Source organism: Balaenoptera ricei, chromosome 5 (assembly GCF_028023285.1).
Source record: "Balaenoptera ricei isolate mBalRic1 chromosome 5, mBalRic1.hap2, whole genome shotgun sequence".
Taxonomy (NCBI): Eukaryota; Metazoa; Chordata; class Mammalia; order Artiodactyla; family Balaenopteridae; genus Balaenoptera; species Balaenoptera ricei.
This window is the reverse complement of record NC_082643.1, coordinates 85,025,522-85,169,700: the sequence shown is the minus strand read 5'-3', so window position 1 is coordinate 85,169,700 and position 144,179 is coordinate 85,025,522. Positions and strand designations below refer to the sequence as shown.

Genomic DNA, 144,179 nt, shown 5'->3' with positions numbered 1-144,179 from the left:
GTGTCTCTCATCTAAAGAGAACTCTTTTAAAACTTGTCAGGTGCCCTTCGTGAAACCTCTTTCAGTAGGTTTGATATTAGACTGTAGCATATTCCTCCCCCTTTCCCAAAGGGTAGATGGAGATTCACAAACACCACATGGCAACAGCTCTCTCTTTTCTTTCCCTCTGATCCCATGGTATGTCATCCATTTGAGTTATCAACACACTGTAGAAGAAATTCTTTACCTTCTTGTTTCAATTTTTCTTATAAAGGAGGAGTTTTATCCCACACTCATTTTGGCATTCTATTCTATATGATACTGGCACTTCAGTTAATGGAGTCCAGGAGAATCTCATTCCAACAGTGCCCGTTTGTTTCCAGGATGGGAGTTTGTAAAACATGAGAGGAATTATCCCAGATAAATTGCTATAGCTGTGATCTTGTAGTTGGGATATTAAAAGTATATATAGAGAATAGTTTCTAATCTAAATATTGATGAAGAGATAACTATAAACCAAAATAAATATAGAAAGAAGAATCTTCCAGATAAAGAGTGCAGAATATAGTTGTAGAATGAGATTGAGAGAGGAAGAGTTTTACGTCGGCATCAATGAGAACTCAGTGCAGGAAATAAAATCCACTGAAGTATTTTAAGCAAGAAGAATTTTAATACAGGAATTAGGTGCCTCTGAGACAATAGAAAGAGCTGAAGAAACAAATTCTAGATTGATATCTTGGAATTATTTCCAGAACATTCTCAAATTGATTTATTATGGGTGATGCCCCATTTGAAGCCAATTCTGGAGTTAGGTCAGGAACAAGAAGTCATTGCCACTACAATTGTCAGGATATTGGAGAATGGGTGTTGAAGTATTTAACAGGAATATATAGATTATATAATTCTTGTTAAGAATCCAGGAATATATAGAATAAATATTGGAAGAATAAACACCCCAAGAAGACCCACCATATATATGTATTTTCATACAAGAAGAAAACAACCAAAGCCTGCAGGAAGAGAACCACCACCACACTTCTACCTTCAAGATCTCACAGAACTACATCTAATTGGAGGCATGTATCTACTATATAGAATGTCGGTCCAGATAAGAAAGACATGATGGAGGGGCTTCCCTGGTGGCGCAGTGGTTGAGAGTCTGCTTGCTAATGCAGGGGACACGGGTTCGAGCCCTGGTCTGGGAAGATCCCACATGCCACGGAGCAACTAGGCCCGTGAGCCACAGCTACTGAGCCTGCGCGTCTGGAGCCTGTGCTCCGCAACAAGAGAGGCCGCGATAGTGAGAGGCCCGCGCACCCCGATGAGGAGTGGCCCCCGCTTGCCGCAACTAGAGAAAGCCCTCGCACAGAAACGAAGACCCAACACAGCCAAAAATAAATAAATTAATTAATTAATATATATAAAAAAAAAAGAAAGACATGATGTTACAGAATATGGGTCTCTAAGCTTTCAGGTTGAGGCAACTGTACCAAAAAATAGTTATACTTGACAAATCTTTGCACAAGTAATTCTCCATGGCTATGTCCAACATATACTCTGCAGTGAGTTCAGACATAAAAACTTCAATTTCAGTGATTTAACTATAATGCAGATTTCATATTCATTTTAAAGTTTTCTGAGATGTGCAAGAATGAAAAGTAGAGGTATTAATATGTAATAGAGGTATTTGCAATGTTTTTAGCTGTGTGTGCAGCTATGTAGCTCAACTTGACTTCCAGGCTTATTATATATAGTTCTATATTAAAACATAATAGCCTCAGCCAGTAGATATTGCTATATGGGGCAGAATCAGTTAAAATAATGAAATAATCCTTGTAAGTAATTTCCTTATCTGATTGTCATTTGCTTGGATGTGCTGAATTTCACTTTCTTTTATTGGAGTCATAGAGTAGTTAATTATTTATAATTTTCCCCTGAAAAATTGTGATTAAGTCATCTTATCTAAATCCATTCCTAAAGTAGCCAATATACAATTAATTGTGTTCAGTGATGGATAAATCCATTTTGTTTTCCTTTGAGTCCTATCAACTCAGTGGCTGAAATTAAAAAGAACCAGAATAGCACTTAGAGAATGTGAAACATAGATTTAAATATTCCCTTTATATGAAAATGATTTCAAATACTATTATTATGGTATAAATCAAATAATATGTTTTATAATCATGAGACTTGATTGTGGGTGGCTTGCTTTTGTCTCCCCAACTCAAAAATGTTATTGAGTTCACTAAGAAACAAGCCCTGGGGCAGTTATTTGAATGATGAGAACATAGGTTTGAGCCAAAATGTGGGTTCAAGAATGGACTATCACTCCAGATAGGAAAGATATGATGTTACAGTCAGTGGAACATGGTAGGCGTTCATTACATAAAAATGAGTACATAATTAGTTAAATGGTCCAAGCCAAGTATAAGATATAGAATTTTATGCAAAAAGACAGAGAATAAGTGATTTATGGAGCAGCTATTAGTAATATTCAGTTTGACAGTAGAACTTTATTCACAAGATACTCAAGCTCTCAAATAAGTTATTCCTGCAACAAAGGAGATGAGTTATACAATGAGAACCCAATGCTTTGAAACTATGCTATAAAGCAGACCTACAGCAATTGAGAAACTAGGATAACAAAGTCAGAAAAGTATCAGGGCAGGATCAGCTATAAGACCAACTTGATGAGCACACTAGAATGTCCTTGCTTAGGTTGAGAATTGGTTTCAACAATTAAAGCTATAAATACGAGTACACATTTAATGGAGTAGAAATGTTTCCATTAATTTTGGATCAGTTCTAGAGCTAGAACAATGGATTTATTTGACACAAGTTATTTTAATTAATTCTAAATAAGAATTATAGTGAAAAAAGAGTTCATAGCATCTTTCTCCCTACAAGATGGACACACAGTGTCCGTTCTTGAATACCTAATTTGATTCAAGAAGATCCTCAATAGGCTTCCATCTGGATTTCAATTTTATTTTTTACTCCAAGGCACAAGAGAAACTTTTTCTTCAAAACACTAAATGTAGATATATTTCTGAATTCTTCTTCTTTAAGTTCAGGTCTTTCAATAAGTTGCTTTAACCTTTATCTAAAAGTGATATAAATGAGAATTTAATCTGTACAATGGTTTGGACTAGTGACAGTTTTCTTACATCATCTCCCTTTGTTTTAGAAAGTAATGGTCTTTTACAAATTTTCTTGCACAGAAGGAAACATTAGAATGAACCACATATACTGTGTTCATATTTCATAATTTCCCTCCTATTTTAGTGGCTGATAGCTTCGAACAGAATATGTGTGATTAACCTCAGTAAAAAAAGTCAATGTACAAGCTTCATGGTTTACTTTAGTGAGTGGCATCTGCTTTTCAACAGCTTTCTGAACACCACGAGTGTGAGTAGTATGTCTACCACTCCCATTCACTGCTATCTAAAATCTTTCATAGGAATTTTCTTTTGACCCTTTCAATAATAGCTAAGGATCCTTCTAAGTGCTTTCATTTCACTACATACCTTTATCACAGTAACTCTTAGACTACAAAAAAATGGGTGACCTAGTTCTTTTCCCTCACTTTCTTAAATCATATTAGTTAAAATAAATCCATTGATATCAATACATGCCAAGTTCTGAGAGTAGATTATATACATCATTTCATATAATTTCAAAAGGACTGTAATATACATACTATTATTATCATATTTTTAATGATGAGGATATAAAGATTTTAAACAACTTATCCAAGTCACAGGACTCTTTGTAGAAGAGGATGTAACAAATGTGGGAAGTTAGCTGTACCCTTGAAATTCCTAGCTACTTTGTCTCTTTCCTTTGACAGTAGACGACAAATGTAAGTTGAACGCTCAATAAGTGTTTCATAAATATTAGCAAAATGAAAGAATGAATACCAATTAAGATAAGTCTAGTGTCATTAGTGAGAATAGGTTCACTACCTACCACTACTAATAATTAATAAATCTAGCTTCATTGTATATTTGTCTAAAATATTCAAACCTAAACAAGTTGGGAAATATATTAGAGAGTGTTTTGAGTGAAATATATTCTCAGTGTCAAGAGATTTGACTAACTTGATCTTTTTCATCAGGCAGACATTAGTTCACATCATCACTTCTTTGTAAAGCCTTTTTCTAACCACTCTTACTGCTTTCTAATATTTTCTAATCTATTTATTTTTTACTTATTTATTACTATTTATTTATGATTACCTTCATCAGAATGAAATACCCATGCTATTAAAGACCAATTCCACTGGATAAACAACAAGTATAACATATAGATATTTAATATCTATTAATGAATGAATTAATTAATAGACAGGGGTTTCCTTAATTATATGTTGCTAAAAATATTTGAAATAGAGACTCAGGTATTATTAGTGTCAGAGTGTCAGAGAGGTTTGGGAACAGGAATCATTCAAGATCTCACAAAAATCATACATAGATAACAAATTTGGACATAATTTTTAAAAGTCCTTTATATGTTTCAAGGATGAAACATTTTTGTTACCATTCATTGATAATCTTGCCTCCAAATGGAAATCATTCCAGCTTATCATAGTTAGACATCTTCTCCATTCAATTGAATGGAGTGTGTTAACTCCAAGAGTGATAATTACCTAGCTGGTAAAAACATTATTATAGACTATTCATGTATATGAGGCTGTTTTTTATGGAATATCAACATTTTTAATGCACTGGAATTGGAATGTTTTCTTTCTACCTTTGCATGAAAATAACAAATGATATTTACCAGCATTTACAGATACTATAAAACTATATCTGTGTCAGGATTCCATAAATATATTCACATTAGAAAAATAACACCTGTTGACACATGACTCAATTTATTTTAAAAAAGATAAGTAGGACATTTTAAATTTGTTTTATATCACTATGGTATTTTGCATTGAATCTTGACTTAATTAACCATGTACAAGAAAATTAGATCCTAATTTTCAGTGTATCGAATTCTAATGGGTATGGGGGAAACCATAATATGGTCTGTAGCCTTTTAAATGGGAGCACTGCCCCCACCACAGTTCCTTCCCCAGGTAAACACACACCTCTTCTTGGCTTGTGTCTCTGTTGCAGGATTATTTGTCTTTATCGAGCATGATCATATTGAGTTCAACTTATCTAAATCATAAGAAAGTGTGAACTCATTTAATCTTCTTGCCAGACTTACAAACAGGTTTGTATATATCAGATGCAATTTGTTAACATGTTTGTTGAAAATTTTAAGAGATTTGAGCTGTCTTTCTACACTTTCTGTGAATATATAGCATTTTCCAAGTGGAATGGAAGAAATGATACAAAAAGCCAAAAAATAGAGAAGAGGATGAATACCACTGAGCTTCTTTGGTAGCTCATTTTACAGTAACTCAAAGATAACATTCATAACAAAATAGGGACATTTATATCTCATACTTCAAGGTGTGTCCACATAGCTATGGGAACCTTATGGAAAATAATCCTCTCAATTGACTCTGTAGTCAATCAACATATGTAGAAATTTACATAATCTCTCTCTGCCTTGGTGTCCTCATTAGTAAAATGGAGACATTAATAATATTACTCATTGGACTGCTCTGTGGATTAAATGAGTTAATATGGTTAAGCTCTTAGAAAAATGCCTGGTGCATAGTTAAGTACTATTCAGATTCAGCAGTGCTTATCTTTATCATGCCAAACTGAGTATTTATTCATCATATTAAAGGTGCTATTTTACTAAGGATCAAAATAGCAGTTATGAAAGCTGCATTTTATTACAATATGACACATAGTAAGGATGACCATTAGTGATTCAGTAAAATTTATGAATCCTGTGTAAATCTCTTAGAATAGTGTCTTTAACAGTGATATAAGTAAAAGAGGTGTATTATTCTTTGGGAAAGTAGTCTGCAATTATTAAATAGTACAAAGAAAAATATTAGTTTTTATGAATGTAGTAGTTACCCTTTAACTGTTAATGGTCATTGAATATATAAATGTATTAACTTTCTTTAATTAATATTCTGTTGATGGAATTTAAAGTCATGTTTAAAAATATTGTGACCACTCTTAGATAAACATCCTTGTCATGTGTTCTTGTGCAGAGTCTTCTCTATCTTAATGCCTACTCTATTTCCAAGAGACATTTTCCAGGGGTTATAGCAATATCAAGAGTCAAAAAATAGTGATCTCCCACACCAAAAATTAATAATGTAATTGGGGAGAAAAGACTGGGTAAAGGAGTTACAATGCCAGCTGTTGGATATAAAGGATATAAGGATGGTGACAATAAGTTATTTAGAGTTCTTGAAACTTTATAGATTACTTCTACATAGGCTCTCAAAGAGAAGCTAGAACTTATGCTCAGCTTAGGAGGGTATACACGAGGCATGTCCTTCAGATCTGAAGGTGTTACAATGTTCCACTCTTACTAACTGATTCAGTTATATATTGATGAATAACAAACAGACCCAAAACTTTGTAATTTAACACAACAACAACCATTCACTTGCCCATGGACCATCAATTGTGTCAGGGATTTTCGGACAATTTATTATTGCTCCATTTAGCATTGGCTGGGGTAGTACCTGCAGCAAAATTCAGCTGGGTTTTTAGCTAGGGTAGCAGGAAAGGTTGCAACCCAGATGAGCCTTTCTCTCCAGGAGGTAGCCAGGCTTCTTACATAGCGCCTCAGGGCTCCAAAGCAGTGAAAGCAGAAGCTGCCAGACCTCTTCAGAGCTAGTTTCAAAAATGACACAGCATCACTTTGACAACATTCTCTTTGTCAAAACAAGTCATAAGCCAGTCCAAAATCAAAGGAAGATAAAGTATACTCCATCTCAACGGGAGGTGTGGTAGGTACACATAGAACTGCAGGAACTGAGGATGACCATCTTTTCAATCTGAAAGCTACCATATTAATCCAAGAGTATTGCATTTTTTCTTTATTTTCATAGACTCTGCTCATTCCTTTGTAATATTTTTTTATCACACTCATCTAGAATTACTCAGTTTAAGTGCTACCTGCTAAGATACTGATGGATACAACAATCAGTACCTAAGAGTGTCCCCAGGAAACAGATTTTCATCATGGGATTCTGGGATTGGATTGCTCATATATTTGAGGGATGCACTTGTAGCTTTCTTGCCAGGGATCACAGATAACCAGTGACATGCAATTGCAATCTATTTTTGGAGGTCATGGACCAGCTAATTGTAAAAACTTCCCAATTTCTATTAGTCAGGCTTGGGAAAGCATGCATAGGAGTGGATTCTAAGGTATTGAGTCAAGAAGGAAAACATAATGCTGTATTGGGTTGAAATTATTGACATGGTTTCACAAACCCAAAATTCAAGATGTAATGTATTAGCTTTGGTGTAGCATAAGTACTAAATGAATCCTAGACTCTTTAATGGCTTATAATCAATGAGAGAGAAATGCCAGAACTATCTAGGCATGTTGTTAGAAAAGAATTCAAAGCATAGGGAAAAGAAAATGTTATTTTCAACCTGTTAAGACATTCCCTTCTTTTACCAACAGAAATAATAAGAGGCTACTACCTAGAAGATATTAAGAAATGCTTTGATGAGAGAGCTATAAACATTTTTGAAATGTTCACTGGTGGCTGTCTTCTGTGTAACAGTGTTGACTGCGGGAATGATGTAATAAAACTGAATTTCCTGATCTCACTAAAATTAAGGAGATAATAAAGTAGTAAAAGCAGGTGACAGCTCTTAACTACCAGAGATAAGGTGAGAGGAATGATCACATTAAGTTATAAAGAGGAATTGGTGGTCAGTGTCTGTGCCTACATGTATCTATGGTGTTGGCTATTTCATTACAGGACTGCTAGAAATGAAATAGACCATCAGTTACTAATATGCTGTTTGGCATATAATAGCAAAAATATATTTACATCAAGTGGGCAACAACCTAACTCAACTCACTGCAGTGAAGATTCGTAGCCTCTTACTCAGTTCCTAAGTATAAACCAATTCACAAATTTGGAGTGCCTTGACCCAGGGGAACCTGGGTCTTTTTGAGATAAGACATTGCAACATGGCCTCAGGTATACATTATGAATTTTCTCCAACTCTCCCTGGATGACCTGCTGATATTTGCTGGGTGATTGTACAATAGAGAAAGCAATACACTGTCCTTCTGTGGTTTATAACATTTTGGTTCTTTACCCAAAGCAATTTCCAGAGACTCAAACTTCATCATTTCTAGGTTTCTGTGAGCTTTCCATGTCCTTCTCCAAAAGCTCCTTTCCTTTTGTCCTCTTTGGCTAGCCCTGGTGTACCAAAATATGCCTTGTTGGTTTTTCTAAATTCTGCTGACATTAAAAAAAAAATCCCTAAATTAAACTCTCCTCAAACCACTCACTGAGTGTGACATCTAGTTCCTTAACGAACCCTGACTAAATCAATTTATTAGTATACTAAGCCTTATTATCACCAGCAAGGGCTAGGTAAGCAAAATAAGTGAGAAGATACTCTTACCGAACAGGAATGTGACAGTGAATTGGGTTAAATTTTATACTTGTTATAATTATTATTCTATATAAACATCTTTGGTGTCTTTAGCAATTGAATATATCTTTTGACCTAGGTATTGCTTCCAAGTATTACTCCTCATCCAGTATTTCTTTTGATAGCTAAAATTTTCTTTATATTTTTCTTTCAAATTTTGGAACATGTATTATAGAAGTCTACAGTCTTCAATGTGCAAAACTGGCTTCTTGCATGAAGTCTGTTTACTTGTAACGGTTTCTGGATGTTTTGCTGATTTGGTGTCTAATAGTCAGAATACAACAGAAGAATGTTCCTCTTAACAGCTCTGCTTTCTCAATAGTGTTTCCCCCAAGGCCAAGACGGAGGCTTTATTGAGAGAATGAGCTGTGTTTTCATTTTGCGTAAGAGCTGCCGCTAGAAACTTGATTTGTTCTGATATAATTATTTGGGGTAAAAATAGCTACATGTCAAAATATATTGGAAGAAATATGCCATTTACATTGATATAGTTGCCTTATCTATTTTCATAACCACTAGCTTGGAGAGCTGTATTCTAGTTTGTGTGTGTGTATTGTGTAAGCCAAACATTTTAGCAGGTTAAAACTACTTTTGATGAATCAGGTAATATATTTCTAAAATTTAGAACATCTTCTCAAAAATATTACAAATTTTAAATATAAAAATATGATGCCAGTCTTTCAATGCTGGGTATTCAATTTTTAACCTTATTCCTGTTGCTATGGCAGGCTCTAGGAATATGAAGATGGTTACAACATAGTCTCTATCCTTGTGAATTAACAAGATACAGCTACCTCCAGCTTCCACAATTCACAACCTCTGACCATATGTCTTCCTTTTAATTACAATCAGAAAGCTTTCCCACTCCTCTATCTGCCTTTGAGTCTCTGCCAAATGCAAGTGGTTGTGGCTGACTACCTTCCTGGACAGAGTCAGCTCTGAATAAATAGTGTTTGTTCTAAAAAAAAAAAAAAAAAAAAAAAAAAGATATGATCTCAAAGTTTTCTCTTTCACCAAATTGTACCTTTCCATTTGGCCAACACATATACATACACATGTCCGAACAGAAAAATTACAGACTCCGAAGTTCAACATAATTTTTGAAACCTGATTAGAATTTTAAGCTGTGTTTTCTTTGGCAAATTCCTAACTGTTCTGAGTTTCAAATTGCTCATCTGTATCATCAAGATGACAAAACTCATTCATTAGTTTACTCTAAGACTTCAGGAAGAAAGGCAATGAGGATAAATCACCTGGAACCATGCCAGACATAATAGGAATGAAAAAAAAAAGTTTCCTTCTCAAAGTCAATTGAATATAATTTAATTTTAATATACTATATGCTAACCTGATTAGTTTCTAACAATTGTTTTAATATTTTTTTCTGATTGTCAAGAGAGATTAAATATTTTAATATTTTAAGTTATTTATTGGGTATTTAGATTTTCCCTTCTGTTTATATCCTTTTTTTTTTTTTTTTTGGTCTTTTCATTCATTTTCAGGAATTCCTTATAAGTTTTGGACACTTGATTTATTATTTTTTTTAGTTTTTAAGACATTTTCCTTTTTTAAGAGCAGTTTTGTTTTAGATTCATAGCAAAATTAAGAGGAAAGTGAAGAGATTTCTATGTATTTCTCCTTCCCACACATGCATAGCCTTCCCCATTATTAACATTCCCCACCAGAGTGGTACATTTGCTACAATTGATGAGCTTACATTGACATATCATAATCACTCCAAATCCATATTTCACATTATGGTCACTTTTGGTGTTGTACATTCTATGGGTTTGGACAAGTGTATATGGACATGTACTGATCATTATGGCATCATACTAAATATTTTCACTGCCCAAAAAACCCTCTGTGCTCCACTTACCCATCCCCAGCAGCCATGAATAAGAGTTCCTGTTGTTCCCACATTCTCACCAGCATTTAGTATTGTCAGGGTTCTGGATTTGAGCCATTCTAATAGATGCATGGTAGTATCTCATTGTTTTTATTTGCCTTTTATATTGCTTAAATACATATATATCTTCAGAGATGATAAGAATATTCATAAGATAGTGCAGATCTTTCAGGAATCCAGAGATAAATGTTTATAATTATTCTGTCACAAAATTGTTATTTGACCTGAGGTTCATTTTCCTCATCTATAAAATGCAGAGTTTGGACCAGATGATTTCCAGAACTCTAAATCATGTGAAGAGAAAACACTGTTTTCTGAAATATTAGAGAAGTTTAAAATTTTAATTTCAACAGAAATCACCACTTCCTTTACCAGAGTTATGCCTAAGTACATCTGTTTTTACACCATGCATTGTGCCTCTCCCCTTTTCACATTTATAGCATGGGCATGAAAATAAAAGGAGGAATTTAGGATGGACACACTTGTTTCTTTTTTTTTTTTTTTCATTTTCTCAAATCTATGGTTAGGTATTATTTAGCCCATTTTATAAAGGAAAAACATTTTTTACATTGTCATGCAGTAACAAATGATTTCTGAATTCAGAATTATTGATACATTTGCAGTAGAAATCTTTAAAAACAATTAGCTCATTACTGATAAATATTTGTTTGAAGTTAAGGTTATTTAGAGAAAACTTCAAAATAAATCATGGCTTTTAATTCTAGCACAATGATTAGTTGGCTGAAAATTTCTATAACATGTATTCTCCTTTGAAGTTGGGGTTTAATCCATTAATTCCCAGAACAGCAGAGAGTGTGAAGGGCTTGGGCTCTTCTAAAAACAGATTCCGAGGCAAAGATTTGAGTGAGTGTGGCTTATGGGAGAGAGCTAGAGGGGTTATAACTAGAAGGGTAAGGGAAGCAGGGTTGAACAGATCAAAGAGTTGAACTGCAATGAAGTCCTAATAGAGGTCCTGGCAGATCACATGGGAATTCTGCTCCTGGGATGGTCCTCCTGAGATGTCCTGAATTGGAATAAGAGGAGCCAGACTTATGTATTCTTGCACTGACCAGTTATTGAATGAGGGCTGCCCCTGGGAAGTTCTTAATCTCTAAGAAAGGCAATGCCTCTCTGCTGACAGAAATTCCTGGAGGGGGACTCAGCTGTGAGCTATCAGCAGTCACCTTTCACAGTCACTGGAGAAATGAGAGCTTCAGTCCTGAAGGACAACTGAGATGGTGTATCTATGATCCTAAATGCATTAGGTGAGTCCATGCACAGATAGCATTTTCTTGATTTTTGCTTACAGTATCATTCTTTCATATAGGATCCGTAAAACAAAACAAAAAAAAACAAAACAAAAAATCTGTCTATCTATCTATCAATCTATCCATCTATCTATCTATCTCAGTATTATCTAAGGGTTTAAAATGTGGACAGACCAACCTGAATTTTAATCATAGTTTTAGAAGTATAAACTTAGGCAAATGAGTCGATTTTTCTAAGCCTCACCTGTGAAAATAAATTTTTATAACCTCTACCTTAGAATATTTTTAAGAGGTTGAAATAAGATGATGCATGTAAAACTCAGTCCAGTGGCTAGAAGGCAATGTGTACTCAATAAATGGTATCCATAATAGAATATTATAAATTAAAGAAGGAAATTTATAGGAACAGTTACAACATAGAGTTAAATGGTAATAATAATTCTTAACTTTTTACTAAGCACTTACTAAATGCCCGGCACTATTCTCATTGTTTTACACATGATAATTTACTTATCCTCACAACAACCCTAAAATGTAGATACTTCTGTTACTTCCATGATTCAAATGAGTAAACCTAGGCACAGAGGGGTGACAAGATCTCACAGCTATTAGGTGGTGAAGACAGGTAAGAACAGAGATGCCTAGATCCAGAGCTTATAAACCAGTATAAGAGTAAGCACATTCTTATACTGTACTTTGAATTTGGTAGGGAACCTTGTAAAATGGAAGAAGGTGATCTTGTGAACACAAACACTTGAGAAAATTTAATGCAGTGATGACTTTGGTCTGGTTAGCAAGAAAACGGAGAGGAGGATGTAGAATATTTATGATATGAAAACATTACGAGAGCTGTAAATCAAGGATACACATGGATGGTATGTGGGGGAAAAAAATCACATCAAAGTTTAATTTACACCTGGACCTATCCTGGTTACCAGGATTACAAAAAAAAAAAAAAAAAATTGTTAATGTGTTGATGGAGAAGCCACATGAAAACGGAACTTCTGTTGAACAACTTTTATATTAGACTACTTGTTTGTACTCACCCCCACTTCCCAGGTTACATGAATACTTTCCAAAGGATAAACATAGACACATGAATAGCTTTAATGGAATAAATGTGAAGATCCTTAACTTCCCCCAGATATTCTTTCCTAAATTTGATCTGCCCAAGTATACTCATGCCCTTGGCTCAAACTTCCTCACTTCCTCTTCTACAATTACCCTTCTGCCACCATTCCTAATCTTCCTGTGGGCCGTTGTTTCTCAGTGAGGGTTCTAAATGTTGGTATCAATATTATGAGAGTGAATGAGCCTAATGACTGGGTAACAAATCTTTAGCAACTCAAATGTCTGCAATTCTTTGCTTTTGTCAAAATTACAGGAGAACCTAACCAATTTAGCAGCTGACAGATCATAAAATAATTCCTAATTATAAATCACTATGTAATTTTTGTATATAACTCAAAAGGAATTCAAAGTCTTTGCCATTTAGCAAGAACCAAATACTTTTATTTTATTTCATTTTATTTTTATTTCATTTTTTTCCAGGATTCCTCTCTCACAAATGGTGATTGATCCAACATTTGAAATTTTATTCTGGAGCCAGATAGCTTGGGTTTGAATTCTAGCCTTACCAATTACTAGACGTCTGACTTTGTGTAAAACTTTGTGTAAAATATTTTACCTCTCTATGCCTTACTTTTCTCTCCTGTGAAATGGCGATAATAATAGTACTCATCTTGTGGATTTTGCTGTGAAAAATAAATAAGTTTACATATCTAAAAATGCAAATTACTCTTTGGGACATACTAAGACCTAAATAAGAGTTAGCTACTTTTATTACCATTGCAATTATTACTATAATTATTTGTATATGTCAGGTTTATAGAGCTCTTTGCTTTGCAGAATTGCCTGAGAAAGATTTTACTGGTCTTTGCATTAATTTCATTCCCTTGGGGAATTAGGTCACCTACATAATAACCTTCTTAAGACACGGTCCTCTAAAAATTTCAGTTGTGTGACTTAGAAACACAGGGATTTTTAAGTAGGAGAACAAATTATACATAATAACTACTAAGCCAACTCTAAAAAGCCAACAAATATTCAAATAATTTTAATATAATTTTCTTCACCATCTTATTCTTTATTTACTTGAAGTCTTGTCTAGGTGAAAAAAAAGTGTTTTGTCAATAAATTATTTTTTGGACTGAATTTAGTGATTCAAAGGATGATTGTCTAGGAAAGAAACTGTTTTAACAGTTTAACCGATTAAATATACATTGAAGAGTATGATGTATCCAAAGGCTTAGAGATGGAATAATAAAAAGAGTATAATTAAAGAAGAATCTGAAATTAATAAATAATTAGCTATTCACCAGGTCAGTCATGGCTGTTGGCAGTTGATGAGCTATACTATAGAACAGAACAAAGGCTATTTTTGCATTGGTGGTCCACTCAGCCATTATAATCCAACAGAGTCCATATTTATGTGAACATGAAGTCCCTGAAGGCACCGGGATTGATTACCAGGGGTAACATGAGCTCACTAAACAGTACTTAGAAGGTCTTTATGAGTTGTTTCCCTCCTCTTGTCTTTCATGCTGAATGAATGAAGAATCTAATAAATCATCTTTGAATATCTACAATTACATTACACAACAGGTTTAAAACAAATTTAACTTTCAATAAAAATGAATGTGTATACTTTGGTCTTCATTCTGAACCCCGTACATCTAAAGGGTTATGCCTGAAAATGTCATCCTTCTAATGTCATTTCTTGGGCCTTAAGACTAAACAGAATGTTCTGTACGTGTCAAACTGTTTGCTGTGTTCAAGAAGCATATCATGCACACACACACACACACACACACCCCTTATTCCCTGACTATACTTTTCTCATGAGCCACAATTTTAATTAAAAATAAAATTGTTTCCTTCAAGTTGGTCAGTTGCTTAGAAAATGTTAATTTTCTTGTGAATATTCACTGAGCACATAATTTCATTTAACTATATGGTAAGGATATTTTACTGTGAATACTTGGATCCCCTTTCTTTAAAATGTCATTTTATTTCATTGAGGAGCATTAGAACCCATAAAACTTTCAGCTTCTGCAGGACTACAAAACAGTATTTGTTTGGATTAGTATCAATTTCACTACAATATTTGGTAGGTGTCAACTGATGAGATTTTTCAGTTGTTAGAATTATGAAAACAAAATCTAATGATATGCTGAACAATTACTCCATGATTACTAAGGATTTGTAATAGACCATACTGGATCAATCTGGGCTTGGGTATTAGCAATAAAATAATTCACCTGCAGAACTCACATACATTAATAACTGGAGAAGAAAACTGAGTGAAGTCCAGAACACTTTCACAGGAAATAATATCCAAAGAAGAAAATAAGATCCAATGCTAGAGTTGTTATTTTGTTTGTGAAGCCTGAAACAGAAATATTTAAATGCAACTTTTAACACAGTCAGGAGCTTGCCATTTTTTTCTATTTCTTCTCTTGGTCCAGTCTTCTTTTAATATAGAATCAGGCCCTAGGCTAATATGAGCCTACTTTTCAAAACCACACAAACTTGGAACCAAAACAAAAAGTTTTTCTTCCTATGCCATGAAGCACCTGGAGCGTTTGCTAAAATGCATATTCTTAGGAATTATGAGCAGATAATATAACTCATTTGATCTCAGGTGCAACACAGAAATCATCAGTTTTAAATTATTACATCACAAGATTCTGAAAGAGATGGTCCATGGGTCATTTCTGATAAAATATTCTTCCAGACTAATAGTATGATTGTTAAGACACTCATACTACTTAGGGATGTTTACCTTTAGTACTTAATAAAGAGCCTGGTTTATAATAGTTTCTCAATAAATATTTGTTGATCAAATGAATGAATTCATCACATCTAATCTTTAAAAACGTTATTGTTTGTTCCCAAGTTAGAGGAGGTAAACTCTAATAATTTTATTAAAACCTTTAAGTCAGTTTTGAAAAAATTATAAACAATGTATTTTCTTTAAAAACAAGCATCACTTTGTGATTCTTAATGTGGCATTAAACTTGGGTTTGCTTATAACTTCAGACAGCTTGGCAATATGTACACAGGCTTCAAATGATGGGGGGCAGGTAAGAAAGATTCCACTATAACAATCTCAAGAATAGAGGTAAAATCAATAAAGTAAAATTAGGAGGCCTATATTTATATAAACTGGGGTGTTTTTGTCAACATTTTTGCAGCCAGAGATTTTTAAATGTCAAATAGCCATTCAAATGTTTGATGAGAAAATCTAGACTACAAATTTTAATATTTGTTATCCTCCAAATGTGCAATTTTCCAGCTTAATTATTTTCTCCTACCAATGGCCTGAAAGATTTTAGCAATGAATTCATAACTAGAAAAAATAATCTTGTCTTTGAGAGATTGAATTGTCATAGTAAGAAAGTAAGATATAAAAGGTACTGGGGAAAAAAGATGTTCTGCTCTCCAGATTCATCCATCTGGAATGCACTTCACCTTCCAATGACTGAATAAAATTGGATTTCTTTAGCCACATCTACACAACCAAAGCTTGAGAAGGATGCCTGCCTGTATCATATGACCTACTCAGTAAAGGGGTCATTATGGCCTTAAAGGAAAGCTGTATATCCCGTCTTCACACAAGGGGCTTTAACCATAAGGTAAAAACATTGAGGTTACAACATCATTATAGTAATTACATGAACAGTACTAACTTGTTGGAAAAGAGGAGTTATGGAGCCAAATTAATACATTCAGTATTTATTAATTCAAAAATACACCAATAGTGTGATTTTTTGCTTTTTGTCCAGGCAATGGGGGTAAAACACTAAAAACATTTGTCCAAAGCTTTCAGATTATGAATGAAATGTAAGATATTTTACCTGAATAAAACTTAAATTTGTACTACAAAATCAACAGTTACAGGAACAAACAACTTCATTTATTTCACTCAGTTTCTAAGATGTCTATAGTTTTTGCACTTACTTTCGTAGCCCACTTCCATCCACTCTATAACAGAGGTCAGTGCTAAAATAATCAATATTGTCAATTATCACAATTTGGAAAAATAAATTATCAGCATGGCTGTCACATTCTTTGTATTTTTTCCAGGCCTTAGCCAGATAAATAATTGCAAATATGTATATAAAAGCTTCCTGAAACCCAATCACTTAATATGGCTACATATAGATTTAAAACTTAGAAATATAGTCCAAATAGCAATAAACATTCTAATTCTCTAGCATCAGTTAGCATGTTATGTCCTAGACCTATTTATTCTTCTTTGTATGCCAACTAAAGTATAAAAACTCTTAGGATAATGACTAGTTTTTATTTATCCCCTTAGGGACTGTGATTTATTACAACATAGTGTATACTTTATATTTGGGGTGGATGAGTTCATTTTCTTATTCTCTTTTAAAATCATATGTTTTAATACTTCAGCTATGTTTGTGTCACTTTCCAATTACTAACTTTAAGGAAATTATTATATATCAATTATGGAATATACCTGGACAAATATGAACTAGCTATATTGTTTGTGTTCAAAAAATCTTTCACAATAAATCAATTCCTATTTCAAGAAATCCCCAACTTTCTAAATGTTGCATTATTCCTAATTAAAATTAATAAGAAGAATCAGCAGCAGGAATATTCCAAACATTGTGCACCTGCTTCCAAACTACGGTGCAAATCACAAAGCAGAAATATTTTACACCATCCCTGTCCTAAAAATGAGAGTTTTACATTACTATATTTTATCTTTTTAGCTGTAATTCTAGCAGAAACTATGGCCTCTGCTGAGTACGGCCTTTGAATTCACCCAGGTTCAGCTGGATTCAATCCTAGTAACCCGGAAGAAACTAGCACTTCAAATAAATAAAAGAAACTAAATTTTCACTTAAACTCACCAGTGTGCACAGAAGCCACTTTTCCCCCTGTTAAGCAAAAATTTCTATGAGTTGACAGGTATATCACCCAGAGCCTCAGATACTTCAAAGACTGAGCTCACAACTTATAGGACCTTTGAAAAATCTTTATGTTTGAGTATCAGAACATCTGATTTCATCAATGTCTGGTCATATCATTTAATGTAAATATCTTGGAGTGTCTGTTCCACTGCTGAAAACAACAAAATTATAAATTATAAAAAATTAAAGCTGAACTACGGAATATATATATGATTTGTCATTCATTTTTAAAATAAACGTAAAAAGAAATTTTGGATAAGAGAAAAACTAATAGAAAATATAAAAAGTAATATTTAAATGCTTGATTTCACATTATTTCATACAAAATTAAGTTTATATCTAATTTATTAATACACAGACAGTAGGATATTGAAAAGTTGAAGAGCCTATGCAAAAAACTATCTCTAATAGCTGCCCATTAGAATTATCTGGGAAACTTCTAGAGCCATTCTATTGCTTCTAATAGACATTCTATTCTGAAGCTTCTGATAGACATTCTATTTATGTCTGGGCTTTACTTTCACAGACTCTGATTTGATTGGTCTCAGTGGTCTGGGTATCTGTGGATTTTAAAAAATTCCAGGTCAAACAGTAGAAAGTTTTAGTTATGCAAGAAGAATAAGTTCTGGGGATCTAATATGCAGCATAGTGACTGTTAACAATACTATACTATATACATAAAATCTGCTGAGAATAGGTCTTAAGTGTTCTCACAACAACAACAAGAAAAAAAAGGAAATAAAATGGTAACTATGTGAGGCGTTAGGTATGTTAATTAGCTTGACTGTGGTGATCATTTCACAATGTATGCAAATATCAAAGCATCAGGTTGTATACATCAAATATATAAAATTCCTGTTTGTCAATTGAACCTCAATAAAGCTTGAAAAAAGGAAGTGAAATCCTCCCAGGTGATTCTAATTTATAGTCAGTGTTGAGAACTATGGTTTAGAAATAAGACCAACTAAAGGAAAGCAAATTATTCTAATAACCATTCTTTACAAATGATGTCATATTTCTATTTAATAGAATTATCATGCTGTGTTTTTTGACTGGAAACTTCCATAACATGTATACTGGTTGCTTCATTTAATTTTAATGTTATTACTATTATACTGATTATAAAATTATTTCAGTTTACAAAGAAGGAAAAAAAAGAATGAATATATTAGATGAATTCCTAATATATTTAGGTATACATGGAGCAAAATATTTTTTCCAATTTTTATATTTATTTAAATTGATCTTCTAAACTTTGTGTGTACTATATTAACATTTTCTTTATCAAGTATAAAAATAATAAACAAGAACTGAAATTTGCAAATATAATCAATAAACAATAGTCAATCAAAACTGTATTTATTATTAAGCATAACTGTAATGAGAAATGCCAATTTCCCCCTTGAACTGAGTAATTTAACTGTGAAAATAAACTACATTTACTGGATAACCACAAAGTTCCTACTTCACTCTGTACTATGAAATGCTACCAAAAGGGAGTGTAGTTTTAGATAACAGTCCTTGAAGCTAAGAGGCAAAAAGTACTTTTATAACTTGTGTATTTTTTTTGCCAATTACATTTTCAGTTCATTTTCATTCCTAATAGTCGTGGTATTCTGAATATGAAGACTGAATGCCTGTTACTTGAATATATTTAGCTCAGTATCTTATTATGGCGCATTTTACATTGAAATATCTTGATAATTAAAGTTTTATGGAAAATTTCTTAAATTTATTAACTACATTATCACTTTATGTACATTTTAATTTACAATCTGGATTAGTAGCTTGTACTACTGTCATTAAGAAAAATAGAAAAAAATAGTAGAAATTATAGACAGTATGAGTTGGTGTAAGCATTTTTGTTAGCCCTGAAGCAGTTCTGATAGTTTTATTGTCTTAATCAACTTAGTCAGCTCTGTTTATTGCTCTTTGGAGGTGGCAGTTTTGAACACATGCTGGGATGTTGGTTCACTGCTGCCAAATTAAAAATGATAATTCTCATGCATGAAATAACTGTATGGACTAATGATCAAATATCTTTATAATGTAGGCCAATGTTGCAGTAGGTGGCCAAACAATTATACACCATAACAGAATATATTCCTAGAGTAAAGAAAATAAGTAAATAAATAGAGACACTCATGATATAATCAAAGCAAAGACATTAGGAAGAGAGAAAAAAATATGTACATATATATTTTTCTATATGTATCAATAATTATACACACCAAAGATTTAATATTGTATTATAAATATTTAAATAAAACTGTTGCAGGAAGGGGGACCCCTTCCAGGACCCGAGAGTGGGCTCTTGTCTAACACTCGGAAATGAACTGTCTGAGGAGACACATGTGCTGACAAAGCAAGAAACTTTATTGGGAAGGGGCACCCGGGAGGAGAGCAGGAGGATAAGGGAACCCAGGAGGACCGCTCTGCCATGTGGCTCACAGTCTCGGGTTTTATGGTGATGGGATTAGTTTCCGGGTTGTCTCTGGCCAATCATTCTGACTCAGGGTCGTTTCTGGTGGCGGTGCAACTGCTCAGCCAAGATGGATTCTAGCGAGGAGGATTCTGGGAGGTTGGTAGGACATGTGGACTGGAGTCTCTTCTCTCCTTTTGACCTTTCCTGTATTCTTCTGGTTGCTGGTGGCTTGTTAGCTCCATGTTCCTTACCAGGATCTCCTGTCGTAAAATAACTCACGCAAATTGTTATTGCTTTTGCCTCACCAGGGGGAGTGGTTTTGGTCAGTGTTTCCCCTAACAACTTCCCCCTGAGAGACTTCATAATCCAGATACTTCTTGGTTGGGCTTCCCTGGTGGCGCAGCGGTTAAGAATCCACCTGCCAATGCAGGGAACACAGGTTTGAGCCCTGGTCCGGGAAGATCCCACATGCCACGGAGCAACTAAGCCCGTGCGCCACCACTACTGAGCCTGTGCTCTAGAGCTGGTGAGCCACAGCTACTGAAGCCTGAGTGCCTAGAGCGAGTAGAAGGAAGAGTAACCCCTGCTCGCTGCAACTAGAGAAAGCCCACATGCAGCAATGAAGACCCAACGTAGACAAAAATAAAATAAATAAATTTACATATTAAAAAAAAAAAAGATACTTCTTGGGAATTGAGGCAGAGGTCTCTTTCTTCCATAACTACTTCCTGCTGAGAGTGGGTGTGTCCTGCCTCATAGAGTAGAAGTCTCTCTCCACTTGATCAAAATTTGGGGTGAGGGCTGCAAGATGTGCGACTTTCAGCAATACAAGGACTTGTCTGAAATCACACCCATAGTGTCACCTAGTTATTTCCTTGGATGACTGAATCATAGCTACTCCATTTTGACTTTTAATTTTAATTTTCTCCTTAATAGCCAAAGCAGATGTCACCATTAATGATGTTAGTATTTCTCTAGGTATGAGAAGATGCAAGAGTTTGGGATCATAAAATCGTCTCCTGAAAATATCTCACTATCTGAAGGCCTGTTCTACCGGGTTTTCTCAGAGCACAGAGTGCCTCATTCCTGATCTCCACCCTGAATCTCTTTCAGGCGGTGCTGAAGGTCAGTGGCAGCAGTGACCATTGACTTAATACTTGCAGAGGCAGATGGCAATTTTCAGTTGGCAGAGCCCCTTCAGGGTCATGAATTTGACCATGGTTTGGGGGGTATTTCATGACCATTTCATCCCACGGTGCTAGGAATGCTTATTCCCAGGTCTGGCAAAGATTTCACTGACAGGCCACTCAATATGCTGCTATTATTGGACTAGGCCTTATGAGTAGGCAAAATGTCTCTGGATCACCTGTCTAATCTAGTCTCTTATGGTCCAGGAAAATATTCCCTCTTGTTGCTTCTTCCCATATCTAGACTTACACTATTACCATCATTGATCTTATATGGAACTGTATATCATCATTTTATCAGAGGCTCAGTCACACATTTGGTAATGCAAGAAACAACAATTTTGTAAAACAGGCAACATAAAAGAACAATATAGCTAGCAGATTAATATGGTCATAAGCAAGAATATAAGTCAAGAACTTCCATTAGGTGCAGCCTAGTATATCCCACGTTGTCTGACTTAGTCTGTTCTGTACCAATCCTTATCTTTAAGGGAAATTATATATTGGCATTTTCCATAAAGCACCCAGCCCAGTTTCCTAGTGTTACTAGACTGACTATCCTTGTTGTGATTTAATTGTTCCCAACATAGAGACGCCTTTAAACTTAAATTACCATAGCCTGGTGTTAACTACATAAATCCATCCCATGGTTGTGGGAGGTCTTGTTCCTTGGTTAAAACTTTGCTTGTTGCTCTGATTGAGCTTGAGTAATTGAAGAAAACTCATATTTATGGGCAGAGTCAAAGCAGGCATTATTAATTGGCCAGGTGAGGGGATTCCACTTAGTAATATCAATAGTTACCTGAACATGACTATAATTTTTCTTTTAAAGTAAATTTCCTCAGGGCCAACCAATTTAGAGCCTTGGAGTGGAGAAATTCACCAAGGTAACCCAGAAGTACTAGACACAGGTAACTGGCCACAAAACCAACAACTGGATTGATTTTAAAACTAGCATAGCATCGTGCTCATGACAGGAAAATATTTGATTCATATGCAAGGGTCCAAGAAGTCAAGAAGACATTATAAATGATCATATGAGTCAGGTAGAGGATCTTGGGCAAGCTGTCTACTTCTGATGTTGTCTTCTTCTCATCCTAGTGTGAGTGTAGTTTCTCCTCTGAACGTTGTTTTAAGGTGAGTTTGAGGTCAGCTGTCCTCTCTACAGGCCAGTCCAGTGCAGGGGCCTTTGTGAGTGGAAATTAATCCAAGAGTCAATTCCCTTCAGTTTCACTGTGCATGAGCTAGTTAAAAGTACCTGATACGGGTCCTTTGGTCCAAGTTGGAGATAGTTTTTTAAATTATGTCTTTTCTAGTATGCATAATCCCCTGGTTGTAGGTCATGGGGCATCTGAACTTCATCCAAAGATAGATTACTGAGATAATCTTCAGAAACAAACTTAGAGTGTCTTTCAATTAATCTTTACATTAATATAACATAACAACAAAGAACTATCTGGGAGGTGAGTCTTAGTAAATACAGATCTCTGTTAACAAAACTGGGTTTTAACATTCTTTGAAACAATCTTTTTCTCTCTAAAATTACCCTCTTTTCTACCAAAAGTAACAAAATTAAGACTAATTTGTTTGCAAAATAAGTCTGGTATCAATAATTGGCCTGATGATTTATATAACTGTAATTGATCATATAGATGTTTTACTCGCTGAAACTCTTTGGACTTTTAAAAGACCTCTCAGGGCTAGGAAAGTCACACCAAGGGCTTCTCACAGATTCTTGCCTAACAGATGTAGGTGAATTCCTCCCTTTCGATGTCTCCAAAATACCTTGGGATTTCTGTACCTGCTAGTGTGGTAGCCTTCCTAATTTATCTGACAAAGCTCCTGGGAACCTAAGAGTTTCCAATCTCTGGAGGGAGCAGATAGAGAGAAAAAGATAAATGCTTCAATTCTGCTTACAAAAGTATAATTTACCAAATTTCTGTAAGTCACAATGAGTTTGAGGGGAAGGTTTCCACATACCTGGAAAAAACAGATTTAAACCGGTAATTTTTCAGATAGAAATCATAAAAATTATAACATATTCACCAGTTCACTCAGTCCTATGTAACTAATCCTTTTTGTTAACACCTTTATGAAACCATCAGTTTTTTCATTAGAAATCTTCAATTTCTTACCCAGTTCAGCATTATGGTCTGACGTCAGAAACTTGTATTTACTCTAAAGTCCTTTCTATAAATCTTCTTGAAGAAGAAGCATTTTTGCAAAGGCATTAGAGTGAAACTGTAACTGTCTATAATGACAAAAGACTTAAGAAGGCACATTTAAATCTGATTACAATGAAACTGACAAAGAAACTTTGTTACTGCTGTGACATACAACACTTTAAGATAATAACTAGAATTATGACTGATAACATTTTACCAGGACATATCGGAATTTCAGGAACTCCATAAAATTTCTAGGATATCTATATTAGTAACATTTACCATACAAGATAACCTAAGAAAATTTATTACTCATTTGACAATACTTCCCATGTAATTTAACATACCAAGTGAACTTAATTAGTTTAATATTTCTCTTTGAGATGTTTCAGGGGCTTTTTGAAGCATCCCAAAGTTAGCTAGAGGTCAAAAGGACTTCATTATAATTTGATTTAGGAAGTTTTGTCAAAAAAATATCAAAAATGGTTTCGAACACTCAGTCAGATAGGATGACAGGTCACTATGAAATAACAGTTATTCACTTAGCCAAAGTAACAATAACTATTTCAAAGGCAAATACAGAACAGATCACTTAAAAGGTAAAGAAACGTGAAATCTGTTATCAAACACAGTTCAACATTTTAAGAAATCTTGTCCTCCTAAGAGAGAGAAAAGCCAAATTCAAGTTTTGCAACCGCTTACCTTTAAAATTCCTTTACTCAATTAAATTTATTTTAAACTTAGTCAATCCTGACCATGCACAGAACTGTTTTCTCAGGGTCCACTTTCCACAAACCTTTTTATCACTTTCTGTATCCATCACTTTATTTTTCCATCCAGAAACAGCCACCTGTAAGTAAGACCTACTTCCTTTTCCCTTAATAAAATGCAATTCCATTCCTTACCTTCTTTAGTAAAAATACACATCCTATTTTCCTTAAGCAACCATGAACTATCCTTTATATAAACATTCTGTAGATCGGTAAACATAAATCCAAATAATTTCTTGAAAAATGTGCTTTCTTATAGAAAATATCTCAGTGTGGCACCAAACATATCTATTAATAGTTCTAAACCTTTTGTTTCTCTGTAAAAGGAAGCCAATGCTCAGTAATTAATGTTTCAGTATCTTATTTTGTTCCTAAAAAGTTTACCCGAAGCTCTTATCTCATTTGCATTTTCCTTCCTTAGAAGTTTCTTCACATTGAGTTACTTTCCTTGCTGACAAATTTGCAGCAGATATAATAAGATCTTATTTAACTTCTATTAAACCCAGGTACAATAAAAGTATTATACTTAATGTTGATGACTCTAAAGACATCTATATTAATTAGATCAACAAACTTAAACGTTTATACCAGGTATTAATTTAATACTGAATATTTCCCAGTTCATTTAGCTTAATTCCTCTTGTATTTAGAATTGTTTGATTTGTAAGCACCTACTTTTCTTTAAGCCTGTTAAATAGAGCTCATTTACAAATTAACCTCAGCAATATTATCCAAAGACAGAGACATAGACTGAGACATACATATATCTAGACAGACACAATGAGAGATTCAGCTTCATTTTATAAACTTAGTCATGAATCAGATATCACAATATAAAATTCACTAGTTTATAAATAACAGTTAGAATAAGTAAAATTTTTAAAGGCTTCTTCCCATTTTTTCCTCAATCTCAGGAATTAGAGATGGCCTAGTTAAGATAAGTGTTCCTGAGAGCCCTGGTCTCAAGGCACAAGGAGAGAAAATCTAGTTCTCCTAGTAGGACTTGTTCCCTCAGAATCAGAATTGTGAAAAGACCTTTGATCAAGCTTGCTTTTACTAACTGTATATGCAAAAAGAACTAGTTTTCAAACCAGTTTTCAAGAGTTTTACCTAAACCAACTTTCTCTGGAGTCTAAACAATATGGTGACCACACCAGGTTATCCCATTTCACAAGGCAGAATGGCCATCACAAATCACAACACAGAACACAAAGTATAAAACACACACAGGCCTGGCCATCCTAATCAGACACTCCCTTAAACACAAGATTGCAGTCTCTCAGAAAACCTCCTACAGAGACACAGGACTTCAGATCTGAGTAATAACAAAGTAAATGCTAATATCTCAGGTCTTCAAAGATTTCAAAGGGAGGAAAGGAGGCCAGGTTGAAAGAAGAGCGGAAGGAGAGGGGACAAAACGGGTGGCCTTACAGATGTCTCTTGCCACCTGCAGACGCCCAGGACTTTTCCCTGGGCTTCCAGGAAGGGAGGAAGGGAACTCGGTCCTACCAGAAACCAGAAAGCATATACCAGACCAAAACCAGAATTTGAGTTCTCTGCCCACTGGAGGTGATCAGGCTCCTACCCTCAGATGAGGCTGAGGCCCTTCAACCAGACTCCTGCATCCAGGACCAGGACAGAAGAAAAAAAGGAGGGGTTGTATAGTGTCCTCCTCCTCGTGAGTGTGAGCTGGCTTTATTGACTGACTTTTAATTAATAGAATTTGGCTGAAAGGATGGGATGTCAATTATGAGATCATATAATAAAAAGACTGGCTTCCCTTTTAGGGGCTCTCTCCTGCTCTCTTGCCCATTTACTTCATGGCCATCCACCTGCCATTTTATAAGCAGCTGGTCAGATGATTGAAACTGGAAGCAGAATCTAGCTGAGAGAACTCTTGAGATACCTTCAACCTCAGCCAATAGCTTAACTGCAGATTCTTGAGAGATCAGAGACAGAACCACCCAGCTAAGCTGCACCCAGATTCCTGACCAACAGAAACTATGAAGTATCAAATGTTCATTTTTTTTTTTTTTTTTAAGAATAAGATCAGGGTGATTTTTATGCAGCCATAGATAACTAATACAGATTTTGGTACCTAGAATTGGGATGCTCCCCTAATCTCTATGTAGAAGTGGCATTGGAACCAGGCCGTGGATATTGAGGGAGTTTTGTGAAGGCTTACAGGGCATCAAACACACTACTCATAGAATTTAAGATGTTGAGGAGCCTGTGGATGAGTAGGGAAAATATTACTAAAAACTGAAGAAAAGGCAATCATTGTTATAGTGGGAGAAATTTAATAAACACCGTCATTTGCACTTATGCAGAAAGCAGAACTTGTGCGTAATGATCTAGACAATCTACTTAAGGAGATTTCAAAGCCCATTGTGGTAGGTGCTGTTTGGTTTATTCTTATTATTTAGGGTAAAATGTGAAAGGAAAGAAATAAGTTGAGAGAAGACTGCTAAAAAAAGAATCTAGAACTTGATGGTTTTGAAAAAAAAAAGTGCTAAAATTCAGTGCTAAAATTTAAAAAAGTGTCCAGCAAAGATCAAATCCAGGGCACTACGAGGAAAATATGGTATAAAGCTGAAGCTAGAGGTGTGACTGTAAAATCTTTTATTAGGATCTCAGAAAGATCAAAGGTGGTGCCTCAGAGTACCGTTCAGTCACATAAAAGGCCCTTTAAAGAGATTAATGGTGTACTACAAAGATACTCTCAATCAAACAATAGGGACTCTATGAATTCTAAAGGGGTTGCCCTTCAGCCTCTCAACAGGAATCAAAAGTAGAGATAGACTTCTATCTAAGAGATTTGTCTAATAGAGTGAACCCCAAGAAGATTTATAAAAGACCCACAAAGTCCTTTAAACACTTATTTATATACAGAAACATCACCACCCAGTTGAACTGAAAAAAAGGCATTTGGGACCCCCAAAACTTCTACAGTCAGAATGCAGGGTGGGAAAACTACTCAGCAACAAATGCATCTTTTTATGAGAAAGGAAAAATGGCTCTGAGAGCAGAATCAATAACTCAGAAAGCAGGGTGAGCTCGGAAGCCAATCTTCACTCAATCCAGCCTGGAGATAAACAGAGCTCTCCTGTTGTTGGACTACAGCCTCGTTAAGATACTCTGAGCAAGAGGCACCTAGTCAAGTCACGCTGGATTTCTGAACCACAAAAACCGAGATAATAAAAGTGTGTTGTTATAAGTGGTTAAGTTTTGGAGTGATAAATTATTGGTAGAGATGGGGAGAGATGGACATTTAGCAATACATTTGTGTAGTTATGAGCTTATAGGGGAAGCAAGAGTATTGTTGGTCAGATTGGCCTTGGTTAAGAGATGTGGTATTTGTTTCCTGAGATGAGAGGAATGTAGACTATTATTAATTTTGAGGTTGACTTTGAGATTATACTTTGTTGATTATCTATATTTTCTTGAGAAAATAGGAGATAAAGCCCTTCTGCTTAAACAATGAATTTGACATTGAGTAAAAGAAATTTGAAGGGAATTTGGGAATGATCAAACTACGGACAAGAGAAAGAATTGTCAGGAAGTGCTAATGGCAAGACAGAAATTAGGGCTAATATATTTGCATTGCAGGATGAGTAGGATAGAGGCATCAGGATGAATGATTTAAGTACAGTTTCAGAGAGAAAAGATGATTTACTTGACCTATAGTCTGAGTAGAAAACTCAAGAAGAAGAGGGGGCAAAATATTGCCAAACAAATATTGAAGTGGTGAATCATGGGACTTACTGTAGAAAAGAAAATGCCTAAAACCAAAGGGTCTCAGTAGACTACGAGAAAATGGTATGACCTAACATCTGACCTATTTGGATTCAGAGCATAAAAAAAAAGAGAATATGACTGAAAAATGCAATTTGGAAGTTCAAGTGTTTCGAGTTTGAGGTACATGGTCTAGCCATCACAGTGCATGATTATGAAGAGAGGAAGCACACTTCACTGATGCAGTGTTACACGAGGCATAGTTTTTTTTGCATTAAGGTGGGGATGATTAGAGATTAGAGAGATGTGCCAAAATTCTATGGAGGGATGATCAATCCCAGAGTTTAAAAAAATATGTAGATTAATAAATTGAGGGTATTTTATCTTTCCTGTGAATTTACAGAGAAGAAGTATACTCCTAGGACAATAATTCTAAGTATGAATAAAAAATAATGAGGCTGTTGGGATGCTAAAATATCCACATTTCATAATACTCCCTGGGCCTGCAGAAATAATAATAAAATAATTTTGTGTCACACATGATAGTGGTTTGTTATAAAAAAACAAAAATTATCTCTATTCTGTATCTTTTCTTATTCTAGTATATTTTGAAAAATTGTTTGACATATTTTATCATAAAAGCAATAGAGATATAGAATTGGAAAATTTAAAAAATTGCAAAAAGAAGAATTTACATACAACAGTATCACCTATTACCTCCTCATTCACAGATAAAATTATCTTGATATGATGAAATATTTTCTTTTAGCCTTTTATTCATTCACAAACTTAAACCCAGAAGTGCACATATATATACAAATTGTTATTATATCTGTAAATGCAGTTTGATATCCTTCTTTAAATGATCATAGTACTGACATTTAAAATATTAAATTAATGATTTAATTAAATTATATCACTGATATTTTCCTACAGTTTAGACACTTCTTTTAATAATTTCTAAATATGTTATCATACAGGCTTATCCTAATTTACTTAACTATTTTCTTATTTTAACAGAAATATAGATGTTTCTTTTATTTTTTAATTGAGGGTAAAGTAATGAACGTCCTAAATCACACATCTTTAGGTGCAGTACTATCCTTTTAGGTTAAATAGTGGAAATGTGTTAGATTTTAGGATACAATTTTTTTAAGACTGAAGATAAGATATATGCTGCCAAATTGGTGTTATAAAAGTTTTTTTCTTAATAAAATTTGTGCAATCTTCAGCTTTGTAATAGTGAAGCTTTTTTTTCCAACTTGACATGACCCTCATTGAGTATTAGAGTATATATAGAAGCTGTGCTACCTGGTGCCATAATGATCAGTGGTTTTCAGTTAAATAGAACAAAAAACAGTTAAAATGGGAATCATAGGTAAATAAATTGAGTTTGTTATATCATATTTGGAAATACAGTATACCAGTTGTCTTCATGTCTAATTCTGGGGCTTGACTTCTTCAGGGCAGGCTGTTGGAAACGGAAGATAAGTGTGAACAACAGGAACCCTACAAGCATATACAGGAACTCACCTAAGGATTGGAGGCCATGTCAGTTCTCACTAAGTTTAACTTTGACGATGTGGGTGTCCTTCAGGAGAAGCTGGCATCCTTCATCTTGGAGCTAACCCCACACTTGACCCAGGAGTGAGAATCTGAAGGAGGATCAAAGAACATCTGGGGCAGCTGTAGGGTCAGCAGCAACCCCATGCTGACAAGGTAAGTCGTCAAATGACTGACAATGTGAGTCAGCTATAAAAGTACCTGATGACACTGACCCAAACTTCTGAGCACAAAAAAACAATATGGCTGCTGCTTTACTTCAATCCTCTAAACCTAGTGCACAAATGTCTCTTGTGGGCTACCTTAACCAGAAACATACCGGAAAGGGAACTCTGGAGAACCAAGTACAGCCTGGCACTCCGTTGACACTTTACAAAGCCACCACATAAAATCAAGGTCTTTTCTTTGAGATTATTACTATGTTCTTAACATCATTACTTTCTTGAATAAAGCACATCTTCTTTGACTTCCAATTCTGATGTAAGGGAAGTGAGTACTTAAGAACCCTTTAAAAATAATTTGAATGCAGACTCTTGTTAGACTTTTATATATGCATATATATGTATATACATATATATATATATATATATCTCCCCAAATTTTATTTATTTTGTGTCTCCTCCCAAAATGACAGCAATGATTTTTTTTTAATTTGACATCATTAGGTTACATAAAATTACTTAATTTTATTTTCAGAGAAACAACAATGGTGTTTCTTTTTCATTCACATTTTATAAGCATGTCTGATTGTTAAATAAATGAACCAATTATAAGAAAATGTGCCACCAGTTTAAACAGATTTGGGAACAATAGAATGTTGTTAAGCACACGACTCTTTTGGTGGGAGGAGAAGTTCATGACCATAATTGAGAGAAACCTACTAATCACTAATTTTCAGGCTGCCTTGTGCAACCATGGTCAATGTATTTTATGGATGAAAAGGGGACATCCTAGCGTGCTGTGCCTGTTAAACAGAGATCTGTCAAGAAAACAACTCCAAATTTATACCAACTTCCATAACATATATGCAGACCTTTTTCTAAAAAATACATATGCATATTTAGACATACATATATAAATACACACAGATATATGCATGTAGATAGATACATAGATATATTCATAGAAAATTAAAAAGGCCCTGGACTGTATCCATAACTATTTGCAGTAGTATGCTGGAGCTGTCTCATACTGGCTTACAAAAGCCAACTGTGTGCATCTTTTCCCAAATCCCCATAAGTCACATCATGTTGGTAGCTTGGAATAAGGCGAAATATATACACTATGAATTGACAAACACTATAAATAGGGGTTTGGGGGGGTGGTCATTGCAGGGGAAAAGCCAGTTCTCAAAATTTTAGCAGCACACAACTTGTTATACATATATGTGCACACACACACACATAAAGGCACACACCCAACTATTTTAGAACAACTTTAATATATATATATGAAACAATTCAGTATTTTAAAGTATCCTCTGGTAAACTATATTTAGTTGTTTCTAAGATATAGATTTTTTGTGTTTTATATCTCTGAAGTTTACGTATGATCTATAATTGATTTTATTTTATAATTGTAATTGGCTAAGGCTTCTTTTCCCCTTGATGTTATAAATATAATGGTATGCCTTATGATCAGCAGTGTCATTTGTTTGATGTCTTCTATGCAATGCGACACATGTAGTGCACGGTTAATCACTATATTTTTGCTGAATTTTTAGTTTGTTTCCAGTTTTTCACAATTACTGATGATGCTATAAATGATATATCATTAGTACACATTTCTTTTATAGTCTCCACCCGGGGACCCACCGATAAGTTACAGATGGCTGCAGCAGCTGCCGTAGTCGATTTGAGCATAAGTAACTCAGGGCCCCGGGACGCCCAACACAGGATTCCATTCAGAGCCAGGTGAGAAAGGAACTTAGAGCTGAAGGAACTCTGAATGGGAGGCTGGAGGCCCCAGGCACCAACAAGGTGCTTGAGCCCAAAGAATCCTCTACCCATGGCTGCGCTTGGAGTGTACTTCACCCGCCCACTCACAGGGGTCACTGTGAGGAAGGACCAGAGGGATGCCCACATCAAATGGATCATTCTCTCTCCACTTTTTCACCGACCCAGTAATTGTGCAACAGGGTGAAGCTGAGTATGGACACCATCGCCAATACCTGGACAATATCCTTCTGCATCCGGAGGAGAAGTACCGGGAGATCAAGCTATAGAACAAAGTGTTTCAGGAGCGCATTTACAGCCTGGAAGGGACCCACAAGTTTTTGAGGCTGGCGGCTTCCAGAAGGCGATGCTTCCAGCTTCCAATCAAGAGCGCCCTGAAGAGTTCTGTGTGCTGAGCAAGGCCGCCCTGTTCCATCCCCGGAGAGTGGAGAGGCACCAGGACCAGCTGCTGCGCCCAGAGCCGGTGTGGGGCAACTGACCCACAGCACCGGATATTCGCCCCTGGCCTCCCAGTTCCACCTGCTGGGTCTTCTTCAACCTCACAGCAGAGAAGGTCAAACCAGAGCAGAGGCTCAGGTTTGAGGCTAAGGAGGGGCTGAGCGTGGTGTGCACCAAGGCAGTGCAGAAGGAGGAGTTAGAGAGATGCGAAATACACCTACACGCTGCTATGAGTCAGCTCCCCAGACCGCTTCCTCCTCCAATGGACCTTCTAAGCTCGCGGCACATCAGAGAGCTCACAGTACATCAGAGAGCTCACGGTACTGCGTGAATTCATCCTGGAGGCCTTGCAGAGCGACTGGCTGCATTGGAGCTTCTGGCTTCCAGAGCACACAAGTTATCGGAGGACGGGAACCTGGCCTTGAAAGAGTGAGGGCTCATGCCCTCAGCCCTCCTGACTTTCATGTGGGGGTGGCCTTTCTAGAGGACATCAAGTCCGTGGGGGCTGAGCAGAACTCCTGTATCCTTAAACCTGAGCTCCTGTCGGCCATGGAGAAAATCTCTTGGAATAAAAGCAGGGCTGGCTCGACCAAAAAAAAAAAAAAAAATATATATATATATATATATATGTATATGTATATGTATATTTATTTATTTATTTATTCATTATGAGAACATAACTGAAGGATAGATTTAAGTAAGTAGACAGATTGAAAGAAGTAGAATTAGTAGTTCAAGGGCATTTCTATTTTAAATCTTGTCAGATAATGCCAGTTTTACAGTCTCAAAAAAAAGATTATCAGGCGCTATTGCAACAGTGGGTATTAACATCATATTTAATTTCCACACAAAACTGTATTGTTTTACTGAATATTTCTTTCTTTCTATAGTAAGCACTGAAATAGATTGTTGAACAAGGAAGAATCAAGTTTACCTTATTTTAGGCAGTGGTGGACAGCATACAAGCTAAATAAATAAGAATATATATTGTGTACAAAAAGAAAAGAACTAAAATAAGGTCTTAGAATTTAGAGTGAGTTAGTGGCTAACTTAAATTGCTGGGCTCCTAGGAAGGAGCCAATGAAGCAAAGATCAGAGGAGGAATATTTTTGGTCTGAAATCACTGAGACAGTATCCATGTTAAATATGTGATAAGAAGGCCAGTGTGTCTGAAACATAGTGGAAAAGTGGGAGAATAATATAGTGCAACATGAGATCAGAAAGGTAAATATGAACAAGATCAGGATAATGAGTTTGAATTTTATTCTAAGAGTAAGAAAGCCATTGGAAATGTTTTATACAAAGTATAATATAGACATTTAAGTTATCACCCTGGCCGCTAAGCAAAGAAAAGGTAATAGGAAATCAAAAGTGGAAAAAAGAAAATCCAATTAAAAAGTATATTAGCTTGGGCTGCCATAACAAAATGCTATAGACTGGGTGGCTTAAACAACAGAGATTTATTTCTCAAAGTTCTAGGGGCTGGGAAATGCAAGATCAGTTGCCAGCATAGTCCGGTTCTGGTGAGAGCTCTCTCTGGCTTGCAGACAGCCCTCTTCTGGCTGTTTCTTCATCTGGCTGAGAGAGGAGAGAGAGAGAAACCTCTCTGGTGTCTCTTCTTATAAGGGCACTAATCCCATTATGAGGGCTCCACCTCATGATATCATCTAAACCAAATTATCTCCCAAAGACCTCATCACTAAATATCATTACATTAAGGGTTAGGGCTTCAAAATATGACTGGGACAGGATAAGGGTGGGAGTGGGGTGAGGGAACCAAACAGAATTCAGTCCCATAGCATTGAAAACAATTGAAAGAGTTTGGGTGAGAACAGATGGTGACTCAGACCAAGATCATATGAAAGGCAGAGAGAAGTAGGAATCTCTCTGAAAGTGGATCTATTCTATTGGTAGCTTTAAGAAGAGTCACTAATGCTAGAGTTAAAAAAGAGACTGTGATGTAAGGGAATTAAATTATTCAAACATAGCTCCAAGATGTTTGGTTTGAGTGATGGAAAGTGGTGCCATTTACGAATATGGAAGACACAGTAAGAGCAGATTTAGAGAATTATCAATATTTCTGCTATGGCCAAGTTAGCTTTAAGCTACTGAAAGGGGTGAAAATTGCAATATCAAGTAAGTAGTTGAATTTATGAGTTTATATTTTTCTGGAAAAGCTGAGATTGGAGATACAGTCTGAGGAAACAGCATATAGATAGCATTTAATATTAGGCAATTGGATAGAATCACTAAGGAAATGTATAGATAAGTAGAATGTTCAAGACTGAGCCAAGATCAAATAATAATATTCAGAAGTTGAGCAGATGACTAAGTACCAAAAACAGATATTAAGGGAGGCTGACAGAGAAAGAGAAAGAGAAAAATAAGGAGTCAGGAAGCCAAGAGAAGGAAGTATTTAAAGGATGAAGCTGGTGTCCACAGTCTTGACAGTTTAAATGGAGTGCTGTCAGTGGAAGACTTCTGGAATAAATCATAAATCGAATATGGGGTGGGGAAATGAGGATGCCGAATATGGACAACTATTTAAATAATTTCAGCTAGGAAGTAGAGTGGAAAAAATAGGGTCATAGCTGAAGGGAAACATAAGGCCAGAAGATATTTTTATCTTAATTGGAGATTCTAGTACATATTTGTATGCTGATGGAAATTATGGCATGGAGGGGGAGAAATCAAGAATGCATGAGAGAGAATAATCGGAGGGCATAAATTGAGAAGGCAAAAATAGATTTGATCAAGAGCTCAGGCAAAACAGATGTTGTTGACAGGGTCAGGGACACAAATCTGTAGTAAAAGAGCTGAAAGCAGAGGATATATATATATAGATGAAGGTAGGTTGGTATATTGGGTGTGAGGATGATGAGAGATTTCACAAAGGATATTCATATAGTACCTTTTCATAATTGCAGAGAGTTTCATTGTACAGCACTAATCTGCACAATTTTTACCATCTTAAAATTACAGAAATATATTCTTCTTTTTCCAGAAATGTACATTTTACATATTTTTCTATTTTAAATCTGAAAAATAATTTTTATACTTGGTGTACATTAAATATCTAACTTGATTTTTTTCCCCAATAATTAGCCAGTTATCTTTAAGATATGTTAAAACTGCTTCTTTTCCCCATTACATTAAAATTCAATGTTATTATATACAATGCCACTTTGTGGTAAAATCCCAAAGGCAGACCCAGCACAGGACAGAAACAGGGCATTCCCTTGAATCATGCCTTATTTCTTTGGCAGTTCAGATGAGGAGCCAAGTCTGAACCAGAGTACAGAGTATGGGTTTAACCTGAAATGCAGATGGGACAACCTAGAATATAAATAATCTTGGGCAAAGTTGTACATATTAACACAGATTTCAGCCGGGGTATCACTGTCAAAAACAATCATGATACAATCGATTTGAATATTATTCCATAGCACAAACATTATCTTATTTCCTTTCTATAACTTCACTTGGGACTTTTAGAGTTGGGTGCTGGGTAACATCCATCTTCATAGTTACCTCCTGCCTATGACATGCTGTCCTATTATGTTTTCATTCTCTGTTCAGCCTCATTTGTTTCCTTCTTATTTTTTTTATTCTTATACATATTTTTAAAAATTCCCTTATAGTGATGCAATCAGGAATACCATATCCTTTTCATACACTGTCTCTAAGGATCAAAAAGAAAAGGTTGTTTGTGAAGGGAGGAGGAGGACACAGTACTTTGCACCTCAGCCAAATACAAATATTTTACAATATGGGGAACTTTCTATCACCCCATAGTGGTGTTTGGATATATGGTCTCTTCTTTCACATTTCATCCCAAACATGTCCACTCCTAAGAAGTAAGCCCTCCCCCAACCAAATTCTCCCATTTTTGTATGCAGAGATAATTCCTTGCTGTTTCTAATGGGGTTTTTCTTATATATCACCTAGTAATTTTATTATTTTCTTTCAATATCTGTGTTTAATCCATTGTTGCTTTTAACAGTCTTGACCAAAGGTAAAAAATGAGTAATGAGGAAAGTATGGCAAGACTCTACCTTCGATTTTGTGTGTAAGAGATCGATTGCACAATAAAGAACTGAATGAAAAATCAGCAGCAGGAAAGAACAGAATATGAAGACAAGAAATATTTTCTGTGCTCTCAGAAAACAGCCTTGTGGAATGCTACACATGTTTATTTTATTTCTAGCTATGCTGCATTTATTTACAACAAAATATCACTGAAAGCAAAACCAAAATCTCCTTCAGAATTGAAACAGGTATACATAGCATGTTTTAAATTAAATTGCTGACTTTGGAGAGGAAGAGTCCCTTTTATTAGATCATGTTTCCCCAGAAGAAACAAAAGGAGAGGACTTGAATTGAGGTGGTTAATTTCAGTGATGTCCCAGGGAGCAGAGATGAGGAATCTGGAGGAGAAATACAAAGCAGCATAAAGGTACATTATATAAGTGGCTGATCTATTGATTCCTTAAACTAAAGGTAGAAAATTAATAGAATATCCAATTGCAATATAATCTGGAAGAGGAAAAATATGCCTTAGATATCTCTAAATCAAAGACTTTAACTATAACCTGGGAAAATCCTACTGAGGGAAAAGTTTAATCAAAAAATTCTCTAATTCTCTCATGCCAAAAGTGAATAACTCAAGCTCTTGGAAGGTGATAACACAAGGTTCAAACAAAATCTTCTGAATCTATAAGTATTTTGGAAGTATAATGAACATTCAGTTTTAGAGTTAATAAGTTTACTTGACTACTTTATATGCATATTAAAGATTCATTTTTCCCAGTTTATCCTTTAGATGGAAATACAAAGAAACCATTTTAGAATTTAATGTCAAGGGAAAATCTCTAATGACTATGGTAAGTTCCTTGTCATCCTCTTATAAAACAAAGAATGTTGCCCACCATCCAGTTCTACAAGAATCAAGTCATTAGCCATTACAGTTGCTGACATGTCGACTTAAAAAATACTCACAACCTAAAAGATGAGAGTTATGTTTTATTTGGCTGGAATCTTTAGGACTTCAAGCCTGGGAGGCAGCATCTCAAGTAACCCTGAGAGACCCGCTCTGAGGAGGCGAGGGGGGAGCCAGTTTATATAGCAGTTTTGCAATAAAGGACAGGTAGTCATAACATCAAAAGATTATTGTTAAATAAAGAAAATCAGATATGTCAAGTTAAGGAATTTAGCACCTTTCTGTATATGGGAAGATGCAAGAGTCTGGGCTCACTGAAATCATTCCTTTGATATGCACTTCAGCTATCTGGGGCCATATCCTGTGTTTTCACATCCTGAGTTTCCTCAGGGCTCACCATCAGGAGTGGCTGCAGTCTGATAGCTGGTAGATGGCAAGTATTCTTTCCTTCCTGAGTTACCTCAGGGCTCACAGGCTCATGGTGGAGGGCTGCAATCCTTTGTTTACTGATGACTATGACACCCTTTGTTCAATGATATGGCAAGCAATATTCCATTTATCACATACAACACACTCTGAAGGAATTCAGGGTGAGGATCAGGATGAGGCGCTCTGTGCTCTAGGAAAACAGACAGAACAGGTCTTCAGAGAGTTACATATTTTAGGAGAAATTTGAATGAACCCGAATTCTTGCATCCTCCCATACTTAGAAAAGCTCTAAAATCATTACTTGAGATATCTATTCCTCATTACCAGCAGTAACCTTCTACCAAGACGTATGCTTGATTACAAGTGCCTCTTTGCCAAAATCATACATATACTGACCTCCCCACCTCTCCCTCTCGCCAACTCTTTGGAACAGTTTCTCAGAGTTCACTGAAAGGCTGTCTCCTGGGCTATCCTCCTCAGTAAGACACAATAAACTCAACCCACAGCTCTTACGTGGTGTGTTTTTTCCCAGGTCAACACTCAAATTTGTCTTCAAATTTCAAGTGTAACTCTCCCATTTGAAAATGATCACTTATGAAAGAATTAATAAAGAATACCACTCAAAAGATTTTCTTCTTTCATGTCTCCTGGTCTAAATTTCCTCTGTTGAATTTTTTTTTAATGGATTTTGAAAATAATAATAATCATTATTCTAATATGCCCTAGAAGGGATTTACGAACTTTTAGCTTCTACCTTCCACAAATACAGAGTGAAAGTGGTTTACATGTTGTTTTACATTTAAACACCTGGGCAAATGAATTCATATTTCTTATGTGTTACACAAAAACCATGAAATTGAATGCTTTAAGAAATTATTGTTTCTTTTAAAAAAAGATCAGTGCTATTTAGTATACTTTTGCATATAGTAAATAGGCAAAGTTATAAGGTGTGGTTAATGATTTTATTCTTTAGTGTGGGAGATGACTTACAATTCTTTAACCACCCCCTATCTCTCTCTCTCTCTGTCTCTCTCACATACACAGACACACACACACACAATGTTCAGTGTGTATATTCGGTTTAGCTTAATTACTTCAAGCACAGTTATTATTTCATAGTCATGCATTTTTAGTGCCATTTTAAATGTGTATAGCAAAACAACATCTGTTTAATATCCTTATTTTAAACTTTATATAGATAGCTTAAAAATCTTAAACAAATCTGCACAAGATATTTTCAGAGTAACACTGGGCATGTATGACAGAGGTATTCAGCTGCTTTCATTTTCACACAAATGTGGGAATGGAAGCCTCAGGCAATGTGAATAGCAGCTCTTCAAACTTCAAAGTATCTGTGAAGGATTCTTGCTCTGCTCTTGCCATCATGAATTGGCCTATGCTTGGGGAGCAATTGAAATTAAATAGCCTCCAAATAGTAAAAAGTGAAAAGCTCTAGTTCTGAGTATGAACATACTCTATCACAGTAGTGGCAAAGGAGAAGTGCTGATAGAGCAAAATAACAGAGCTGACCAGAGGGACATGACATTCCATATTCAGAGTATATATTTTCCAGACAACATTTAATTGTAAGCATATTTCTTCAGGTTTCCTACTCCTTTAGAATAAATACGTGCATGTGGTATATTTATAGGTATATAGGCATACACACATGCACATATGTAATAATCATTTTGCACTATTACAAGATAAATGCATCCTTGGAAATCCTTTAAGTATATTAAGCAATTGTTATACTTCCTAACTTCAGCACTGTAAAGAAATCCCCTAGAATTACGCACGAAATTATATGATGCCTATTAAAAGTGCAATAAACTTTCACTTTTCTGAGATGACATACATCTATTAGCATGGATGATTAACATGTTTTTCATCCTCCAAATCATTTTTTTTTATTTTATCCTAAGTTATACACTTTTAATTTTATTTGGCTTAAGCTGAATTATAGGGAAAAGTCAATCTGAAATTCAGAGTTAGCTGTTCACATTGAGAACCAAAAAACCACACACACACACACACACACACACACAAACACACAGACAGGCCTTATTAGTCACATGACTTGATTATTAGCATAATTAGTACCATGATTGTCCTACTCCACTGTCTTCCTATATGACATTACTGTTTTAGGGAACTCTTTACCAGGATAATAACTGATGCAAATAACTTAATTGTTAATTTAAGGAATTCCTGACAAGCCATTTAAGACTGCTCAACTTTTCAAGAGGGAGAATCAAATGACTGTTTGCACACCAAGATGCTCCAAAATCCTTGCCCCAAAACTTGCTATAACAATCTATCCCAAACTATTATATCATGATCCTTATCCAAAGCCAATCAAGCCCTTGGATTGAAAGACTCAGTTTAAGCCAAATCACCAAATATCATAGATATGCAGAATCTGCACTTTCCACTCTAGGGTGCTACTAAGCCTCGGACAACGTTGTGCTCCCCTTCGCTACAGGAAGCCATAAACTCAGCTCTGCGTTGTCAAGAGTACAAGACGGAGCCAGCATGCAGCATCCAAGTGGCTGATGTATATTTAGGTAACTGCCAGGAAAAGACGGTTGTGAGGGGCCGAGACAGGAGATACGCTCCTAGGTCCATAGTTATTCTCAACCATTTAAGAAAAAAATAGTTGATGTGATGCTCAACCCAGCTTACATAGGATCCAATCTAATCTACCAATGAAGTATTTATATGACATAATCTATAGTGATGTAGCTTAGATTTTCTCTAAGATGCTATTGATCTTACGTTTTTTAAAATATTGTAATCAAAATTTTCCTTGTATTCCTCTTAACCCTAACTTATTCCAAACGCACGTATTCAAAATAAGGAAGAAGAAGGAGGAGGAAGAGGAGGGGGAGGGCAGGGGAGGGGAGAAGAGGAAGAGGAGGAGAAGAAAAGAAAGAAGAAACCTGTATCTGACTCTCTGTATAGGAAAAAGGAAAGTGTTAAAATAAGGGAGTATACAAAACTAAGGTTTGGATTGCACTTTGGCACTCATTTGAAATCTGAGAGTCTTTCTGGGAAACAAAACTTTTTGAACAATGCTGGAAATCGTGGTTACCAGAAGAATCTTGAATTATTTGAGTGGGAAAGTTACTTCAAATGAAGATTTAAACTGTTTTCATATATAGTGATTATAATTTGTTACATATGATTTTATTATTTTTGTGTGATTTCAATTGTTACAGTATTGTCTGTAAGATTTTTCTCTCTGTATCCACCCCCCATCCTCATCCTTGTATGTGTCCCTTTCCCTAGCCCTGAACCTCTCTGGGATAGACTGTGTTGTCTGAAAGAACTGGAACTGAATTGTGGAAATCTGATGAGTTGCATACAATGCTTAGTAAAGTATCTGGTACATAGTAATCATTCGATAACTACAGGCTGACATTACTGTCAGCTTTGCATTTGTTTATTTATAAGCAGGATTTTTTTTCCTCTTAAGCACTTCTCTATTCAATGTAAAATATTGGAAAACACAGAAATATATAATGAAAAGAATCAGTAATTATCCCACAATTCAGTATAAACATCTGGTAAACATTGTTAACATTTGGTATATTTCCCTCTTCTTTTAAATTAATCTTTCCAAATGTATATTTGTATATATTTACATGATTTTAAAATTTAAATATGTTGAATATAAATTTTTATACTCTGTCATAGTTCATATAATATTATTACATTAGAATTTTTATGCTCAACACTTTTTCAAAAGTATGATCTTATTGTTTATATAGTTTGTGAATGTTTATAAACTACTCATACTTATATATTTCTATCACATTCATCTTAAGATATGGTATATTTTTCACTTTATTAAATGTTATAGAATTATGTTAAAAGCATCACATCCCTACTAAATGACCCTCTTTAGGCCAAAATTCTTACATAGTACTCTATTTTTTAGCAAATGTTAGTGTTGTGGGCTCTGAATTCATAGTGCCAGGGCTTGAATCTATCAATTATTAGCTATTTACTTTGAATTTTTAAACTTCCTGTTGCTCATGTTTTATCTAGAAAATAGGAAAAAAAACCTCACAAAAATATTGTGGAATTAAATAATATAATTCATTCAAAGTATTTACTGAATCACATAATTATTCAGTAAAATTCATCAATTTACCTCATAAGCAAATTAACTAATTAATAAAACAAAAAAATAATAAAATTTTGAAATGTATTCTTTGGTTAATAAAGTCATTAATTTTAGAATAAAATACATTTTAAAGTTTTATTTATATTTATCTATTTGCAACTTTTCTGAAACTTTCTATATGTATCCTCTGCCAACCATCCCCCATGTGCTATAACTGCTCAGTAAATTTTTTGGTAATTCAGCCATGACACCTTATTTGAAAACTGTCATTTTCTCTTTCTATTACTTCACTACTTCTCTATGTGTAACATGATATCAGTGAACATTCTCAAATTACTAAGAATATACTTAAAATTCAGCTTGGGTGCCTACGTCACAAATTTAGTTGGTAGTCACTGTAAGTGGAGAGGTTTATAAAATGGTTTCATTCATTCTGTTTCCAAAATAATCTCTACAGTTAAACAGAGAAGAGTATTAAAATACAGACAGGCGCGCACACACTCACACACAAACACACACACACACACACACCATCAGAGCTATTGAAATTCTCATAAGGTAGATAAATGCAGACAATCATGAGTAATGTAAAGTCACCATCTCTGGAGCAAAATGAGCATCAGATGTGAAGTCAGTTACCCTTAAGGAACAATGAAACTGTAGGTAGCTTCAAATACTTAAATTAAATCACATTCTAATATGCAATATACTCTCTGAGAGAAATAATTAAAGAGGAATTAGCTTTTTCAGTCCTCTAGGATACCATTTATTATGTACTTGAATTAAACAAAAACATATTTATGGGATTATATATCTGTACACACATAGGTATGCGTGTAAGTGTGGATGTTTTAGTTTGCTATTATTGTTGGAACAAATTACCACAAATTTAGTGTTTTAAAAAACCCATAAATTTATTATTTCACAGTTTTATAAGTACAGTAGTAACCTTAATTTTGTCTACAAAGTCTCTTTTCCAGTGGAAGATATATTCACATGCATAACATCTGGCAGTGAAGGTCATGGGAGACAAAATCTCACCTACCACAGCAGAAGAATCTTCACTTTTTATATACATTTTCAAAACATATTATTTGAAGTGTAAATTGTATGACAGGAAACATGCTAAGGATTTTACCTTAAATTATTTTATTTAATCCTCACAATGTGTTCGCTAAATAAGTATTACTAGAGACATTTCATAGATGAGGATGCATCTATTCAAACTGATTAACTAGCTTGTCCAGTAAAACAAAATGAGTTTAAGATCAGCCTGAATTTGAACCTAGAGCTACCTGACACTAAAACTCAGACTTCTAACTACTCTGCTTTTTATTAGTGACAGCAAACAGACACTCACATGAAGATTCTTATAAGTTAGCTCAGGTCTAAATATGAAGTAATAAATCAATTGTTGAATTAACTTTTGAATATGTCAATAGATTTAACAATAAGTTATATGTGGGGTGCCATGATTACAATTACACACACACACACACATATTATTGTGGCATGAAGGTTTTATTTTAGAAAAAAAATTACTATTTTCAAAGCAGCTATATCAATTCACCAATGAATTATTGCAATTAAATCTAATTTTTAAAGCTTTTACGAAGCACTCAAGCATTCTTTTTTTTTTTTAAAGGAATTCCTTTATTTTTATTTATTTTTATTTATTTTTTATTTATTTATTTTTGGCTGTGTTGGTTCTTCGTTTCTGTGCAAAGGCTTTCTCTAGTTGCGGCAAGCAGGGGCCACTCTTCATCACGGTGCGCGGGCCTCTCACTATCGCGGCCTCTCTTATTGTGGAGCGCAGGCTCCAGACGCACAGGCTCCAGACACGCAGGCTCAGTAGTTGTGGCTCACGGGCCTAGTTGCTCCGCGGCATGTGGGATCTTCCCAGACCAGGGCTCGAACCCGTGTCCCCTGCATTGGCAGGCAGATTCTCAACCACTGTGCCACCAGGACCAGGGCTCAAACCCGTGTCCCCTGCATTGGCAGGCAGATTCTCAACCACTGTGCCACCAGCGAAGCCCCTCAAGCATTCTTCTTGAACTTTATTTCTAAAGAAGTATAAAATTCAAAGAATCTTTATAGTTTTCTACATTCTAAAATTTTTCTCATTCTCTCTACCTCTATTTTGTACCTCTATTTTTGCATCAGCACATGAAAACAGTGAATTTATTGTAGAAAATAGTACACTTATGTAACTTATGGAAACTGATCTCCTAATTCATGTTTAGTGCAATTATATATCTTCCTTATGTCTCCAGGAACAAATCATTCTCTAATCATCTAATATTGCCTATGCATTTTAGATAATATTCATGATTATAGAAATTTGTGCATGGGCACAAGGAAAAGAGTTTTAAATAACTATTCTCCAGTAACTTATCATGCTATTTGTCTTATTTGATTTTACTCACTTTTATTGATGAAAATGTCTGGGCAAATATATTATCAAGCTTGTCTACCTTTGCCCCACACTTCAAACATATAGTGTTCATATGCTGTCAGTTACACATTTGCATCCTTTCAAAACACATAGCAGACGCTACAGCCTCATGTATCTGTGAATACAGTCAATGTCTGTCATTCTTGTTACTCACAAGACAATGTTATTGCTCAAGGGAGGTGGTAACATTGCTATTCCTTGGTTGTTATCTGTCTGGAAGTAAGCCACTCACAGAGAAGAATTACGTTGGATTCCACTTGCTTGTCAGCTTTGTCACATCTTTTTCCTCTGGCTATATACATTGTGATTATGTTTTCATCATTTTCTGCTGATTATATTACTGAGGGTCCTTTCTACAGTGACAGTTCCTGTTTGACATTTTAACCAGATCTGAGTTTGGGAACAAATAACAACAATTTGGAGGACCGTACTATTCTTCTCATGATACACTTCCTATAAATCAGAAGTCCATTGTATAGTTCAGAACGACTCCAAATTGTATACTGTGTTTATTTTGGGGAGGTTACAAAATTTGCATGTGATTTTCAGTGAATTAGTGTTAGATAGATTTTATGAATGTATTTTTCCAATCAATTTTGGTATACACAGCTAACTTTTTGTCGGCTTGTTCTAGGTATACGATAGAGTACAATAACAGAGTCAGCTATATGAGAGGTCAGATTGCTGAACCTGGCATTCCCATCCTTTATGGTAATAATATTATATACTCCAGATTATCTAATTCTTAGATATTCTATCAAAATTTAAAGAGAAGATGTCAGAATTTTCCAGTTAAGAGCCTCTAAAAACCAAATCATTATTAGATGATTAGGGATTGACTCTGAATAAAGTAGAAATTATTTTAGAAAGTTTATATCATGTCATAATTTTTAAATATGGTGCTGAGTAGTTGCACTGCTATATTTATAGGCATGTAATATAAAGAGATGTTTTTATCATCTACATAAATCCTAAAATTACTATGTTCAAAAGTAATAAAAGAATGGCAGAAGGAAAAGGCCATTTCACGTGTCACTAAGCACCTATAATTCTTCTCCAGGCATAGTACTAATGTCTGACTACTGACTTACTTGGTGTCTTTTCTTCATGACCCTCTCTTTCTCAAATTGTAGGTATATTAAGCAGTAGGGTTTCATAGAAAGATTACACCTTATCTTCTTTGCCTCAAAACTGGATCCCTTTTTTAAACTGATACATTTTAGTGGATCTTATGGTTTAAAACTATTACAGTATTCTTTCTTGCTATTATATGCAAAGAGACCCTTAAGACTGAAAAACCTGAGACCTTAAAATTCTGCACTCTATGTCCTTTCAGTCTTTTCTAGCAAAGTGAATAATTGCCATATGAGTTGATCTATTCCATGTAATAACTTGTTATCAGCAGTAAGACCAAACAATGCACACTAACATGTTGGCTTTCCCATCACCACCAGAGAGAGACAGTCTCAGTAGGTACCAGTTCTGCCTTCCAAGGTAATGGAGGCAATAGGTCTACATCATCCCAGGCAGGACCACCTATTTCTGGTTGCCTGCCTCCCAACTACCTAGCCAATGCCAATGCCACTTACTTGAGGTTATTTTTTTTTTCAGAGACCATTCCTTTAAATAATCAACTGCTGTGTTAGTTAGTGTAGCCCTAGCTTCTGCAGTGAAGAAAATATCAGTGGAAGGTTATTTCTCTCTGATGTTCCTGGCCAGCAGTTGCTTTTACCCCACAAGACAATTGGGGGAAACAGATTCCTTCCATGTCATAGCTCCTCCACCACTGTCAAAATAAGCAATCTGCGAAAAAAGAGAACAAGGTGAAAGCACACATACACATTAAGTGCCTTAGCCTAGAAATGTTTCATTTCACAACATCTTGCATCTCGTTAGCAATAACTCATCATCTGACCCACCAATATGCACAGGCTGAGAAATACAGGATGTGACTGGGCAGCTGTTTCATGGTCATATTGCTACACTGTGGATGGAGGGGCAAAATGTTAATAAATATGTAATCTTGTCTAGGAGATACGTGTGGGAGTGCAGATGTAGGTGTGAAAGAAGTATATTTTGTGTTGGTCCAGGAAGAATTGAGAGTGTATTACATATACTATTTGAAAAAAAAGAAAAAAATTGAGTGAGAATATTATTTTTCCATATAGACAAAAAATATTTAAGCAAGGGAAACAACAGTACTGACTTCATAGGGTTGTTCTGAAAATTAAATGGATTTATGAAGCAATTATATATATATATATATATATATATATATATAAACTATGGTTCTTTGCTAGTACTCCTTTTTCTTATTACTATCAATAAAAGTTGAGGCTTTATCATATATATGTATTCAGAAAGATTGATCATAAAAATATTCTGAATATTGTTATATAATAATATTAGATCAAACTGCATAAAATTGCCATTTTTATAGGTTAAAAAAAGTTCAAATATCTGCAAGTAATTGCCAGTCAGATAGAATGTGATAGGCAGGACATTTTGGCTCCATGACCTTCACCCATTGGTGTTACTACTATAAATACCTAAATGAGTTACTTTACATAGCAAAAGGACTTTTAAGATGGAATTAAAGTTGTTAATCAGCGAACCTTAAAATGAGATTATCTTGGATTATCTTTGGCCCAATATAAGCTATAGGCCCTTAAAACCAGAGGAGAAAGGCACAAGTGTCAGAGAGAGATATGTAGCAAAAGTGAAAGGAGAACAGAAAGGCATGAGAAGAACTCAACCCATCTTTGCTGGCTTTGAAGACAAAGGGAGCTAGGCCCCAAAAAATGCAGGGGGTCTCTAGCAGCTAAGAACAAGGCCTGGCAGACAGACAGCAAGAAAATCAGGATCTCAGTCCTACACCCACAATGAATTGAATTCTGCCAATAACCTGCTTGGGCATGGAAGTAGATTCTAGAGTCTCCAGTAACGAACTCACCTCTGCTGACATATTGATTGTAGCCCAATGAGACCCATGTCAAACATCTGACCCACAACTGTGAGATTATAGATTTGTGTTGTTTTAAATCACTGTTTGCAATTTTTTAAAGCAGTAATAGAAAACTAACACCTTACCTTTTAAATATATTTTTAGACTAACCACTTATTCTACCCTTTCTTTCTATAATAGTCATGTAACTCTTCTGTTTCCTTGCACTGTTACCCAGTCAAAGCTATTTTCCATAAGATAGGCTGAAGAATCCCTTAAAAATATGAATCAAATGTTGTCATTGTCTTGTCTCAGCCTCTCCACTGGATTTCCATAATAGAGTTACTGAAATCCAAAATTCTTTTTGACATCTATGAAGTCTCACATTTTCCACCAACTAAGCTCTTTCTATAAAGTGACTCAAACACTATAGCCTTCTTTCTGTTTCTTAAGCATACCAAACTCATGTCCATCTCAAGAAATTTTTATGTGCTCATCTCTTCAACCTGCAGAGTTCTCTCTCCAATATTGGCATGTTTTCTCCATATTTATTTCTTCAGGTCTGTGGAAGGTAACTTTCACATGATTGACATAAATGGCACCTCTTTCCCATTATTCTGTACCAATGCATCCTGCTTTATTTTCCTTTATAACACTTAGCACTCCCCCAAATTATTTACATTTTGTTTATAATTTATTTACTAAACTCCAGGAGAGCAAAACTTTTGTTTATTTCATGTAGCATTGTATCCATAGAGCTTAGAAAAGTTCCTGAAAACACAGTAGTAGGTGTTCAATAAATATGTGGCAAACCAATGTTTGTTTATGACACTATAATTTGGGTGAAGGATTCTGTATCACATTCATCTTAGAGTACAGAAGAATCGATGTGGCTAAATATTGAAGTGATAGTAAGATAGTATCCTCAAAGCTGGAAAACAACAGCAGAACTATTAGAAAGATCTGTTCTCAGATATCACTGGTTAAATCTTCAACTCTTCCTGTAAGCCCCTAGATTTACATTTTGAGTCTTTGAGTCCCTTCCTCTACTCATACTATGCTCTTGCTTTGAATGATCTCATCTGCAACCCATTTGTAACTTTCTCGAAGCCAAATTTCTTCTTTCTGTTCCAGAACATTGGACCCAGCCTTTCATTATCACTGTGAGTATACCATAGAAGAAATATATTGCTTCTTATTTCATGAAGGAAAGTAGTCTGAAAGAGTCGACACTAACAATATCCTCAACACTCCCTCTACAAAAATGGCTACTTATGTTCCCTACCTCAATGACTGCCCAAGAATCCATTTAGAATCCCAACTACAAATTAAGCACTATCCTTCATTGCTCCATTACTCATCCTGCTCCGCATCAGCTTCCCCATCAATCATTACTATTTGTCCAATCCAACTATTTATTATGTCTAAAATCTGTCCACTTATTTTCACTACTAACATTTTAGTACAAATTTTCATCATTTTTTATAGGTTATAGCAACAGCTGTGCAACCATCTTCATTCAGGACCTAACTATAAGCCATTCTCCACAAGCAGCCAGATTGATATTCTAATAGTGAAGCTGATCATCTCCCTGTTCCAGTCTTTCTTAAAAGCCTTGTAATGTCTCACCATATATGTCTCAGAAACTATACAAAAAAGTGTTAGCTTAAAATAAGAACCATATTATTTCCTCACAAATCTGTGGGTCAGCAATTTGGGCCAGACTTCTCTGGATTGTTCTTTTATTGGTCTCTCCTAGTCATGCATATGGCTACAGTTCTTTGGTGGCTTCAGTGGAAGTGGGTGATCTAAGATGGCCTCACACACATATCTGGTATTTGGTTCTGACTGTTGGCTGCACTTCTCTGTCCAGTAGCCAATTAGCTTACAATTCGATAGATGAGACTTCTTTAGGCGGCAACCTCAGAACAGTAGGAGAAGGAAAGCAAAAGGTTCAAGGTTTCCTGAGGTCTGAACTTGGCGGCCACACTAAATCACCTCTGCCATGTTCTGTTGATCAGAGCAATTCACAAGGCCATACCAGATTCACGGAAAACAAATAACACATTTTGATGGGATGTATGGCAAAGTCAGTTTACAAAAAGTCATGCAAACAGAGATGGAAAGATTTTTTTCTGGCCATCTTTGTAATAATTTACCACAGTCTCCCACAAGACACAATTTTAAAATTACTCTAAGCCCACTCCATACTAGGGCATTAGGTTTCATCTCCTACCAATCCCCATTTCATAATCTGTGCTCCACTCATTTGCTACTAGCCACAAAAACGCCGGCTCTCTGACCAAACCATGCTCTCTTACAACTTTGAGTTTTAATCTCACCACCTTATTTCCAGATTTTCTCCTTGCAAGATCTCTTCTCCAGCAAAATTAACTTTTATTATCTTAGCAATATATAACTTGCTAATTCACACCTGCAAAATTGAACCAGCACTTGGTGTTTGTAAGAGCCAGGGCTAGACAGTCTCTTCCTTGCATCTTCAACTGCCTTAGTCCCCATCTCCCTCTAAAACTCTAAAAAGCAATTACTTCTTTCAGGAAACATTCTTTAAAACTTGCTCACTTTCCACTTAGTATTTGTTTAGGTGTTTCTTATATAGTTACTCCCAACAGTATTTTTTCTTTAAACATCTTTATTAGAATATAATTGCTTTACAATGGTGTGTTAGTTTCTGCTTTATAACAAAGTGAATCAGTTATACATATACATACGTCCCCATATCTCTTCCTTCTTGCATCTCCCTGCCTCTCACCCTCCCTATCTCACCCCTTTAGGTGGTCACAGAGCACCGAGCTGATCTCCCTGTGCTATGCGGCTGCTTCCCACTAGCTATCTATTTTACGTTTGGTAGTGTATATATGTCCATGCCACTCTCTCACTTTGTCCCAGCTTACACTTCCCCCTCCCCGTGTCCTCAAGTCCATTCTGTAGTAGATCTGCATCTTTATCCCCATCTTGCCCCTAGGTTCTTCTGACCATTTTTTTTTCTTTTTCTTTTTTTAGATTCCATATATATATGTTAGCATATGCTGTTTGTTTTTCTCTTTCTGACTTACTTCACTCTGTATGACCATCTCTAGGTCCATCCACCTCATTACAAATAACTCAGTTTTGTTCCTTTTTATGGCCGAGTAATATTCCATTGTATATATGTGCCACATCTTCTTTATCCATTCATCTGTTGATAGACACTTAGGTTGCTTCCATGTCCTGGCTATTGTAAATAGCGCTGCAATGAAAATTTTGGTACATGACTCCTTTGAATTATGGTTTTCTCAGGGTATATGTCCAGTAGTGGGATTGCTGGGTCGTATGGTAGTTCTATTTGTAGTTTTTTAAGGAACCTCCATACTGTACTCCATGGTGGCTGTATCAATTTACATTCCCACCAACAGTGCAAGAGGGTTCCCTTTTCTCCACACCCTCTCCAGCATTTATTGTTTGTAGATTTTTTGATAATGGCCATTCTGACCAGTGTGAGATGATATCTCATTGTAGTTTTGATTTGCATTTCTCTAATGATTAGTGATGTTGAGCATTCTTTCATGTGTTTGTTGACAATCTGTATATCTTCTTTAGAGAAATGTCTATTAAGGTCTTCTGCCCATTTTTGGATTGGGTTGTTTGTTTTTTTGATATTGAGCTGCATGTGTTGCTTGTATGTTTTGGAGATTAATCCTTTGTCAGTTGGTTCATTTGCAAATATTTTCTCCCATTCTGAGGGCTGTCTTTTCATCTTGTTTATGGTTTCCTTTGCTGTGCAAAAGCTTTTAAGTTTCATTAGGTCTCAGTTGTTTATTTTTGTTTTTATTTCCGTTTCTCTAAGAGATGGTTTCAGAAAGGGTCTCGCTGTGATTTATGTCATAGAGTGTTCTGCCTATGTTTTCCTCTAAAAGTTTGATGGTGTCTGGCCTTACATTTACGTCGTTAATCCATTTTGAGTTTATTTTGGTGTATGGTGTTAGGGAGTGTTCTAATTTCATTCTTTTACATGTAGCTGTCAAGTTTTCCCAGCACCACTTATTGAAAAGGCTGTCTTTTCTCCACTGTATATTTTTGCTTCCTTTATCAAAGATAAGGTGACCAGATGTGCGTGGGTTTATCTCTGGGCTTTCTATCCTGTTCCATTGATCTATATTTCTGTTTTTGTGCCAGTACCATACTGTCTTGATTACTGTAGCTTTGTACTATAGTCTGAAGTCAGGGAGCCTGATTCCTCTAGCTCCGTTTTTCTTTCTCAAGATTGCTTTGGCTATTCGGGGTCTTTTGTATTTCTGTAAAAATTGTGAAATTTTTGCTCTAGTTCTGTGAAAAACTGCATTGGTAGTTTGATAGGGATTGCATTAAATCTGTAGATTGCTTTGGGTAGTAGAGTCATTTTCACAATGTTGATTCTTCCAATCTGAGAATATGGTATATCTCTCCATCTATTTGTATCATCTTTAATTTCTTTCATCAGTGTCTTATAATTTTCTGCACACAGGTCTTTTGTCTCCTTAGGTAGGTTCATTCCTAGATATTTTATTCTTTTTGTTGCAATGGTAAATGGGAGTGTTTTCTTAATTTCACTTTCAGATTTCTCATCATTAGTGTATAGGAATGCAAGAGATTTCTGTGCATTAAACTTGTATCCTGCTACTTTGCCAAATTCATTGATTAGCTCTAGTAGTTTTCTGGTAGCATCTTTAGGATTCTCTATGTATAGTATCATGTCATCTGCAAACAGTGACAACTTTACTTCTTCTTTTCCAATTTGGATTCCTTTTATTTATTTATTTTTTCTTCTCTGATTGCTGTGGTTAAAACTTCCAAAACTATGTTGTATAATAGTGGTGAGAGGGGGCAACCTTGTCTTGTTCCTGATCTTAGTGGAAATGGTTTCAGTTTTTCACCATTGAGGATGATGTTGGCTGTAGGTTTGTCATATATGGCCTTTATTATGTTGAGGAAAGTTCCCTCTATGCCTACTTTCTGCAGAGTTTTTATCATAAATGGTGTTGAATTTTGTCAAAAGCTTTCTCTGCATCTATTGAGATGATCATATGGTTTTTCTACTTCAACGGACAGACAGAACCCTAGGACAAATGGTAAAAGCAAAGCTATACAGACAAAATCACACACAGAAGCATACACATACACACTCACAAAAAGAGAAAAAGGGAAAAATATATATATATCGTTGCTCCCAAAGTCCACCCCCTCAATTTGGGATGATTTGTTGTCTATTCAGGTATTCCACAGATACAGGTACATCAAGTTGATTGTGGAGATTTAATCCGCTGCTCCTGAGGCTGCTGGGAGAAATTTCCCTTTCTCTTCTTTGTTCGCACAGCTCCCGGGGTTCAGCTCTGGATTTGGACCCGCCTCTGTGTGTAGGTCGCCTGAGGACGTCTGTTCTTCGCTCAGACAGGACGAGGTCAAAGGAGCAGCTGATTCGGGGACTCTGGCTCCCTCAGGCCAGGGGGAGGGAGGGGAACGGACGTGGGGCGAGCCTGCGGCGGCAGAGGCCTGCGTGACGTTGCACCAGCCTGAGGCACGCCATGCATTCTCCCGGGGAAGATGTCCCTGGATCATGGGACCCTGGCAGTGGCGGGCTGCACAGGCTCCCGGGAGGGGAGGTGTGGAGAGTAACCTGTGGTCGCACACAGGCTTCTTGGTGGCGGCAGCAGCAGCCTTAGCGTCCCATGCCTGCCTCTGGGGTCCGTGCTGATAACCGCGGCTTGCGCCCATCTCTGGAGCTCCTTAAAGCGGCACCCTTAATCCCCTCTCCTCGCGCACCAGGAAACAAAGAGGGAAGAAAAAGTCACTTGTCTCTTCGGCAGCTCCAGACTTTTTCCCGGACTCCCTCCCAGCTAGCTGTGGTGCACTAACCCCTTCAGGCTGTGTTCACGCTGCCAAGCCCAGTCCTCTCCCTGCGATCCGACCTCGACCTCCGAAGCCCGAGCCTCAGCTCCCAGCCCCACCCGCCCCGGCGGGGGAGCAGACAAGCCTCTCGGGCTGGTGAGTGCTGCTCAGTGCTGAGCCTCTGTGCGGGAATCTCTCCGCTTTGCCCTCCGCACCCCTGTTGCTGCGCTCTCCTCCGTGGCTCCGAAGCTTCCCCCTTCCGCCACCTGCAGTCTCCGCCCGTGAAGGGGCTTCCTAGTGTGTGGACACCTTTCCTGCTTCACAGCTCCCTCCCACTGGTGCGGATCCCATCCCTATTCTTTTGTCTCTGTTTTTTCTTTTTTCTTTTTGCCCTACCCAGGTACGTGTGGAGTTTCTTGCCTTTTGGTAGGTCTGAGGTCTTCTGCCAGCGTTCAGTAGGTGTTCTGTAGGAGTTGTTCCACATGTAGATGTATTTCTGATGTATTTGTGGGGAGGAAGGTGATCTCCGTGTCTTACTCTTCCACCATCTTAAAGCTCCTCCCCCAAACAGTATTTTGCATTGACCTCTATTTAATATGCCTAGCTCTCTAGATTTTAAGTTCCTTGAGGGAAGTCACTGTATCTTACTCACCTTTGAATCCAAAGGATCTAGCATGGTACCAGGGACATAAAGTAAGGTTAGTCAATATTTGTCAAAAGTTGATTCAAATCACGTTCAAACTGAAAAACCATGACTTAGGTCTGGCCATTGCAGCTGCTGAATTTGTTTGACTAATATACACAGAGATATAAAATTCCTCTGAAAAACTTACTACCCTGTTGGCTTAAGGTTTAGCTTTAACATACAAAGAGTTAAAGTCTTACTGGCCACTCTTTGTTGACTACATACTCTAGCAATTATTTGATCACTGATTCTAATATAAAACTAAAAATCGTGAGTTGTGATTTCGAGACAATCAAGTGTTCTATGAAATACATACATATTTTAGGCATTTGAATAGATATTAAACATTTCCTTTAATTTTGCCACCATTAACTCAATAAGGAATGTCATTAATGGATTCTGCAACATTGCTATTTTTTTTTTAATTAATTTATTTATTTTTGGCTGTGTTGGGTCTTCGTTTCTGTGCGAGAGCTTTCTCTAGTTGTGGCAAGCGGGGGCCACTCTTCATCGCAGTGCGCGGGCCTCTCACTATCATGGCCTCTCTTGTTGCGGAGCGCAGGCTCCAGACGCGCAGGCTCAGTAATTGTGGCTCACGGGCCTAGTTGCTCCACGGCATGTGAGACCTTCCCAGACCAGGGCTCAAACCCGTGTCCCCTGAATTGGCAGGAAGACTCTCAACCACTGCGCCACCAGGGAAGCCCAACATTGCTATTTTATAAATTATTCAGTTACTCTTTTAATACTCATGACTTCTTACTACTCTGTCATCACTATAATATCAGTGTCTATAAACATTAACTTAGATTAATTTAAAGTTTTTTAAAATAAAATCCTTTTAGAAGGACAGATTTGATGATACCTTTAAGAATTTTAAAGGCTACATTTTTTAAACAACTAATTTCACTTCTTAGAATTAGTCCACGGAAAAACTTATCAGAATTTATATTTATCTATTTTGTAAGATGCTACTTTTTGTTTGCTTGTCTCTTACTATAGCACATTCATCTAGCAGCTATTCTGATTAGTAGGCTTTTTTTTTTTTTAATTGGAGTAAAATTGCTTTACAATGTTGTGTTAGTTTCTACTGTACAATGAAGTGAATCAACTATATGTATACATATATTCCCCTCCCTCTTGGGCCTGTCTCCCACCCCCACCCCATCCCAGCCATCTAGGTTGTCACAGGGCACTGAGTTGAGCTCCCTGTGCTATAACAGCAGGTTCCAAGGAGCTATCTATTTTACACATGGTGATTAGTTGGTTCTTGCACTGCTTGGTTAAAAGTTTTTACTATCATATGTATACTAAGTTGTTTGCAAAAGAATACCCTTTGCAACATTGTTCATAATAGAAAAAAAAAAAGAAAATATCCTAAATACTAGCTGAAGGAAACTGATTAAATAAATCATTGTACATGAACATGATGACTTACTGAGTAGATATTTTAAGCTATTTTAAGTTTTATTGCTAACACGGAATGTTCAGGCACAATGATGTATGAAAAGAATACAGAACTAAACACAGGTATGACCTAAATTTACATTAAAAGGCTAAATAAACATGCATAAACACATATTTTTAAGTAAATTCATAATAAAAGTATACAAAGAAAATAAAACTCTTCTCCACTCTGGAAAGGAGAATGAGGTGATTCTATATGAGTAAAGAGTAGGTTTTATGTTTTACTTTATATTTTAGGTATTACTTGAATCTTATCTAACAGCAACAGTATCAACAGCAATAATAGCTAACATCTAGGGGTGGATTACTAATTGACAAGCATTTCCAAATTCCAAATGTTAACTCATTTAATTTTCATAAAAATACTATCAGACATCTGCAATTACCTCCCTTTAATATGTAAAGGAACTGAGGCGCAGATAGGTTGAGTAATGCATCTGATGTCCAAAAAGCTAGTATTTCAAAAGGATATGAACACAACACGTATGGGCCTGAATTTTCTTAATCACTACATTTCATGTAGTACTTGTGTAATTATTTTAATGCTTGAATACATTACAGAAATAGGAAAACAGCATTAATCTTACGTTTTTTAAAATAACACCATATAATAGGGTTGCACTCATGTGATTATTGTTTGTCCTACTTGGTTTAAATGTAACTTTGTGCCCATTGTTGACAATGATAGCAGCTAATTGGAATTATTTTTAATTCAACTTCTTTTGCACCTGTTAGCTAGCCTACTACCTATGCAAATACTTTTCTAATGCAAGTATAAAATTGTTGTTATCTGGTTTCATAGTACTTTTCCATCAAAATTACAATATTTTAGGTATAGATTACCACAAGAATCACTACTTCCAAAACATCTAAAACTATTTGAAATAGTACTTTTATCATATTCCAAATTTGATTCTGTAATAACACAAAATGCATACAGATCTTTCTAAGATTTTGGAATTGTCTCCAAATTCCCTCACCTTACCTTTTAATTTTTGTTTTCCCATTGTAGACTCCCTGCTCCAGCCAGATTCACTTGACTGATTTTGCCTACTTGTCACTTGCTCGTTGCCACCTGAGACTAATTCAACAAACAGATGGTATTTGTGAGACAGTGCTAGACACCACTGTGCATGTGACTTTTGCCCACTTGATATTCTTCTGTCTCTTTCTTTAAAAGCCAGCTCCCTTTCAAATTTCTCCAAGATTTTTTTTTTAATCAGATGTTTCTAACTATCACACTCTTTCTTGTTGCCCCTGGCCTTCATGAGTGTGGTTTTCACCTTGTATATTTGCACTTGTTCGCACTCTGCTTTGTGAGCATGTGGAGAAAGCTGAAGAGCCCATGATCTTTATGTACAACTATGTTCATATGTTTGTAAAAAGTAAAGACTTTATCTTACATATTTCAAACATGACCCTAGCCCATGGTTCCAGATACTGGACAATCAGTAAGTTGTAGCTATCTCATGATGTGAGACTGAAATGGGATAAATAAAAAAGAAGAAAAAATACAATAAACAATAGAGGAAAATATGCAGAAACTCAAGAGGAGAAAAAAAGAATAGAACTCAAAACAGAAAAGGAGATTAAATACAGGGCATGATGACACAATCATGAAAATAAATTGTCCTTACCCTTAGCTAAGTAAGATTAAACATGAATTTTGAAGAGAATTCCACCCTGCATGATTATTAGTCACAAAATTTTTAGAAATACTGCCTCTTATTTTACATAGATAACAAGTCAGTTAAACTTAAGTGGATATCGATTTCCAAGTTCTAAAAAAAAAGATATGTAATCCTATACATAAATTTTTTATTATTCTCAAAAACATATCATACCATTTAAAATGTACTTGAATGTACTTCTGAGCTAAATAAACTTGTGTGGTGCCAAAGACAAGCTAAGATATACTCAAAATTTAATTTAGAGGCTAATTTAATAACTCAGCATGTCATCCCGAGTCTTACAGATTTACTTCATTATCAAAACCCCATAGGACACTGTATAATCAAGTAAACAAATTTTAGGAATTATTTAAAACATCTAAGATGACTAGAAGAATCTGCCATATCTAGATCAGTTCATTTTTGCTACAGTGTTTATATAAGCTTTGCTATGGCATGTTTTATTAATAAAGCAACAGATATAAAGCAAGTTGAGGATAGTTTTATAGTAAAACAATTCGAATTTACATTGAAATACTGAGAGTAACTGTATAACGTACAAAAAATAGTTTATTGAAAAACTAAGAACAGAAAACAGTTGGCTAAAATAAGCATTACACATTTAAATGAATTTTACTTTCTATACCTTCCTAATACCAGATATTACATAGGAAGAATCGGCTTCTTATTCAAATTACCACCTGGATACGCCTTAATAACATCAAAATTAACATTTTGAAAACTAATGATTGTCTCTTTAATCTAACTCTTGACCTTTCCATGGATCTTCTATTTTAATTAATTAAATGATCATTCTTCCTGGCAGCCAAGCCATAAACCTAGAATTCATGAAAACCTTTATCATTTTTATTTATTATAATTATTTTTCCTGATTTTCTTTAGAGATTTTTAAAGATTTTTTTTTTTTTTTTTTTAGATTTGGTTCATATTGAAAATTAAATCAGAAATTACAATTTGCAAAAAAGGACTGTACTCTCAAAACCACTCTCAAAAAACTCTCAGAACTATACCAAACTAAACCATGACATCACAGACTATCTGAGGTCAAATTCCTTTTAGACCAGTTTGTTCAGAAATATATTTATAAGGTTAGACCGCAAACAACCTGAATTAATAGTAATTCAATATGGACTTACATATTTTAATGTAAGCATTGATTTTTCCAGCAACTTGCCTTGTTCATAAATTCTGACGAATCCTTGTTAAGACTAAAACACCCAAATCTAAAATTCCTGGTGTATTTTCCCCAACTCTCCTCTTTGGAGAAGATTTACAGTTCTTTTTGATTATAATAACCTTTGCTGAGGCAAACTGAAAGATTTTTTTCTTAATCACATGTATGTTTGCTGTAGTCTTTGATTAGTACTGTTCCAGTACTGGCATTTCTTTTTAATTCTTTTTACAATTCTAGTTTTCTGATTAAATTATTTATCTGATCATATATTTTTGAACCTATTAATCACAATTATTTTCATCTTAAACTCTATGTCTGATACTTTCAAAACCTGATTTATCTGTGGATATGTTTTTATTTTCTATATTTTATATTCAGATCTTGGTTCTTGGGATCCTTGGTAATTTTTGATTAGATGTAATGGATTTTGCAGAAAAATCTCTACTATCTCTGAAGAGATTTTTGAATCTCTTCGGAGAGAGTTCAACAAGAAAGATACAGTGAGAAGATAATGTCAATCTAATTAGCTATCTGGATTTTTGTTTGCAGATTTTGAAAGACTTTATCTACTTCTGTTTTATTCTTACTCTTAGAATGCATCCTTCCAGGCTTTCAACTGAGAACCTGGAGTGTTTAACAATACCTCTCCTCTTTAGCAGGTCCTTACCTCCATTTTTTTGTCTGAAACTACCAAGAATTTTGCCCTGTTTCAAAGACATCTTTCTTAACATCGTTCTCTGAAGAGCTTCAGAAATCAGCAAATACCTGAGAAAGTCACTGGAACCAACACTGAAGATCTCACCATGAAGTACTGAAGCAGGCTGTTTTCAAAAGCTCACCAGAAAGCTGCAGCAATTCTCAGTTATATTAAATGTCTTGATTAGAAAACCACATCCTTGAAGAAGAGAGAGGAGTGAAGAAGTGAGAACAATGATACAACCTACAAGAAAAATAGGTATGTAACTACATTTAGTAATGCCATTCAAGATTAAAGAATATTATTAGAGAAAATATATGCTATTTCCTCATGTATCCATAGGGTAAGTGGCTTCAGTTTTTTCTAGTCTCTATTCCAAATTCAGTCTCTTAATTTGGTTCGCCAGAAATGAGGAGGACTATATACTTTTATTGACAAGAACCTGAAATTAACCTGCTCTGTATTCACTTTTTGGTGGAATAGATGTGTTAAATGTCAACTCACACAATAAGAGGTTCAACTTCATGTAGTCTTGGATGTTTGTTCTTACACTAAGCTGATGGCCAAACTCAAGTCCATACCTGAGGTCTCATTGTGCAAGGAAGTATGCCAGCTTGAGTGAACCAGAACGAAGAGTCTTTCCTCAGATCACTCATTATCTTCCACTTCTTAACCAGAAATACAGTTCAATGGCCTTCCATAACTTTTCACTCTTCCAGATTTTCTGCTTGACTAGTGAGAAAATCAAAATAGGTTTGCATCGTGAGCCCAGCTGTCCTCAGTTCACAGGATAACTTCCGTAAATCCCTACTCTGACTGGTAGACCATGGTGACATATTAGGTCTCCTGCATTAGTGTCAATTCAGAGTCAGTGTTCAGTAATCCTTGAAGAGTCTGATTATTTCCTTTTACCAATGTACAGTCACCCTGGTGATAGCCTATAGGTCCCTTTACAGAAGTCTGGGAGAAAGATTAACTGTGTAAAATTTTGGCAATGTAGTGGGGTCCTTCATTAAGGAGACCTGACCTCTCCTTTATTAAGGGGAATTCTGTAAGCTGGCTCAAGTCTAGGAACTAATTAAGTAGGCCATGAATCTCTGTTTTCATGATTCAAGTTGGACTTTTGTTCACTTGTCCTAGAACTTCTCTACTTATACAGATCAAGTAAGAATTCTAGGAACACCTTGATCAACTAGACAACACCATAGGTCTCTGCAAGTCACACTATTCTGATTACTGGTTTGATTCTGCTATCCATTATGGTAACCATGCCCACCTTGCCTTTGGTGACTAAGCGCTGGCGCTTGACCCCTGACACCCGGGGATCCAATTATCTCTGCTGCATTCAGATTTACCAATTCAGTGGCAGCAGGGCCCCTGTAATTTCTGGCCTTTAGACAAGTAATCACAGAGCCCTTCAAGGATGCTGGGGCTCCCTCACAAATTTATTCCTCACAGTCTTGGTAAAACTTGTGTTCTCTAGGCCCTGGGTGAGCAGGTCTTAAATAATTAATCCTCTCTAACATTCCAATCTCCCTAAGCCTTTGGATTTCTTCCACTGTAGTATACATACTGCAACACTTCTGATATTTCAACTTCATTTAGTGTAGGCCAACTTTTGTTTGAGTCAACCAACTAAACAAACTATTACATCATTTTTTAAACCACCCAATTTGCAACAGTAAATCCTGAATCTCTGTTTAGTGGGTCCAAATCAATAAATTCAGCCTAACTCAACTTTATGTCCCTTCTACTTAATATTTATTTCCACACATATTCCCGAGATTTTCATCTGTATAAATTGGAGAAATCATTTAGTTTTTTTTGGAGTGCAGCATACGTCCTCATGTGTCACATGCTTTGTACCTACCTTTAGGAAAGCACTGGGACTCGTGTTCAGTTATAGGTCTAGCAGCAAAGAGTGATGGGAGTGTGTCTTAAGGAGAATCAGCAATGTCATGTAAGGCAATGACCTCAGAAGAAGCTATTATACTTTATTCAGAAAAAGTAGAGTGAGTCTCCTCATTCAGAGATAATAGAGCTGTCTTTGCTAGCAAACATTCATCAGAATTTGGGGCTTAATGTCCCCAGTTTCACCAAGATCTCCTAATATGTCCCCATTCCAATTTTCAGGATCCTGTTATTTTCTAATCAATGCCCTCAGTTTAGCACAGACACTCTATGAGGTTAGATACTAAATTTCTGTAGTAACTAAGCTATTTGCTAAATGTGATTCTGGATTTAGTTCTCAGCACCTTAGTTCTGAATCTATAGGAGATAATGGTTTCTTTCAGGGAAGCAATAGTAAAATGGCAGAGCAGAGAGATAACTATGGGAAAGAATTGATAAACAAAAGGGGACATGGACTTGATGATTTTGAAAAATCATCTCCAGATGGCAAAAAATGCTAAATTAAGAGATTTGTTGTCCAGATACCATGCTCTAGAAGAAAAGGCCAAAAGTGTGACTATACAGTCTTTTGCAGAAACCTTATAAGATCAAAAGTTTAAAGTCAGAATATTTTGTCACACAAAGGGGTCTTTTAAGAGATTAAGGGTATACCTCCTTGAATCTATCAATCAAATTTTGGGGCTCTATAAGTCTTCGGAGTACTGTTCCTGAATCATCTCAATAGAAGGCCAATATAAACAAAGGATTATATTAAAAGAATCTGTGGAAGCAGCTTTTATCTAATGGAGTGAAAGCTAGTAAAACCCATGGAAGATCCAAAAAGCATTTCAGAAAATTGTTCCAGCAGAAACACTGCCAATCTGCACTAAAAAGGACATAAAGAGTACAAATTAAAAGGTATCCAAAATTCTACTGACAAGAAGAAATTTGATGAAATTATTCAGCAGCAAAACTGTGCTACCTTTCATGAAAAAGAAAGAAGGAATTAGAGGGTAGGAGCAAGATTCTACAGGAAGAGCCTAGGACCACTGTAAACTACTCTGAGGCCTCGAAACTCAATCAAGAAACCCCCAATCTTTGTCAGCTTAGAGTTCAGAACTTCAATGACTTGCAACATTTTTACCTCCCATTTGCCCCCTTTTGAACTGGGATTTAGAATGCTTTTTTTCCTAGACCTGTTCCATCATTGTATGTCAGGTTTGTTGGGGGCAATTATTTTGCCTCTTTAGTTTCACAGGTCACAGATGGAGAGATTTTGCTACAGGAGCAGTACTTAATGGATTATGTCCTAAAGCCTCATCTGCATCGGTAACTGGTTTATATGATGAGATCGTGCATATTGAGCAGATGTTGAAATGGTATAAAACTCTGGGAAACCTGGAACATGGTGAATATTAGGAGGGATATGAATCTTTGGGGATCAGAAGGAAGACTGAAAAAGACATACCCAAAGGTTATGTCCAATGAGTAATGCCCTATAATCTCTCCATTTGAGTATGGGTAGACCTGTGACTCACTTCTTAACAGGTCAAATATGACAAAGGTGATAGGATGATTCTCCCCTGATTATGTTACATTGTATAAGACTCTGACTTAGCCATTTGGAATAGACTTGCTCTCCTTCTATCCCTTCTGGCCTTGAAAAAGCAAATTTCTTTGATGTGGAGAAAGCCACATGGCAGGGAACTATGGGCAGCCTCTATGAGCTGAGGGCCTACAAATACAAGGAACTGAATTCTGCCAACAACCACATGAACTTGGAAGAGGACCCTGAGCCACAGAAAGATTGCAGCCCCAGCCAACACCTTTACTGTAGCTTTGTGAGTCCCTTAGCAAAAGACCCAACTAAGTCATGCCCAGACTCCTATCCCACAGAAAATGTGAGATCATAAATGTGTGTTTTTTTAATCACAAATGTTCATATATTATTAGAAAATTAATACAATACCTACTCCAATTTAGGCAATATAACAAGAGGTTTGGATCAAGTAGATGGTCTCCAAAGTAAAATCTGGCTCTAAAATTCATGATTTGGATGATGTGGCAATAAACTATAGTGCCAAGTACCAAATAAATTAATAGGTCAACCTTCAGAGGCATTGGATTCCAGGATATCTATTGAATTTGTATTAGAACAAGGAATTTCCAAAATAACAAGATATAGATATGTTAGTTGAGTTCCATATCAATTACAGATGAATGCAAAATATATTTATAACTCTAACTTGCATTTGGAACATGGCAACTAAAAGAATCATAAGCTAATCAAATCACAGCCTGAAGAAATTTTCATGAGAACAAGTTAGGTGTGTATCACTCCCTGTGCTCAATACAGACAATTTCACAAAGATACCTGGTTTTTAAATGTCATTCCAATGATTGTCAATGAGTGTAAAACTAACATAGCAATGACCTAATTTAGAAAGCATGCTTGTAAATTATTGCACTGTTATTTTTATTACTTTACTTGATTTTCTAGATATCACTATTATTTTTTCTTCATGGTAAGCAATTGCTTCTGTAAAATAACCTTGAAAACGAGTCATAATTATACATATTCACAAATTAAAACTAACTTTCTGAGAAAAAATTATGTAAGAAAGGTGAGGACAAATAATTTTTCTCTAGGAAGTTTCCAAAAAATTAACATTTTCCTCCTTGCCAATTCTCCAAGAAATGGTATGATTTTCTTATATATGGTAAACTTTATATAAATAAATGTATTAATATGGTGCATAAAGGCATTTCAGTAAAAAAATGATGTCAAATAACCAAAGAGACATGGTGCCATAAAATAACAACAAACCCACCCCACATTTTGATGTGATGTTATACAGCTTAAAAAAGTCTTGAAACAGCAACATTCAGATTTATTTTGACTTTTCTTATTAATCCTCAAAGAATTTTTGGAAGTGGAAGATATGAATGATACTACTAAAAACTTTGGTGTCTTTGAGCACTCCTCCCTAATTCTAATACTGGGCAATAATAGAATGTATGTGTGATTTTAGAAGGACTCTGGATCACATGGTAAATATATTCAAAGAGTCCATGAAACCAAGAGTCAGGAACTAAACTCTCCATGGACTCCAATCTAAGTTCCGAAGCTCTAAGTAGAGTTTAAGCTTAATGCTCTCTTCCAGAGGGAATAGGAACTCCATGTCTGAAAGACAGCTACCATAGGAGATTTAAGCCTACATTTAGAATTATCTTCATGGATGAGAAAAATTAAAATCAAAATAGAGATAATTACATAAACTTCACTTACCATAATATCAAGGAATTTATGGGTTTCTTAATTAGGTAAGACAGTCTAGAAATAAAATAACAAACATGTTAGGAAAGGAAATTAGTAAAAATTCATGAAGAAATGGAAAATTTCAATAAAATATATCTGTAAGTAGCTTGAAAATGATTATTAGTATATTGAATTTTGTACATAATCTCATCTAACATGAAGATAAAAAATTATCTACAGTCCAAATCTTATGCATCTTAATATCCTCCTCCATAGTTATCATACAGTGGATATTCAATCAAAATATGCTGTATGGCTGAATAATGCTTTCTTTTTTCCTTTTCTTTGTATTATATTTTATTTTATTTCTTTATAATACAACCAGGGTGATTTTGTCTCCTAGTGGACATTTGGCAATGTCTGGAGACAGTTTTGAATGTTATAACTGGGCAGGAGCTACTGTCATTTAGTGGAGACCAGGAATGCTGCTAAACATTCTATAATGCATAGAATTGTCCTCTATGCCCAAATTTATCTGGTCTGAAATGTAGTAGTGCTGTGGTTGGGAAACTCTGCTTCAAAGAAAGCAAAGTGTGAAATTATTTAATGACTTGTAAGACATAAGCAGGATTGGTGCAAAACATTTATTAGACAATGATAAATGAGCATGTGGTTCATCAGGAATTCTTTCCTGGAATTAGACAGACAATTTCATATCAACACTGCTTGATTTCCTCAACTGTTCCCAGATATGTTCTGTTGTAGACATAACATTTCAAAAAAAAGATTAAATGTAAAAATGATGAAAATGTAGTAGAAATGGAGAATACATTGGCAAATCCTCTAATTCTAGAATGACAAAACAATTCTGATTGTCCTGATGAGAGATTAATTGAAATGATTTGGGTAGAAAAATAGGATAATTTATTGATATGAATACGGTAATATGAATAATTTGGTTTTCACAGCAATAATTTGAGTGCTGTGGCTTTTATGCTGAAAGTTTCCTATTAGAATCTGAATCTAAAATTTTAAATGACTTATAATGTAGTAGGAACTCACGGCTGAATGACACAGACAAATTATTCTAAGGAGTCTTTTTAGGGATTCTAAATAAAATTAGACTTAGCAGGATCAAAGCTAGAGATTTTATTAGAAATATAAATAGCCCAACACAAACTGCTTTGATTTTAAATAGTTGCATAGTAGTATACATCCTTGAAACACTTCTACTCCGTTACATTCATGATACATAAGAGAAATCCCAGTAGTAGTGTGCTTCAGTCATCCAAGGGCCAAATTCAAAATACAGATTTAAACAGCCATGTCTTATCTTTATCATCTTATTTTAAAGGAGGAAACATTAAGAAGATATTTGTTTGAAACATAATTTGCTGAAATTTAAATGGTAAGATGAAGTTATCTTAAGTCAGAGATTTGTCACTTGTTACTTTATCCCTAGTTCTTAGCACAGTGCCTGGCACAATAAATGGTGCTCAATAAATATTTAAATGGATGAAGATGATCATACTCATTGGTATGAGGATTGTGATGATGCATCTGCAACTGATTATCTATTTTACACTTAATATATTTAGAGGGCTTTTTAAAAAAAAAATATCCAGTACAGCCTTAGTATTTTGTGCTTTCCTCTTTGATTTACTGTATGCCAAAGCTGGCATCTTATTGTCTGGCTGGCTCATTTATTCCATGTTTTTCTTGCTATATGTACAAGGTACACCAAACCAAAATACACAGATACTGAACAATTCTATTTCAGGGTTAAATGAATAGGGTGGAGTCACTTATTTTATATAATTTATAGAACACCTGGTATTTTTCTAATACTCATCAATGTGAATATGAGTACAATAGTTCTGAAACAAAACAAGGCTCATTTGTGTAGCCAATGTCAGAGTGTTTCAAATACTATTTCAACTGTAATACTTCACTGTATAGTTTTGGGGACCAAATATCCAAATTAAAAGTTAAAACTACCCTAGGACCTTGTGAAACTAACCTTTGGAGTAAATGACTGCTTTAGAAAGAAAGATAGGAGAAAATATATTGTGACTGATATCATACCTTTTACTATAGACACAGCAATATGCTTAAGATAAATGACAAAGGGATAAAATGGCTGACAAAGGCAAAAGGTTTATAATTTTTCTTGCTATTATCCCTAAAGTTTGAGAAAGAGAGAGAAGAGAGAAAATACATTGAAACCCCACTCATTTTCTTACTCCCTAGTTTCAGGAAGGAACTTAAGACAATGCTAAATCACATAAGGACTTCATTTGAAGAATATAATAATGTTCTTTCTCCAAATTCAGAAACTTCAGGGATAGTTGTTTCTAATATCCTAATTGGAAAAGAAAAATAGTCAGTTGGAGACCATAACTGAGGAACAATTGAAATATTGGTGCAATACAATGACATGGCACACAGAGGATACTTTGCAACTTTCAGGAGACAAGAGATTAAATTTGTACACCATGATATATCAAAGGGGAGATGGTTCATGGTATTATGTTATCAGAACTGAGGATGAGCTGGCACAATTTAGCCACTAGCCAAGGGTGATACAAGAGATCTGCATCAGAAATGTTCTTGGTAGCATTGGGGCCTGTAAGATTTTCTGGAACCAAGGACACCAGGTGAAATGGGGTGGTTAATTTTAAGTGCTTTGTACATTGTTTCTCTTTTGATCTTGTCTTCCTATAAACAGTCCATGGTATATTTAGAGGCAAAGGAGGTAATGGAGAGGGGAATTTCTTTATTTTCCAATGACTAAGAGGAGACTCAAATTAATGCTAATAGGAAAGAAAGAAGGTTGGGTAATTATATTTATATTTGCATTATCCCCACACCCCAATGACAAGTTATCATCTATATCTCTCATGCTACAAGAGTTCTTGGAGGTATTTTGATCCCTTGAAACTATGGGATAAAATTACATTAATATAAACTTATGGGAGACCTTCAGGATGGTGGAGGAGTAAGATGTGGAAATCACCTTCCTCCCCACAAATATATCAAAAATACATCTACATGTGGAACAACTCCTACAGAACACCTACTGAATGCTGGCAGAAGACCTCAGACTTCCCAAAAGGCAAGAAAATCCCCATGTACCTGGGTAGGGCAAAAGAAAAAAGAAAAAAACAGAGACAAAAGAATAGGGGCAGGACCTGCACCTCTGGGAGGGAGCTGTGAGGGAGGAAAAGTTTCCACACACTAGGGAGCCCCTTCACTGGCAAGGCTGGGGGTGGGCTGGGGGGAAGCCTCAGAGCCACAGAGGAGAGCACAGCAACAGAGGTGCAGAGGGCAAAGTAAAGAGATTCCCACACTGAGGATTGGTGCTGACTGCACTCACCAACATGAGACACTTGTCTGCTCACCCGCCAAGGCGGGTGGGGGCTGGGAGCTGAGGTTTGGGCTTTGGAGGTCAGATCCCAGGGAAACCCTTCACAGAGAGCTGGCTGTGTGAAGACAGATTGAAGGGGGCTAATGTGCCACAGCTAGCCAAGAGGGAGTCAGGGGAAAAGTCTGGACCTACCTAAGAGGCAAGAGACCATTGTTTTAGGGTGCTTGAGGAGAGGGGATTCCTTCCCTGTGTGCCCACAGAAGTCAGAGCACCACCTAAGCAAGATTCAGAGATGGGCGTGAGCCACAGCTATCAACTCGGATCACAGAGACCGGCATGAAACACTAATGCTGCTGCCGCTGCCACCAAGAATCCTGTGCACAAGCACAGGTCACTACCCACACCCATCCTGGGAGCCTGTGCAGCATGCTACTGCCAGGGTCCCGAGATCCAGGGACAATTTCCCCAGGAAAACACATAGCGTGCCTCAGGCTGTTGCAACTTAATGTCAGCCTCTGCTGCCGCAGGCTCAGGCCTCATTCCAAGTATGACTACTGTACCCCTCCCTCCTCCCAGCCTGAGTAAGCAAGAATGACCTAATCAGCTGCTGCTTTAACCCCCCTCCTGTCTGGGCAGGGAACAGACACCTGAGGGTTACCTACACACCGAGGTGGGGCCAAAACCAAAGCTGAACCCCAAAAGCTGAGAAACAAAGAAGAGAAAGGGAAATTTCTCTGTGCAACCTCAGGAGCAGCAGATTAAATCCCAACAATCAACCTGATGAATCCTGCATCTGTGGAATACATGAATAGACAAAGAATGTTCTCAAAATTGAGGTGGTGGATTTTGGAAGCAACGGCAGACTTGGGGTTTGCTTTCTGTGACTGATTTGTTTCTGATTTTTATGTTTATCTTAGTTTACTTTTTAGTGCTTGTTATCATTCGTGCATATGTTTATTGGTTTGGTTGCTCTTTTTTTTTAATTATATTAATTTATTTTTTTATTTTATTATTTTTTAATTTTATTATTTTTTTTTCCTATTTTTTCGTCCTTTTCTCCTGAGCCGTGTGGCTGGCAGGGTCTTCGTGCTCTGGCTGGGTGTCAGGTCTGAGCCTCCAAGGTGACAGAGCTGAGTTCAGGACATTGGACCACGAGAGACCTCACGGCCCTTGTAATATCAATTGGCAAAAGCTCTCCCAGAGATCTCCGTCTCATCACTAAGACCCAGCTCCACTGAATGGCCTGCAAGCTCCAGTGCTAGATGCCCCAGGCCAAACAACAAGCAAGACAGGAATACAACCCCACCCATTAGAAGAGAGGCTGCCTAAAGTCATACTAAGTTCACAGACACACCAAAACACACCAGCGAATGCGGCCCTGCCCACCAGAAAGACAAGATCCAGCACCACCCACCAGAACACAGGCACCAGTCCCCTCCACCAGGAAGCCTACTCAAGCCAGTGAACCAACCTCACCCACTGGGGACAGACACCAAAAACAACGGGAGCTATGAACATGCAGCCTGTGAAAAGGAGTCCCCAAACACAGAAAGTTAAACAAAATGAGAAGACAGAGAAATATGCAACAGATGAAGGAGCAAGGTAAAAACCCACCAGAGAAAAAATGAAGAGGAAATAGGGAGGCTACCTGAAAAAGAATTCAGAATAATGATAGTAAAGATGATCCAAAATGTTGGAAATAAAATGGAGAAAATACAAGAAATGTTTAACAAGGACCTAGAAGAACTAAAGAGCAAACAAACAATGATGAACAACAAAATAAATGAACTTCAAAATTCTCTAGAAGGAATCAATAGCAGAATAACTGAAGTAGAAGAATGGATAAATGATCTGGAAGATAAAATAGTGGAAATAAAAGCCGTAGAGCAGAATAAAGACAAAAGAATGAAAATAATTGAGGACAGGTTCAGAGACCTCTGGGACAACATTAAATACACCAACATTCGAATTATAGGTGTCCCAGAAGAAGAAGAGAACAAGAAAGGGTCTGAGAAAATATCTGAAGAGATTATAGTTGAACAGTCCCCTAATATGGGAAAGGAAATAGTCAATCAAGTCCAGGAAGTGAGAAGAGTCACATACAGGATAAATATAAGGAGATACATGCCAAGACACATATTAATCAAACTACCAAAAATTAAATACAAAGAAAAAATATTAAAAGCAGCAAGGGAAAAGCAACAAATAACACACAAGGGAATCCCCATAAGGTTAACAGCTAATCTTTCAGCAGAAACTCTGCAAGACAGAAGGGAGTAGCAGGACATATTTAAAGTGATGAAAAGGAAAAACCTCCAAACAAGATTAGTCTACCAAGCAAGGATCTCATTTAGATTCAACAGAGAAATTAAAACCTTTACAGACAAGCAAAAGCTAAGAGAATTCATCACCAACAAACCAGCTCTACAACAAATGCTAAAGGAACTTCTGCAGGCAGGAAACACAAGAGAAGGAAAAAACCTACAAAAACAAACCCAAACAATTAAGAAAATGGTAATAGGAACATACATGTCAATAATTACCTTAAATGAATTGCTCCAACCAAAAGACATAGACTGGCTGAATGGATAAAAAAACAAGACCCGTATATATGCTGTCTATAAGAAACCCACTTCAGATCTAGGGACACATACAGACTGAAAGTGAGGGGATGGAAAAAGATATTCCATGCAAATGGAAATCAAAAGAAAGCTGGAGTAACAATTCTCACATCAGAAAAAATAGACTTTAAAGTAAAGGCTATTTTAAGAGACGAAGAAGGACACAACATAATGATCAAGGGATCAATCCAAGAAGAAGATATAACAACTGTAAATATTTATGCACCCAACGTAGGAACACCTCAATACGTAAGTCAAATGTGAATAGCCATAAGGGGGTAATCGACAGTAACACAATAATAGTAAGGGACTTTAATAACCCACTTTCACCAATGGACAGATCATCCAAGATGAAAATAAATAAGGAAACACAAGCTCTAAATGACACATTAGACCAGATGGACTTAATTGATATTTATAGGATATTCCATGCAAAACAACAGAATACACTTTCTTCTCATGTGCTCATGGAACATTCTCCAGGATAGATCATATCTTGAGTCAGAAATAAAGCCTCAGTAAATTTAAGAAAATTGAAATCATATCAAGTATCTTTTCTGACCACAATGCTATGAGACTAGATATCAATTATAGGAAAAAAATCTGTAAAAAATACAAACACATGGAGGCTAAACAATACTCTACTAAATAACCAAGACATCACTCAAGAAATCAAAGAGGAAATCAAAAAATAACTATTAACAAATAACAATGAAAATATGAAGACCCAAAACCTATGGGATACAGCAAAAGCAGTTCTAAGAAGGAAGTCTATAGCAATACAATCCTACCTCAAGAAACAAGAAAAATCTCAAATAAACTTCCTAGCCTTACCCTAAAGCAATTAGAGAAAGAAGAACAAAAACAAAAACCCCAGAGTTAGCAGAAGGAAAGAAATCATAAAGAGCAGATCAGAAATAAATGAAAAATAAATGAAGGAAACAATAGCAAAGATCAGGAAAACTAAAAGCTGGTTCTTTGAGAAGATAAACAAAGTTGATAAGCCATTAGCCAGACTCATCAAGGAAAAAAGGGAGAAGACTCAAATCAACAGAATTAGAAATGAAAAAGGGGAAGTAACAACCAACACTGCAGAAATACAAAGGATCATGAGAGATTACTACAAGCAACTCTATGCCAATAAATTTGACAACCTGGAAGAAATGGACAGATTCTTAGAAAAGCACAACCTTCCAAGGCTGAACCAGGAAGAAATAGAAAATATAAACAGACCAATCACAAGCACTGAAATTGAAACTGTGATTAAAAATCTTCCAACAAACAAAAGCCCAGGACCAGATGGCTGCACAGGCGAATTCTATCAAACATTTAGAGAAGAACTAACACCTATCCTTCTCAAACTCTTCCAAAATATAGCAGAGGGAGGAACACTCCCAAACTCATTCTACGAGGCCACCATCCCCCTGATACCAAAACCAGACAAAGATGTCACAAGAAAAGAAAACTGCAGGTCAATATCACTGATGAACATAGATGCAAAATTCCTCAACAAAATACTAGCAAACAGAATCCAACAGCACATTAAAAGGATCATACACCATGATCAAGTAAGGTATATGTCAGGAATGCAAGAATTCTTCAATATATGTAAATCAGTCAATGTGATACACCATATTAATAAATTGAAGGATAAAATCCATATGATAATCTCAATAGATGTAGAAAAAGCTTTCAATGCCCATTTATGTTAAAAACTCTCCAGAAAGTAGGCAGAGAGGGAACCTACCTCAACATAATAAAGCCCATATACGACAAACCCACAGCCAACATTGTTCTCAATGGTGAAAAACTGAAAGCATTTCCTCTAAGATCAGGAACAAGACAAGGTTGCCCACTCTCACAACTATTATTCAACATAGTTTTGGATGTTTTAGCCATGGCAATCGGAGAAGAAAAAGAAATAAAAGGAATCCAAATAGCAAAGGAAGAAGTAAAACTGGCACTGTTGGCAGATAACATGATCCTATACATAAAGAACCCTAAAGATGCTACCAGAAAACTACTAGAGCTAAACAATGAATTTGGTAAAGTAGCAGGATACAAAATTAATGCACAGAAATCTCTTTCATTTCTATACACTAATGCCGAAAAATCTGAAAGAGAAATTAAGGAAACAATCCCATTTACCATTGCAACAAAAATAATAAAATACCTAGGAATAAACCTACCTAAGGAGACAAAAGACCTGTATGCAGAAAACTATGACACTGATGAAAGAAATTAAAGACGATACAAGCAGATGGAGTGATACTCCATGTTCTTGGATTGGAAGAATCAACTTTGTGGAAATGACTCTATTAATCAAAGCAATTTACAGATTCAGTGCAATTCCTATCAAACTACCAATGGCATTTTTCACAGAAGTAGACCAAAAAATTTCACAATTTGTATGGAAACACAAAAGACCCCAAATAACCAAAGTAATTTTGAGAAAGAAAAATGGAGCTGGAGGAATCAGGCTCCCTGACTTCAGACTATACTACGAAGCTACAGTAATCAAGACAGTATGGTACTGGCACAAAAACAGAAACAGAGATCAATGGAACAAGACAGAAAGCCCAGAGATAAACCCATGCACATATGTTCACCTTATCTTTGATAAAGGAAGCAAGAATATACAATGGAGAAAAGACAGCCTTTTCAATAAGTGGTGCTGGGAAAACTGGACAGCTACCTGTAAAAGAATGAAATTAGAATACTTCCTAACACCATGCACAAAAACAAACTCAAAGTGGATTAAAAACCTAAATGTAAGGCCAGACACTATAAAACTCTTAGAGGAAAACATAGGCAGAACACTCTATGACATAAATCATAGCAAGATCCTTTTTGACCCACCTCTTTGAGAAATGGATATAAAAACAAAAATAAACAAATGGGACCCAATGAAACTTAAAAGCTTTTGCACAGCAAAGGAAACCATAAACAAGACGAAAAGGCAACCCTCAGAATGGGAGAAAATATTTGCAAATGAAGCAACTGACAAAGGATTAATCTTCAAAATATACAAGCAGCTAATGCAGCTCAAAATCAAAATCAAACAACCCAATCCAAAAATGGGCGGAAGACATAAATAGAGATTTCTCCAAAGAAGATACACAGATTGCCAACAAACACATGAAAGGATGCTCAACATCACTAATCATTAGAGAATGCAAATCAAAACTACAATGAGGTATCACCTCACACCAGTCAGAATGGCCATCATCAAAATACCTACAAACAATAAATGCTGGAGACAGTGTGGAGAAAAGGGAGCCCTCCTACACTGTTGGTGGGAATGTAAATTGATACAGCCACTATGGAGAACAGTATGGAAGTTCCTTAAAAAACTAAAAATAGAACTACCATATGACCCAGCAATCCCACTACTGGGCATATACCCTGAGAAAACCATAATGCAAAAAGAGACATGTACCACAACGTTTATTGCAGCACTATTTACAATAGCCAGGACATGGATGCAACCTAAGTGTCCACGACAGATGAATGCATAAAGAAGATGTAGCACATATATGCAATGGAATATTACTCAGCCATAAAAAGAAACGAAATTGAGTTATTTGTAGTGAGGTGGGTGGACCTAGAGTCTGTCATACAGAGTGAAGTAAGTCAGAAAAAGAAAAACAGATACCGTATGCTAACACATATATATGGAATCTAAAAAAAAAAAATGGTTCTGATGAATCTAGTGGCAGGACAGGAAGAAAAACACAGACGTAGAGAATGGACTTGAGGACACAGGGAGGGGGAAGCGTAAGCTGGGACGAAGGGAGGAAAGTAGCATTGACATATATACACTACCAAATGTAAAATAGATAGCTAGTGGGAAGCAGCTGCATAGCACAGTGGGATCAGCTCAGTGCTTTGTTACCACCTAGAGGGGTGGGATAGGGAGTGTGGGAGGAAGGTGCAAAAGGGAGGGGACATGGGGATATATGTATACATATAGCTGATTCACTTTGTTATACACCGGAAACTAACACAACATTGTAAAGCAATTATACTCCAATAAAGATGTTAAAAAAATATAAACTTATAACATATAAACATGGTGTTAAAATTGACTAAGTTTGTAGGTGTCATAACAATCTGGCTAACTTCTGGAATATGAATGTGTAAATGAAAGGGTATTCAAAGGTCACAATAAAAAAAGTGAAAGTGTAGCTTCTCTCTTTAAGTCTGCCACAATATCTTGAAACCTGCAACCAGCTACTTAGAAGAAACTTTTTTGTACAAAAAAAGGAAACTAAAGAAGATAGATATGAAAGGAGAGAAACCTCCTTTAAACTGGACTGTGCTTTGGGCCAGTAAGAAGGTGGCTCAAGGGAGTTTCTAGGCAAGAGACCCAGGCAAAGTGAAATAACCCTTTTTAAGAGTGTAGTTTTAAGGAGTGTAGTTTTGATATTGAACTGCAGCAGATACGCCCAGAAAGAATTCCAGAAAGGACTTTGTTTCATCAGTGGCCAATGCAGTAAAAGGATGATGTTAACTTCAACTGCGGTTGGAGGCAAAGGTGAATTGAGTAGGTAAAAGTTGAAACCCCTGATCAGTGTGCAGTAGAGCCAAGTTGAAAAATGGAACACTATCATGCATTTTTAAGTGTTTTGTACCTCCCAGTGTAGCAGAAGAGTTTTGCTCTCTAACCTATGAGTTTTGCTAGAAACACTGCCAATGAAAGATATTGAATAAGAATAGTGAAAACGCCCTAGTCCCATTGTAAGATTCCTACTTTTAGATGAAAGACTCCCAAGCTCCTGGGAGGTAACAGTAGACAACTACGAGGGCTGGAATCACACAATCTTAATTGATTGTTTCCTATGATTCAGGCACTGGTTAAGTGCATTTTATGAATCATTTTATTTAATCGTAACTCTACAGAGAGTTGTATTTCTATTTAATATATGAACGAAACAAGGCTTTAAGCAATGAAGTGTTATACCAAAATCCCAAATATGTTAATAGCAAAGATAGGATAAAAAACAAGGTATATCTCTTTCCAGAGCCCGTGTTCTTAGATTATATACTATACTCTACGTTGGTGAACCATGCAATTTGTAAGTCACTCAGATTTGCTTTGGTATAGAAAACACCAAGGGGCTGGATGCACACCATTGTGAATAACATTTAGTACATTTGTGAAGTTAGAATCTCTGCTTGACCCATAAGCTCTCAACAGAGAGAATTTGCAGAATAATAATAAGCATGAAGCAAATACAACATTAGACTTAAAAGAAGAAAAGAAACTAAAATCACTAATAAAGCAATACAAGTATAGTATTTATAATTTGGTTTTTTAAGTCATTATTAGTACTATACATGTGAAAATATATGAAGTGGACAATAATACCCTGGAAAGGAAATGTTTGGCTGCAGACCCTCAAAGCATTCCCTCCCTTTACCGAGTGACATTCCTGGGAATAAAGAAGGCAGATAACCCCATTGAGCGTCTCCTTGTAAATATACTGACGTCAGACCTTCTGGCGTTTTGCGCTCAGGTCTTAATTTATAAAGATGACTGAGTGATCACACTGTGAAGTCAATGCCATTGAAAGAAAAGTTTAATGTTACTTCAATTTCTCATAGAAACAAGAGACATGACTCACCACACAGATCCACAGGAGAAACACTAGGTTTTGGTCAGGAAGCAGAAGCAGAAGTGAGGAAAAACCCATGTCTTTACTGGGGTTTCTACAAGAAAGGCAAAGCAAGACAGGGTAAACAGTTTAGGATTGGGTGGTTTGAATAAAGTTGGCTGGCTTTGGGCTATACGGGTGGTCTCTAGTTGCCTGGGACCTGGCCTTGGGATAATTAAGACAGAAGGCTACTGCCTGCTGGGGTATATGAGACCAGAGGAGGGATAGATCTGGGTTGATTAATTTGCATATCAAAGGTTTGCAGGCCAAGTCCCTTGCCATCTCTAAGAATTGGCTAGCCCAGAAGGGACAGTCTCCTCAGCCAGAAAGTTTTTTTAAGATGTCAAAACATGTGACACAGGTGTGATGGATCCAGGAGTGATCTCCTTGGAGCTCTGGAGCATTTCATCAGCCTGGGATTCCACCCATTTGAGCTGGCAATGAGCCCTATTGTTTCTAGGACACCTAGAATTCATCATTTGTGCCTGGCTCGTTTTATTCACTTATACTTCTAATTTCTTTGTAGTCGAGTCATTTCCTGTTTAAATCTCTTCAGCTTTTCCTCTTTGACCCAGAACTGACTGAACAATATCTCTGCTATGCAGTGCATGAAAGATTCTTCTCAAAAGTAAGCCATTTGTGGGATGTTAGTCTGTCATGGGAAAAAAGGCAAAGTAATCAAGAGATTCAGTTAACCCACCTGATTTGGGAAGTTTTCCACCAGCTCAGCTCTTATTCAACACCCTGAGGCCTTTTATCCAATCACTCATGTTTGACCACTTGTTCTAGGAACAAATGTTGGGGTGACCTCACAGAGTCTATAACTGAAATGAACAGAGGAATCAGCAGTCAGAGTGACCCAAGGAAAACTGAGGGCAACTCAGGAATCATAATTTAATTTTCACTTAGAGTTCTCAATCAAAAATTTAAAATAGGATTATAAAAATAGTATCTACTCCTGATGGAAAATTTGGAAAAACAGAAATATAAAACAGGAAAAAACACAAGTCCACCACTGACATATATTGGGTGTATTTATTTTCATTCTGTGTTCTCTGTCCACATGAATGTATAAAATTGAGATCATACTATATATACATGGTTTTATGTTAATTTTTATCTAACACTATACTATAGTCATTTCCCATGTTATGAAGCATTGTAAACATTGATTTTAATGGCTGTATAATATTTCATCCTACAAGTAAATGATGATTTATTTAAACATTCCCCTTATTGGGACACTTAGGTTGTTTGCAGTTGTTTTTTCATTTGTTTTTTGTGGGGTTTTTGTTTTTGTTTTTTTGAAGTAACACTGTAATGAATATCTGTACATATAAATATTTTACTACAATTAAATTTATTTGCTAAGGAAAAGAAAGGTTTCAAAACATAATATACAGAAAATAAATATATATATATAAAACAATATACCTGGCAAATAAACAAATAATATTTTCTAGCAAGAGAGTCCTCATCTAAGGCATGCTTTTAGCAGAATCTATCTGATCTGTCTACTATTGCCTATGCAGGGGTCAGCAAACCATGACCCATGAGTTAAGAATGTTTTGACATTTCTTAAGTGTTGTAAAAATAGAACACAAAGATTAACAGAGACTATATGTGGCCCACAAAGTCTAAAAAATATTGACTGTCTGGCCCTTGACAGAAAAAAAATAAAATTTCTAACCCCTGAATTATTGTAAACAAACAAATCTATGGATTTATGGAGAAAAATAAATTTGCTAGAAACATCAACATTAGGAAGTAAAACTGTTCTGCTACATTAGGATGCACAAAACACTTAAAAATGCATGATTATGTTATATTTTTCAACTTAACTACACATGTTGATCAAGGGTTTCAAGTTTTACTTATTAAATTCACCTATGGCTTAATGTGGAAAATGTCACTTAAGCAATGTACCTATCAGAATATAAAATGGAAATATTTCATGACCAAAACAACTCCTTTCTGCACAACTGATGTGATGAAATATGGAGCTTAGAGACCTTTTATGTTGATATGGGCCAGAGAATGCCCTAATGTGGCAAGAAAAAAACCTGGGGATATTTGTGGTCCTTATGCCTCCCTCTGCTTTGTCAGTGCTCACAATTAATTGTATCTTTGATATTGTTAGTAAAGTAAACTGGTTAAGGTCCTTGATTTCTTAATTCTCTAATAATTTGATCTTTAGTGTTAATTCACACAGTTTCTGTTCAATCATTTTCATATACAAAAATGTAATGGTGATGTTTTATAGAAAGAAACACTAAAGAGTGAAAAAGGAAAACTGCAAACCTGAGCATTTAGGATTATATTATGGACTGAATGTTCATGAAATCCTCAAATTTATATATCGAAGCCCTAATCCCCATTGTGATTGTATTTGGCAGTGGGGCCTCTGGGAGATAATTAGGTTTACAGGAGGTCATGAGAATGGGACCCTCATGATGGGATTAGTGTCCTTATAAGAAGAGACACCAGAGAGAGGGCTCTCTTTCTCTCTCTAATATGTGAGGACACATCAAAAAAAGATGGCCCTCTGCAAGCCAGAGAGAGGTTTCACCAGAACCTGACCATGCTGACACCCTGATCTTGGACTTCCAGCCTCGAGAACTGTGAGAAAATAAATTTCTGTTGTTTAAGCCACCCCGGGTCTTCAGTATTTTGTTATGACAGCCCGAGCTAAGACAAATTTTACCCAGGATACTCTTGCTAGAATAAGGACATGGTAATATTGCTAAGCTGACTAGGCCAGTGCTGATGCAGGGATAATGCATGATGATAATGTTGACTAGAATTACATCCACCAAATGAACATTGAACAGATGAAGATGGATGTTGTACACATTGCAATAATTGGTATGATTTTTCCTGTGACTTCACATGGGAGGCAGAAGTTAGGTCCTCAGTGTCTGATGTCAGTCTAACAGGCAGTGAGCCATCAGCCTTAGGTATCAGAGAATGAGATGTCGTTGTTAACTCCACTTCATCTTGAATTTGTGTGTGTGTATAGACCCTGCTGCTGGTGATTGTTAATTCTTTTTTTTAAAAAATGGTGACAGGTAGCCATCATGTATGTTAAGCTGCTTGTCATTTTCTTGAAACAATATCAATGGATTCTTAATACTGGCTGGCATTTCCTGTATGATTATTCATCATTTCCTAGAAATATAATCTTTAAGGTTTGGGATTTTTTTAAACCTCATTGTTAATTAATGTTTTATTCTAGTCCTTAAGAAATCAATCTCTTCTTTCAGGATGCTGATGAAACTATCACAATCTGTTACTCCATCCACTTACTTAAATTTTGTTTTTTCATCTTTATAAATTGTTGGATTCATTCAAACATTATTTATGTGGCTTTCACTAAAATTGTTTACATCGTTCAAATTTGGGTTTATTAAACTGTTTTTTTAAATATAATGAGGCATTTACATATACACACTATATATAAAATAGATGATCAATAAGGACTTACTGTAAAGCATGGGGAACTCTACTCAATAATCTGTAATAACCTATGTAAGAAAAGAATCTGAAAAAGAATAGATATATGTATATGCATAACTGAATCACTTTGCTGTACACCTGAAACTACCACAACATTTTAAATCACCTATACTCCAATATAAAATAAAAAATTTTTAAATAAATAAATAAATATAGTGATGCAAAGATCAATATTTAAGGGCTGGCAGTATTCTATCTCTTTGAGATCCATACCATAGTAATGTAGAATCTGAAGAATGTAATCTGTAAATATGTGACTTTGAACCTGAAAACAGACCTTGTTGGAGAATACACAAGGATGACATGGTAATTTCCAGCTAGAGATGGGAAAAGTTATCAGTCTCATTATGTATAAACTGTAGTTCCTCACGGGGCCAGGAGCATTGTATATGACTAGTGACATTGCAATCATTTCTTTTCTAGGGTACCAATCGCTCTCCAGGATTAGACACCTGTGGCACTCATGTGGTTGTAAAGCTGCCGTCACAGTTTGTTGTTGTTTGACCACCAGAGTAGAAATATGCATTTTTGGAAAGGCAACGTAATTTATTTTCTTTCCTTTTATTATTTATGTATTTATTTTTGGTACACATGTAGTAATATTTGAGTAAGTCAAAGGATATAATTTTACAGTAAAATATACATGCTTTTCTTAAATTCGTTTTGCATGTTTTCTTTTCGGTGAAATTTTCAGTGATTTTTTTTAAAGCTATACCGCATAATCATTTATTTGTATCACAGTGGAGTTCCAAGTGTTCAGATGATTAAATGAGTTGTCCCTTGAGGAATAGCAAAAAGGGAAACACTGTTGTGCTGCTTCATTAGACTCATAACCAAATAATGAAGGAAAACCAATTTGAAACCAACAGTAAGAGGTCACCTTATTAAAATTATCCAAGTCAACTTAAGACAAATGAATGCAATAAAAAACATTAAATATCTGTAGCATTTTTCATCATTGAATATGGTGAGAATTGTAAAGTCTGTTTATTAAAAAATGTTGATTCTCATTGGTACTTTATAAATTTATCTATCTATTTATTTATGGCTGCGTTGGGTCTTCGTTGCTGAGCACAGGCTTTCTATAGTTGCAGCAAGCGGGGGCTACTCTTAGTTGTGGTGTGCAGGCTTCTCATTGCGGTGGCTTCTCTTGTTGCGGAGCATGGGCTCTAGGTGTAGGGGCTTCAGTAGTTGTGGCTCGCGGTCTCTAGAACGCAGGCTCAGTAGTTGTGGCATACGGGCATAGTTGCTCCCTGGCATGTGGGATCTTCCCAGACCAGGGCTTGAACCTGTGTCCCCTGAATTGGCAGGCAGATTCTTAACCACTGCGCCACCAGGGAAGTCCCTTATTGGGTGCTGTTTTACATTTGGGTAGGCAGTCTTAGGCTTAGTTTTAGTTTCTAGTTTTGTTTCTTTTTTGAATCTATTTAAAGTCCACTACAAAGACTTACACTAGTTGTAAATTCACACTTTCACATTTTCAATATACATTTACCGAGAATTACTGTGATTCGGGATATTTGGCTTGATAATAATATCAAAAACCTGTATTAACAAACCACTTAATATTTGCTAAGCTCTGTTGAAATGTTTTACAGGTACTAACTCATTCCCTTTTTGCAACAACATGTAGACCTAAATGATATTACAAGCACATTTAAAGTAAAGAAACTGATTATCAGAGAAGTTAAATTATTTGTCCAAGAGCACAGTGAGAAATTAGCAGAGACAAGACTCAAACCCATGCATGTTAGAACTTTGCTCTTAACCAGTGAGCAAAATGCACTAATTAAAAGATGGTTCAATAACAGAATACACAAGATATATGAACAGTGCCCTGGTGCCTCAGAAAACAGTCAGCTCTGGTAGAGAAGGCTTTCAGAGAGGTCCTAACTGAGTAAAATGAATGAGTTGTAGTTTGCCAGAGAAAGAAAGAAACTGGAATATTCTAGACAGGAAAAACACAACATGTGTAAATCCAAGGCCACGTGAAATAACGGGGCTTGATTAGGAAAAGCTGGGAATTGTGTGGGAAGAGTGGTGTAACTGATGCTAAGAGAGTATGGGTGGGAGAAAGCCAGAAGCTCAGTTAGTCTTCTGTGTAAATAATGTAGTTGTAATCATCTGTACGACCTTTCTCATGTACTAAACTTTAAGTGCCCTGATGGCAGGGAACATTTCTGTATCGTTTACTGTACTCCCAGCATCTATCTCAATGTCTCTTGTTTCTCAATCAATATATATTAAAAGAATCAATGAGTGACAAAGATATGGCTTGATGGATGCATTGGGGTTCTTTGAGGCTCTTTTGAAGGTTCATTGTTTATAAAGGAGAGTGACAAGATTGCGCTTTTTTGCTTGCTTTTTTCTTTTTTTTGGCCTTGCCCCACGGCTTGTGGGATCTTAGTTTCCCCGACCAGGGATTGAACCTGGTCCGGCAGTGAAAGCACCGAGTCCTAACCACTGGACCGCCAGGGAATTCTCTGCTTGATTTTTTAGAAACATAACTCTGGGAGTAGTTTTGAAGGAGCCTTTGGAAGTAGCCTCTCTTGGAGATAAATGATAATTTATACATAAATGTATGCTTCTACAATACTTCTGCTGCTGAGTAAATCATGAGAACTCTCTATTTCCTCCTCTGTAAAATGAGGGGATGAGATCATCAGGTAATCCTGCTCAGCAAGCGTGTAGCATGAATTAGAGCCTGTGAGCATGGGTCTTACTGTGTTGAGAGTTATACAATGAGAAAGATTTGCATAGCAGAGCACCCATGGCTGGGGCCTGGGAAGCACAGGGAAATCAAGCAGGGGCCATTTATGATAAAAACCACAAAACCAACTTTAGAACGGTTATACTTGACTTATGTCCAGGTTGGGATCAGGGACAAGATGACTTTAGCACTTTGGATAAGTCCTAGAAAAGAACTTTCCTAAGGAAAATATCACTATCTAAAATCTTTGAAAACAGAATTCGTAGTCTGGGCCATAGGCCTCCTTATTCCAGCAATTTACTGAAATATTGCATAAAAATCCTCTTTTGTCCAACTGGCAAATTTAGTCCATCCCAACTCACAATTCTTTGAATAATAGCTAAAGAAACTAGGGCCTCCGAAAAGCAATAGATGAGCTAACAGTGGGAGAATTCCAAATAGTTTCAACTGTTTTAGATCATGATTTTTTTATGATTCAAAGCATAAATTGTTTTCCAAAAAGAAATTCTTCTTTAATAAAATAACAATTTAAAACAGTTAATTCCTTTCTTTTAAATATGTAAGAAAAATAAATTAATGACTAAAATTGATAATATTAATTCTAGAAGAGTAATTTATAGAATACCTGTTCTTATATTATCCCCACAGACAACCTGTAAATCAGAAGTCCTGTATTCCTCTTCTTATTGTGTAAAAGATGACACTGAAGGAAGCAGGAAGTTTTAAGTGATTTACCCCAAGTTACACAATCATAACAAAATTTAGAACTAAATATCAAATTTTCTCAAAGGACTGGAATATCATTTTATGTCTGTTAACTCTGACTTCTACTCCTCATCCATACCTATTTTAAGTGTTGGTGTTCTCCGGGAGTTCTGATACATATTTAGCGTGTGAAACCTTTGGCAATGCTCACAGAACAAGCAGCTGGAGTTCTTCTGGTTTGATACATCTCAGCAGCTGCTTCCAGAATTATTGAAGCCACACTCTTTCCCCCTCTACTTCTGCACTTCTTGGGAACTGTTGATGTCATGCTATTTTTCTGCAAAAGCTGCTATTCATCTTTTCATAAATAATGCATTTTTGGTAAGGCTTCAACTTAACTCCTCCTTAACCTTCTTCTCTTGTTTCTTCTCCTTCCCCAGTGACACCTAGTGGTGTTTTGTTTACTTCCATTTTGTTTTCTAAGAAGATATCTTTACCTTGGTGATGAGACCATTATTACTTCCTTGTATCCACGCATTTTGAATTAGTGTATTTAGCACACCATTAGCTTCTTACTTGAAGTGAACAAAATGATTTATCTTGCCCTTAATTTTCCTTTTCATAAACTTGTGCTAGTAAAGTACTGAGGCCATATTTTCTCAGCAATCTTTCATGATATATTTTGGAAACCAGACGAAATCATTTTTTAGAGACCCATACACGCCTTGCAAATGAGATGTGTCATGATGGTGGCATGGAAAAACTTCTCTGAGAGTTCAGAGGAGTGGGGCATAACTTGGGTCTGGGGTGTGCAAGGAAGGCGTGGAAAAAGAGCATTTTAGATCAGTCTTGAATAAAATTATGGTTGTGCTGCTCATTTAGAGAATAGTGAGGCGAATAATAAGTTACAGAATCAGAAAAATTCATATTATTTTGGTCCCCATGACCTGAGGAATCTCTGATAGAGTGCTATGATTCATTAAATGCACAATAAATATTTTCTGATTAGATGAATCTACTAGTTTGATTTAGTTCTTTTTTGATGGAGTAGAAGTTGTAATTGTTCCATAGAGAACAAAGGCTCAGATAAGATCACTACTATTGAGTGATGGGAATGAAGATAAGAAAAAGTCATCTTTTAAAACAAAAGATTGTAAAATCAGTATATAGTGAATGGGATATACTATTCACAGAAATGCTTCTCCTTCAGGAATGATCTGTAATAAATAGTTAACTTTAGTCAGCATTTGCTATTTGTTAGATATTGTGCCAAGCTTTTCACATGCATTTTCCCATTAATGTTCATAACAGACTTATATGGTACTACCAGACACACTAATTTACAAGTGAAGGAAAGCAGGTGTAGTGAGGCACAGACACACAAACTTGATCTATGTCAGAAATGTATTCAACCTTCACTTTTAATCTCAGGAATAATACACTTTGAAGAAGATACTGCCTGGAATATGACAAAACAGAATCAACAACAAAAACTTTATTATTTTCATTTTGCTCCTGCTCACCTGAAAAGCATCAAAAGCCTGTATTTAGCAGAGAAAAAATGGAGATTTGCAAGCATAGTTCCAACGAGCGTTTATCAAAGCCAGTGGAGAAGGGGAGCTTTGTTCTACAACCTGCCTTAGTTTTGTCAATGAGAATATCCCTATTTTATGCAGGAGCACTAGATAATCTATGTTAATCTATGAAATGCATAGATTAACAAAAAAAAATCATTAGAAATATCCTATTTCTTTTGTTTATATTTTATTACCAATAAACACTCTGCTTGATGGGTTGGTCACCTTTGTGACTTACTTTTAAATTCTACTCATAAACACTGTCAATTATATTATCAAGCCATATGTTAAATTTTGGTTTTGATGGTAAGCACACTCATACTTCTAACTGCATATTTTTTTGGCATCTAAAATTTAGTTGTTTGAGGCCTTGGTTATTTGGGCTGCAAACTACATGCCTAGACAGTACTACAAAGACACAATTTTTAATTTTTTGGTACTTTTTGACTACCTTTGACCAAAAACACACCATTTCTTAAATTTCTTTTAACTCCTTGAGATATGAAATATTTCACATATATAGCAATTATGTATCCCAGTAATGAATTCCAAAAAGTCATTCCTACTGCTCAGTATTTTGATTTTAAGTAAACTACAGTAGAAGAAAATTTCTATGAATATTTTTAAGTGTTAACTACAGATATCACAACACTTTTTTTTTTTTTTTTTTTCGGGAAACTAACATTAATTGAGTGGCAACTTTGTATGTCTGGCCTTGTGCAAGGATTTTTCATTGACAATATTCCATTTCATTGTCACACCAACCCTGTAAGGTAGGTATCACCCTCATCTTTGTCAGAAGAGGAAGATGAGGCTCAGAAAGGTTAGGTAGTTTGTCCAGTCACACAGTTGGTAAGAGACAGAGCTGCGACTGAGTCTCAGACTCAAGTCCCTACTCTCTCTCCGGCGCCGCCTCTCGGGAGGAATGAGGGAGAAAAGGCAGCAGCAGCCATCCTTCCATTTTCTTCCCTGAGAACCAAGACGTTACCAAGAGAAAGAGCCTATCCTTTCCCACAGACCGTCCCCTCTCCACCTGGGGAGGATGCAGTCAGTTGAAGAGCTAAAACATAACTATAAAAATAGGTAGCAGGGGGAGCTTCCCTGGTGGCGCAGTGGTTGAGAATCTGCCTGCCAATGCAGGGGACACGGGTTCGAGCCCTGGTCTGGGAGGATCCCACATGCCGCGGAGCAGCTGGGCCCCTGAGCCACAACTGCTGAGCCTGCGCGTCTGGGGCCCGTGCTCCGCAACAAGAGAGGCCGCGACAGTGAGAGGCCCGCGCACCGCGATGAAGAGTGGCCCCCACTTGCCGCAGCTGGAGAAAGCCCTCGCACAGAAACGAAGACCCAACACAGCCAAAAATAAAATAAATAAAATAATTAAAAAATAAAAAATAATAATAATAAAAAAAGCAGGGACAAGACGCCCAGCAGCGAGGGTGTGCGGTTTCGGGGCTGTGGGAAGGTCTTCGCGCCGTTCACAGCTGCTGTGGGAGGGAGCCACGTGGGCCCTGTGGACAAAACGGGGACAGTGGCTGGAGTGGGTGGGCTAAACAGGCCCCTTTTGGGTCGAACAGATTTTAGATCACAACGTCTGGAGCAGGCAGCAGCCGCTGTTTGCACGGTCACCACCATGCTCCGTCTGCTTATTTTACCGGTATTTGTGATCCAACAGGGATTCAAAATTGGGAGAGCATACAAGTTTGTGCTTTACGTGTCCCAGGACTGTCGTCTCACCCATCCTACTGTCTCCAAGGCCCACAGACAGGACAGCAGCAAAGAGCAGGCTGTCCCCATCGTCACGTCCAGAGTCACCTTGCCCAGGAGCCGCTGCATCTTCCCGGACTTGCGGATGAGCAGCTTGCAGACCTGACCCTCTGTCAGGGTACAAGCACTCTCTACCAGCCTGGCTTCCCGGTCTTTCTCCTGCTTTGTAACCACCCTCCGTCCGCCCTCGCTCTGCGCCTCTGATTTGGTAGGCTCGACGTCCGGAGTGGGCGGCTGGCCGGGAAGCCAGTCTTGCAGCTGCAGGAACAGCAGCTCCTCCTCCTGCGTGAGGCTCAGCTTCCTGAAAGCTCTGCCACGGACATATCCTTCGGGAGGCCGGGGGTCTTCCTGGCTGCTCTGGGAGGAGGCTTCATCTTGCCCTCCTCCTCCTCATCTCGGGGCTCGGGGCTCGTCTTTCACTTTCACAGCAGGCCCCGCCCACTTCCATGTCCTCTTCCTTGAGCCAAGGTTTGACATCTGGGTCTTCATTCTCTTCCTTCAAAAGCCAGCCCGAGTGAGCCAGAAGCAGCTGCACAGGCATATTTCGAGCGTCGTTCCTCAGCCCAGGGCCATCCTCAGCCCAGGGTCATCATCTTTCTCCAGCGTGCCCAGGATCTGTTTTGTTTCTTCATCTGTCTCCCTCCTCTCCTTTTTGATGTTGATGCTGTGAGAGGGCCCCATGTCCGACACATCCACAGTCTTAGCCCAGTTCCCCTTTTTCTTCATCATTTCAGCTGGGTCCTGCTCAAAGATGGAGTGGGACCGGAACACTTCTGGGCGCCCCCGGCCCTGTCCATGGCCCTCTCGCTGTCTGTCTCTATCCCTTTACGCTTTTCCTTCTTGATGGTTACTTCTTCCTTGGGCTCTTCCTTGATCTTACGACTGATATTTGGGGGGAAGGTTTTCTTCTTGAATCCCTGAGGGTGAGGTCCCTGGAGTGGATGGAGGGAAGGCGGCCCGGGGTGAGGGGAGGCACCGGCCTCCACAGGAAAAGACCCCCGTGCCCCAGAGAGGAAGGGTCGGGGCCCTCCCGGAGCGCTGGGCTCGCCTGCGGCGTTTTCTTCATGTTGCCCCAGCGCACCGGGGCTGGAGCTCCACACCACGCGCATCCCGACTTCACCTCCTAGGCGACCTGCAGCCGGGCCTCGGGGCCGGGGCGGAAGTCCACAACACCTTTTTAAACTTAACCTGAGTTAAGTTGAGTATCTTTTCATCTTATTTTAATTAATTAATTAATTAATTAATAATAATAAATTATTTTATTTCTATAATTCTTATTGCTTGCTTATTACTTATCAACATTATTAAAATTAAGAAGAGGTTTTTTAACTTATAAAATATATTCTTTGGAAATACATAATATGCTATTATAATGGGCTCTGTGTGGTTATCTACTGCTACCATAATGTTATGTAACCAACAACCACAAAACCTATATGCTTAAAATAAGCTCTTTTAAGTTCACATGTGTGTGTGTTGGCTAGCAGAGCGTCTGGTCTCCAAGGGCCTAGAGATACCCACGTGCACGTCTGTGATTAGCAGCAGTCAACCAGGTGGTTCTGTTTGTACTGGCTGGACTCAATAACGAGGACTAAGCTCTTCCTCACTTGGTGGCTTATTCTTTAGCAGGTTAGCTGGCATTTACTTGTTCTCAAAGTGGAGTCAGAGAAAAAAGAGAACATAGGCACTAAAGGACTCTTGACTTCTTGTTTGGAAATGGAATACTGGCACTTCCTTCATACTCTATTGACCACAGCAAGTCCAAAGCCAGCCCACATTAAAAGATTCAGGAAATAAGGTACAACTCTTTTAAAGTTACAATGTTATGTTATCAAAGGAGTAGTTACAGGGAAGCATATAGGATCTGGGACATTTTTGTAACTAATCAAAATTTTTTTATTAATTTTGGTAGATATTTTAAAATGTATTAATCTTTGAAGAGAAAAAGTAAACTTGTCTCTGACAATCTTAACAATTTTATGTCTGTATGTCTATTTTATTTCTACCCCTTTTTTTTTTCCTTTCTATAGTTGTTTGGAGGATATTTTATTAATTGTATACTAATTGTAAAGTTTGATGCTTAGCTACTTAATTGGCTGCTATTTTTCTTTTCTTATATATTAGCATATTTAATTCTCATATAACAATTTAGCTTCATCTCATAAGTTTTGAGAAGTAATAACTTTTACATATTTAAGTATAAATATTTTCTAATTTCAAGTATGGGTTCTTTCTTATTTGATATAAATTATTTATTAGTGTGTTCTAAATTTTAAAAATACATTTTTAAAAATCTTAACTTTTAGATATTATTTTCTAACATAATAGCATTGTGTTCAGAGAATGTGAACTGAATCATAACATAGATGATTCTAACAAACGTGATGTAGAACTAAGTTAGACAGACACAAAAGAATACATACATATGATTCCATTCATACATAAAGTTCAAAGACAAGCAAAACTATTGCTTATCCTTGGGGAGTACGTAGTGACTAGGTAGGGGCATAAGGGAGCTTTTGAGAATGCTGGTGATATTTTCTTTCTTGATCTAGGTTCTAGTTAAAAGGCTGTTGGTAATTTGTGAAAATTTATCAAGCTGTTTATACTTGTGATTTATGCACATTTTTATGTATTTGTTATACTTCTGTAAAAAGCTGGAAATCTCAGTGAACTTGTTTATAGCAGATTAGACAGAGCTGCAGAGACGATTAGGAGAATAAATATAAATTTAAGGAATTATGAGTTTACAGATTCAAAGAGAGAAAAATTATGAACAAGAGGTTACAAGATACACAGAAGAAAGTGAGAATTCTACAATTACACATATTCCTTTCTAACGTGTCTTTGTCACTCCTCCCATCAAAGCACAGAGTCTAATCCCTCAAGGCTTGAATCTGGTATGGCCCTGGGACATGCTTTGACCAATAGAATGTGGCAAAAGTGACACTGCTTTTATTTTCAAGTCTACTATTTGGAAAAGCTTGCAATCAAGTAGTCCCTAAACTGCAAGCTGCTGCTCGGTGAACTTGTCACACTTCCACAGACTTAGTAAGGAGACAACCAGACCAAATGGTTTTGCACAGTTTATAACTTCTAGTGTAGCAGGCAGCTTGAACTTCATGCTCTCACTGATCTCTTTTACCTTCCAAGTCCCACAGGGGTGATTCAACATGGGCCTAGGTGAATTCTGAACACACAGCTAATCTGTGTCCAGCTTTGAAACCCCCAATCCCATAAGGTGATGCTAAAAAACTTGCCTAAACTTTGCTCCAAAGGAGACATTGTATTTATTACTTTGGAATATAAGAAAGTCTTCCCTGATAACACAGTACTAGCTTGCTATAACCCCTTATACAAACATTCTTAAATTGTCCATAAATGCCTAGCCATGTAGAAATGTGAGGGATTCATGGAGAATTGTCTCTAAACAGCAACTTCTGAATGCTTCTACAATCATTTAAAAAGGACTAGTCTAGCATCTAGAGGATGAGAGGGCATGTGGAAAATCAGAAGCCATTCCATCTGAGGACTCATAAACAAGTAGAAGGAACTCTCACTTGAATTCAGCTCAAATTGCTGACTCACACATTGTGAGTAAATAATAAACTAAGTTTTGGGATGTTTTGTTACACAACATTAGATAACTGAAACAAAGATGTTGAGTTAAGAATCATGAAAGAAAATATCTCAAAGCATAGCTGGCTACTTTTAAGAATAATCATGGGTTGTTTGGTACAAAATGTTTATCAATAATCTCATTCTTCTAGGACAATTTTTGTAAAGATACTTTATGGAAGCTATTTGGGGAAAAAAACCTATTCCTGTAACTAAAACATTAGCCAGTGGTTCTTTATCATAGGTGGCTAAGTTAAAACTAATGAAACACATTTTTATAGATATCACTATTTTTTTTCAATTTTCTTTCAGTAAGGTTTTGAACCAATGAGAGGTGTTATTAGAATATACATACCTGTGCAAATACTTGTTAATAGTACCTGCATTTGTTTGATGTAGACCTGGTGAGTTCAACTGAGTTTTTCTTTTGGTTTGTGGTAGAATGAAGTGGAATACTTAAATCTTATCATTATGGAGATTGTTCTTTCATTTATTCAACAACCATGCACTGTTCACAGTGAGTGAGTTATGCCAGATGAAAACTGAAGAGCCCACAAGACCCTCCTCTGCCTCTCTGGTCTTGCCTTCATTGTACTTCCCCTCTGTCACAAATGTTAGCCTCCTTACTGTTCTTTAATGACAGAAGTTTGTCCCTTTTTCTTGGAAAAGTGCTTCTTCAATATAACTATACGCCAGGCTTCCTTTCATCTTTCAGTCCTTTGGTCAAATATCAGTCTATCAGCAACTAACTCCTTCAACACACAGTTTAACCTGCATCACTCCCTATTACAAGTTCACATTTTTTCCCACAGCACTATATCACCGTTAACAGACAGTTAAAAAAAAAAAAAAAGTTTTCTTTTTTTTTTGTTGGTTTGTTTTTCCTTATTATCTATCTTTTCCCTGAAAACAAGCTTCAAAGAGGCATGGGTTTTTGTTTCGATTACTATAATTTTCTTAGTGCTTGGAACAGTTCCTAATTCATAGCAGGTACATAAAAATGTTTGTTGATTGAATGGATACATGAATTAATAGTGTACAATCAGCCTCTGGTTTCTAAAAAGAATCCCCAACACCGTGGCGGCTTATAATAAAGTTTTATGTATCACATTGGCTAGGGGCTCTGATCCATGTCTCCTCACTCTAGGAGCTGATGGAGCCTCCACCATCAGACACATTGCCTGCCAATGTGGCAAGGAAACAAGGATTAAGCCAACCTCACACTGGTTTTAAACTCTCCCACTGAGAAGTGATAAATAGAAAGTTCAATCACATTTCACTGTCCACAGGTAGGTAGGCTGTAGCTACCATGTTCCAAAAAAGACAGGCTGTGATAATGGCAGAGATGGTATTTGTATAGAGTCGTTAGGGAAGGCCTCTTAGAGAGAATAATATTTGAACTGAGCTCAAATTTCTTCCTAGAGGCCAACAACTAAGGTATTCTAAAACATGATTTAGATCCCAGTTCTATGTTATCTGTCAAAAATTAACAGAGCTATCCTGCTATCCTTACCTCTTCGTGTTACTGCATTAAATGAGATATTTCATAGAGAGCACTTAACACAGTGCCTGGAAATTAGCAAATGCTCAAAAATGCTATCCATTACTAATCATTATCACTGACATTTAAAATCATTTTGAATTAAATGGTAAGTCTTCCTGAAAACAATTAAATAGGAAAGTATATCTAAAGGGAGTAGATCAGTGCTAGGTGGATTTTGTCATAAAGAGGACCATCCAGGCTTGTGGGACGATCTCATAAGAGGTAAGTTTTGAATCATGTTTGGTTGAAACACTGGCTACACACTGATCGGCATGTAAGGTGGGTAATACTCTTGAACTCAGAGCAACGATGGGAGAACATATGAAATATATTGAAGCAAGTGATTTCTCAAACACCAAGCAACTAAGCCCTGACAGAAATACAGGATCAAATTCGTATTCATAATTTATGTTTTATAACCCACCTACTACCAATAGTATCCTGAGGTATTAGTAGAAATATATTGCTCAGTAATAATAGTTAATGCTAGAGACAGAGAAGGTCAACAGAGTATTATCCTTGATTACTTTGAAGCAGATGACAAATTTTAAGAAGATGGTCATGCATGGTCATGTACTATAAGCTGGAATGCTTTGAAAAAGATTAATATGGTAATATCAATACTTGTATAATGCCAAAGCACTGACCACCAAAGAGGAGAAAAAAATCACTGGTATTGGATTACAGGAGGAAAACCCTGTAAAGATAGTTTGGAGGCAACTTTGACGTGATGCATTTACAGTGGAGAAAGGTGACAATGAATTCACACACAAAAACAAATAAATAGAAGTAAAACTCTCTATAACATTCTGTGCCTCCTATATTGTTTTATCCTCAATAATCAAAGTTTAAGATAATTAGGCACGCTAGTTAAACACATAGTACTCATTAACAGAGCAATTACCATAGATTTCCACAGTAAGATAAGACTGTATATCTTAATACATGATTTATTATGCAAGGACACTATGTTCTTTAACTCTTTATTATAACTCATGAGGATTGCTAGAATTTAGCTCATAGAATTACTGGAAAGCCTACTTGAAGTTGTGCTGTACAAAAAAGAGTTAAGAAGGTAGAGGAATAAGATCCAATATGGTTGCTTATAATCATATGATACCAATTAGTGTTTCACTAACACTGATTATTAAGAAGTACAGTGTGACTTGCATTTCCATTTTCACTTAACACGTTTTATCTAGGTGTTTAGTTGTTCATGGGTATGAGAATTTATTTTGCCATTCACCGAGATCTCAGTTGGAGCTCTGATATTCCTGACTTATCAGTGCTTTTTCCACTTCAAGAAAAAAAAAAAAAATTACCATTCCTCAAGGCACTAAATTACTTTTAGTATTACAATTTCTAGTCCTTTGTCTCTCCTTGATCCTCTGACATTTTTTTCATGTCTCTTCTTGTAGTGCACTTAAGCAGAGCTATTTTGATTAAATAACTCCCCAGAGGACTGAGATTATAATACAATAGTCTTCCAAATAGGTTATTCTTGAGTACATATTGCCATTATGCAGTACAGATATAACATCAGTATTTCATAAATGCATGTTTCTATGAAATCTGCCAAGTAGATGAATATCTCTTTGATTGTTCCTGACATCATTGAGTTATAAATAATAAAGTGAAGCTCAAATTGTTTATTTGCAATGGAACAGCTCTGAGAAGAATTTCAGCTATCAATGATGTAGTAACCTCTAGAAAAGACAGGAACTTTAAAATTACACTGAACACTATCTGAAAAAATTCCCTTAAATTGGGCAATTGCTCAAAATTGCCATAAATCAATTCTCCAAATCCAATAGAATTAAAATGAGTGGTGAGTACATTCTTATTTAATTCACTTTTTTTTTTTTTTTTTTAGAGTCAGTCCGCTTCAGTGTTTTGGAGTTAAGATAGCATTAGATGGGTGAAGTAATTACTAATTAGCATGGTTTCAGCAGGGCAGACTTTTCACTACTAGTCAGATTCTTTACTCTTCTGAGAAATTGGTTTGCACTTTTTTAGAACAGCTCCCAGGAAAAGGACTCTTTCTTCTTTATGTCAAATGATCACTATCATTACACACTTGGAAAATTTCAAACATTAAAGTAAAACATGGGACAATTTAATTAAATCTTAAGAATTGGACTTCTTATGTAAAATAAAGCCAAAAATAGAATTTTTGTCACTGTGATTAACTATTAATCTCTTCCATCTTTTCACGTAGTTAGCCTTTTAGTAAAGACCATTGTATGTTAAATCTTTAGCACATAGAAGGCCAATGAAACCTGATTCAGTTTTAAAGTTCCCATTTCATACAGCTATCTTACTCCCCTGGCCTCAGAAAAATTTAAAAATTCTTAAAAAACGTTTTTTGACAGATTAAAAAGTAAGCAAAGCTACAAAGTTTCAGTTATGAAAGATTAGTCCTAGAGATCTAATGGACAATGATGTGACTATATTAACAATATTGTACTGTACCCTTGAAATCTGCTAAGAGGGTAAATCTTTAGATCACCACACACAAAAAATAAGAAAATAGTAACTATGTGAGTTATGAATATGTTAACTAGCAAAATAGTGGTGAATATTTTATAATATATATGCACATCAAATCATCAAGTTGTACACTTAACCATATACAATGTTTAACTGTCAACTATACCTCAATAAATCTAGAAAAAAATTTGAAGTATGCAAAGCTGTAAATCAGTGACAGAGTACAAAAAACATATTTCTTTGAGGAACAAATCACTCAGAAACTATTTTGTAATGTATATTTTCTCAAAGTGCTTCCTTTTGAAAAACGAAAAGTCCACATATTCTTTTTAGCTTATTAATTTGAGCACAATCTGCTTGTTAATTTTGAGAGATTTAATAAACTTTGGTAAGAGGTTAGGAACTTAGATTTGTTTATTTTATATCTTTTTCTTGGGTTAGCGCTAACAACAGAAAACAAAGAGAATGACAACAGAATTGTAGAGCTAGTTGAAGGAAATAAAAACATATTTTCTATTATTTAGCCAATTAAAGCTAGAGTAAAATTTAGAGGTTGATTTTTTTTTGCTATTTTCTTTTACCTAAAACTAACAAGTTAATCATGGTTAGGTATTATCTAGTTTTTTTTTTGTATGGAGGGTATACTTTGCTTATTAAATAATGCATTTCCAAACTTTTATCAATTTAGGGAAGAGGAAGGGTGCAAGCACTCTGATTTTCCCACTGAAACATATGCCAAGTACATTTAACTAAAAAAACATTTGAAATGTACACTTTGTTTCTAGAATTTCCTGAGCTGTAACTCCATAGTAACAATGAATAAGATCAATGATAAGGTGGAGAAAGTAGTTGCTTCAAGGATAAAATTCTCTTTTTTTTTTGGAAAAAAATATTTAAAAGAGAAGGCTGCTGTATCCTGATTCATCTCTACTGACAGGACAATACTGAAACCGATTTACTTCACTTTCACCGATCCTTCATCATTTTCCCTGTGATCTCACAGCTATTACAGTCTCTTTTGACATGACCAAACAAGAACACTGAAAAAGAACATTTACTGTATATCTAAATAAATGAAACCAGGGGTAGAAAAAGAAGCACCGTGCCACTTGAGATATTTTTGCTCTCATAAAAGACAGAGGTGCTCATGAGGTCAAGAGCTCTTTTGGTTATAACTTCCAAGCATTCTAGCAATAAGAAAAAAAAGTTCTGTATTTTACTGTACTTCTTAAAATTCTTCTTTTTTTCTTTTTTACTATCCTATTTGTAGCACTCTTGAAAATACAATAGACACAAAAAATCAACTTTCATGTTTCTCTTGGCTGAATATAAAAATTCTGAATATTTTCACAAAATCTCTTATTTTTCATTTTGCTGTCAGCCTTGGTAAAATAAATATTGAAAAATTCTGCACAATAGTATATGTTTCAAGTATATTTTACACTTTTACTTTTATATGAAAATGCTTTATCTTTTTCACTAATTTATTTCATACTATTAATGAAATATGTCAAGATAAACAAGAAAAATGTGTAGAGAATGACATTAAAATTCATATACGTTTGAGATAGTTATCATTTGATATTTCCATTGTCACTGTTAATTGCATGTTACTTTTAATCTTAGGTAAAATTATCTAATAAAATTTTGTTCTTTCTATAAAATATGTAAAAGCATTAATTTTACAGCAGAATTATTTTAATACACTCAAATTGCAATCCCAGGGTGTTTAAAATTGTAGGATATTTATTCCAGAGATGTGACTTCAAGGTTTTTAATCTATTTGGGTTTAAAAAAAACTGTGCCTTCAAATATTACCATGAATATACAAAGTTAAAAGTGAAAATCAAAGTCAGGGATAGAATCTAAAGTTACTTTACCCAAGTATCCTTTGATCTAAATAAATTTGAGGTGAAAATTTCGTTTCTTAGGAAAAAGAGTTCAAGGATGTTCCATGCACTTGAGAATATCATTTTGATACTAATTGTTCGTAGATTGTTTCTTTTTCCCCCTCACTCTTCATCTACTTTCTTTTTTGATTCTGAATATATGGTATGTATTCAATTAAAGCAGAGTTATGTAAAATAATCCACTTTTCAGAAGAACTAATGTTTCATAAATGACTACATTTATAAGTTCCTGTCACACTCAGAATCTTTCCTCATAAGTGCACACTCATAGCATGTAAAACTATTTAGCAAAACGACCAACTATCACAATATTATCATTGTTATTGTCATTATTATAAAACTATTATAATAATATTGCAATATACTTAACAATTAGAAAAATAATCACATCATATATGTCCATATTCTGAGTGAAACAGCTCATTTTTCTGCACATTTCCTTTCAGTCTCTGCTCATATGCATGGTTTTCATTGTCACTTCTACTTAATACTTTTGTTTGCATGTTATATTTGACCACAGTCATTTTTTCCCTGGTTTCCAATTCCTACTCCTGGCATACTGATCTTTCAGTATTAAGGCTACTACTGACGAGTATGGCTCTGCTCATTGGGAGAACTCATAACTACCTGGCCAGCCTCAGAGCAGCAGAATTTTTTCCCCCATGTAAGTGACTAATGACATGCTCTACTGCTCTCCAGTTCAGGGTAAATTGTGGCCCACTGATGTTGACGGGTAGCAAAATATGCCACTTTGGTATATTGATTATTTTGAGCTGTAGGCAGTTAAAAACCAGCAAATGCAGGGAGAGTCTTTCTCTGAACTCTCCTTATCTGCCTAAAGACAAATCCTCCAGAAAGAACTCAAGTTGTCTTAAATCCTCTCCTGAGAGTTTCATCAACCAAGAAAGATTGATTTCTCATCAGCTAGAAGTTGATACCACACCCAGACAAACTTTGTCACAAACTATGGTATCTCTCATCTATTCTTCTAAGGGCCCATTCAACTTTCCTAAAAACCATTTTCTCTCCCTCAAGAGACCTACATCCCTCCTCCTCTTTCCAGAATAAGATGGTAATTAAGCCTGAATTCTAAGCCACCTCTTTGAGTTACTCATTTTTCCCTGGGTATTTCCCATGCATACATGAGGTATACATGTTAATAAATGTCTGCTTCTTTTTCTCTTGTTAATCTGTTTTTCATTAGAGGGCTCTTGGCTAAGAAGTCAGACGTTAGAGGGAAAAATATTTTTCCTTCCCTACACTATGTGTAAAATTATTACTCCCCTTGTTCTAATACCCTATATAACCACTGTCTTCTGGCATTATCTTCAAGGAAATACATAAAAAACAAACCTATTTTTCTATTTCTTATAATAATAACAATCTTAAATTGAATTTAAAAATACCATTTACAAAAGCATCAAAACTATGAAATAGTTTATTTACAGATAAATCTGGTAAAATATGTTTTTGAATGTGCATGACCTATATACCAAAAACTACAAACTATTGCTGAGAAAAATTAAAATAAATGGGGAAACAGCTTTTTCATGGGTTGGAAGACTAAGTATTCTTAAGATGTCAATTCTCCTCAGATTTATCTATACATAGAATTCCCAATCAAAATCCCAACAGGCATTTTTGTAGAAATTGAAAAACCAACTCTAAAATTCAGAATCAGCCAAAATACAGAAATTAAAATCTCTAAAATAGCCAAAATGACATTGAAATAAAACAGAGTTGGAGGTTTAACACAACCTAATTTTGACACATATTATAAAGCTACAGTAATCAAGACAGTGTGGTAGTGATGTCAAGATAAATAGATCAATGGAACAGAGTACTCAGAAATAGACCCACACAGGCTTATTTCAAATTTTGTATTTAAACCTTTGACAACTTATTTTTATTAAAGGCAAAATGGTAACTCATTGAGCAAGACTAGTCTTTTCCACAAACAATGCTCAAACATTTGGATAATCGCTTGTAAAAATATGAACTTTAATCCAAATTTCACACTATTACAAAATTAACTCAGTGGATCATAGACCTAGATGTAAAACCTAAAGCTATAAAACTTTTAGGAAAAAACACAGAAGAAAATCTTTGTAATCTTGGATTATGGGAAGATTTCTTAGCCAAGACACCCAAAGCACAATCCATTTTTCAACAACAACAACAACAAAAAAAAAAAAGAGAGAGAGAAAGACAGAGAGAGAGAAAATAAGAATGTCTGTTCTTTAAAAGACACTGTTAAAAGAGTGAAAAGGCCAACCACTGACTGGGTGAAAATTTTTGCAAAGCAAGTATTGGATCAATAAATTTTATCTAAAATATATAAAAAAACTTTTTAATAATCTCAAAAACCAACTCAATAAAAATGGCCAAATATTTAATATTTAATTTAATATTTACACAGAAACCTTACCAAAGGAAAATCTCCTATGTATTGGTTAAAGTTTAATCAAAAGAAGCAGTACACTATATTCTGGGGACTTCAGGTGGTTTTAATTTATGTTTCTGTCATTTAAGTCTAAAATTTTAAATATAATTTTACTTATTTCTTATTGGACTTTATAAAAGAAAGATGAGACAAGTAAATTGGTTTTCAAATAGATAACTTGGTTTAAAAAGAAAAAAGCTGGCTCATTAGTTAATAAGAGCTTACTAAATTTTTAATTCATATAAATATCTGTACTTCTATTAGGCATTTTTGGAGACCATGGTTAGATGGGAAAAATAAAACAAAACAAAACTTGATTTTCTTACAACACTACAATACCATGTTTACATTCGTTTATACAGCTTAATTAAATCTCCCTTAGTTTTATGGCCAACATAAGCACTTTTATGTTGCAGTGGCCAAACATAAAGCAAGATATTTAGCAAAATTACTAAGTGGGGAGTATTTGTTGCTCAAAGCTGGATAGTTGATCAATAGCCTTTTAAATTAAATCTGATTTTTTAAATTGCCATTATTCCCTTTTTTCATCAACTTTGCTTAAATAAATTTTAGTCATTTAGGAACACAAAATGCTGAATGGTTCCCAGTGTCTTATTTAGCACAGATCTTAAGCTTTCAGGAGGGATTTTATTTTCTTATTCCAGATATAATCATGTTGATGCTATTTGTCATGTACCAAAACTGAACAGCTTAGTGTTTTAAAGCCAACCCTTTCTATCAATCGTTCTGAAAGAGCAATGAGATTAACACTACAGGCTTCACATTATTGATTATTCTTAAAGTTATCACTCCAAAAGTTCAATGTGATAACATAACCCTATTTCACCAATCAAAATGTTGAAGAAGAAAGGTTAACACTTTTATCAACTCATCAAACAAATTCTGGCATAGCCAAAGTACATATGTTAATTCAATATATTGTTTTTCAAAATTTCTAATATATTTTGGAATTGGAAAACTATTAAAATTTAAATTGTATTGAGTTTTTTCTTTAGTTCAATTTTATTTACTTTCCTCTCTATAATGTAGTAGTAAGAAAGAGTATCATAATACTACTTTACTTCAATTGGTATAAGATTCAAAATTAATCACAAATTTAAAATTTAAACCTCTAAGCCATGTTCACCCAAAATATTTGATTAGTGGCACGATATCATCCTTTCTCTCTACTACATACATACACTTACACATACAATGCAAAATCTGGAGAACAAACACTCCAGGTATTTTCATTATTATTAATAAAAATTTAATGTTCTGTAACCACATTAGTAATGTGTTGTCCACCTTCAATAAAAGAATTATGAAACACAATCCTTTTACACATATATGCAAATTCAAGATTATTCTTCAAACATTTGAATATCAAAAAAAAAACATTTTTGGAAAAAGTTAAAAAGACCAACATAAGTTGCCATCTTATCTTCTAAAATTTTGTGAAGGACATACAAACAAAATATTACTGTTCATTAGTACAACTGCTTGATAAAAGCAATAGAGAGATGTTTGTCAAAGCGTACAATCTTCCATTTATAAGATGAACAAGTTCTGGGAATCTAATTTACAGCATGGTGACTACAGTTAACAATACTGTGAGACAGTAGATCTTAAATGCTCTCATCACTCACACAAAAATAATAAGGTAACTATGTGAGGTGGTAGATTTAACTAGCCTTACTGTGGTAATCATTTTGCAATGTATCAAATCATCAGGTTGTACACCTTAAATGTACACAATGTTACATGTCAATTATATCTCAATAAAACTGGGGAAAAAAGGAATAGAGGACTGCTAAACCAAACAAGTGAGAAGACTACAATTTTTTAAAATAAATTGTTTTATTTAAAATTCACCTCATTGTCCTTATTCTCCTTTCTCAGCATACTTAAATAAACAAAACAAAGGAACAAAGTAACAAATATATTGCCATTGATCAGCACAGCTTTTAGACCAGCAAATGAACCATCAAGAACCATACATTTACCCTCCAATCACGACTTACCGAATGCAGTCAAATCCTGATCCAGTCAGATAAGCATTCCGCCCCGTTGCCCTCCTTTTACAGATTCTAAATTGCAAAGGTGTCCATTGTAAAGTTATATTACTGACTCGATTTAATTCAGTTTTCATTGAGTGGTTCTAGTTTCACAGAAGTAAGCACAGTCATCTCTCCCTATCCTTTTCTGCGGTGCTAGATTCCAGGACGCCAGAGGATACCAAAATCCTTGAACGCTCCAGTCGGCCCTTCCTATTCTATCTACAGGTTCCAGATCCGCAGATTCAACCAACCCCGGGTCGTGTAGTATTTTCCGTTCTAGGTTGGTTGAATCTGCGCCTTGGAAACCCGGCAGATTTGAAACCCGTGGATAAGGAGGGCTGACCGTACTCATCTGCATGTTAGACCATCTTTACATATTCTTTACGTGTGTGTTATTTCGCATAGCTGGAGGTAAAAATTACAAAACATGGAAACTCACTCTAACAGTTAAAATATACATTATGCATTACATCATCTTTTCTTTGACTCCATTTCTCATTCTGACTTTTATATTTTTATTACAGTTAAAATCAACACTTCCTTCCTGATTTGCATTTATGAGAACATCCATTGTGAATAGAAGAAATACGTCTGTGACTTTTCTACTTTGGAGCTGGAAGGAACTTTATAAACATTAAATAATTAATTCTCACAACACTCAAGGCAAAGTTTAATATTCTCATTTTATAACCAGGTAAATGAGAACAGAATGCTAAAGTTATTTGCTGAATGCATTAGTTAAAGTGGTTGCCAGGCCTAGGCTGAGCACTTGTAGTGTGAGCCCAGATTTGTAGATGCTATAAATAAACTAGATGTTAGAAGGATTACAGAATATTACTTACAATTAATATGTTAAGAGTTCTTGAAAGGATTATATCTTTTGCTTTGTATAAGCTTCTGAGTAACATGGTCTAACTTTTTGAAGGAATTGCAAAATCAGTAAATTTCGTTAGTAGTGACACAAACCACAGGGTCTTTTCATTTAGTTCAAGCTTCTCGTATTTTTGGCATAAATATGTGATTTTTGAGCTGAATTTTATACTTCACTGAATTCAACATCCCATGACTTGTGTTTTACTTTTCACATTCACAGAAGTAACTTGAGTTACTTGAATAAAGCTCATACAAGTAATAGAAAAAGAAACAAAAAACAAAAACTACCGTGTACCAAAATTTGTCGTTAGAAAGGAACAAATTTCCTTATAAAACTGATTTTCTTTCCACCAATGTAGCTATGCTTTTGGGGATGGATGGGGGGGAACGTTTTAATAATGTGAAACTCATGTCAAAAACAGTTTACTCCATGCTTCTTAAGCAGATGAAAAAGCTACTTTAAATGAGAAGCTAATACAGAGCCTGAAGTTCGGAAAACGTTTCTCATCATTTTCATACCTCACATAGTTGATCAAGGATAGAGATTCCATTAAAAAAAGAGAAAAAAGAAAGGTAACAAAAGGAGCTTAAATTACAGGTGGCCTGGATGCCTGAGTTTTCTCATATAATATCAAAACACTGTTTATTTCCAACTTTTCTCTCTACGCCATAACAGAGGGTGAATGAAATGAAGGAATCTTAGATGTCAGAGAAAATAAAATGTAAACTGAGCTTTTGGACTCCAAACTTTGAAAAAAAAATCAGCTATTTCTCTTCCATTTCTAAATATCCTTCTATTGTTCTGATACATAAGTATATGTCTTTCTGATGATGACTATAGGTATAGTTAGATTATGATAATGAATTAATCTAATTTATGTGCAAAGATTTAAGAACAGGGTTTTTCAGGCATTGTCTTAGCTTTTAAAGCTAAACAAGGACTTTTTTTCTTAAAGAAAATGTGTTTATATTAGTGAAAGCTTTATTTGCTTTATTGCTTTTGCTTCAGATTCAGAACACTTGCTGCCATTTCACTTTAAAGAGTATTTAAGAGGTTTTCTAGAGTTTTTTTTCAGCTGTTGATTTTTTTTTAATCTCTAAACTCCTACCACTTTGTTACAAGAAGATGAATCTTAAAAGTGCAGAGCAATAAAATTTCAAGTTGAAAGAGACAAAGTTTGAAAAGAAATATTTTCTCAAAGGAAGTTTATAATGATTTGCAAGGAAAAACAGCTCAATTTTATCTTGACCTTTGGTTGGACTTCTAGATGATCCTATAGGTGCCTTCAAGTTCAAATATCTTAAAAATCGTATAATACTAACATTATAGCTCTAACATAATTATATTTTTAAAAGTAAAAACCCTTTAAAAATTACTGATATTCACAGTAAAAACTGATATTCTGAACCTTAATTCCAACCAGAAATGTGAGTACAGCAAGAGAATATGTATCATTTTATAATTTTGTAGTATGAAGCCTGTTTTTATTCCTACCTTATGGAATAAACATTCAGTACATGTATGTCTATAATACATATAATTTTAAATTAGATAAGTGGCCAAGTATGGAATGTATAAAAAGAGGCAATCTCACTGTTGGAACTGTGTTTACTCTAACTAAATAGCAAAGATTCTATTCTGAAATGTTTTCCAAAGGCATAATAATAATTCAATTTGTTATTTTCATAATCACTCCTGAATTAAGAATTCACAGACATATTAAACAATCATATAGGGCACAATTAAGTACTTATCACACAGTAAATAAATTTATCCATTTTGTGTGAAACCACACATCATTTTTATCTAATAAATTTAATCTTATTTAGTACTCAAATATTGTTTTCCAATTCTACCTTAAAAAACTTAATGAGATCTACATTGCATGAAACAAATTAAAATTGCATATACCATGTGTAATTTTAGAGGTGACACAGTTTTCCATGGTGGGGGGAGATGATATTAATTAATTAATCAGCAATTTAAAATTCTTCCCTCTCTACACTACCTCCTAATAATTAACAAACTACATCTTATGGGATACATAGTAATAATGTTTACTAGTGCACAATTTCCAATTCAAAAAAATTTTTACGGAAGTTAATTCGGTAAAATAATTAGTAAAAGCATTTGATTTCCCCTTTGAAATAGATAAACTCAGTAGTTGATTTATTTTAAACTGTCCTAGATAAATTATATTTTATATTCCAATCCCAATGCATTGGCAAAGTTTTCTGGAAGCATTATTTTGAGAAGACTGTGAAACTTACCTTGACTCAATGTAACAGAATAGCATGATAGAAGTGCTATCTTTTCAAAGTAAAAGTAGAAAATTTATGGCATATGAATCATACGTATGCTATTTCAAACTTGAGTCTAGTATATAAATACTGAGTTAATGATTAACAAATGAAGCAAAAATATTCCTCCACATGGCAACTTATTATTTGACTATATGTTATTTGCCATATGGTTTATATATTGAAACTTGCCAAGTAAGAGATCGATGTTTAATAAATAATTTCATGTACTCTGCAGAGTTGCATATCCAGTACTATACTTTAAAATTCTGGTTTCCTGTAGACATTTAATTGCTCAATTCACATGCTTCTCCCTTTAAAAATAACCAGTTTCTAAACTATGGGGGGAGGAGAGGAGATTGAGAATGGAGAAGGACTTTTTATGATCTTTTCCTCACAAAGTAAAAGTACAGTACTCTGGGACACATTGATTATGTATTTATATAGAGATAATATTATGTGAGAGTAAACATAACCTGTTTTTATCCATTTAATTTAGTTATACTCACTCTACATGACTAATCATACGGAAAATTATCTCTTTCAGGGTTGATCTACATGAAATGTAAAAAAAAAAAAAAAAAAAAAAATAGCTTCCTAAGACATATATTAAGTAGACTCCATTAGTGACCTGTCATGAGCTCATGCGCATTAAACCTTTGTAAAATATTTCCAATGTTCTAGGATCTGACAAGACCATTATAAGTTAATTTAGTATGCAAAATTTTTGCAAATACATATAACTTTTATTATTTTCAGGAATTAAAAGTCATTCATAAAAGTGGTTTACATAAAACAACTTTAATTAAGTAATTTATTCATTCCCCTGTGACAGTCTTCACACATGATCAAAGATGCAGGCTGAAGAGGCATCATCATTTTTAATAATTTCAACATATTCTACTAAATTCCAAAAAACTGTTGTAATTAGGAAAGAAATATAAGTCTCTGCCATATAAGTGTTATTGAAATATGTTATTAAAAATGAAGTACACACTTGATGAGTGATGCTGGGTAGCCACATTTCATACTTTAAAACCAAGGCCAACAAAAGATCAAAATACTCAAGGTGTGTAAGCCTTGATTACTTTAGACCCCTCGTAAAAGTTGCCTGATTTCACAAAGGCAATAATTGCGGTCACATGGATAAATTAAATGCATGTTGGAGAAAAACCTTTACCAAAGACAACGTTTTTTAAGTAATATCTTTGAATATTAAGTGCTTGTTATTGAAGATTCTAAAGGGAACATATTAGCTCTATAGAATCCAGACAATCTAAATATGAAGGAATTAAGATATAATCATTTTATGGTTGAAGTAGGTTAATGTATAGTTATACAATTAAGCAAATAATTTAGATATCAATGCAAAATCTTCTAGTCTCACGTTACTTGTTCTTAAAGCCAACATCCTTCTACATAAGAATATTTTGGGAAGTGCTGAGAAGACTATTGACTTTATCTGATATATTTTCCCCAAGAGTTTGTCATTACTTTTCTACAGTTTTGTCAGGAGTTATGCCTTTTCATTATGTATTCTAATATATTTCACCAAGTATTTTTAAAATAATTATATATAAATTCCAGAAAAATATATTGAGTGTGAATGAGTTTGTCAGTTTGATGGTAGAGAATAGAAAGGAAAAACAAAGGCAGTAGATCAGTGTAAACCAAATTAGCAAACTTGATATATCTTGCTGGGGCAAAGCTTGTTACTTGTAGCCTACATTTCCAAATGCTTAAATTTTCACTGCACTTAGCAACTTTGTTTCCAGAAAATTGAAGATTGTACTATGTGTCTATGAAATTTACAACTTTCAGTAATGAAAATGCTCCTTAGCATAATAATATTTATAGTCTTTCTCTAAAGCACAGGGTTCAAAACTCCCCCCAGATGATGGAAGATCTTAAATGAATGAAATAATTAGACAAAAGTGATACTACACTGAGGTGATTTTTATGAACGTTAATAAAGACCAGTGACTAAGGCCTTCTACACACAAGGCACTGGACAAAACTTTTTGTATATATTATCTCTTTTAATTCTCCCCACAGTTATATGACATAGAGAGTTTTTTTTTTTTTTTTTTTTTTTTTTTTTTTTTTTTTAATTAATTTATTTATTTTTGGCTGTGTTGGGTCTTCGTTTCTGTGCGAGGGCTTTCTCCAGTTGCGGCGAGCGGGGGCCACTCTTCATCGCGGTGCGCGGGCCTCTCACTATCGCGGCCTCTCATTGCGGGGCACAGGCTCCAGACGCGCAGGCTCAGTAGTTGTGGCTCACGGGCCCAGTTGCTCCGCGGCATGTGGGATCTTCCCAGACCAGGGCTCAAACCCGTGTCCCCTGCATCGGCAGGCAGATTCTCAACCACTGCGCCACCAGGGAAGCCCTGACATAGAGAGTTTTATCACCATTTTCCATATTTGGAGTCTGAGTCAGAAGGACCATTGGCCAAAGTCATACAATTAATATATTAAAAAGTAGAGCTTTGTATTGGGTTTGCCAAAAAGTTCCTTTGGTTTTTAAGTAAAAATAAAAGACACATTTTTCATTTTCACCAAGAATGTTATTGAACAACGTATTAACCCTTTTGTTCCACTACCTTCTGCCATTTTTCAGGCAACTTCATAATTCCATCTTCTCAAAACTTTTTTTATCTTTTTGAGCAAAGAACTGTTCCAGGTGCCTTTTACAGTCTTTCAGGGAATTGAAATTTTTTTCCATTAAGAGAATTTTGTAAAGACCGAAACAAATGGAAATCTCAAAGTGCAATGTCTGGTGAATATGGTGGTTGAATCAGAACTTCCCAGCCAAGCGGTAACAGGTTTTGCCTGGTCATCAAAGAAACATGCAGTCTTGCGTTATTTTGATGGAAGATTAAGCGTTTTCTGTTGACTAATTCTGAGCGCCTTTCGTCGACTGCCACTTTCAGTTGGTCTAATTGGGAGCAATACTTGTTAGAGTGAATCCTTTGGTTTTTTGGAAGGAGCTCATAATAGAGGACTCCTTTCCAATCCCACCATATACACAACATCACCTTCTTTGGATGAAGACCAGCCTTTGGTGTGGTTGGTGGTTGTTCATTTTGCTTGTCCCACGATCTGTTCCACATTATTGTACGGTATCCACTTTTCATCACCTGTCACAATTTGTTTTAAAAATGGAACATTTTTGTTACGTTTGAGTAGAGAATTACATGTGGAAATACGGTCAAGAAGGTTTTTTTCACTTAACTTATGTGGAACCCAAACATCAAAGCGATTCACATAACCAAGCTGGTGCAAATGATTTTCAACACTTGATTAGGATATTTTGAGTATGTCGGCTCTCTCCCACGTGGTATAACATTCATTGTTCTCTAATATTGTTATGATTTGATCGCTATCAACTTCAACTGGTCTACCTGACTATGGAGCATCGTCCAGCGAGAAATCTCCAGCACAAAACTTCACAGACCACTTTTGATACATTCAATCAGCCACAGCACCTTGTCCATACAATGCACAAATCTTTTTGTGCATTTCAGTTGCATTTTTACCTTTCTTGAAATAATAAAGCGTAATATGCCGAAAATGTTTTTTTCTTCCATCTTCAATATTAAAATGGCCACGCAAAAATTCACCAATTTTGATGTCTTTTTTTAAATGCACACTGATATTACAGCTGTCACATATAACCTAACAAAATTTTTCCAATGAAGTTAAAGACAACTAAGTGCTACTAAAGCCATCTTATGGAAAAAAACAAACAAACCTTTTGGCCCACCCACTATGTACAATAGAATATTACTCAGTCATAAAAAAGAATGAATGTCATTTTCATCTCCATGGACCTAGAGATTATCATACTAAGTGAAGTAAGTCAGAAGAGACAGACAAATACCATATGATATCACTTATACGTGGAATCTAAAATAGTACACAAATGAACTTATCTACTAAACAGAAACAGACTCACAGATATAGAGAACAGAGTTATGGTTGCCAAGGGGGAGGAGGGCAAGGGAGGGTTGGATTGGGAGTTTGGGACTAGCAGATGCAAACTATTATATATAGGATGGATAAACAAGAAGGTCCTATTGTATAGCACAGGGAACTATATTCAATATCCTGTGACAAACCATAATGGAAAAGAATATGAAAAAAAAATATGTATGTATAACTGAATCACTTTGCTGTATATCAGAAACTAACACAACATTGTAAGTCAACTATACTTCAATAAAAAAAGAAAAATGAAAAAAAAAAAAGACATGAGTTTTATCTGAGTTCTGAGGGATGAGCATCAGCAACATGAAGAACCATATTTTTCCTATGATAATACCAAATTTTCATATGAAAATATCATGACTGTGTATGAATATCAAAATTTCATGTAAGAATTTTTATACTGGAAGAGAATGATGATTACCAGCTTGTAAATACAACTTTAAACTCATTGCAGTAGAAAATGCTTTTCACATGCATGCTGCTAATGGGAAAAAAACACCATTAAAACACCATTTTATCTATTATATAATTTATATTTTACAGTGTCTTTTTAGTATATTGGCCTTTTCTTTTACAGGGGGGTTTAAGATTACTTAATTCAATTTCAAACTGGGAACAAGTTTCATACTAACGTTTAGGTCATTGTCAAATATAACCTTGCAAGAGCAACATATTAGATAATATGAGCAAAGCCAAGAGGTTTGGTTCTAATGAGTGTTTTTATCTACAACCTTCACCCATTGTGTTTACCTCCCACCCCTGGCAACCACTAATCTGTTCTCTGTATTTATGAGTTTGTTTGTTTGTTTTTAGATTCCACATATATGTGAGATCATACAGTACTTCCCTTTCTCCATCTGACTTAGTTCACTCAGTGTAATGCCCTCAAGGTACATCCATTTTTGCCACAAATGTCAAGATTTCCTTCTTCTTTAATGGTAGAAAAATATTCCATTGTATATATGTATACCACATTTTTGTATCCATTCATCCATTGATGAACATTTAGGTTTCTTCCATGTCTTGTCTATTGTAAATAATGCTCCAATGAACATGGGGGTGTAGATATCTTTTCAAATTAGTGTTTTTCTTTTCCTCAGATAAATACCCAAAAGTGGGATTTCTGAGTCATATGGCAGTTCTGGATTTCATGTTGTGAGGAACTGCCACACTGTTTTCCACAGTGGCTGCACCAATTACATTTCCAAAAAAGAGTGCACAAGGGTTTCCTTTTGTCTACATCCTCTCTTGTCTTTTTGCTTATAGCCATTCTGACTGTGTGAAGTAATATCTCACTGTGGTTTTGATTTGCATTTCTCCACTGATTAGTGATGTCAAGCACCATTTCATGTACTCCTTTCCCATCTGTACGTTTTCTTTGGAAAAATATCTATTCAGATCCTCTACCCATTTTTTAATAGGATTGCTTGTTTTTTTGCTATTGAGTTGGATGATAATAATGCATTTTTCATGTTCTGAAGATTCAAATCAACACACCAAATATAAGCAAAATTATGTTAGATCTAGTACTATATAAAACCAGATACATTTCAATAGTAAAGTAATAAATGTAGGCCAACCTTCAAACTTCCAGAGTTACTGGATCATGTTATTGATCCTTAAAACATTTTGTTTCAGTCAATGTATCTAATTTCACTTTCACTTGTATTTTTTTTTTTTTATAGCTACTTTATTTATTTATTTTATTATTTATTTTTGGCTGTGTTGGGTCTTCGGTTCGTGCGAGGGCTTTCTCTAGTTGTGGCAAGCGGGGGCCACTCTTCATCGCGGTGCGGGGACCACTCTTCATCGCGGTGCGCGGGCCTCTCACTATCGCGGCCCCTCCCGTTGCGGGGCACAGGCTCCAGACGCGCAGGCTCAGTAGTTGTGGCTCACGGGCCCAGCTGCTCCGTGGCATGTGGGATCTTCCCAGACCAGGGCTCGAACCTGTGTCCCCTGCATTAGCAGGCAGATTCTCAACCACTGCGCCACCAGGGAAGCCCCTTTCACTTGTATTGATTAGTAGGATTGTGCATTAGATTAGCCGTCCAGAGAAAAATGTTATTATGTAAGATTAGATTACAGCAATAATACTCTGTATAGTCTTATTTTTCTTCTTGTTAATTTTTTAGATAGTGTTACTCTGATCTTAGGTAAAATTCAGTTATTCCTGGACTCTTGAGACAGTCCCATCAAATAAGACCATGTTTTACCATAATTATAAACATAATCTTTGGGTTTATTTTCATCCTTAATTGTAACTTTTATTTCCCTTGATGTCTATATAGCTTTATGAGCCTTTCCTATTGTGCATATTTTGTCAGGTATCTCAAATAGCATTTTGAAATCTGGAAAAAACAAAACAAAAAGGTAGGAAGGAAAGAAAATAAGAAAGGAAGTGAAAGAGGAAGAAAGTAAGGAATATAGTTACTTAGTTAAACATCAAACTGAGAAGAAACCTCATACAAATGCTCTCTCTCAAATATAGCCATGCAAGGGCAGGAAACTAGAAAATGTGTGCAAAAGTCAAGTGAAACAAAAGGCAATAGATACAGACCCACAGCAATCCAGTTAACAGAGGTTTCAGATAAGGTTTTTAAACTAACATATATTATGATAAATTTATTCCATGGAAAATTATGCAACAATAAAAAAGTATGAATGACTGCTATACTCAAGAATATGAATAATCTTACAGACATGATATTGAGTAAAGGAAGACAAACCCAAAAGGCACATGTATGAGTTCATTGTATGAAGTTCAAAACTGGGAAAAATAAATCTATATTTCTAGATATCCAAAGATTTTTACCTAGTAAGGGCCATGAAAGAGCTTGCTGCAATACTAAAATAAAATACATATTTTGATCTATGTGATGATACAAGTTTTTATACATAATGGTTAAATATGTGCATTAAGTACCACTTATAAAATGAAAAAGTGGATACTATAAATAATTATATTCCAAATAATATGAAATATATATGATATACATATAATTTGAAATATATATGAAAGATAAAATTTCACAGAACAATGAAACTTGCCAAAGATTACATGAGAAGAAATAGGAAACACGAATATGAATACCAAAGAATTATTATCAATAACCAAATGATTTCTCAAACATAAAATTGGCACAGAGAGATTTTTCTGGTGAGCATACACAAATGTTTAATTAATAGCTCCAAACATATAAAATGTCTTCCCAATTTAAATTGTGTATACATTTCCCCCAAATCATTTATAACTTAGAACACCTTATTACTGGAACAGCATAAGAAATGAAAATTAAACAAACCAAGAAAGTAAGTCCAAGAAAAATATACTATGTACATCATATACATATTATGAAGATCAAGTTACGTTTAGAGCAAATATTTAACATTATTTTAGCTTTAGAAAATCAATGTAGGTAGTCCATCATGTTAACCATTAAAAGAGAAATTTTATATGATAATCTCAGTAGATGCAGAATAAGTTAGTGATGAAATTCAATATCCATTCTTAATAAAACCTATTAACAAACCAGTAACAGAAGGGGACTTTTTGCATTGATAGAGATGTATTAATTAGGGTAAGTTAACTGCTTTAGCATATGATCCCCAAATTTAAGTGATCACAGGATATAATTTTTCTTGACTATACAATAGTTCAGTATATAGGCTCCTTATGAAAGGATCGATCTGGGAAGCTCTTCTCAAAGTAGAGATACAGGAACCAAGTTCCTTTTATTACATTTCTCAAATATACTCTATAGACTTTACTTTCAATTACAATAGGTAGAAAAAAAATTGATTGTGTAGCTTTTATGTGCTAAGCCAGAGTGGAGCACATCACTTATTCCTATAACTATTTATACCTAAGTCAGTCTCTCCTAAGGTTAATTGAAACTGGTAAATGTACAGCAGATCTGTGCCCAGTTAGAAGAGAGGATACAATTTTGTGAATGCCTAGCAATTGCAACTACTAAGTGGATCTACAACATAGCTAGAGAAAATATCATACTTGTTAATAAAAATATTTGAACTTTCATTTTGAGATGTGAACAAGACATAGACATCTGCCAGCAACATTTCTATTCAGCATTGGGTTGGAAGTCTTAAATAGTGCAATAGGTCATGAAAAGGGAAATAATAGGTATAAGATCTGAAAATGAAGAAATGTACACTCATTTTTTCATTAAAAAACCCACTAAATTGAATTTGAGTTTCAATATAGGCTAAAATTTTTTGTGTTAAATTTAACAGATTTGTTATATTGAAATCAATAGTCAAGGATAGAAAAGAATCTTGAAGTGAAGAAAATGGGGATGAGTGATTTCTCTATCAGACACCAAGACTTCTTTTAAAGTTATAAAAATTAAGATGGAGTGATGTTAGAGCTGGAAGAGAAAGAAAAAAAAAAACACTGAAGTAAAATAAACAACCCAAAAAACTACCCATAAATATAGAGCCCTTGAATGACAAAAAGGTCATACTGCAGGAAAGTGGAGAAATAATTACCTTTTTAATAATTTGTAATGGATCATTTATATATCCATTTGCTAACTCTATCTCACACCACAAATAAACAAAAAGGCATTTAAAATATCTTACCAGCACAATTAATAACCCTGAATATATGGATGTATGTCTAGCCACCCTGTACCAAAAAACAGCTTAAAAATTGACAGAAGTTGAATAAACACTATTTCTAAATTTAATCCTTACAAACTTCAAAAAATTCAGATAGCACAGAGACCATTTTTAATTAAAATGCAAATAAATATCACCTTAACATTAATACATATATATTTAATTAATATATATTAAAATATTTATTAAATATATTTTATATATTGAAATAACATTAAATTTAACTTATACATAAATATATATCTATATTAAAAATAACTGAAAATTAAATATCTATCACTAACTCATTTCCATCTGTATTTTTATCATGTAATATTGTTCAGGAATACTGAATGGGAAAGTTAGCACATGAAAATTTTAATACACCCTAATTAAGATATTTGTTTTATTCTTACTTATTTAACAACAGAAATTAAAATTAGAAATAGATTTCTTTTCATTAAACTTCTGTTAAAAATTTGGGTAAAGAGTATTTTCTGATTGGAAAAGAAAACCTTATGTTTACCCATGTAATTTTATCAATTTTGGGGGAAAGAGAGTCATGATAATAAAATCAATTCCTGTGTCTTAGTAATGCCAAATGAGCTTCTCTTGATTTCATTATCCTCTTGAAGTAAAAACAGAATATTCTACAGCTTCTCTTAAGTCACTTTATTTTCACTTTTTAAAAAATTAATAGACTTTATTTCCCAGAGAAGTTTAAGGTTTACAGAAAAGTTAACAGTATGTAGAAATATTTCTCATATACTCCCAATACCCCTACCCATAGTATCCCCTACTATTTACATATTACAGGTATGGTATGCTTGTTATAATTGATAAACCAACACTAATACTTTATTAATTAAAGTCCATAGTTTGCATTGGAATTTACTTTTTATATTGACCAATTCTATGAGTTTTGTCATATACATAATGTCATGAATCCACCATCATAGTATCACACAGAAAAGTTTCACAGCCCTAAAAATTCCCTATGCTATGCCTCTTAATCCTTCTCTCCCTCCCCACCACCCACAGTCCTTGACAACCACTCATCTTTTGCAATTTTGCCTTTTCCAGAATGTCATGTGGTTGAAATCATTCAGTATGTAGTCTTTTCAGGGTGGTTTCTTTCTCTTAGCAATAAGCATTTAAGTTTCCACCATTTGTGTACATATTTGTGTGAATGGCTTAATAGCTTATTTCTCTTGGTTACTGAATAATATTTCTTTGTATGAATGTACCACAGTTTGTTTATCCATTCATCTATTGAAGGATATCTTGGTTGCTTCCAACTTTTGGCGATTATCAATAAAAATTTTAGAAACATTCATGGGTAGGTTTTTGTGAGGACATAAATTTTCAACTCATTTGTAAACACCTATGATGGTGATTGCTAAATTGTATGTTTAGCTTATGTTTAGCTTTATAAGAAACTGTTAAATTGTATTCCAAATAGGCTGTAGCAATTTGCATTCTCACCAGCAATGAATAAGTATTCCTACTGCTCTGCAAATTCACCAGCAATTGGTATTTTCAGGTTTCTGTTTGTTTGTTCTTTGACCAGGTTAATATTTGTGTAGTGGTATCATATTGTTTTAATTGGCAGTTCCCTAATCACATATGACTTTGAACATCTTTTCCTTTGCTTATTTTCCATCTGTTTATCTTGTTGAATAATGTGTCTGTTCATGTATTTTGCCTATGTTTAATATGGGTTGTTTGCTTTCTTACTGTTGAGTTTTAAGAGTTCTTCATATATTTTGGATACAAGCCTTTTATCAGATATGTTACATCTTTTGTAGTTGTCCCAAGGTTCTTGGATATTCAGTTCCATATTTTCCTTTTTATTTTTGTCTTTGCATTTTTAATTTTGGAAATCTCTATGGATATATCCTCAAGCCCACTGCTTATTTCCTTGGCCTTATCCAGTCTACTGATTAGCCTATCAAAGGTATTCTTTTTTTTCTGTTAGGGTGTTTTTTATTCCTAGCATATCAATTTGATTCTTAATATTTTAATCTCCCTGCTTACATTACTCATTTGATCTTACATGGTGTCCACTTTTTCAGCAGAGCCCTTAGCATATTAATCATAGTCTTTTTATTAATCATAGTCTTCCTATTCTGATAATTCCAAGAACTCTTGCCATGTTTGAGTTTTGTTCTGATGCTTGCTTTGTTTCTTCAGACTGTATTTTTGTGTTTTAGCATGCTTTGTTATTTTTTGTTGAAAGCCAGGGGTGATGATGTATCCAGTAAAAGCATTGAAGTAGATAGGTCTTTTATGTGAGATGTTTATGCTTAACTGGTTAGGAGTTCGGATGTGTTTACTGTTTGCTTTACCTATAGGTGTCAGAGGCTAAAATTTCCTCTAATATCTTTGTTTTTATCTCTCTTGTTTTCTTTGGATTTTCCTAGAGACTCCTCAAATAGGGTCTGAGACTTGCAGGGCTTTTTTTTTTTTTTTTTAAATCTGTAATCCCCTGTTGTTATATAGGATCCTTACTGATATGGTGGTAAAGTGTTAGGGGAAGTGCTCTATGGTTCTATGATTAGGCATGTGTCTTTCATTGAACCTGAGTTGGGTATTTTCCTTCTTCCATATCAAAGCCTGGAGTTGGATTTTTCTCTTCCCACAGGTTGGGTAGACTGTGGTAAAATCTCAGTTGATCAAGCTCTTGTAAAATACTTTCCTTAAAGGGCAGACCTTGTTAAGAAAAACAGAGAGCATAATACTACTTCAAAATGGTGACTGCTTTCCCCTTCTCTCTGCTGTAATGAGGAGGAGATTTATTTCAAGTGTTGAAAGTGAGAATCTGGTAGCCCTCCTTACAAAATTGTGAGGGCATCCCTAAGACTGGGCTCCTTCAAAGTCTTTAAGTCACAAGCTAGTCTGTACTAAGCCTCCAGCAATTTATTACTTAGAGTTTAAAATGTTCCTACTGATACTGGCTCCAGCTTTGGGCTTCTGCATCTGGGCTACTCCTCACATGATCTTTGATTCTCTGTATGTGCCTGTCTATCGCTCCAGTTTTTATGGCATAAGTTTGCCCTGGAACCTCAGTTCTCTGATGGATCCAAGGAGAGTTGTTGATTTTCAGTTTGTTCAGCATTTTGTGTTGTTGTTGTGAGGATGGGGGTGATGACTTCCAGTCTCTGTACATGGTAGACTGGAGTTTGGTAGCTTTGTAGGTAGAAGTAACGTATTATCATTCTCTACAGATTCTTCATTTACAATGATAATTTTGTGTCACGTTGCATCTTCTACCTTTTAGAGCGAATGGAACTTTGGGATAATTGAACATGTTTCTCATTGTTTTAGTTACTAAATCTAATGATGCTATTTGATTTACCTCAGAGTTAATTTCAATTAATTCAGTGAACACTGCTTTTTGGAATCAGAAAAGTGTCTGTCTGGAGAAAATATTGTGCAAAATGTGTGTGTGTGTGTAAGGGTATGAGTGCTTGTGTGTACTTCTTTTTAAATAACATAATTATAAAGTTAACTTAAGAAAAATGAAATCTATGATAAGACATTTTACAAAGCTACTAATATGTTTGTGTATTTTGACATACGACTAAAAATTCATAAATACGTCTAATAAAATAATAACTGAATTTTCCCTCATTTTCATTTAAATTGCTAAAACGCAGAAATAAGTTATTTACCTGTTCTGTTGTGGCTTTTCGTGGTTCAGGACCCTTTATTTGTTGAAGTCACGTAGTTTCCTATACCATATTTTCAGTTAAAAGGAAGTATCTCTAAAACACATTTACACAAATGGACTTTGAAAAGAGTTGATTTTTTAACGAGAATGAAAGTTAGAAAAGAATGAACGTGGAATGCTGCTTCGGTTTGGGAGTACAGTGAAAAACAAATTGACATGATTCTGAAACAGAATAGAGAGAGTAGAGACATTATTTTTTTAAAAAGATAATGAGAAGTGTCAAGCGTTAAAGAGGATTAAATGATGGTGGTGGAAGTTGGGGGGGATGTCTTGGGGAGTGGGGGCAGGTCAAGGAAAAGTTTTCTGGAGTAAATGATGTTTGAGTTTAAGTTTGGGGTCACTGAAAAGGAGATTGAACAGAAGAACGGTCCAGGCACAAGGAACTGAATCTCTGAGGTTGAGGAAGAGAACAACTGGGCACCTAGGGGTGGGCACCTTAGTCTGTGGGAGGTGGGGATGGGGGAGGGGCATTGGACCTTTGGTTTTTTTAGAACTGCAACTGGAGCCTTCCTCCATAGGAAAACACCTTGCTGAAGCTTTCCCGAAATGTCGCCAACACCTCAAGTTTATCCCACTGCCAGATTGCTCTGACCATGATATGATAGCAGGAGGTGGCCACAGCTCCTGCACCTCCCATGCAAAACAGCCCCAGTGACATTCCTTCTTCCTCTCTCAGCCATAGTCATAGAAGATTACTTTATCATCTTAGAGGAGCAAAATCAGACTTTATCAAAATTCAAACATCTGCATTTTAGAAAACACATTTAAAAAATGAATAGGCAAGCAATAGACTGGGAGAAATGTTTATAATACATATGTCTGAATCCCGAAATATGTATTATGCATAAAACAACTCCAGTGTTAGAGACAAACCAGGAAATGAACAACAACAATTAAAATGACCTGAAGAAACACTTCACAGAGGAAAACGTCAAATAGTTAAACAAGCATTTGAAAAAGTATTCAACATCTTCAGTGAAATGTAGTTAAATCTATAACAAGATAGAGAAACACATCCAACTGAGGGATGGTGAGGAATGTAACAACCAGAACTCTACATTGCTAGGGAGAGTGTAAAACAATCATTTTAGCAAACAATATGGTAATTTATTATAAAGCTAAAAATATACCTTTCCTATAATACAACCTTTCTACGACTAAGCATTTAATCCAGAGAAATGAAATCATAAGCCAATATAAAGAATTTTACAATAATATTTCTAGCAAATTCATTCATAATCACCAAAAATCAGAAGACAACCCAAATATCTCTCATCAGGTGTAGATAAATAATATGTGTATGTTCATACAATGTACTACAACTCTGGAATAAAAACGACAAATTACTGATTCACTTAACGTGTATAAATCCCAAGGCATTAAGTTTCACAAAAGACACCACAAGCAGAAGAGTTCATATTTTATCATTTCATTTATCAAGTTTAAAACTGACAAAGCTGTTTCGTGGTGAAAGAAAGCAGAAGAGAAGTTGCTCCCAGGGATTTGGTGAGAATGGGGATGTTGTTGATTGGAAACTGAGACAAAGGGAGCTATGTCTATATTTTAATAAAAGCACACTTTACATGGATGTATGCATTTGTCAAAACCTATAGTACTTATATTTAATAACTGTTCGTTTCAAAGTATGTAACATATACCTCAACAATGAAAAGCATTAGGAAGATATTTCAATAATGACGTTTCAAAAAAGGTGTTCCTGAAAGAGTAATTAAGGTGAAAACACATCTCCCTGCTGAGTTTCCATGTGCTTCTTCAAGTCCAAAATCCACACTTATACATTATATCCCATCTGTACTTTCCTCCACAGGGATATTTCTCAGGCAATTTTCTCACCTCTCTTCTGATCCATTTTTTTTTTTCCTTTATAACTGGATCCTTATCCTCAGCATGAAACATGCTTCAATTTCTCCTAACTAAGGAAAAGTTACCTCCCACTTCATATTGTACTTGTCTTCACATTTCCCACACTGAAGTCTCCCCGTAAATCCAATCCCCTTGTAGGACTGAAAATGGAAATACCATATTCTCCATTGATAACGAGGAAACCTTTGAATTGTCCTTGATTCATTTTCTCACACTCTATGTCAATTTCTTCAGCAAATCCTGTTGCCTCAACCTTGAAAATACATCCAATTTCCCTCAACGGTTTACTACCCGCATCTACCCCAAACCACTGGGACCAAAGGCAATGTTATCTAGTTCCTTGTTATTCCATGGCCTCCCAACTGGTTTCCCTGCCTCCAGCCATCTCTACTTCTGTCTGTTGTCAGTACCAGTACCATAGCCAGGGTAATCTCCTTACCATATCACTGCTCTGTTCCAAATTCTCTAAGGGCAAGGTAGAGTTGACAATATCTTCATAACATAAAATGCTTCCTCTTTCTGATACCTTTTCCATTCTGAACATGTCTTCTACTACACGGAGTCTCACTGTCTCCCTTGCTTTCTCTTAGGCAGTAGTTTTGAGTAATTTTCTCTGTTGCCTCCTTCAAGACTTGGATCAAATATCTCCATCTCGGTGATCTTGACAAGCACGGTTTTGGTGGAATAGTAGCTGTGAAATCCTGATTAAAGTGGGTTTAAAAGAGAGCTGGTAGAGAAGAATTTGAGGCCAAATGTAGACAATTCTGTGAGGAACTTTGCTGAAGTAAGAAACAAAGAAATAGTGCTTCAGCTATTGGGGAAAAGGGTTAACAGTGGCCATTTTTTTTTTTTTTTTTTTTTTTTTAGTTTTTTCATTTTGGTGGTGGTGTTAAAGAGTAAGTTATTTTGATGCTTATTAAAAAGGTAAGACCTATCACCACAGGTGTCACGAGTATCTCAGCAGGGGAGAGCGATCAGGCTCAACTCTATATACAAAAGAGGAAAATGGGGATTGATAGCCAAGGAGCAGTTGGGGGAAGAGGGTTGCTAGATGGAAAATTACTGAGAAGAGGCATAAAGGGTAAGGGGATTCTTTCTAAACTAACTTGACAGAATTCTTGCTTGAAGGTAGGCCAGGGTGATCAGATACACCTGGGAAATGATGGTGTGGGATAGAGGAATTTGATCAGATATTGAGGATGATCAGATAACAGAGGTAGGAGATTCTCTACAAATTGCTTTAGCAGGATGCTTGCCAAAAGTAGACTCTTCAAGGATGGACATGGAAGCCCAAAGATGATGCCTAGTCTGAAAAATGCTCAGAGGAGCCTGACTAAAGTTTGGTCAAGTGGAGAGTCTTTGTTAGTGATTATTGTTGTTCTAGATAGGAATATTGGGATATGCCTGTTATGTGATAGGAGAACACAAAATGTGGTAGAGAAGAAATCTATATAGGAGAGGGAAATTTTAATTTATCCGTCCATTACTTTTTAACAATGTTTCTTTATACTAAGCTCAGGGGATGCAAATAAAAAGAGACACTGATCATAGGATGGCAGACATATAAAATATGGCACACATTCCTTACATTCTCTAATTCAAGGAAGCATTATCTGCTGTAGGAACTTTAGGGTTTAACTCTACCTATGGGGAGATATTCCAGAAAGAGATGGGATTAAAAGATAATGTCTCATGTAATAAAGTGATGGCACTATATTCTCCACAATTGTGGGTTCCATAGATAGATTTTAATCAACTGCAGCTGGTGTAATCATTTATTATTGCTGTTTACTTTAAAAAGGAGAACACTAATAGAGACAGATAAATTTTTTTTTTTTTTCATAGGGATGGGTGCATAAATCAGAGGCAATTGTCCTAGATGCGATGTTACTAAAGTAACTCGGGTAAGACCTGATGGTACCTGAATTAAGTGTGCCAACTGTCAGAAAAGGAAAAGATACAGCTCTCCGATGTCCCTCCATATGCTACAACCAACAAAACGCTTTATCAACCTATTTGTCCAGCCTATACTGTAAGATAAAGACAAACTACCTTTGTTTTATAAACATAAACTTAATGTTATCATAATTTTAGATTTTATGATCTCTTCTTTGACTTGTATTTCTTTATCTTTAATCAGTCCTTTATTTCTTCTCTTGAATACAGTTGACTCTTGAGAAACAAGGATCTGAACTCTGTGGTTGCATTTATATGTGGATTTTTTTCAATAACTACTGTAGGACTAAATAATCCAAAGTTAATAGAATTCCTGGATATTAAATCGAGGATATGGAGGAATCCTATATACAGAGTCCACTCTAAGTTATATATGGACTTTCAACTGCTTGGGGGGTCAGTGCCCCTAACCTCCGCATGGCTCAAGGGTCAACTCTATATCCTTATGTTCTGCAGGGAGATACAAATTAAATGTACCTGAATGATTTTTCTGTTCACTTAAAATGGGACTTAAATGAGGGTGAGAGGTTTTTAAAGTGTGATATGGTAAGTGAGAACTAAGAATGACCACATATACACTTTATTCTTAGAGACGGGAAGATGTGCAAATATTATTTTTCTTACATTTCCTATTATTTAGAGACACAAACTTAAATGTTCAAACAGTATTTCAAAATATTTTATCACCACTATTTTTTTCAACTTACACACCTATATTACCTGGGTTGTTTTAGAAGATTATAGTTATATTTGCTACCACTGCTTTTGATTATAGTTTTTGGTACAGTTCCCATTTTTCACTCTTTGGTAACTAAAACTGCCTTTGCTTCCTCAATATTTGTTTTTTCTCATTCATCAATGAAATTAAATATATATAAAAGGTTAAAGCCTTGTGTTTATTATTTACAGAATGGAATTTTAACAATAATTCTTGTATAAGTAAAGGACAGAATACAAAGAAACATGTTCTTCCTTTGCAACAAAGGTTAGAAAACACATGGTAGAAGATGGTAAGGACCCTTCAGGCCTCTCTTGTGCCTATTCTGTAAAACAGTTTCCCAAAGACATGTTTTCATTCTAGCGGCTCTTTAGTTTTATTTACAGGTCACAGGCGCAGAAATGTAAATAACTTTGCAAACAGAAGAATTTCTGGAGACTGGGACTCTTAATCTAACTTTACTTAGATGTCTTCATACTCTTAAATTCTTTGAGATACCTGAGGCAAAATTGTGAGTTATGGTTGTCCTTTACTCAGAATTCTAGGTTAGGAGGCGCCTAAGGCATGGAAGAGTTTTAGTGAAAAACACGAGTGTTTCTGGCCTGTGGTTCAGGATGTGTTCCCGTCTGTTTCTTTGTTGTCAGCTACAGAAAATAGGATGCATCTGTTATGTACCGATGTGGATGTTCTGCAGAGATTCTGACAGAGGTGAAGAAGTAAATGGCCTGAGGTGAGTACATTAAAGTGACTCTCATGTTGGCATAACCGTTTTATGGTTTTAACAGAGAACTCTCTATATCCAGTTAATAATATCATTTTTATCTTGAGTTTCCTGCATTGTTGAACTAAAGTATAAAGAGCCTTTTGGAACAAAGCTGTGCATAGGTTTTGACTGTGCCTTTTATGTGAGTAGAGCTCACTCTGGTAGGTTGGGAATTCATTAGGTAAATTTGTACTGCAACTGGTTGTGTTCTATTGAAGAAAACATGAACATTCTGTGAAATATTGATTTTTTTTCTTTTTTTGAAAAATTTCAAGTAAAGCTGTGAACCAGCATAAATTAAAGGTGACTCTCTTCCTCCAAATATTGAACCCAGAATTAATGTGCTGCCTGTCTCTAATTTCTGTGGTTATTTGGTAATCCAAGCTTCTGAATAAAACATTATGTCTGTGAATTTTGTCTGAACGTGGGATAAATTTCCTGACTCACGTATACATTCCAACATATGAAATATTTGTAGATTAACATTCTATTCATTGAAATATCGTAAATGCCACACAAAAAAAACATTAAATATCCTCTGGGGCAGTGTTAGTTTCCTATTGTTGATGTAAAAAATTGCCAAAAAATTAGTGGCTTATACAATACAAATTTGTTATCTTAAATTCTAGAGGTCAGAGGTTCATAATGTATCTCTAGATTATTATAAAATCAAGGTGTGGGTCTATGTCCCATCTGGGGCTTAGGATAAAATCCATTTCCTTGCCTTTTCAGCTTTCTTGAGACTGCCCACATTCCTTGGCTGATGGCCCATCTTCTTCCTCTATTTTCAAAGCCAGCAATGTTGGGTCAAGTCCGCTCATGCAGCAACCTCTCTGGTTTTCCTCTTCTTCCTACCTCTTCTACTTTTAAGGATCATTTGGGGTTACACTGGTTCTACTCTACTAATACAGGATAATCTCCCAATTTTAAGGTCAGATGATTAGTGACATTAATTCCATCCACAACCTTAAGTTACTTCCTTTTGTCACATAACCTCACATATTCACACATTCCAAGGCTGAGAAACATCTAAGCCTCTTTGGGGACACTTTCTTTGGACATCTTTGGAGACTATTATTTTATCTACTATTGAGCAATATTCACATGCTGAAAGACTGTTTGAAATTTACCTTTTGTATTTTAAGAACTTAAAATACACTCTCCAGTGCTGAGATACAATGAAAAGACATTTTAAATTCACAGCGAGGCACATTTTTTTCAAGAAGTCAGATTTTGAATTCCTCAGGAGAGTTTAATTGCATGGAAATTAGGGAAATATGATTGTTCCTTTCTCTGTATAATTATTGATATTACTACAGACATATTGACTTAAATGAAAGACTGGCCTCATTTTATTTGTAATTCTCTGATTTGTTAGTGTACAATTGCCCTAAGATATTTGACTAAATGATGAAATCATGAAGACAATCAAATTAGTGATAGTCTTGAAAACAAAAAAATAGAAATATCTGATCAACATTCTTTTTGGTAATCTTTACTCTTAACACCTCAATTCTAACTGTGTTTGTTAGTAATTCAAGAAGAAAAACCTTTACAAGAAAGGATGGGACTAAATTACAAGAAACTTCTTTAACTCTATGCATTTATGACTTCTGACAATTTGTCAACTCCTTTTATGCTGAAAGTACACAATACTAATATTTGTCATGACATGTACAGAAAAAAAAGTGCTTAGTGCTACATTTTCCATATAATTTTAATATCATTTTTCAAGAGGTAGAAATTTACAAGTTAAATGCTTAGAAGTATAATCTCAATCTTTTAAAAAGACACACTAATTTTCCAAAATTGGATGCATTTGATTAATTAGGTCCAATGGGGTTAGGGTAGAGGAAATATTTTTAAATGTAAATGCAATCACAAATGTGTAGGAAATAGTGAAAATTTGTATTGAAAATGTTTCCTCTGCCACTAGCAATTTTAAAAATTTAAGGTTTCTGTTCAGACCTGATTAAAATTCTTTCAAAAAGTTAGATAATTAAATATTCAAAAATACATAAAATGAAACTAATAAATGCAAATGTAGTTGTTGCTAATATGATTTAGATTTGACCAAGTTAACAATATTAGTGGACCAGCAAGTACATTGATGATGGAAATAAAGGTTACCTGATTTTAATCAAAAATATTCTCTGGATGTTGGTGAACAATTACTTTGAAAGATAAATGCATTTAAAGGCAGCATATTTTAAGAAGTTTATTTATGTCCAGTTTAGTTATAGATTTATATGTCTATTTCCAAAAATAATACCCTCATCTATGCCTTAAATATTTAATAGAACACCCATCAACTCTAAGACTCCTCCCTATAGTACTCACTGGAGTGCTTACAGAGTATATTACTAAAATAAAGGTAAAGATATGCATATCCTATAACCCAGTTATAGGTTATGTAGTTCTGTAATCCCAAAGAAACATGAAGGCTTATAATAAAAAGTTACAAGAGTGAAAAAGTGAGGGAAGGGGAACTAAACTCACACCAGTAGAACAGGTAAATATACTGTAGAATATTTATGCAGCAAAATAGTAGACTGAAGTCAAAATAAAAACAAAGTATAGCTGTCATATCAACATAAATAAATATAACAAGTTAAGAGTGAAGAAAGCAAGTTTAAAATAAAGATACCATGAATTTAGATTATAAAAATGCAAACAGTACCTACTAATCAAGAATATATTAAATTCATTAGGGATGAATTTAAATGTAGTAAAATACAAAGATATGCATGAAAATGCATTGGAATAAGGGTAATGGTTAGTTCTTGGTAGACAGGAGAATTTGTTCAGGAAAGGGACATATAAGACTTCAAATATATTTGTAAAGTGTGAATTCTAATGTTGGCTCTTGGCTACATCAGGTTTTTCAAAAAGTTTTTTTAATACATTTTGATTGTATAAATTATTTCATAAAGCACCCTTCCATTCCACAAGTATGGTCTGTTAGTTCATGTTTTCTGTTGTGTCACTTGTCTGTGTTATGTATAACAAAACTCAGGAAAATAGAGTTAACAGAGATATTCCTTTCCAGAGCTTTTTGCCTCAAGCAGAATCTCCAAAGTGCCAGTCCTGATACAACTTGTAGAGTGCTTTCCTTTAGAAATAAGGCCAACTTCTATCTCCATCTGCCTTAGATATATATAATTTTTTTTTTTAATTTTCTTTTTGGCTGTGTTGGGTCTTCATTGCTGTGTGCAGGCTTTTGCTAGTTGCAGTAAGAGGGGGCTACTCTTTGCTGTGGTGTGCAGGCTTCTCATTGCGGTGGCTTCTCTTGTTGTGGAGCATGGGCTCTAGGCACATGGGCTTCAGTAGTTGTGGCATGTGGGCTTCAGTAGTTGTTGCTTGCGGGCTCTAGAGCGCAGGGTCAGTAGTTGTGGTGCACAGACGTAGTTGCTCTGCAGCATGTGGGATCTTCCCAGACCAGGGCTGGAACCTGTGTCCCCTGCATTGGCAGGTGGATTCTTAACCACAGCACCACCAGGGAAGTCCCTTCCTTAGATATTGATGAGGGAATATGACCAGCAAAATTTCACAGAATGGAAAAAGATCTTGGGTGCTGGTAGTGACTTAACAATTGGCAGTCTGCCCTCTCTGAGATAGACACTGGCCTCTTAGCATACTAGAACCTCTTCCTAATTCCTCTGCAATCAAGTAATTTGGAAACAAAAATTGTCACTCAAAAATTTGACATTGGAAATCACTGATCTAAAAGATTCTTACCAGAAAGTTAGATTGAGGTCATAGTAAACTCCTTCCCTAAATACCAGCTTCTATTATTTCTATTAGCAGTTACATCGTCACTGTATTATTCAATTCTTTGTGTCCCACTATTATCTATATACATATGAAAGATTCTTCTGTATGCAACAAAACATGCATCTTTTGTTTGTAAGCATGCTTAGTAAATACTGGTTGAATAAATAAATAAGAACCTATGGAAAATAAACTTGTCTACCTTGAGAATGCCAGGTGCCTAAACTGGATGTAGTCACTAGATTCTATCTTAGATGAGCTTACAACATAGGAACACACTTGTCTTAGTCTGTTCAGGCTTCTATAACAGAATTTTACAGATAGGAAAAATTATAAACAACAGAAATTTATTGCTCACAATTGTGGAAGCAGGAAGTCCAAGGTCAGAGTAGCAATATGGTTAGGTTCTGGTGAAGATACTTTTTTGGGGTGTAGACTGCCAACTTCTCACTGTTTCCTCACTTTGTGGAAGGGGCAAGAGAATTCTGTGGAGTCTCTTTTAAAGGAACAACAACCCCATTTATGAGGGCTTCACCCTCATAACCTAAGCACCTCCCAGAATATCCACCTCTTAATAATATCACATTGGGCATTAGGATTTCAACATAAGAATTTTGGGGGGTCACAAATATTCAAACCATAGCAACCTTTGTGTGAAGATACCAGGAATGATAAACATCATTATAGAATTACGTGTCATTTTATATTTCTGAAATCATTAGCTCAAACCCATTGTAAATGTATCAAATGTTGTCTTATAATCATCATGCAGCTATATGCATTATAATACATTTACAATTGGATTGTATATTAAAAACTATATATGTGGGGTACGGTAGACCCTAATGATTAGGTTATTGTTATAAATAATTTGAGAGCATAAAATACTTTCAACTACTCTAAGACATATGTGGTAACTACTGTAAGACATAACTCTGCTAAGACAATTGATGAAGTAATAATACACTGTATTTTTTTTCTTGGTGTCATCACTCAGAGACACAAAGCAGTTTCCATTCCTCCTCCTACTCCTCCTCCTCTTCGTCCTCCTACTAATCTTTCATTTACTTGGACTTTAAGGCAAGAGTTCAATCAAGCAAAACAGATATTATCAAAAATTCATTCCAAGTTTTATTTGTGTTTGGTTATAAATATTTGAAAAAGGAGATGAAAATGTAGTATGGAAATAACCATTTTTTATATAAAGATATGTTCAAAAGAGTGGGATCTCTTTTTCTGCTTGAATCAACCAAGTTACAACTGAGAATTAATTTAAAATTACTTTTCACTGTAGCATTACTTTTGCAAGATAATTAAAATTCCTGGTTATATTATGCACAATACTATAATACTATACTTTCCTAAATTTCATAGGACAGATAGAAAGTTTAATAGACTGGCTACAAAAGTCTTTCAATTGCATAGCTATCCAAAAGAAAAATCCAATTTCATACTCTAACTGCATTTGTTGAGAAACACAGCAATGATTTCCTAAAAACTCTTCCTGGGATGACTACAGGCACCCAAATTCCATTCTGAAAAGGCTATAGTACTTGTTCCTTGACATTTTCAAAGTTCATGCGATCCTGAGAAATGATTAAAGGTTATCTCTAGAGCATATTGTTGATGACAGTTTCCCTAGTTTGCTGTAGTTCATGGGTAGCAAAGAATGCATTGTTTTAAGAATTCTTATTTTCTTTTTTATTCCATCCCTCAAGTCACAATTTAAGCCATTCTTTTTTCCCTAAGCTGATTTAAATTCTATATACACTAGGGTAGTATATAACTGAGAGTGATACAAACACATAGTTTGAGTCTTAAGAAATCATTTTATTTCTATTATTTCCTTTGACTTTGTTCCAGCTAAATGGTACATTACTCCTTTATCATAAATCAAGAAAAATAGAACCCAAGAATCATCTTGTAATATATTACCAGTTTTATTTTTATAAGGGCTACGTAAGATAAAACTAATAGAATATCTTCACATTGTAGATGCTTGCATTCTTAACATGTATTTTTATTCTGTTCTAAACTTGTTTGATTTACTATAAGCTCATTTTTTAAAAATCAGATGATAAATGTAGATAAAGTTTATTAATTATTTTAAATTCTAAACTAAATAGCTATAACACTAAATATGTAAATGTGAACAGAATCTCTAGAATTTTCTTCTTCAGCCCATGGGGTGAAATAGTTCCTACTTTAGAGACCACCAGTCAAAAATTTTGTCAATATGCAACCATTAACTGACTATTGTCTATCTACCCCAAGATCACAGGCTCTCCTTAATTAATAATTAATATATGTTAATTCTCTCTTTCTCTTTCATACTTTCAGATGTGAATTTGCCAGAGAAAGAGTCTCTCTCTATAGCCCATGTGAATACTGTGGCAATATTTTGTTACATAGCAAATTCAGCAAGACAGTTTTTCAAATATTTCACCCTCAGATAACTGCCAATTTTTTTCGATTCTTGTTCTCTGTTCTCTTTTCCCTCCCTTTGTCCTACAATGCATACTTTTAAACTTTTCCTCATTTTACAGATGATATGCCTGAGGCAGAGTGAAGTAAATTGTCTTTCCCAATATTACACAGCCCACAAGTGGCAGGACCACTATGCATGAGCACCTGTGATGAATGACAGGCATATAAAGTTGGGTAAATTGTGGTTTCTTCCATTAAAAAGTTTAATGTACTGGTGTCTACACATGAGCTGTACCACAGTGAGATAAATTTGAGTGTAGGTTTGTAAACACAGTAACTGGGAGTACGAGCTTTTGAGTTCAGTCTGAGAGTGAATCCCAACTCTATCATGAACTAACTGGTGACCTTTGGGTCATCTTGTCTCTCTTTGCTTTAATTCATTTAGCTATAAAGTGAGGTAATTATATAATGCAAATGTATTGTGGCAATTAACTGAGTTAAAGCAGATAAATTATCAAATACAGCTTTTCACATATAAGTAGCATTCAATAAAGAAAAACTGCTAGTATAAAATGTTATGGAAATAGTGCAATGACCCATCATAAAAGAGACTGTGAGCTGATTGCTGAAGCTAATTTAGTGACGTGCAAGAGATATAGTACATTCAATCTAGCCTATTATTTATTTAACTGTCATATGTTATTTATTTTTAAATTATTTTATTTTGCATTTGTAGATGAGTAAAATTGGCCACCCCAAAATGTGTCTTTTCAGCATGCAGATTATTTCAAGCTGAAAACAACCAAGGCCCAAAAGACTGAGAAAGAACTTTTGACCTTACCCCAACCTGCCAAAAGAATTTAGATAGAGGGGCTGTTCCTGGAATAGAGCTATCAGCGGAGATATCTGCAAAAAATATGGGCTAGGTGTGGTGGGGAAAACTTGACAGGGCCTAGAGATAAGAGTCCACTCTGTATCCTATTGTTTCTGCATGGCCCAGCAAACTTTTATTTACCGAACATTTGCTTTTTCATATGAATCGTCTTCCTCCCCTTTGAAATCCAAAACACTACCCCCAACATCCCCTTTTGTCTCTAGCCAAAGATAGTATTCAAGGTGAGGGCTTCAGCCATTTTGGTGAATTTCTCAATTTTTCTGGGTCTCTGCCATATATACCTGTTATTAAGCGTTTTGTTTGATTTTTTTTCTTTGATCTCTCTCATGTCAATTGAATTCTCAGAACAGCCAGAAGAACCTAAAAGGGGTAGAGGAAAATTATTTTCTCCCTAACACGTGCATTGGTTGAATATTTGCATTAGATAATGTGTAAGGTCCTCCTGAATTACAGTGTTACATGAAGTAGAGGCTGACTGAAAGCCTAGTATTTGGGTCAATTTCACTACCTACAGTTAGACTACTTTTACAGTATTTCAAACACTTTTCCCTCTTATTTACATAACTGGAGGCCTTAAAAACCATAAGTAGAGCCTCCTCTAAATTATGATTTTTAATGATACTCTCTGAAAGCTTCCTAAGATTGGTCATAATTTATATCAGGATTATATTATCACTTGTTGCACCCAGAAAAAGAAAATTGCATGAAATTTTGAAAGTGTTGAAAAGACTTATAATGGCGGCAGAGAAACAGAGGTTATAAGTGAGATTGAAACTATTTTATAGCCCCAAACTGCTGTAATCTGAAACATAAATAAAGGCTATAGGATGCCTGAGTGCCTACACTGTACCAAGTGTTAGATATAGATACCATGTCCTTCCAAACACATTTGTAAGCCATTTTTAACACAAAGCCACAAATGATGTTTTAGCAATAGCAAAATAAAATAGATCTTACTAAAGCATAGAAACTCAAACATGATTTTTTACAAGAATCAGTTAGAGAAGAAGCACTTCTCTTGCCCTTGTGGATAAATGGTTAATGCATTGAAGTGTGATATCTAATTACCTCTTTTTATTTTACCCATCATTATTTTAACTTTCATAACTACACATGTTACACTGGCCATAAAATTATATAGTCCATTTTAAGGTGCAGCTACAGTATTTTTCTGGCTGATTTCCTGATGCAGAGTATTTTGCCAGTGGTCACCACACTATGGGAAGGTTTTCCTCTAATCGGTTCCAAATTGATAGCCCTTAAACTTTACCAGTGTCATGTCATTAAACAGGGGGGCCTATGTGCCTACAATCAATTAGAAACCTTCTCTGAGTTCCAGCCTTCTCCATTTGATCACTCTACTTGCCAAGATGAAGATATTAATCCTAATTGCCAATGTCTCATCATGCAAAATACCCTCAACATTATATAAAATCCTACCATATGAGATCCTTTCAAAAAGAGAAAATACATAAATTTGTAGGGAAAAACAAAAGAGGCTGACTTGCAGAATAATTCTAAGCCCTGTAAGTGCATCCATGGTAGGAATCATTAAAAAACAAAAGTTTTATTTGTAATATTTGCATACCTATTTGAAAGCTATTCAATGCAAAAAGATTGACACAGAGCTATTATTTAGTTTTCTTAGTTTCAATAGTACAGAAAAACAATACCCAAAGCATATTAAATACACAGTGTAAATCGTTGAAAATATAGGAATTTTCTGGTCACCTTTTAATTATCTAGAATATCTAAATGTTTACAAATACCATTTAATTTAATATATTCTTTTAAAATCAGAGATTCTTATAATCATTGGCTGACATCATCCTGACATCTGTCTCTCCCCACGTATAGGAAGACAGAGTTAGACAAACTAGCTAAATTCTAACATTTCAGTATTTTATTGCCTTATACAAAGCTAAAAGAATAAGAACATATTTCAATATGTTCATTCATGTGTCGATGTTACTCTTCTAAATGTGAAACATATATATTTACACATATACACAAATATATACATATGTATTTTACACATGCATATATGTATACATATACACATATTTAGCTGTGTGTTTACATACTTATGTTGAAGAAGTGAATTTATCAAAATACAAAATCCAGAAAAATCTTTGCATATTCTCTACCTCATTACAAAACACTAATCATGACACATTAATATAAACGTTGAAAAATTCCACTTGTACCAATATGGCAATAAGTAAAAGAGAAGATACGATGGCATTTATTCACTACTTTATCTTCAGGCATAGAACAATGCCTGGTAAGTGATCAATAATATTTATTGAAGGAAAATATAAACTCATAAATATTTATTCATTTATTTTCTTTAATAAAACTTCACTTGGAACTTACTATTGCTAAGCACTAAACAAGATATTAGTAACTTCGAGATAAAAATTACTCTGCCCCCAATAAAATCCCAATTTAATGGAATATAAATCTATTAATAACCTAATCGAATATAAATCTATTAATATATAGAGATCTTTCTTAACTTCTGATGGGATTATATCCCAATAAGCCCATCATAAGTTAAAAATATCTTAAGTCAAAAATACATGTAATACACTTATAGCTTAACCTAGCCTAACTCAAACATGCTCAGAGCACTTATATTAGCCTACAGTTGAGCAAAATAATCAAACCAAAGCCTATTTTGCAGTGTTGAATATCTCATGTAATTTATTGAATACTGTACTGAACGTGAAAAACAGAATGGTTGTCTGGGTACAGAAGGGTTGTTAAGTGTATTGGTTGTTTACCTTCTTGACTGGATAACTGACTGCAAGCTGAGTGTCATACTACATATTGTTAGCCCTGGGAAAAGATCAAAATTCAAAATTTGAAGTAGGGTTTCTACTGAATGCATATCACTTCCACACCATCATAAAGTGGATGAATTGTAAGTGGAACCATCATAAGTTGGGAACCGTATGTAATAAAAATGCGATGTTATTATTGTCATAATCCTCAGATACATTGAACAATTTCCTATTAATGCTCTATTTGAAAACCTATGTGAAGACCTCAGCTGCTAACTGGAACAAAATATTTCCTGGATTCTACTAGTCAAGACCAGTCAATTCAGAATATTTCTCATTTCTATTAGCCTTGAATGCCATACCAAATGCAATTCAGTAATCATGTTTCCTATCCTAAGCTTCCATTCTTACGACTTTCATCTTTTCTCCTTTTTCTTGTGAGTTTGTGTCTCTACTGACCCATTTCACTGTGCCTTAAAAACTCTCCTTTTGAAGAATCAAATTTAAAAAAAAATTCCTCACAGAACATGCATTCCACCTTCTTCCCTAAGTGAAATCTGACTGCCCTTTTAGCTGACCTCTTCTCTTCTAGTTTGCTGGATTTGGAGTGCATGGCTTAATAATATTTCTTGGCAGCTTGAGACTGGTATAACCATTCTCCTATCATATTTGTTTTTTACAATTTTGTCCAAAATCTGGAAAAAATCCTTTTTTTATGATTGCTAATGCCACCTGTTGCTCAGTAAAATTTTAAGACATTAACTGTGTTTATATACTTCTCATGTCTTTTTTAACATAAGAACTCTCCCTCAATACATGAAAGGCAAATTAGAAAATTGATTACACTTAATAGAGAAAAAAACAGAGTGAAATTCTTGTGTTTATAGTTATAAAATAAGCTCTTGATACCCACAGCAATGAAAATAATCTTCCTGTCTCTTTGAATGTGCTGGGATTAGCTAGAGAGAAAATGATCTCAATAGGTTAATTCTTAAATAATTTAGCATACAGTTTTGATGTAGAAGCTTGTTGAGGGCAAGGAGCTACTTAAATGTGGGCTCAGATAATGAAGACAATGTCCACACATGCAGTTATGGGAAATTAAAAATATATATACATATATATATATTAACTGGAGTTTCTAGAGATTTTTAGCTGTGGACACTAAAAACCATCATTCCTATGGTACACATGACTTGAACAGACACGTTTGTAACCATTGCAATCCACACTTTTTTGACAATCTAGAATGTTTAACCTGATGTGAAACAAAACCTTGCACTTTCTTGTGGACTGAACACCTTGCCATGAAGAGGTGGGTCCTCTGTCCATGCTAGGAAAACCGTTGATAGGTACTCCTAGAGCAAAGATTTCACAGGTCATAACCTACTTTTTTTACAAACAGATTTTGCTTCAGTCACCTGGAGAATCTCATTCTCTTCTTTTTTGATTATTCAACAAATTGTGAGCTTGTTTTAATCCTTCATAATTCTATCCCAACCTCTATTTAATTTTCCAATAACTTCTGGAATAATCCCCTTAAAAACAGGTCTGATTAAATTAATTCTCTACCAAAAGTCTTCAGAATTGAAGATATTGTTGCTCTCTTCATGTAGAAAGAAAGGTTCTTCCCCATTTGATTTTTTTCTTAAATCCCACGTTTACCACTGACAATACTATCATCTATCTCCTGTTTGCTAATATAGAGGCATTTGATACTTTATTTCCTAAAATTTGTCATTAATGCCATTCCACCTCAGGATCATTGCACAAATTGCTCCATTTACCTGGATATGCATTGCAAGCTTGCACATCCATACATATACATATACACACATCCATCCATGTATGCATGCATGGGATATTTCTATTTTTTCTTAGAACTTCAATTTAAAATATACTATCTTCAAAAAGCAAATTGCATCCCTAGTGGATAATGAGGGCCCCTTTGGTGTATTTTTTTGCCCTTCTCACTGTCATATATTTAGCACACAGTATTTTAATGACATATTAACATCCCTTACTCTCTCATTATTCACCATACATCTTGAGAATAAGAACCATGTATCATCAGCACCTAGTATAGTGCCTTGCGCATAGTAGATGATCAATATTTTTTTTTAATGAATAACAAACATAATCATTGAGTTACATTTTTATAATGAGAATTGAGGTAGACAAAACGATCCCACTCCAAACCTTAAAGCTGTCTACACCCTTATCCCTGGAACCTATGAAAATGTTATATTACATGGAAAAGAGGAATTAAGGTCACAGATCAAATCAAGGTTGTTAATCAACTGATCTTAAAGTGAAGAAATTGTTTAAAAGTATTTGAATGGGCCTTAATCTAGGAAGAGGCACAAGAGTCAGAAACAGAGTTGACATTGTGAGAAAGATTCCAATGGCCATTGTTGGCTTTGAAGTTGGAGGAAGGAGCCAGGAGTCTAAGAATGCTTTCCAGAAGCTGTTCAAGGTGAGAAAATAGATTCTTCTTTAGACACTTCAGAAAGAAATTTAGCCCTGTGTGTCCTGACTTCTGAACTCCAGAGTTTTAAAATAACAAATTTGTGTTGTTTCAAGCCTCTAAGTTGTGGTAATTTGCTACAGAGACAATATGAAACTAATAGAATAATGTATTTTATTGTCCTTAGCAAAATGATCTAAAATTATTTTAAAAATCAACTACAGAAGAGATATAATTGTACTTTAGTTTTCCAAGTCTAACTTAATAAAGATTTTGACAATAAAAATTCAGGAAGAAGCTAAGTAAACATTTCAGAAAAGGGATCAATGATTAAATGTGTGAGGAGAGAGGTACTTTATCAGTCAATCATTAATTTTTTTCTTTACCTGACATGAATTTATCATATTTGATGCTTAATCACAGACTACTAGCATTCTGATTTAGCTTATTACAACATCTACATTAAAGGATTTACATGTAATGTATGTACTAAATTAGTCTATAATACAGATTTCTAACAATTCTCCTTTCACTGCTAAGATATATGTGATCTTATTCTCTTTGATGTTGATGAAAATCTATACTGAGAGGCAGTTTTCTTTAAGAAAAAATTCTTAAAGATGTAGCTTAGTGTTCGTGGACTCTGGACTTGAAGCAAATTCAAATAGATTCAGCATTCAGATCAGTTGTAGAATATTTATTTTTAGGTGATAGCATTTTATTAAAAATTTTCCTTAAAGAATCTAAGAAGGAATTATACTTGAAGAATAAAAACAATCCATATGAATCAGTAAAAAAGAAATAAAAAGGAATCAATAAAAATAAAGTTGATAGTATATTTTGTGAATTGGAAATGATTCATTCTCATAATACGTTTCTGAATTCATTCAGTGTTTTCATGCTTGTTATTTAATCTTAATATATATCAACTTTTTATTGTTTATTGATTTTAGCATAAACAGATTGTGTATTAATCATTGGTGTAATTTGCATGTGTTTTCTAACTCATTAAAAGATGTTATTTTCCTGTATTATTAATTGCATACATTTCTTTAATAATAAAGCATTTTAGTCTTTGACAGAACTTCACTGGAAAAAACTAAAATAACACTTAGAAGTGTCTTCTACAGGGTCCAAATTTGATCTTCTGGTTTCAATATTTTCAGTAATTCTTACATTTATCACTCTATGAATTCTACTTTTTAAAAATCCTTGATTATTAAGAAAGATAATATATCTTAGTCTCTGTTTGTTTACAGTTAAAACTTTACTATCAGTAAGTTGCAATCTTTAAACATTGACTGATCAGGATGTAGAGTCTAGGAATGAGGAAATCATGTTGTACAAAGCCTTTTGAGGACCTTTAAAACAATTATTCCTATCTGGAGGTCTAAATAACTTTAGAAGTTTGAAGATATAATGTATACAGGAAAATGTTTATTGAAAAATATTAATTACCAAGTAATAGTAGTTGGATAATAAGAGAAATACAGCCATCTTATATGTACTATATAATATAAATAAAATATGATCTTATAAGATGAATGTTATTGGAAGCAAATTCTTCTAGTATTTTAATCACACAGAGTGGTGGAATCCCAGATATGATTCTTTTCTTATATTTACTTATTAAGTGAACACAGTTCATGAATGTGAGGGGAAATTGAATATTGCCTTAAATTGACACACAGTTGTGTGAGGAAGGTGGGTGGCCAGATGAGCTGCAGGACAGATTTTAAAGTTTTGCCTTTTGCTTTTTACATGTCTTTTCCCGTAGGTTCAAGAGAACAGTAATTAACATCTTAGATAACTGTTGGTAATGGCCTTCACTACTCTAATTCTGCCTCTGCAAGTCTCCAGATTTGACTGAGTTCTTTCTCCCTGTATCACATTCCCAAAAGTTTAAAAGTGAAACTCTCAAGTGAGAACTTGCCTGATTTAAAAAAGAAAAAAATGTCAAGAGAGTAGTAGACAATTTTGGTACTTGGAGCTTCCTGCCTAGGGCTCTCCTCTGCTGCTTTTCTCTGACCTCACTGGGCTAATAAAGACTGAGATCTGGCTGTAAATCACTCCCCAGTCCCGATTACCAGACAGAATAGATGAGACCCTTAGAAAAATATTAGCTTAAAACACAAAATAAATACTTAAACATATAGCTACCTCAAAATAAAGACTAAAGTTGACAGCTTATACTAAATGAGTATAGAAGAGACATACCAGGGATTTAAAATACATATTCATAAAAAGAAAAAAGAAAGATATTAAAATTCAAACAGGAATCAGAAGCTAGTGGTATAAATTGATTAAATATTTGTAAACTAGTTGAATCAATGAATACAATGGATAGTATAAGTAATGAGATAGATATAGGTAAAGAATAACTTAAGGATACATCTATCTAGGCGTAAGGAAAACATTAAAGATATCAAATATAAAAGAGGTATAAGATATATGGAGGAATGAAACACAAGGGCCATCATCTGGATAATATTAGACCCACTGATTAGAAAACAAGAGCAAAAATAAAAATAAAGGAAGAAAGGGAGGAAGGGTGTGTGGGAGAAGATGTTTGAAAATTAATGTAGATCTATTTCTCAGAAGGGTTAGCAGACATTTCATTCTGTCCAAAACGTATAAAAGATATCTGGTGCACACCAGAAGGTCCTTTAAATTTGGTCTTATATAAAACGACCATGAGCGTATTTGGTCCATGCCTAAAGGTTTTGGATAGGAGCAAATATCGAAGACATTTTGGCGTAGACCAAATAACTTATGGGTTTTTTTGACAGGACCGAATTGTCCTCCAAATACCAAGGACATTTTGGTGTGGACCAAATGTCTTAAGGATCAAATATTCCATGGACCAAATGTGTTATGGATAATTTGGAGTGAATCAAATGTCTCCATCGATGTTTTAGACAGGACCAAATATGACCAAATATTAAGGACATTGGGCATGGACAAAATGTCTTATGGACATTTTGGACAAAACCAAATGTTCTGCAAGACTCAAAAGTAAAAAAAAAAAAAAAAAAAAAAAAAAATTAGAAAGATCTCAGGCTAGAAATTTGCATAGAAGGCAAACATGAAAGGAAATATCCATTATTATAGTGAAATTTATGAACACTAAACTAAAGAATGCCAAGACAAATAGAAAATTATGAGAGATTCTAGAGAGAGGGGAAAAAAGTGCTCTTTTATAAAGAAACAAGAACCAGGCTGACATTAAATTTTGAACAGCAACATTGGATGAAATAGGACATTAAGTAACAACTTTATTATCTGAAAACAAAATGATCCTAGATGTAAACTTTTAGATCCTAATAAAATGTCACTGAAATATGAATATACAGTGAAAATATTTTCAGGAATACAAACCATATATGATTCACCTTAAATCCACATGGAAAATATTTCTATAGGAAGTACTTAAGTAATGATATTAATTAAAAAAAATAAATAACGTACTCCAAGAGCTATGAAAAAAGGTGATCATATACCTTGATTAAGTTCAGTCTTGTCAAAAAAAACTACATACAAAGGGGAAAAAGAGAGATAAATGATATAATAAAATAAAATTGTAGAGATGGATATATGATTTGGTATGAAAACATGCTGATATACTTGTGTAATTATAGGAAAAATACAGACATTAATAAGTTTAGATGCATTAGTAGTATTTAGAAATTTTAAAAAACCTCTTTCATTAGCTAATAATTTGTTTCATTAGACAAAATTAAGAAGAGACATCAAAATTTAGCAAGTCTAATATGCCTGAACTATGAAGAAATATAGACATCTTGATCCCAAAAGCAATAGTATCCAGAATATACAAGCATATGTTAAACATTTCCACAAATAGACCATTATTTAAGCCAGAAATATACATCAATAAATTCCTAGAGATAAATATCAGATTACATTCTCCAAATATAAGGCAATAAAATTAGAAAGTGATGACCAAAATGAAGACTATAAATCCATATAATTGGAAATTCACTTTATACTTAAAAAGAAATCATGCAGCTAATTAACAAATATTTAGAATTAAAGTAATATGATAACACTGTCTGTCAAAATATGGGACAACTATTAAAGAAATTGTGAAAACAAAATCTAAAGGTTTAAATTCATTTACTCAAATGAAAAACATAGGAAAAAATACAACAGACACAATAACAATAAAAATACTGAAGAATCAAGAAAAAAAATAATCAATATAAGGGCAAAACCAACAACAACAACAAAAATTCAAGACTGTAGAAACAAACATATTCTTTGAATAGATTGATAAGAAAGACTCGCCGTTGTAAGCACTGGTCAAGAAATATTGAGAGATGATGCAAATAAATAAAATATTAAGTTAAATATATTAAAATAAAATTATGGACATAAGAGATTGATTAGAAATGTTACTAGAAAAAAAAAGCCTAAGAATAAAACAATAAAATTAACAGTAACAATATAGAAGTTCATCTTTGTATCATAGAAGATCAATTAAGAATGATAAAGTATTTCTTTAAACCAAAAAGGTAAATCCATAAAAAATTATTAATTTGATAAATTTATATTAAAATTAAAGATTTCCTTTCAATTAAGTACAATGAGGAAAAAAGTTAATGCGACAACTGACACAGGAGTAACCAATATTTAAAATATCTGAAACTGACAAAGGATTATTAGATAAAAACTCCATGATAATTCCTCTGTAGGTGAATTTTAAATACATTAAAGTATTCTTTGGGAATGTGCTGTAGGAAATCAAAGAGATATGGAGATAAAGGGAAAAATTATACAAAAATAATAGTTCAACTTTCTACGACTAATTAGTTGCCAGGCCCTGAACAAGCATGTTAACTTACATTTTCCTCCACTTATTTGGTCAGTGAAATTCTTTTACACATATCTATTAATATCTTGGGGAACATACTGTACTAGAGTCATTGTCAATAAAGTCAAGAATAAGAACATGATGCCTGTACTCATCACTATTATTCATAGTTTTCCCTGAAGCTAGTAAATGCAGGAAGCAAGAAATAGAAATAATAACAAGTTGTGGAAAAACTTGTCTACCTAGAACACTTAAGAAAATCCAGCTAGAGCCTGAAAGTAATAAGTGAGCTGAGGAAGTTGGCCAGATATATAGATTTTCAGTAGTTTTTTCCTTATAATGTCAATAGCAAATTAGAAAATACAATGGAAGAAATACATTAATCAACAGTAAGAAAATTATAATGGAATTATAAAATACAAGCCAATGACCTAGGGAGAAATTATAAAGAGTCTATATAAACATAAAAAGAAACAAAACATATTTGCTAAGGCACATTCAAATTTTTAAAATAAGTTAAAAGGTGAATTATATGCCATCGTGCAATTATTGATGTTTTTCAGAGTTATTTTATAAGTTTAGTGTAAAAAAATTTCAAATAATATATTTGGAAATTGAAATCATATGTCTCAAAAACTTGGAAGAAGAAATCAATAACCGTCACTAAACAGAAGTAGCAGAGAAATGATTTATGATAACAGACAAAATACAAGTTACCATACAAAAGTGCAGTAGAATATTGGCCTAGGTTTGGAAAGATTGATGGAATATAAATGCAAAATGAATTAATAAATGATCAATAGAGTTCCATTAAATCAAGTTTGGAAAGGACTAATAATTGTTTTGCCTGATCTGCTCTGCTCTCACTGAATGGGATGCTGACCAAGCCCCCTCAGCTCTTCCGGCACATAGAGTAGAAGTGATGTCAGAGGGCGTGAATTATTTCTGGGATAACCTTTGTGCAATGGGGATGGGAGGGAAGAATCAGTGGGTAACTGTTAATACAACTCTTAGGCTCTTCCTCATCTCAAGGAGAAAATTCTAAGATGTATTAGGAACAGTTGGACTGATGTCCAGTTTCCCACAGTGATAACCAGCTTAAACTGCACTCTTAGTTTTAGTACACTTTTAGTTTAGTTTTTCCTTCTTAAACACTTAACCCTTCTCAATTCCTTCCTCTTCCATGTTTTCATATCCCAAAATAATTTTTCAGGTGGCGTATGCAAGTGCTGAATTGGTAGGGCTGAGGGAGCTTAGGTAAGGAAAGAGATGAAAAGAAAGCTTCAGGAAAAACAACAAAAACAACAACAAAAACCCCAAACAAACAAACCAAAAACAGTTGTTTGGGATACCTCTGGATCCTTTAGCCTTTCTTTCTTCCTTTTCCCTAGAACATAGAACCGATGCTTCCAAGGGTAAGTATCTAACTTGAAAGTATGAGTTTTTATAAAAAGATGAAACCTTATTTTAAACGTGGGGGCACACTAAGAAGAGTCTAGATTTATGATGTCATTCTTAAGCCCAGCTTACTTAAGTCTTCCTACTAGGTTTTGCCATTACAATTGATCCTTGAACAAGGTGTGTGTGTAGGGGTGTTGGGGGCGCTGACACTCAGTACAGTGGAAAATCCTTGTATAATTTATAGTTTGAGCTCTGTATCCAAGGCCACAAGCTGCGGCCAAAAAAAGAAGTGTAACTATAGATGCAACTTTACCACCAATCTCCCATCACCTCCCATCCCCTTAACCATCCTATTTTATCTACTAAAATTCCAGGACTGGGACCTTGTGAAATGCCCACTCAGCAGAAATGTGACGGCAGATTTAAGAGTTTTCTGGACTAGGTAAGCAGCTTGATAAAGTCTGTCACTATTTTATTTTATTTTATTTTATGACCTCTTTTAAAAAATTATAATGTGAATTTTGTTCCTAGATAAATTACTTTACACTTCTTGTACAACCCGAAATCAGTGAAAATCACTTTTCTGCTTACATGCAGAGTCAAGAACTCTTCATATCATTTTTTCTCATGAATTAGGCATTTTATTCTCTGAAAGAATTTAGTATCATCTGCACATTTCCATTTTTTTTTTTCTAAATACAAAACTAAAAGAATTGAACACAAATTCAATAAGACTTTGTCTTTTTATTATTTTGTGAAAAGAGAGTTCCATAAATAATTAGCCCACTCCAATATTGAGATATTTTCTGCTACTTTTCTAAAATTTCAGGCTTGAGAAAGTAAAGTCTGAATTTCAAAAGGCAGAATCTATTAGTATAATTGGTCATCTGCTTAATTATCATATGATGAAGATTATTCATTTTTCATTGGGAATAAGAGGAATCTTTGTCCTTCATTCTACTTAGTCCATACCATATTTTATGTACTGTCTCTTTGAAAGCATACTTCCAGAAAATAATTTCTATATTTGTCAAAATTCTTTCAGTTACCAGTGACAAAATAACACAATGAAATTTAGATTTAAAAACTTAGGAATTTGTGTACTTACGCCCTTGGAGTGACTTCAGGAACAAATGGATCTAGCGTCTTTAATGGTCATTTTAGAGCCCTGTATCTGTCTCTGCTTCCCTTTGTATATTGGTTTTGTCTTACAGCTATCTTTTCTCCTTGCAACCAGGCAATACAACCATCGGCAGTTTAAGGCAAATTTTGTTTAACGTTTTGCTGTCAAAGATGAAGTTAGCTTTTTTTTCCACTGAGTTTCCTTAAGATGTTTCAGGGAAGATTCTCATTGGTTTATATTGTGGATAAAGAATTCTAATGGGCCCAACATGTGTTCTAAGCCCACCCTTTGTTGAGGGGCAAGGCACTGTGATTGGTGACTCCATCTATGTTGAGGTACAGGGAAACTTCCTGAACCAATAAAACAAAGCAAATAAATAAGACCAAGAACAAGACGGATGGGGAAAAAAATCTGGCCAAGCAAAAATTGTAAGTTAATATATCAACACCACTTACAAACTAATCCTTGGAACAATTAGTTGTCATACACAGCAATACCACAATTGAAAGTAACTAGATTTCTCGGACTTCCCTGGTGGCTCAGTGGTTAAGAATCCGCCTGCTAATGCAGGGGACGCAGGTTAGATCCCTGGTCTGGGGAGATCCCACATGCCGTGGAGCAACTAAGCCTGTGCACCACAACTACTGAGCCTGTGCTCTAGAGCCCACGAGCCACAACTACTGAAACCCATGCACTTAGAGCCAGCGCTCAGCAACAAGAGAAGCCACCACCATAAGAAGCCCGCACAGTGCAAGGAAGAGCAGCCCCTGCTCACCGCAACTAGAGAAAGCCCGCGTACAGCAAAAAAGACCCAATGCAGCCAAAAAAATAAATTAAAAAACATTTTTTAAATAATAAAAAAAGTAACTAGATTTCAGATATATGGTATTTGCGATATTGCTAACATGAAGTCAACTAAGTTTATCGTTATTTGACAAAAGAAATAAAACAAAAAGAAATTTGCCAAGTAAATTAAATGATACTCCCCCGCCAAATTAAAAATGAAGTGCAGCTGGAGGCAGAGTGTCAAAGTGGAAGGAATTCTGCCACGGAAATTATTTACACCTAAATTGAAATCTTGACTCCATCATATTTTATGGATTTGAACAAATTCCAACTCTCAAGAGCTTATTTTGCAACTTGTGACTGGAAAAACATAATATCCATTCACAATATTGTGTATTTCATTGAAATGTTTTTGTAATATCAGTAAATGATAGAAAATAGCTAATTAACAAGTAATTGAAATAAAATATTCTCTACAACCTTTGTGTTATGGCAGAGTTACATCACAAAGTATTGTGATGTACAACTAATATGTGAATTTTTTTTTTTTTTTAACCATTCTGCTTTCTTTCTAAAGCAGTACAGGAGAAATAAAGTTCCCCAAAAAATCCATTGAGTGTGGGACAGAAGTATAAATTCATTTTGGTAAAGCAAGATTTTGTTCTACTGAAGACAAAAAAACACATGAGCTGAGAGAGAAATGACTCCCATCTTCAGAGGAGGGAGAAGGACTATATGTCCAGAAGGACCAGAGAGCAGGGTGAAGGAGCATAGACGGGACTCAGTGCTAAGCTATCTTAGATTCTGCACCCTCTCTTCAGCCAATATCACATTATCTTTAACTCTTGTAAACCCAAGTAGGCAATTTAATGTGGAGAGGGGGGCAATGTGGAAAAGTCTATTAACCTGATGGGCACAGAACTGAATGGATCCTATTGACACTTTCCTTTTAACATGTAGCCTATTAAGACACTGAGTCATTATACACTTGAGATTATTGTTTTCATTGTAAAATATATATCTTCACTGATTTTGACTGCTCATCACATTGTCAAAGTGTTAAAACTATGGTAGTAAACGAATTCTTAATTAGCTTTTCTTCAACTGCCACAAATATAACTTGCATCTGAACTTTATCTAATTTTATGTTCTAAAATTGACACAACAAAATGATCAAGTTTTCTAGGAGTTTTACTATATTTTCTACTCTGTAGAATTGCTCTGTCTCTTCTGTAAAAAGTAAATAAAATGCTTGATAACTGAAGGAAGAGATACTTCACTAAAAAAATAAATGTGGCAAGAGCATTTATTTTATAGTACTTTACGTATTAAATTATAACATTATATCACTGGTCTACAGATGATCTATTCTGAAACTATCATACACACATATTTACTTGGGAGCTTTTGGCAAAGAATAGTCCCATCTGATTGCGGCATATAAAGCACAGACGTGTACAAAAGACTACCGGGATAGAAATTTGAATCCAATAATCCACAATGCCTGAGGATGACATGTCTTACATATGCTCTGTAGTGCATTAATAGCTATCACATTTAATGTGTATAGTTTCATTATTTCACAAATGCAATATGAATTTAGAATCAGAGACTTGAAGAGTCAATGAAGTTTGTGTCTTTTTGTAACAAGTATGGTAGTTTTAAAATGTTAATTTAAAAAGACTTTTTATGGAACACACACGTATAATATATTCAGACTTTATATATATAAATATATGTTATAAAATTATTTATAAATAAATATGTTTAGCCAATTAGTAAAATATCTTTACCTATCAATCATAGGGGTCATTTTAAGTAATAAGTATATGAAATATGTGAAAAGAATGTAAGTGGTAAACCATGATTTCAAGAGAGCAGTTTGTGCTAATTAACGAAATATGATAGGATTACGAAAAGATGTATGACTTAAACATAAAAGCTCCCATAATTAAGTGATGGCCACTTGAAATTTGTAATTAGCCTTGCTGAAGTTTTTCTTGCCCTTGCTGCCCCTCCTCAGAAAGCCATTAAGATTTTCCGTGAATGTCCTTACGTTTAATCTCATTCGTGGTGTTGGCTGCTGCTCACTAAACAAAGCATAAAAGAGAGGAGCAACCACATATGGAGCTCCCTACACCAGCAACACATTCATAAATAATTCAAAGGTCCTCAACTTTACATGATTACCCTTTTAGCTGATAATTTAAACAAGGAACTGAGGTCACTTTAGCTGTACTTTTAACAGAACACAACTCAGAAAACTTCACTGTTGATATTTAAGAAAATAAATGTTATTGTATTACTGGTTTATTTTTTTAATCCATAAAATAAATTTCAAATCTTAAAAGCAATGGTCTGATAATTCTCAAATTTTCTTTGTTATTTTAAAAATTATAAAATGATAACCATGTTTTAATTTGAGCATTGAACAAAAACAAATGTTCTGAAAATGTCAATAGCTTGAGTATCTGGGATAAATTTTATAAATATATGAATTCAATGGATTTATACTTCATTAAATTATTTTTAATTTTACACTTAAATAAATTATTTAAATTCTTAGATTCTAAATATTGATGCTATCTCAGCTCTTGGGTAAGCAAATTGATGGTGGGGATTCATACGATGGAAGTGAGTTTGGCTGCTAAGTGAATATATGTGATTGGAGAAAATAACATAGAAGAGGATGAGGAGGAGAGGAAAAAGGAAAGGAGGAAAGAAAGGCCAAAAGCTAGTAAAAGAGTAACAAAATTTAATGAGATGAATAAAACCAATATTCCTAAGGGGAGCTAATAAAAAAGAGCTGGAAAGAGCTGGCAGAATTAGAAAAATGTCCACAACTGGTCACTTTAGAATTTTAAACCAGTCTGCATTAATTAACACATTTAATTCCAGGACTAGAACCTTATAAGGCCACTGACACCAAGTTTTCTTTAACAGCATTTACAAATTAGACCTTCAAACTGTGTAGGTTATTACATTTTTCTATTATATCTTTAGGCTAAAATACTTTCTGTGACACATTTTTAAACAGAAAAAAAAAAATATTGAAAACTTGTCCCTAAATGTAAATGTTTCCATTGTCTATTTAATAGTTTAAATAAGTAAAACACACAAAAAAAGAACTACTATTATTATAGAGGTAGCATGAATTTGTCTTCTGCTCATGTTTTACTGTTTTCTAAAAATGCCTCATTTATTTTTTCTCGAGTCTCCCATGATAATTTTTTAAACTCCTTGCCTATTCTTCATTTCTCCTTTTAATGGAAATTTCTATTTTGTATTTATTTTCTCT

General features: G+C 35.0%; 2 pseudogenes; one reads left to right on the top strand and one right to left on the bottom strand.

Moving 5' to 3' along the window:
* The first annotated feature begins 29,366 nt into the window (after positions 1-29,366).
* On the top strand, positions 29,367-79,246 carry LOC132366255 (UBX domain-containing protein 6-like; annotated as a pseudogene).
* Positions 79,247-85,382: 6,136 nt separating this feature from the next.
* LOC132366254 (DNA-directed RNA polymerase III subunit RPC4-like) lies at positions 85,383-86,607 on the bottom strand (annotated as a pseudogene).
* Between the last annotated feature and the right edge of the window lie 57,572 nt (positions 86,608-144,179).